The sequence below is a fragment of the Epinephelus moara genome, chromosome 22, assembly GCF_006386435.1.
Source record: "Epinephelus moara isolate mb chromosome 22, YSFRI_EMoa_1.0, whole genome shotgun sequence".
NCBI classification, from domain to species: Eukaryota; Metazoa; Chordata; class Actinopteri; order Perciformes; family Serranidae; genus Epinephelus; species Epinephelus moara.
Window position 1 is genome coordinate 40,208,177 of NC_065527.1, and position 144,179 is coordinate 40,352,355.

Here is a 144,179-nt window from a genome sequence, read left to right on the forward strand (position 1 = left end):
TTCAGTATGCTGCAAAATAATGTATGCAAATGTAACGTGATTGTCTGAGCCGAATTTCATCGTAATTCATCCATAAGTTGTTGAGACATTTCACTTACAGTAAATCTTCAAACCTCAACCTCATAGTGGAGGCAGAGGAAACTTCAGGGGATAATTAAAGTCATTAAGGTTCATCCTCTGGGCATAATGGCTGTCTGCACAAAATTTAATTGCAGTGTGAAAATTTTGACCTTTGCACACTGACCATTGCAAATTGTGCAAATTTCTGTGCAAATCTGTGCAAATTTCCATGGCAGTTGCTTCATAGTTGTTGCGATATTGCAGTCTGAACCACAGTGATAAGACAAGTTACAGATTTGGATTTCTTCCCTTCTAATGCTGTGTTCACACTACAAGCGACAACACAACAGTGAGACCAGCTACATTATCGCTGAGTCGCTGTTCAAGTGTTGCTCTTTAACTTAGTTACATCGTCACAGGGTTGTGTGTGTCTGCTACCTGCTACAAAGCACCTTGACTGACCGTCATCTACATAGTTTATATTATGTCAAAAAAAATCTATGCTTTTGATCAATGTTTGAGCCATTTTAACATCACATTTCGCCGCCCCACTGAATCCACGTCTGCACTGCAATGCACATAAAGCTAGCACAGGGTCAGCTAAGTACACTAAATAACACAGTACCACAGCAGGAAACAAACACATATGATTGGTTAAAGCTTCACTGCATCATAGAAGTGCTTAAACAAGTTGAGGCCAGCTCAACTTTGATTTGTGGCACGTCATGGCTGTCCACAGCAACAAGGTGTCGGGTATCAGTTTGTAGCTTCATGTCATTGGCTTCTATTAAAAATGACTAGTAGCCTGTTGCTGTGTCTCTCACAGTGTGAACACAGCATCAGAGTGAACTTTTTATAAGCTACAGTAATATTGTGATAGGCATGCCATAATATTAAAGATGCAAGAAGAAGCACAAACAGGACCTGTACACATGCATTAATGTATGGAAAGTTGCAGGAGCAAGGGGCTGCGTCATAGGATGGCACCCCGGGCAGTTGGGGATTTGGTGTCTTCCTCAATGGCACTGCACAAGTGCCCTTGAGCAAGACCCTCTGGTTGGCAGACCAAGTCCCCACAGACTGAGCTCCTTACCGCCCCAAGAAGCATTGCAGATGTCAACTTTATACTTTTGGACTTTTCTTTGAAACTGGAGAAGGGTGAAATAACTATCCAGAGGTACAAAAAGTGGCTTTTAATTGATCAGTTTGCTGACAGATACAGCGGCGGGGGAAGGCCCACAGCTTCTATTTCTGCCTCCTGGACCAGAAGCTGGTTCGATGGCCTGTCAGATGGCGTGTGAATGGAGCTTTGAGACGGCGTCGAGAGCTGAGAGAGCACTCAGCGCTGTACTCTTCAACACAAAGAGACAGCTCTTGTGCGGGGATGCCTGCGGTTGTTATTGTGCGGCTCAGGAAGGCAGGAGTGCCTCCCTGACCTTGAATTCAACTAGTGGAGCTGATTGCTCACACAAAGTAATGAAAACTGACTCACACTGTTGCCAACATGTACATTGTACTGTGTCACCTCAGAGAGATCTTGCATCACATACAATTTTTCTTGTTGGGCTTTGCTTTGATGGCCATAAATAACGGGGATTGTTTGAGTGCAGGTAATAAAATATGGTGAATGTTTAATTTGTCTATCAAACAACACCAGGGTGGGTCATCATAGAGGAGATGTTTCCCCTCCTGGTGACTGTAAAATATCTCTTAGGAACAACTTTTCCGGACACCAGAGAGAGGCCATCTAGTTAATAGAGTATCAGCGAGCATTAAATCAACCAGTCATGTGGTCGCAGAATGTCCTGTTGCCTGAGCAGGGCGTGTATGTGTGTGTGTGTGTGTGTGTGTGTGTGTTTATATGTGTGTCTAAGGCTGGTTGGGTGAGGGGTGGAGTCTTGACGTTGCTATGGCAACAGCCTCAGTTACATAACATCATATGGTGCGGTGTAAACAAAGCATTCAGCAATGTCTTTTATCAGTGCTGTGGAGAAAATACAGAAACAGACATTCTGCTCAAACCAGTGTGCAGCAGTTAAATATTTTAGTATCTCTCTGATTCCTCTGTTACATTGATGAGTAAGAAAACATCCTTAATAGATACAAATTACCCCAAGAGCAGTGGACATTATGGCCTCATAATTTACCTTTACAACCATGCATGATACCTCTAATTGAAAATCCTGAAATATAGTTTGTTGGGGAGGTGGTTGGGCTGTTTGCCTCTGGATTCTGTAATGGTGTTAAAATAAAAAGCCGTCCGGTGTGATATGTGTGTAAGGTAAAGCTTATCTCCACAGGACAGCTTGGGTGTCAGAACCATTGTACTGTATTTATATAGGGTGTTTATGGCCAGTTCCTTGCAAATCTGCAGCAATAGGAAGTGCACGGAGGACAAAAAAAATAAAGGGATGAAAGGACACCACCCTATAAATACTTCAGCAACATCAATCTTTATCCAAACGCCTCACTGTGTGCCAAGAGAAATAGGACACTCAGACATTCCCTTATGAATACTGTCTTTCTTTGGAAGGTCGTGTTCAATAAATATCTATTTTTGATACGCAGGGAAACAAAGATAGACAAACAGCACAAGGACCCCCATGAACATCAGTTAGCGGAGGACACAAACAGCAGTGCCTTCCCTTCACATAAGAGGCTATTGTTCAGGGGGACAGTTCAGCTGGGCAGCTGTGCTTATTTTCTGTAACCACTCCAGGATATTAATAGCCCTTGCTGCCATTCACTAACACTGCAGTGGGGGCAGTTGAGGAAGTCCCCCTCTTTAATATGACTGTGATTATATTGCTGCACCGACAGAGATCTAACTGACATGGCAGAGTTTGGGAACGTCAGGGAATCCAAACAGAGCGGCTTCAGACCTTCTGGTGAGTCTGTGTGTCAACACTCAGAGCTTTATTACCATATCTTAAAAAGTGTGAGGAGGTGTTGTAAATTTTATTTTTACAGCCCCAAATGACCTATCACACATTGTACAGCATACGACTCGCTCTATCCTGAGAACCTTGATTCAGACAAGGGGAAAAACTCCCCAAGATATCCTTTGACATGGAAAAAAATAGAAGGAAGAGAAATAAATATACTGTAAGAAGACAGTGGACGGAAGTCACAATAAACTATGGAGAAACAGAATGACAACACAAGGCAAGGCTGTCAAACACTGTTAGGAGCAGGCCCAAACTCCTATTAAACCACATATGGTCAGTTTTTGTCTTGAAGAAACAAAAACAAGAATTAGGGTCTCCACATGGGGAGGTCGTAGGCAGGGTCGTCATTTAGGATCCGTGTGGCCTGAGAGTACAGGCTCTTACTGAGGGTCCATGTCATTGGTCCGACAGCCCATTGGTCCGACATCCCATTAGTCCGACGGTCGGCGGTGCTGAACGGCTCCTGGTGGGCGTATTTCTACCTTGGTGGTGCGCCGCGACCGGCTCTGGGTCAGCTGGGAAAGGCTTGAGGCGAAGCAGGCTCACAGCTTATGTGTTTGTCACTTTCTTTTTCATTTTAACCTACACCATGATCTTTTCCTAACCGTAACCAAGTGGTTTTTGTGCCTAAACCTAACCAGACCTTAACCACAGGGCATCATGATGATTTCGGAACGGACTTCGGAACAATGGGTTTAATATGGTCGGAACAATGGGATGTCGGACGAATGGGCTGTCAGACCAATGGGTAGTTCCCCTTACCGATTCTCTCAGTGCTGGCCTGGTGTAACTGACACCTTCTTCCCGACCCCAACAGGGAGAAAAGGCAGTTATACAGGTTGGCTGGGATATTTAATGATTCCCCTCGCCTTATTCCTACAGCGTCTGGTGTAAACATCCTTCATGCAGGGTAGAGAAACACCCAGGGCAAATCCTAGAAAATACAACATTTAAATTGCATTTTCATGAATAATACTAGCTCTACTCTGCAATACACAAACAATACCGCTCCTTTATTTCAAAGTCTGATCAGCTAATGAGGATGTTGTCTTTTTACATGGGACAGTCCTTTGGCACTATATCATTAATGCAGTATGAATAATTTGCAGCTCTTTACAGGCTTTTTATATTAAAACAAATCAACTGGAAGCATTAAACTGAATGAGAGTAGAACAGACATTCCCATTCAAATCAACAAGATGGTCAGAGCAACGGCCATTTTTATGTGGACAGTTGCCATTGTAGCAGACTAAGGCCAAGTTGCAAACTTGGTGAGGTTTTGCACTAACGACCAAATGAGCAGTGGAGTAATACGAAGCATGGAGAGACGTCTTTTGTGCAGTGTAGTCTAACATGAGGAACATTAACAAGAGACAAACAAAAGAAACTGCCAGCTCAGTGTGTATACTAGGACTAACGTTCTCAGGCTAGTGATTATGACACACTTCTTTCCTTTGAATTCTCAAATGACCACGGCAAACAGTTCAGCATGTCCTCATACAATGGTTGGTACAACTTCTAATGAGTTAGCACCCCATAGCATCATTATGTTACTTAATGTTAAGTTATGTAGGTTAAGTCTAGGAAAAATAACATAGTGATGACCTACCTTGAAATAAGTCAGAGTTTACTTGATTTCACATGGGACAGTCTCCTGGGGTAAAGTCCTGTGTTTGTTTGACCCATCTATCACCTCAACCTGCCTCCTTATGCAGACTTTAACTCTTTATATTACTTCCTTATTTACTCACATCATTGCATTGGTCACATGATCACAGCCTTCCCAGTTACGATGGTTTGATACGAATTTTAGTGCATTACTTTTTGTATGTACATATACAAACAGTGCATGAGAACAGCCCCAATCAGTTCAAAGTCCATTCTACTCTCATTCTGCTTCTATGGCTGCAACTAAGAAAATCAGCTAAAGCAGCAGTCGTCTTTTCAGCTGACATAACTGATGGTCATTGGCCAGCAATAAGAAGCCTGCGTCTGTATTAAATTAAAGAATAATTGTTTAAAATATGACCACAAGTTTTGATTGTCATATCTGCCACCATTATTATTGTAAACTTTGAATGTGCCATGTCAAGGGCCTGATCATTTGTCCAAGAGGTGAATTATGAGGAGAGGAGAACAACACCTCTCACTTCCCTCATGGACTTCATTAATCCAAATCCACAAACACTTCCAGAGCAATATTGCATTTCTGCTGACCCTTAAAGACACAAATGGATCCAGTCCAGCTCCAACCACAGAAAACTCTGATTTGATCGGCGCTTGCATTGACTTTGGTTAACAGAATGGCAGCTGAGGGCTCAATTAATAAACAATTGTTCCACTCTTGGCTTAGCGTTAGCTCAAACCAAACAAGCTGTCTTCTCAGGGAAAATGTGGTTATGTAAAAACGTTTTCACATCGTGCACACACACACACACACACACACACACACACACACACACACACACACACACACACACACACACACTCCCTCCTCCTCCTTGCCTTTGTCATCCTGCACTGAAAAACCAAAAACATCTCAATTTTATGTGGGCTTACAGACAGCAGTGAATGCAAAAGTAAGCTCATTCTCAATAAAAAGCAGAGACCTCTGTTGCAACTTTAGATGATTTAAATTGTCAGAAAGCTTTGTTATATTTAAGAGAACACTGAAACACTTTAACATGCATGGAGTTATCAGCACCCCTTCATTCATCGCTACAAAATACATCCCCAAACACTGCATCAATGTTCAGACTGCAACACTTCGTTTCTACTTTTTTTTCTGCAGAAAAAAGTTCCACTATTCAAATGTGCCATTTTAAGTTGTTATGGTTGAAACAGGTGAGTCATAAAGCTTGACTGAGCCAGGAGTCCCACTCTGCAGTCTGCAGGAAGCCTGTGATATGAAGGTGGGCGGCTGTCACACAATTACTTATTAATGGGGAGATTTGCCTCACTGCAGCAAAGTTTCTTTGGGCGACGGTGAGTTTCTCAGAGATAGTTTATGCAGCAGCTGCAGCTCCATGTGAAAAATCTGAAACTGTTTAAAACTGCAGTTTAGTTCAGTTATCACCTCCTCTCACACAAACTATTAAGCTCAAAAAATTAGCTTTTTTAAAGTAGAATATACTTTGGATTGTGTTCTAATTATACTGTGATGCTTTCTCATTTTTTCATCACGTTGTTGCTCCGCTAACACATTTCTCTACGAGGAATGTGGGTGAAAACTTTGAATTTATTCACGCATTTCTTTAAGAGCTATTTCTGACAATGTGGCAAAAAATAGCATGACCTTTCCCACTCCGTGATATGTCATAGCTGGACTAAGTCACGCTCATAGTGGCTGTAGTGAGAGGACTGCAGACACAGGATAAAAATAATATGGGTTTCTTTTGCTGCCAATGACATGAACATATTGACAATTTACAGAAAAATAAATTCTGCAAAATGTTACTCAAATTACTGAGCAGGAAGAGAATCAAACTTAGTGCAAGGAGACACAAAAATATCACAAAGGAAAAGAGGGAACTGCAGAGTGACACAAACAAAAATATGCATAACGACTACAAAGAGATGCAAACCAACAACAAAAAAGAGGCAAAACCACCACAAAGTCTGCCTGTCTTGCCCCTATGTGGGAGAGGTGGTGGGGCCTTTTGCACTTCTGTGCCCAGGGGCCCATTGTCTCATAATCTGCCCATGATTATAATCAACTTGTTTCAGCAGTTTCAAAATCATCCTGTTTCACAGACCTTTTTTTGAGTGGGCAGTAAGAACATGTTGCATTATGGGGCGGCCTTGTTTTGTGGTTCACATGTTTATTGGAAGAAAGGTGAAACTGAGCAACAAGTAAAATTTCCCTCCATGCCTCTCTTCAGTAGCTTTAAGACAACAGCCTAACGGCTTGCTAACATAAAGCTGCTGTGGAAAATATGAGTTAACGCAGGGGAAACACAAGTGAGTGTGAGCACCGAAAAGGTCTTTAGAAACTTAACCTCGCCCATTTGACTCTACATGTGTGCTCACATTTCAGCAATCATTGCAGATTTTATTATTTTGTGTAGTTCCGTCATTCAGTTCTTACAGAGCTCGTTCATTTCTGCTGTCAAAAGGTGTTAAAGTAGGCTACTTTGATTTCAGACTTATGTTAATCTGCCTTTTGTTAGCTGTTAACTAATATTTTACTTTTAAAGGGAAGAATAAATATCTTGGCTTTGAAAATGAATGGCTCCTTTAGCCTCCATGTTTGACAGACAGTGGACTTCACAATCTTGCTTTGCTAACTGCTAACTTTCATGTAATGTTGGCACGTATACTGAAGAACATGCTTAACACTTTTCATCATCTAAAAAGGCTGATCTTAACACTCGTAGGTTAGTTTTTAAGCTCTTCACGGTGTGCGAGCACTGTATAAAAGAAGTGGACTTAGCCTCCAGGTCTACAAACTGAAGCCGTCATTGCTTCAAACCTGCCATCTTTCTAATGGCCATCAGGGGGCGATGCCACCGGGTGGCAAATACAAGTCAGGTTGTATTGGAGTATATGAGAAAATGACTCCGCTTCTTACTTAATTTATTAACTCTGTAAACATGATCCTAATGAGTTTATGGTCTCAATTGATAGTTTCAAGTCTTCTTCAATACAGAAGGATGTGCATTTAGTAATTATGATCCCATTTAGAGTAAAATAGACGATAAAGCAGGGTATGCACGAGTCACTACCATGGTGACCTGTGAATCAGGATAGAGGTATAGCAATCAAGAGCCCAGGAACAGCACCAGGCTTTGACACCAATTCTACATAGTGGTTGGATGACAACTTCTGGGTCCGTCATGTGATGCCATTGGGCCCAAAACGACTTTTCGCATAGAGTTACATTGTGAAACAGACATTTGTTAACAAACTAATACATTTATTTGAGCGAAATGACTCATTTCACTATCACAGTTTGATCCATTTGGTCCTACATTTTGTGAGTCTAGAGGAGCTGTGCATTTTATCTCCATTCAAGTTAGCAGAGGGCTAAACTGGAAGTTATCCACTCAGCTGGTGTAAGTCTCTGGTGTGTTTGCATGGGCTCCAATGATGCAGAAGATCCGGCTATTTTTATACCCAAGAAGTCAAACTTTTTAGACTTCATGCACCACTGAGCAACTTTGATCGGGGCCTGGCCTCCAGTGCTGTAACCACGTCTCTTTATACATCCATGGTAGCATGTCCTCCTCCCCAGCTTCATTTGGATACAGAAAGAAGCACTTAGATTTGTTTCACTTATTTCTAAGAAATGTATTTATCAGGGATAACGTACATTTTTGTGTTCTTTTTCTTTCTGTCTTTATTTTTTCTTAGCACGCTACTGTTTTTTGGATTTTCTGGATTTAGATTTGGTTACAGTAGTCCCTGAATGTGTGTAGAAACTCAGAAAATAGGATTCAAATTGCAAATTTTTGTCTGGAGGAGGACCCTCCAGAGCCCCCCTTTTATTATTATAATTAACTTGAGCATAAACTTGAAATACTAACTGTGCAATGTACAAAACTCCCATAATTTGAATTCTACTTGAATTGTAGATTCCCTCTGTGAATTAAACTAATATTTAATAACAGGTAATAGTATTCAAGTACTTAGGTATTCATTTTGATTCTCAGTTGCAATGGGCTCATCGTGTTGAGGATGTCAGGTCCATGTAGTTGATAGAAACATGTTGTTTTACAGAGCAGCCATCAAATCCATTATTTGTTATGGTGCTACGACATGGTTTAATAACCTGACTGTCAAATTTAGATCACAAAACCTGATTAGAAAGGAAGGACAAATAATTGCCGTGCTGCCCCATCTTTCTCCAGGAGATATTTGAGGACACAGTGAGGAAGCAGGGCCTTAAAATCACCACTGACCCAAACCACGTCCTTCATAAGGAGAATGAGCTGATGCCTTCAGGCAGCAGGTACAGGTTACCATACTGCAAGCTGAACAGGTATTAATTTTCATTAGTCACACCATCAATCAAACTAATAAACAGTAGGAGATGGAGAGTGTGTGTATGTGGGTGTGAGGGGAGGGTGGTGTGCAATATTTTGGTGTAGGGCATTTGTGCAATAATTTTGCATAGGACTGGGTTGGGCATCTGTGCAATATGTGGCTCTAGGGCCCTGTGAAATACTCTTGGGGTGTGTGGATCTGGGGGTGATACTGTGTGGTAATTGTAGTTTGATTGCAATAAATTTTAATTTTATCTCAATTTTAATGGTACTTGTATTGTAAGAGTGAAAACCCAAATGCTCCTGTGTTTAACACCATTATAGCAAATAAGGCCAAGCTGGTGAAATTTACAGGTTGACTATTTGGTAAGACAAATCCCATAAATGAACATTATCCGTTTAAATACAGTTGCACTACAGTTATGTGAGTGGTTATTTGGTACTAATGGAGGCCACAGTTCATCCATGTGTTTTTATTTATCCCTCTGGGCTCCGGTCCTGGTGCACAGAGACCCAGTATTATGAGCCTGCTGCGGGTTTGTGCATGGGAAAGCCCGGTCGGTAGTGGCGGAGGGGCACAACGTGACCTGACAACAAGGAACCTCCGGGAAAACCGTCAGTCCTAAAGTATGTGCAGAGGAGAGGGTGGGTGTGGGTCCGCGAGGGGGGTTTACGACAAACGAAGCGTGCTTCGGGTCCTCCAGAAGCGGCTAGAAACAATTAATACGATCCTACCGCGGGAGGAGGATGAGGAGGAGGAGGGGAAGCTTGAAGAATACGGAGCAAACACACGGGTGAAATTTTGTCCTCGGTGTGGTCGGCTTTTGCGGTGTTGGAGCGGCCGTCTGTAACCCCCCGCTGCCCGGAGAGGACACCCTGTAGCTGGGAGGCGGAGACGGGACCCCCGTTGACGTCAGTGGGCCTGTCTGTTTCCTGCAATAGAAAGTGAGAGAGAAGGTGAAGGGAGAAAATACAGAGCTGTACCCCCCTCCTTCTCCTTACACTAAAAGGTGTGTTACAACCCTACACCTGTGAGTATTAATAAATCCACTTTGAGTGCGCTTGATTTGTTTTTCTGTGTGTTTGCGGGGCGGGAGCCGCTGCCCGAGCGGGTTTCTGTCACTGTAATATAGGTCGCTGTCGGTAGCTGCAGCCGGAGAGAGTCGGACATGCTTCTGTCGGCTGTGTGTCTCGTCCGGTTTTAGCCTGCCGTGAACTTTACAGGCTCTGTTAGTTTGTTCAGGTGGAGGCAGGTGCTGTTTTTTTTGGCGCAGTGTTGTTTCGGACTCCTGCAGCAAACCTTGCTCCGAGGAGGCAACTTGAGCTCCCCGGTGCTTCCCTACGCAGCGCTCTTTGTTGCTCTTTTTTGCACTGTAGGTAAGCCACACACTGTTACTGTCACCTGGCGTGTGTTGATGTGTTCACTGTCATGGCTATTGTTGGGATAAATGTGCCTGTGTGCGGCGGCTGGAGGTTTTGTTGGCCGCAGCGGGGTTTTGTTGGATAAGGGGGGGAAGTATCCCATTCGAGAGGCTGTTGCAGAGACAGTGAGGGGTTTTCCCTGGCTCCTCCCTCACTTACAGGGCGTTCACGTGTTGCAACAGGCACAAAATACGCTATTCCCACGCAATGTTTTTGCTGACTTCATTGCATGCAGTTAAATCCCAATTATTCCCCTCTTCCTGTTGTGCTTGTCAGCTTTGCACCCGATGAACCCGCTCATCTCTCCCTGCAAAAAAAAAATCTGTGCAGCATCACTCTTTATTTATATTTTCCTCATATTTAATTTTATTAATTGTATCACACACGCTCAGACACCGTCAATACGTGACTATGCGTGCATCCCCGCCGCCGCCTTTTACATAATGCCTCCGGTCGATCCTCAGGTGTGAACGGAAATCATCATTAGTCACCTGCAAGTGCATTCCAGCCTGCCTGCGTTAGGACACAGTGTTACAGCTTCAGCTTGAATCACCGGTATGTTTTTTTTCTTGTGTCAGTATCAGGGTGTTTCCTCAAATATCTGTGCGCGCGCACACGCACACACACAAAGACAAGCATACAGGCTGGCAGACGGACTGACAGACACGCCAGAGAAAATGTGCACGTCTCTTTCCTCCGCCTCATCGCGCGCGCCATCGATCCTGAACTGACACCAGATTGTGCATCACAGGTGAGACGCTGTGCATGTTCCTATCGTGTGACATCTACCCGACCTGGATGTGTTTTGATGCGACCTGCTGCTGCTGCTGCTGCTGCAGCCACCGTGCACACATGCGACCCTTTACCGAAATCCACCTTGAGATGATGTCATTGCTGTAGCGCCACATGTACCAACTGTATGGAGCAAAATCATCATCCAGTTGTAGTAAGTGTTATGTAATATTGGTGAGGGGGGAAACAAAGGCAGATTCCTGAAGCACTGCTGCTCTCTGCAATGTATTGCTCCAGCAGGAGGTAGAGGTGTTGTAGGGACGTGCTGGAGATGATGCAAGGGCAAGAAAGCTTAGAAAATATGATTTAAAGGAGGTATTTAGTCAGGATGTTGTGATTTTTCTGTCTATGCAGATGTTTCCTCTGTGGTTGCTTGTGCACATCAGGGAAAGGCTTTTGCAGCTCGGTGTTTGACATCTTAACATTTAACTTCAACACCCACCTCACAGAATTTGCATGAAACCTGTCTGAAGCTTCTGATCTTTGGTTTTGTTTAAAGGGCATCAGAGTGGAAACAACTCCCCTGTGAAAGGTGGGTTCAGTCTTTTGATGTTGTGACTTTCTGCAGTGATCTAACTTCAACAGGGAGGTTTCTCTGATAGTAACCTCTGTGTGGCCGCCCAGCTGCCCTGAGCGTTCATCACCGGCACACACAGGACCTTATTGTTTGCATCATTCGTCATCTGCGCTGACATTCGTCAAAGTGAAGAGCGGGCACCCCGTATCAGCCTCTGACACGTCAATCAGACGTTTCCTCATAAACAACAGCCGATCCTCCACCTCTGTAGGCTTTTGTTTGAGATCAGAGTGGCAGATAGCAGCTGCTGCAGAGGTTGTATTGATATGGGGGGAACATATTATTCACACCTCCTCCCACTGACAGCAGACAGTAGCCCGAGCCGCACTGCACATTATTACACAGCAGCTCAGAGAGGAGAGGCCCTGAAATGAAAAGTCCAGCCTTGTTTGGGGCACCTGTTTGAGGAATTAACTCAATCAGCGACTCTGTCCTGGACTCCCAGACAGCTGCCGAGTGAGAGCAGAGGACTCTACACACTGCAGGGCCAACATAGTGGCTTTATTGATCTGTGCGTTCACATTCAGCTGATCCTGACTCAGTATATGCTTGTGTTTCTGTAGATGTACCCAGACTGTGGCTCCGGAGTCAACTCTTCTCAAGGTCCAACGTTAGATTTTCCCCAAGATGCGCCTGTGAACTGAGGGCGGAAAGATGCCGCGCACCAAGCAGAACAACCCGAAAAATTTAAAAGGTGAGATCACACTGCTGTTTGCTGCGTTTCCTGTTGGATGCAAAGAGGAACTGATCAGTCATCACTTCTGACCACAAAGTAATGGCATCAACTCCTATCATTACTCTGACATGTTTAGCTTGAAATAGTTTGATATTTCCTTGTTATGTGTCCTGACATACGAGTACAGAAAGACTTGTAGAAGATACAGTCGACAGAGTTTTGGTAAGAGCAGGTGGTTGTCTGTCTCTGTCACAGCTGTGGGTGATATTGCCTCAAATGATGCCATGATATTGCAGGATCTGTTCATGGCAAAATGATAAAATGCTGTGAAATACTTCATTGACTTTTGTTGAAACAACTTGCCAGTGGTGCAGTGATGCTTGTCCCTGCCGGTGTAGTTTGTTTGTGTTTTTAGACCTCGCATCATAATTAGTAAAGTCATGGATGGTAAATGGACTTGCATTTGTACAGACCCTTTCTAGTCTTCTGACCACTCAAAGCACTTTTACACTATATGTCCCATTCACCCATTCATACACTGATGGCTGAAGCTACAATTCAATACATTCGTACACATTTGGGGTTCAGTATTTTGCCCAAGAATACTTGAGCATGCAGGCTGGATCGAACCTCCTGCTCTGTCTCCTGAGCCACAGCTGCCTGATTTGAAAGTTGGTCCAAGTTTAATTACTGTCCAGGGAAAACCATTTATCTCTGAATTTGGTGATTCAATTTTTTTCACCGAACAAGAAAAAAGGCCCCGAAGTTAAAGATCCAAAATGCAACGTCACTAAAGCTCCTACTGTACGAGTAAATCGTCTGTGATACAAAGCTGAAGCTCACGATTTATGTCTTCACACTGTACACTCCGACTGTCAAGCCATGACTTAAGTGTTCACACAAACGGCCCCTGCAGACTGTTCTGGCTATTGACAATTGTAAATAAAGATTTGTTTAAAAGCTCAGAGGCAGGTTGAACTTTGTTTGCAAGCAGAGGTGTGGAATGTTTCACCAGTCCGGTTCACAATGATGCATTATTGCCAACGTTGCTCTCGTTCATCGGTCGTGATATGTGGAGGAGGAAGGATCAAACAGGCGTGTGAGCTGTTGCCACAGCTCGACCAACCTGGCCTCTACGTTTAACTGAAATGGAGCATGAGGTGGACAGGAAGTTTGATGCGCCATCAGCAGTAATGCAGGCATTGCACTGGACTGTGATAGAGAAAAGGGAGCTGAACTGGAAGGCAAAGCACTTGATTTACTGGTCCACCTAAGCTCCTACCCTCACCTATGGCAATGAGCTGTGGGTAGTAACCGAAAGAAAGAAATTGTGAATATAGGCGGCAGCAATGAGTTCCCTCCAGAGGGTGGCTGGGCTCAGCCTCAGATAGGGTGAGGAGGTCAGACATATGGAAGGAGCTTGCTGCACCTTCGGGGGTCAGTTGAGGTGGTTCAGGTGTCTGATCAGGATGCCTCCTAGACACCTCCTGTTTTCTGGGCATGTCCAACTGGTAGGAGGCCCCGGGGCAGACCCAGAACACGCTGAAGGGATTATATATCTCATCTGGCCTGGAAATGCCCCAGGATCCCCCAGGAGGAGCTGGCAAATATTGCTGGGGAGAGAGACGTCTGGAATACCTTCCTTTGCCTGCCATCCCTGTGTCCGGCCCAAGATAAGCGGTTGAAAATGGATGGATGGGTGGAGGATGCATCGTGTCACCGTGGCACTTGCAGACGCTCTGTTTCCCACTTGGAGCAGCCGCAGTGAGAAAAAAGGCACCGATCTTGGGGAAACAACCCGTGGCTCTGCTTCCACTGTGAGAGCCTGATGATGGCCAAATGAAACTTCTGACATGTCAGAAAATCATCTGAACGTCCGAACTCCCTTCTGTGTACTAACGGTAAATGACGCAGATGAAGCTGAATTTTGGTCTGACCCTAAAATGTGTCGTGTTACTCAAAACTTGGGTCAGAAACAGATTCAAATCGTACAGTGTATCAGCTGAAGCTGACAACAGAGCTATTTTTCTCAGTCATCAGTTGCTTCTGCTTGAGACTGAGATGTTGTAGCGCATCCTTACTCTGCCTACATGTTACTGCGGCTTGTTGTAGACCTGACATTTTACCGTGTATGTGTTGGGTCAACCAGCATTGCCAGATTGGGCCATCCCCTCTCAATACGGCTGCTTTTCATTGAAGAAGAGCTAGATCTTTCTTTAAGTTGACATTATCCAGGAACTTGGAGGAGATACTTTCTCTCCACTTGAAAACTTGCTATTCCTATTGTTGCTTCATTTTGATGTTTTACCCTCACTCTGCAGAACAACGTACATGCAGTTTGATACTAAAGGCTGTTCTCACATCGATCTACTGGAGGAAGGTAGCTTCTTTATCTGAAATTTCAGGTTAACATGTTCGGTTAGGTTTGTGTTAGAGGATAATGTGACACCACAGCTACTGTAGTTTGGAAGCAAATTTTGGTTCAATATTCAACCCTCCACAGTGAAGCAGGACACGTTTTGTGTCCAGCAGGTCAACTTTTTTTCACTGAGGGAGAGGGAGTTATTTAACTTTTTTTTTTTTTGTGGAAAAATCATATTGGACAGAAAGTATTATTAAGAGTAAGAATGTTGTTTGGATGGGGATGTTTAATATAGCGAGGACTTCTTAAAAAAGTGATTATAATGTAATACATATGTTTGTTTGATAAACATAAAAATCCCTTTCCAATGTGAAGCAAAATACTGGCAAGTTTCTGGCAGTTGCATTTGTTCATGGCTCTGATCCGGCTGCTCTGTGTGGGTCAAATCTGACAGCACTGCAGCCACACATTGCTTTGCTTGTATGTAATGTCACAAATAAATCAATACATGATAAAATTGTCAGATCGTAATATGATAGTGTTGAATCGCATGACATCGTATGTGGTATTATCATAAACAATATGATCTGGTGCACGTTTTCTTTTGTCTTATCTGCTTTTCTCTTGAGGTGATTGATATAAACGGGTGATTCTGACATTTATTTGCAGTGTGCGTGGCTGCATTGTTTGTGTTCGATCTCCCTCAGCGGTGATCATATTGTGTCATATCTGATGAGAACAATGTGTTAAATGAAGCAGTATTTATTTAAACAGTATATGGTGTGAAGAACGAGTGAGAGCATGGACACTGTTTGAGATGAGACGGCAGAACACACTTGGATCCAAACAAAAATGCAACAAAATGCAGTATAAGTCCATACTGAGACACCAGGGCCAACAGGGCAGGCTGAAGTTACAGCATCTTCCCCTGTGAGCACAGAACACCAATTGGCTTGAGGGATTTCGTGTTATGTTGAGAATTGACAGATTTACGTGTCAACAGACGTTTGCAGTTCACAGATCTACGATTTTGCAGCGTTACATGCTGGGTGTGAAAATGTGCATCACTGCCATTCCCCAGCAGCAGATCCACACAGCAGATTTCCTCATGTCTGTGAGCAGCGAGCCAGAGTCCCTCTGTTTATTTATCATATAAACACTTCCTGTGCTTTTCTTTTCATTCACATTACTTGGCCAAACAACATAAATAATTAAGTTTGAGAACAGCACATTACATCGCCCCAACAGAGGACGATAGAAACGGCGGCCAAATGAAACTTGATTCTATTTTTAATGGTGACTGTTCCCTCGTTCCTCGTGGTGCAGACAATAGAGCTGCAGCTGCTGCAGTGCTTCGGCATGAGGATAAAAGATCTGGACGTGGAAAGAGTATAATTGACAGTGATTTGATTGGAATGGAGGATCCTTAAGATTTGGGCGGGTTTACAGACTCTTGAGCGGTAATTCATCATTTGTAAAATCAGTAAAAATGTGTTAAGACTCAAATGTAAAGCCCTGATTCTCACAGATAATGAACTATACATTATTAAGAGGTGCATTTTTGTATTCAGTGTGGTAATTGCATGTCAAATGAATAATTTGAACTATGCTTATATTCAATAAAATCAGTAAATGGCTGCTGTATGTTAACCCAAGTCTACAGCCATGGACACATTAAGAGACAACAGGCCTCTGGGCAGACACATGTAGAAGCCCCCCCCACCATGAGCAAGACATATATAAATTAACTATCTGTAGTGGTTCTGTTTGTCGTCATTTGGTGTCTTTGTGGTCGTTTTTTGGCTCTTCGGGGTTTTTGCATCTCTGTAGTTGTTTTGTTTCTAACCAGAGTTGTTTTGTGTCTCTTTGTAATCATCTTGCATCTCTGAGATTGTTTTGTATCCGGAGTTGTTTGTTTTTGTTTTGCCTGTTTCATAGTTTTTGTCCCTTTGGTTATTTTGCATCTCTGTGGTTATTTTGTCTCCATTTGTACGTTGTTTTCATCTATCTTTGTGGTTGTTTTGTTTGTCTTTTTGNTGGTTGTTTTGTGTCTCGTTGTCATTTTGCATATCTGGTTGTTTTGTGTTTTGTGGTTGGCTTTTTGGTTTTGTTTGTCTTTTTTTTTTGTGTCGTTTTGTGGTTGTTTTGTGTCTCGTCATTTTGCATATCTGTGGTTGTTTTATGTCTGGGGTTGTTTGTGTCTCTTCGTAGTTGTTTTGCCCTCATTTTATTGTTTTGTGTCTCTTTTTGGTAGTTTTGCATCTCTTTGTATTTGTTTTGTTTGTCTTTGTAGTTGTTTAGCATTTGTTTGTAGTTTTGTTTCTTGAGTTGTTTGTGTCTCTTTGTTCTTGTTTTGTCTTGTTTTATAGTTTTTTTTGTGTCTATTTGTGGTCTTTTTACGTCCCTCTATCATTGCTTGTGATTTGTGCCTCTGTGTGGTTGTTCTGCATCTTGCATCTCTTTGTGATAATTTTGTGTCCCTGTGTGGCTACACTTCAGGCCCTGCCCCAGCTTTAATTGTTATAAAAAATGCCGGTGCATTTCTCTGCCTGTTGTCTTATTAGGATCTTTATCCAAATTTAAGATGCTACAGTGTTATACATTGGGTAAATCATTAAATTTAAAGGCAGTTGAAACAGCAGCAGTGACTTATTGAAATGTAGTATGGTGTCTCTTAGCGGTGTTGACTTGAACTCGATGTGACTTGCCGTCTCCAGTTCTGGGGAAATTACTCAACATGTTGTGGGGAGTACCAAGTTCACTTCCTCATCATCTGATAACTTGTTGAGACATTTGTTTGGCTTCTTGTTTTGCCTTCCGACCCAGTTCGTCACCTCTCCTCCCGGGCCTGCACTCAAGGCTTTTCCTTCATCAGACAGGAAATGATAATTGCATGGCATGCTATCACATGCCTAAACTCTGCTGCCCTGAAGCCATCACATAATGATTCCTAATTCCAAACGACGAGCTGTAAAAAAAAACCTCAGTGCTTGGAGCTAAATGAGCCTTTAACACAGTATTTTCTCTGCTTTATAACACGGCAGAAATGAATCTCAGCAGCACAGATGCAAACGTGGTATTTACTTGAGTATTCAGAGTTTTGGCTGCATGATGGGAAGCCTCGGCTCTTCTTGGGTCCTTTCTGCCTCGGAGGCTTGGCAGCAGTCTCACTCTGGTATAAAAGAAACCACATTAACATTTTCCCTCTCGGTTGTTTGGAGTCTGTCTTGACACACTTTGTCCTGTCGGGAGACACAGAGTGAATTGTTTTATTAACACCGTCTCGACCCGGCTGCACTGCTGTATCTGTCAGGTGAATTTAAGGCAGCACGGCATTTCTGCTGGTGTATGAGGGTACGAGTGCAACCTCACTGTCAGTAAAGCTGTCAGTTATATTTTATATGAGCCATGATAAGATAATAGCTTCACTTGTGTTTAGAGTTAATGTTTTATATCATGTCTTAATGCGGTTTTATATCATTTTAAACTGTTGTTGCAAAAAAGAAAAGCCAGTGCGAACTTTATTGAATGCAGAAATAAATACTTTTGTCAGTTGTTGTAAAGTAAAACTATCCAACACAACAGAGCTGCTATAAACCTGTACTTTAAGAAGCTTATAATGATCAGTTTATGTTGGCACTGAGCGGTTGGAGGGTTCGGTGCCTTGCTCAGGGGCAACTCGGCAGTGCCCAGGAGGTGAACTGGCACCTCTCCAGCTATCAGTCCACACTCCATATTTTGGTCCAGATGGGGATTTGAACAGGCAACCCTCCGGTTCCCAACCCAAGTCCCTATGGACTGAGCTTCTGCCGCCCCATCGACCATTTTCTAATTCACATTGACGTTAAATTTTCATACTGGGATTTTTTTTTCTTTTACTTTTAGTGTAAATACTGTGTCAGTGTGCATAAAAAGCATCAACACAGAGCTTTAGGACCCCCTTACAGAGGCCTGGGCTAGTTATTTATATATTAATTATGATGTTTATTTAATAACTGGCCCTGGGTCTTCTGGCATTTTGCACAAGTATCCCTGTTGTATCAGCTGTGGACAAATAGAGACTAAACAGTGTGCTCAGTAATTTTCTGATCCTCTTCTGAGATGTAAGACAAGAAAAAAAACCTGCTCACAGGCACTCAATGAATCATTCACCCTCCAGGGACATTTGTGAGATTCATTCATAAAAAATTCACAGCTTAACAAAATAAAGGTGAACAGGGTGAAATGCATAAATGGTGACAGATTTCACTCACTCAAATCTCAATTTCGCAAATGTTTATGAAGCTTTTACGGCATTTATACAGCTAATTCTCTGATTTGTAACCTGCCCGAGGCTCGTCAGTGTATAGTTTACGTGCTCCTCAGGGCTCAGCAGTAAAGTCTCATTTCCACCAAGCTGTTCAGGTCAGTTTGTTACACATGAGAACTTTTAATTTTACATTTCCATTGTCGCATGTTGTGGATAGGACCAGTATAACTAAACTGAAGCTAAAAGGTGGAACTAGAAACACTGCAGACTGCTGATTGGTCAACAGAGAGTCAACACTCGTGTTTGACCAGAACTCAGTGCACAAACCCGGTGTGTTTAAATATACCATCGATTGTGACAGAGACCGTAAACAGGCCAGCTTCTTCTTTTCTGTTCTGAGAATGTCACACCATCCTGTTCTGTGGATGACCATCCAGATGGAGACGTTTCTCTGCATCATCTGCATAAGGAGGAAACACAGGGGGAGCTGGGTAGAGTGGTGACGTAGCTGTTACCGCCTGGTAACAACTCTGCTTATGTTTAAGGCTACGAACACAAAGCAGATCTACAGTTTAGATACATGTCAGTGCAGGTTACGTATGGCTGTAAGGAGGAAATGTGGCCACTGAGGATTGCATGGTTGCCCATGGCGGGTGAAATGCATCTATGGCTGGTAAAACTAGCACCGCACTTTCATGCAAAAATTAGCTTCAGTTTTTGTTGTTATTTGATAATATTTAATAAATGAAACAATTTGTATAGGGGCAAGTCAACATGAACACTGGGGCAAGTAGATTTCTGAGCCACCTGCCTGACTGGGTAAGTGGAAAAATAACCCATTAACTTTGAGCCCTGGCTCCTGTTTTTCTTGTGTCCTCTGACGCAGTTTGTGGGCAACAATGCAGGAAGTTCGAAACTCCGGCTCCCCCTCCTCCAAGTCTTTGTTTACTTTTCTCAAACAGCTGGTCTCCAAGCAGGGACACACAGCAGTTTCCCCTTCAGACACACTCACGTACTCTCTGTGGACAGCAGCAGAAATACACAGTGATAATAATAATACACTGCTGCCAGGCAAACTGTAATGAAATATTAGGGTTTTTAAATGTGTGCAGTAAAAAACAAAGGTTAGTTTATTCAAGCTAAACTGTGTCGTTCCAACTACTACTTCTCAGTGAGTAAATCTGTGCTGTATTTTCTGTAGTGCACATTTTTCTTACTTGTGCTTGAGTATTTTGTTTCATGCTACTTTGTACTTCTACTTCACTTCACATTTCAGAGGGAAATATTGAATTTTTATACACTCGAATTATCTGGCAGCATGATTTACTTTTCAAAATTAGGTTTTTACAAAGATAATATCATATTTTGTTATAATTTAAACAATCCAACATTAAAAAGTAGAGATGAAATGATCAGTCCGTTGAAAATTAATTGACAACTATTCTTACAATCATTTAAGTCATTTTTCATTTCATGGTTCCAGCTTCCTAACTGTGAAGATTTGCCTCTTTTCCTTTCATTGAATTTGAGGTCTGTGCTGTTGGTTGGACAAAGCAAGCATTGTGAACAGGACAGGGCAATTAATCAACTTTAATTTTCAATCATGACTTTGGCTTCCAATGATTATGAAAACAAGATAACTGCGATTAAACAATTATTGTGCGGCATGCTGTTTTGCAATGATCCTCTCATTTTGTCTTATGTTATAAATCCAGCGCACCTCTTTCCTTTACACTGATGTGCTCGGTGTTGCAAACTTGGCGAGTCTCTTGCTATATTTAGCAATTTATCCAACCCCCTTAGGCTTTTTTTCTCAATAGCTACTGACAACAAATTTTGCAACTTATTCAGACCATTGGGGAAAAAGAGAAAAATATATTCAAATATGTTTCATTGTAATTCATTCCCATGCATGTTGCTCAGAGTAATCACAGTCCACAGCTCCTCTGCCAGCAACACAGTGTCTCTCCTTCTCCTCGCCGTGTTTATCTATTACAAAAAAAATTTATTTATTTTTTTAGTTTTAAATGTTTTTTCTCCAGTTTCTTCTCCAGTTTCTTCCAGAAAATCCCCTTTTTTTTGAAAGTTCAATAAATGCTTGATGTTTCCAAAGTCATTGAGTAAATGTGTTGAATATCATGATCTCAGTGCTGACCGAAATAATATCAAGATAATGTTTTTTGCCATAATTGAGCAGCCAGTAATTCTGAAGGTGATAGTGTGAAGGTAACTCTCAAGACTCCAAGATCTCAAGATAAATGCATAAAATAATTGATTCTCTACAAGTGTTTTTTACAACTTAAGTGCTCTGAATTCGAATAAAGTCGCTGTTGTGTAGCGTGCTGTAGGATGAGAGACACAGTTAGTTAGTTGCAACTGGAAAAATGTGACCCAAAGTTAAAACATTTAGAACTAGGTAAAGTTTATAAACCTTTCTGCTGCTTTTACTCACTGTCTTTATACATCTAGTATCTAACGTCATTTTTTCTTCCCCCTCCTGCCGTTAGCGTCTTCAGATGGTGGAAAGTAACTAAGTACGTTTAACTCAAGTGAAAATTCGACATACTTAACTTGAGGATTTCCATTTTATGCAACTGAATACTTTTACTTTGCTTCATTTCAGATGGAAATATTGTCATTTTAGCTTTAGTTATTTTACAGATCATGTGCCCTTCCTGTCCAGTGAAAACCATGTATCTTCAAATGTGTCGATGGTTTGTGGTAAACTGATGGATGAAGTGTTCCTTTATGTGCTGAGGAAAACCCTCATGGATCAGCTGTATTGTCATAAAGCTGAGAACAGGGCTGTTTTTTTAGAAATGAAAGATGACTTTTAAGAGATATGTGGTTCTCACAGGACAGCCGGGCTAGAAACACATGATGATCTTTTAGAATATGATGCATTGCTGCAGATTAAACTACCCAACAGTATATAAAGGAGTTAATATTAGCACAACCATAAACATCTGCAGCAGTAAAATGCAACATATACATTAATACTGCAGTAATATAAGTCTTTTTATACATTTTGCTTATAATATTTTTACTTAAGTAACGTTTTGCAAGACTTTTAGTGAAGTATTAGTACTTTTACATAAGTAAAAGAATACTCTGAGTACTTCTTCCACCGCTGGCATCTTCATCCAGACGGGGCATTCAGTGGCTGGGTGGTATTTGTCATCTGTCTGTGTGGCGTAGGGTTTTCAAAGTGCCCCTGAAAATGCCCAGACTTGTTAGCAACACCAGTGTTTATAGAACTGACTCTTGCATTCCTCATGTCTTATAAAAAGTCTCCTTGCACCAGAACCCAACAGGTCTTTAGTGGAGAACATGCTGCGTGATAAATGGTGAACAACTGCAGTGAAAGGGGGGTACATTTAACAAGGTGGAAAATGTTTACCCTGTAAAGCCCATACAGGGAGATGGAGATGGAGTTTCTCATCCATCTCAACATCCTTCACCGTGCTGACAAGGGTATTTATACACAGGAATAAAGTTAGTGTGTTTTAATACATTAGGTCTGATGGCTGAATAATGTTTGGTGGATTTATTATGCTTTAAGCTGTTACAAAAATTGCCTTCATGAGCCAAAATGTGAAAGGATGAAGACAGTTCAGATTTCCATGTTGTTTTTCACCGCCTCGGTGATTTGCAACAAACTGACAACACTTTCCTGTTAATGATTAACTGTGCTTCTGACCTCAGCGCTGACTGTGGTTAAATATCCAGGGTCAGGATAAATGGCTCTAATCAGAGTTATATGGTAACCCAGAGCTGGCCCGACGCTGGACACAGAGCTGTTTGTTTGTTGCTTTTACAGTGTGAGCCTCATTTAACCCTCAGAAGTCTCTAAAAATGAAGGTCGGAGAGGTTTGCGATGCCTCTGTCAGCTCTTTGCCCTGGCCTTGTGCTTTGTCTTTAACCTGCTGTGAAGTTCCCTCTCAGTCCCTTTTAATCTCCCTGTCAGACCACAGTCAGGGTCTCCTGCATACCACACCACTGCTTCAGCACCCATTGGCTGTGTGTGTTTTGCTAAGACAGTGATGAATATTTATGGTGTTTGTTATGAGTCTTGCATTTATTAAAAAAGAGATTTAAGAGTAATTTATTTTTCTGCAGACACAGCGTCCCCTAAACTTTGTGTTCTGATTATTTAATTAGTTTTGATCAATGTAATATTTGTTGGCACTGAAAGTTATTTGTGATATTACTTTATTCTTATCAGACACAAATCAGCTGATGTTTTTAGCTGCTGCTCGTACCATCTGTATCCTCAACACTACCCTACGTTACTTTGTCACTTTGTATGCAACTTGTGGGCTACCTCGTGTGCTAAGTTGTACACTGCTCTGTACGCTACTCTGTATGCTACTTTGTATGCTACTTTGTATGCTACTTTGTATGTTACTTTGTACGCAACTTTTTGGTCCCCTCTCGTGTGCTATGTTGTACACTGCTCAGTATGCTACTTTGTATGCAACTTTGTGGGCTACCTTTGTGCTAAGCTGTACAGTGATCTGTACACTACTTTGTACACTACTTTGTATATTACTTTGTATGCAATTTTTTGGTCTACCTCATGTGCTACGTTGTACACTACATTGTACAGTACTTTGTACGCTACTCCGTATGCAACTTTTTGGTCTTCCTTTTGTGCTACGTTGTACACTGCTCTGTCGATATTTTGTACGCTACTTTGTATGCTACTTTGTATGCTACTTTCTGGTCCACCTAGTGTGCTAAGTTGTACACTACGTTGTATACTGGTATGCTACTTTGTACGTGACCTTTTACCTGACTTGTACATTGCTGTGTATGCTACTCTGTTACTTTATACGTCACTTTGTATGTTATTGTGTATGTTACTTTGTACATTACTTTGTACATTATTCTTTAACATAATTGGATTTCTGGGATAATGTACAGAGAGCTGTGGTCACAGAACTTGTTACTGTGACTTCTGATAGAATGTAAACAAAGCTGAAATCATTGTCAACATTAGCATGCTAGGCTAACTACAGCAGTGGTAACTAACTTCACTGCATTTATTCAAGTACTGTACTTAAACACAATCTTGAGGTACTTGAGTATTTCCATATTCTGCTACTTAACTCTTCTACAGTTCAGAGGAAAATACTGTACTTTTTACTCTACTACATTTATTTTATAACAAGTTAAGTTATTCTGCATAATGAGTAGCCTACTTTTATGTTTGGTCCTTTTAAGTTTATACTTAGGTGTATTTTGTAGTACTTGTGTACTTTTCTTAAGTTAAACTTTTAAGTGCAGGGCCTTTATTCGTAACAGAGTATTTCTACACTATAATACATTTTCCGTGTAAAGGCCAAATTTCTTCCACCTCTAGCTAACTAGCTTCCACTTTCAGGCTGTAAGCTAGGTAGCCTAGCTTGCTAGCTTCTGCGTCTCTTAGCAACACCGGCCTTCAAAAGTCTGTCAACCAATGCTGTTTAGTTTGTCCAAAAATGATTTTATCCTCTTTAGAAAAGAGGATAACTGCTTTAAAAAGTTAGAGTAAATTTCAGTGTGCAGTATGGTAATGAGCATGACTCTACTATGCTGTTTAGATATTTCTCTCATGTAAATGCTTCAGAGGTGCAAAGAAAGAGTTAACAACTCGCCCCGAGCGAATGGATTTTTACATGTTGTGTCATGCTCAGGCAGCCAAACCAGTGTTTCCGTACGGTCCCTTCAAATTACAGTGTGTGTTTGAACGCAGCGAGATTCACACAAAGGGAACTTCTCTCCCAGAGGCAGAAATAAACTGGGGTTTTAGCAACAGTAACTACAACAGACGGGCTGAAACTAGTTCAGGGATGTCTGTTTGAATTAGTGGTAACCTCAGAGAAGCTTTCACTTTGACAGAGAGGCAGTGCTGGGACGGGGAGGGAGGAATTTTTATGGCCATATTCTGTGTGAATGAAATTGAATATGGTTTTAAAAAAAAAGCTCACTTTGCCATCCTGAAATGTGGGTTAATGTCTATTCCTTCCTATTAATGGAGGAGTAAAAGCATTTACTTGATCTTTTTCACTGTGTGCTGGTTTTAATGGCTCAGACATTCAGCAAAATACATTTCTGATGATGGAAAACGTGATCATCAGGAACTTGTGGCCTTTTTTATTTTGTGTGAACACTTAATTGTGAGGTGTATCTCACAAATGGCAGTGTTTCTCATCACCTTGGGCGTTTTGCTAAGTGGAGGGCGGTCTCTCTCCGTGACAAATCAGCCCTCTGGGTAACGAGAACACTGCGGTGGTGGAGAGAGGATCCTCGGGAACACCTGGTAACATCTGGTTTAGAGGAAACCAATTTGTGAGTCGGCTAATTTGGGAGGATGGTTGAAACTGCGAGTCATGTGTTTACATTGTGCTCTCTGGGAATTCAGAAAATATCATTAATTAAGAGGAAAGCATTTCAGAAATATTAACTTTTTATTTTCATGGCCTAAATTTTAATCACTAAATTAGGTGCCTTGTTTTCTGATTAATTTATAGGAATCAGAGGTGCATCAATTTGTCAAATAATTCATCTGATTGGTGGAATATTAATTAAAATCAATCAGCAACTATTTTTTCTGATATATTTAAGTCACCTTTCCAGTAAAACCTTTAGAACACAGTATTTCTACTTGTACTTAGGTGAAGATCTGAGTCCTTCTTCATAACATCTTGGAGCTGTAGTAAATTGTGATGTTACTGGTTTCTTTGTGTTGTTGAGACAGAACGATTAATAGATTAATTGAGAAAATGATTAACTAGATTAACTGATGATAAAAACAATTGTTAGTTGCAGCCTTATTAGGAATGTGTATGTTATTTTTTAAATAGGGTAGCACTGCCAGACATTTTATTTTGAAACATTTTGAATTTTTCCTGTTTTTTAGACGTTTTGATGACGCTAACAAGTTTCTTTTCCTTTTTTTGAAGAGTTCATCTTTGGTCAACAATGTCTGACCATTACAGCATTAAGTAAATAATAAATTACAGTAAAAACAGTACAATTAACAGACTGAGCAGAAAACTCAATTGGAAAATAACCAAAAAATAAATAAACTAAAAATAAATAAGCTATAAAACAGATAAAGGGGTCTGAGGTCCAATCAGAAAACAATATATCAACTCATTCATGAAGACAAAAAAATATGATCTGGCATTAATTAATCCATTTTTTAGCAATAATCATCAAGCTATATTAGAGTAATAATAGTTTTCTTTTCGTCTTCTGTGACCTGACATTTCTCTCCCATTATAACATCTGTGTGTGTCTTTAAAATGTTAAACCAAAGATCTAATATTGAAGAGTCTGTTCGTCCTAACAGGCTCTTTAATTACTGCACTGCAAAGGTCATGACTGTAACTGAATCATGATCACAATATAAACCATTTTCAATCAAATAAAAAGTCTAAATCTGCTTGTTCCCATACAGTATGTGACTTTTTACATTTTAGCTCCTGTGCAGTGACCACATGATGCTGAAGAGCCAAACATGCTAAAATGTATGTTATTTAAACCTGCAACTAACAATTACTTAAATTATTGATTATTCTGCTGATTATTTTTGTGATTAATTGTTTGCATTTTAGAGTTTTGGTTGGAAAAAACAACATTTTAAATAATTTTAAAGACATCTTTAGTTTACGGTCACAAGACAAAAAAAATAGTTTACTTCTCTCCCACTTCAGCGTTTCTTCCTCCCACCTCCCCTAAAACCATTTGCTGTGTGCAGACTCTCAGTTTGAATGTCTGTCAAACTCTGCCTGTTTATCAGACGTTGATGACTAATACCACAGCTAACACCGCCTGCCTGCATGTGCAGGAAAGGTCTTGTGCATGTGTGTTTGTTAAGTCGTGCACCTTCTCATGTTGTGCTGCGAGCGTCGCTCTGTGGAGGCAGATACATTTTCTGAAATGTTCTACAAATGATCAAGGCATCATTCATTAACAGCCTGCCAAAGCCTGTTTTCCTGCCGCTGCTCAGACGTCCACAGCTGAGGCAGGTGTGTGTGTGTGTGTGTGTGTGTGTGCGTCGCCACCCACTCAGCCATTTACGTACGACCCCCTGAAGACAGATGACCCGACTGTTTACTCTCTTGTGTGTGTCAGTAACAAGGACTGCAGCCCAATCCGTCGAATTATTGCACTTAAACTTTTCAAACTGAAGCATTAGTGAAGGACTCAGGCAAATTGGAGCTAACGAACGGTGACCTCCTCGTACTTGTTAGTACCTTTCCCCTCCACAGGTGAGCTTTTGTGGCCTGTGGAGCCACTTCCTGGAAACTTTGTTGAGCAGCATTGATGTTGGCAACTCAGAGAGGTGAGTGGGAATGATGAGGGGAGAAAATAAAAACAGGGTGGGGGCGCGGCAGGATTTGCCTCTGCTCACGTCAGCACAGAGACCCAAAATAGTGGAAGAAATTCTCCCGGCGGTTGGCGACGCAGGAGCTAAGCCGAGGCTGGATGTCACATTATTTGGAGATGTGCTCATGACACATTGAGGGGGCGGAGAGAGCTCCTGTACGCACTGAGGATGTATGTCATCTGCAGAGAAATGCCCCAACAAAACCTGCCTCTGTTCGACGGGGGCTGCTGATACTCAGGGGGTCTGTTTTTATGATTGTGGGGAAAATGTGACGCCAGTTAAGCTGCAGGAGTTAAAAAAAATAAAATAAAAAAAGCTTTGGAAAAACTCATTTTGGAAAAAAAAAACAAAAACCTGCAAGCCGGAAACCCTTAAAAGGGATGTTGTGTGGGGGCGCTTTTCTGAGTGTGTGTGTGTGCAGCTGGATGTGTGTGTGTGTGTGAGTGTGTGTATGCAGAGCTGGCATTGCTTAATGGTTTGCACACGCAAAGCCTGATGTAGGGGTTGCCAGGGAAACAGAGCAGCATGAGTCTCGGTCTGCAGGTGCTGTTCCTTGTGTCCTACTGCTGGAACCTCCTACGAATGTGCAGGGAGGGGTAGAGAGACGAGGGAGGGCACGGAAGAATTCTGGGGGGAAAGAGAGCTCAGAAAACTGGTAAAAGTAGATTTGATACAGATACACAGCAGATAGTAAAGAGCAGTTAAAGTTGGGATTATTACATGCAGCACTCGTACTGAACAGTCACAGCAGAAATTTTAAGAGGTCCAACCTGGTCAGATTTCTGCATCACTTTCATACAGTAGTACTGACTTTGAATGCTGTCAGATTTAAGTAAAGATCACAGCAGCACAAGGTGAAACATGCACAAACAGAAATATGTACCATCCTCCAAGATCACTGAATGCGTCATATTCATCATTATCTCATGCATGAAGAAAAAATCAGTTTAAACGGGACCCATTGTGCTCATTTTCAGGTTCATACTTGGTAAATGGACCAACACCTTTCTAGCATCCGATTGCTCAAAGCACTTTTTATACTCCACATTCACCCAAACACACACACACACACACACACTGGTGGCTGAGGCTACCTTACATTCACAGACTGATGGAACAGCCATTGGGAGCAGTTTGGGCTTCAGTATCTTGCTCAAGGATACTTTGACATGCAGACTGGAGGAGCCGGGAATCAAAGCCCTGATCTTCTGATTAGTGGATGACCCGGTCTCCCTCTGAGCCACAGCCGCCCACTTATATTTTGGGTTTCTACTAGAACATGTTTACATACTTAAATGGTAAAAAGACCCATCTGTGTTCCTCATACTGTCTGTGCTGAAACACTTTTATTCACTCTGTCTGAAAAGGCTCCATTATAGTGCCTGTCTCTTTAAGCCTTCCTCCCGAAAAAGCCCCGTCTGCTCTGATTGGTCAGTGTTTATTGGGTCCAGCATCTCTGCACTGTCATTGGAGCCAGGCAATGACAGTAACAGAGAACAGTGTCACTTTCTACTGTTAAAAATCGGGGAGAAATGATCAACATCAACAACCAAGATAACGTTTCCCCGACGTCAGAATGTAGCTACATGTAGCAGTGTAGGCGAGGTAATATTAACACTAACACTGCAGTAACGTGCCCTGAACAGATGACCATATAAAGAAATCTATCACATGTTGGTATTAGTTTATCTCAAAAGTAGAAAAACACATTGGAAACTGAGTATTCAGCAGTGTCTGAAGCCTGAGGTTTTTGCTCACAGGGAATATTTTTATACAAGTTTTCTTTATCATTTGGAACTTTGGCCCTGTTTAAGATGAACATCTGATATTGTTACATTAGATATATGACAGAAATAAGGGAAAGCATAAACGGTCCCCTTCAAGAAAGCTACTTTTAGGTCGGTTGAGGAGATTTTTCTTTCATCCGATTAGTCTTTGAAAACAATTTTTGCCCTCTTTTTTGGTAATCATTTAATTGTTTTAGTCATTTTTCAAGCAAATACAGTAAAAAATTGTCTAACATTCTTTGGTATCAGCTCCTCAGATGTAATATGATTTGCTGTCTTTGTTGGTCATATATTATTGTGAGATGAATATATTTGGGTTGTGGCTGATTAAAACAAGACATTTGAAAAAGTCACCTATGGCTCTGGGAGCTTTGTACAACAGTAGTAATGACCTGGTTGAATGAGCAGGTCACTGTGTTTCCACAGCTGTTTGTGGCACCGAACCTGGGTGTTCTTTTACCGACACAGCAAACCAAATTGTTTTGCGAAACCGAAACACAGCTTCACCACAGAGTTGTTGAGAAATACAAAGTTTTAAGTTTCTGCTGCATTATTACGTGCAAATGTGACGTATCCTGGTTCACAGAATTATACAATGTGAATTTTTTTTTCTGGTGATTGTTTTTTTTTTTATAACATTTCTGTTTGTGTCATGTATTCATTTAAGGAAGGTTACTTTCTCGTCAAGGCTCCACAGATCTGATGTTTTCGGGTTGTCTGTCCATCTGTCCATGCCATTCTATTAAAAGCGCTCAAGAATACCGAAAAGGATTTTTTTTTTTTTTCAAATTTGGCACAAACGTTCAATTGGACTTAACAACGACTGAGTAAAATTTGGTGGTCAAAGGTCAAGGTCAGTGTCACCTTGGCTCTGTTTCATTCTCGTGAACGCGATATCTCAAGAAGACCTTAAATGAGTTTTCTCAGATTTGACACAAACGCCCACTTGGACTCAACAATGAACTGATTAGAATTTGCTGGTCAAAGGTCAAGGTCACTGTGACCTTATAAATCATGTTTTTGGCCATAGCTCAAGGATTCATTTGCTAATTATGACAAAATTTCACACAATTGCCTAATAGGATGAAATGAAGTGATATTTATATCCAAAAGGTCAACTTTACTGTGACATAATAATGTTCTGCAAAAACACTTTTCTGGCCATACTCAACGCCATAATTCAGAAACAGTAGGGGAGACATTTGATCAGATACTCTTTTGGATGTCCACCTTAAAATTGTGCTGATTGTATGGATCGTCAATGCTGCCGGGTTGAAGATGTGTGTGAAGCATTCAAGTAAACTCTAACTGCAGCTTGACTGCTTCCCAGAGGAATACAACCATGAGGTGATTCTAGTTCTCTTTGGTGAACCTTTAAACACAAGCTTCATGTACGTCATGATGTACGTGCTCAATCTGTTTACATTGCACTTTTGCTTTTATCAATACACCATCTTTTTCACCTCAACCAAGCGTAAAACTTTTCATAAACGTAAAGGACACACCGAGTATGTCTGAGTGACAGAGAGCCTGCACCTCACCAGCTTGATGAAGCCAGCAGTGTTATGTTTCCACGTCTGAACGGGTTTAAAGTCGAGGGCCGTAACTGAAGGCATGCTGTCAGAGTGAGTTTGAGGGGGAAAAAAGAAGAACTCAGTCTATGAGGAGGAAAGGGCAACAATACTGTCAGATAACCCGCGTACCTGGTAGAGTGCAGGACAGCTAGGTTTGAGGTTTGATGGAGAAAATGGCTGCATGTGTGGATGTCAGTTTAGATCTGGTGTTTCCCCTCCTGTCCTGTGAGTGACAAGCCCGGAGGTACATTCAGACATTCCTAGCTGCTTCAAAAAACCTCCTCTGTGAATCCCCCTCTCTGCTCGTCATCCTTTTTTCCAGTCAGTGTCCAGTCAGGCTGCGCTCGCATCATGCATTGATTCATAAGGCCGTCAGGAGAGCTGCTGACTCTGATTTTCCTTATATACATTTATAAGGCTGCTCTGCTATTAGCATTAATGGGAGCTGTTTGCTGCAGCGACACAATAGCTCATAATTAATTTAATGTCAGCATCTTAATTCTGCTCACGGCGTCTGGGACGTTAACCCTGCTGTATTTTCTTCAGCGATTACAAACATTATGCTGAAGTTGACATTTAAAGTGAACTGTTCCTTTAAAGTTTCAGTTTGTGAGTCTAGTCAGGGGACCTTGAGGAGCGTCCTTTGCTGCTGTACCCACCAGATGTTGAGGGCAGGTGGGCAGATGGGTGAGAAGGCAGAGGTTAGCTGTGCGGTTTCCTTAAGGTCAGGCCGTGGGCTGTATTTATCAACACTGACACTTGCTGTTTCTCTGCTGCGTGGGACGTTTGCCATCATCACTGCAGCACAGCGGCCAATCAGAGCACAGCTGTGTGGGGGTCACATGCATCAGACGGGGGAATGACTAACCATCACCATCTCGTGTGAACAGAAACTGTTGCTTTGCTTACAGGCGACAAACTGAAGCGACTCTCCGTCTACAACACTTCACTGTCAGGAGATGTGTCAATTTGCTGTCTTTAAAAAAAAAACTCTCCACACAACACTTCTCTGCTCCAGTAGAGATCATCCCATCGCCTCGTCTCTCACTGTTTTTTTTAAGCATTGACTTTACTGACTTTTTTTGTGTTCTCCTTCGTAAACACTTAGTGATCTGTGGAGATGCTCAGAGGCAGAAACTTGAAGAAGTGCTGCGCATTTAGCAGCAAAACAAGTAATTTAAAATGATTAGGGAAGATTGCAGAAAGCCTTTTGTGGTGTGCAGTTCAGGATGCTCTTTGTTTGTTGATGCAACACTGCTGAGACAATAGCTCCTGTCCATGGTGCTATTTAAACATCTCGCCTGCTTTTATTTAAGGGTTCTGTGTACAACATTCAGAGCTTTAATATACCAGCAAACAGCTTTTTGCTATGTAAAGATAGTAATGGCGTCACACTATGTCTTTGTATGCTTTGTTGTGGTAGTGCATGTGTGTATCCCACGGGCTAGCTCATCGTTGCTACTTTGCACTGCGCTTATACAGCAATTTCTCTTATTATCAGGATGGCATGACCCGGAAGCATGCCGCCCACCATCCACTTTCCCATGGTTAGCACCGTTACCCCTGAGCTCCTTTAAAACCAAGATATGTGGTACTGACCTTCAGAGATGTTTTATAGTTTTGTTTTTACTTTGGAAATTAGGCTAGCTAGATTAAGAGGCTTACTTAATACATTCATGTAAATGTTCACTCACAGTCTGGAGACACACGTGAGATTAAGTAGTCCATCAGCAGAAAGCAGGATGCTGAATAATGAAGCTGAAAGTGATATAACTTCAGACTGTGGGCGTATTACAGGAATCAGTGGACCCTCTGCATGTCAGCAAACAGCTCACCTCCGCAGGGCCTCTTAAAAAAACACAGGGGCCCTGCCTCATATCAAGAAGCCTGTTCATTCATAAACTCTGTGTTGTTTCTTTGCTGATGTTGCCATCAGCAGGAAATGTGTTGTTTCATCTGTGCGGTTTGTGTATTTGTGAGGTATTGACTGAGCGAGGATGTGGAGGAGGGGTGAGGAAGTGAGCGCTGTACGCCCTGAAGTGTCTGTCAGTGTCAGGGGAAGGGGAGTGCACGGGTGAGGACTTCGTCCTTGGCAACTCGGGACCCTCCATGGACTCCAGCGGGTCGATGGTGAAAGATTGAAAGCCCCTAAACAGTGTGAGTCATCGGGAAGGTTGAGCGGGGTCAGAGAGGTCGGGTCAATATTTTAAAGACGCACACATACACACAAACACACACACATATATATATTTAGAGGGAGGTCAGGAGGTTGTCGGCCATCATCTTTAGCTTGTTGCAGGAGTGCAGACAGCAGTGACAGGTGATAGTCAGGTGAAACTGGTTGATGCATCGTCCAGGAAGCCCTGAACTCTGTGACCTGGAAAATATGTTCATATGCAAGTGGTTTGCCAGAGCAAATACATTTTGAAAGGAAATATTTTCCGTTATAAAGAGGATGTGTTGTTAGCTGAAGTATCTGTCATGTCTCAAAAATGTAAAAAGTAAAATGGTTATTGAGGATGGATCTCTCAACATGGTATCTGCTCTTTGTGACAGGGTTAATTTATTGATATAAAAATATTTCACACCAAAAATGAGACCAAAATAAAGTAACCTCTGATGAAATGTGTTCCATTCTCGCACAACTCGTGCAGTAAAATCCAAATGCTAAGTACTTCCTAAAACATGATTTTTTGCTAAAACTTAACAGTCCTGCACACAGCAAGTGCGCCCTGAGCATGCCTGAGCAGGCGCGTGTTCAATGCTCAGGTGGGATACTTAACTCTGCATCAGACTGTTTGTACTGGTATGTTTTGAATCATACTATTTTAGTGAAAATCCATGTGTTTCGGAAGTTCTGAGCATACGACTGGATAAATGAGACTTGAATTATACTGCACGAGCTGCATGAGAGTTTGTAAACTGATGGTTTGTTATAGTTCTACTGTAACAAAACATCTGTTACAGTAAAACTGTAACAGATGTTTTGTGACGGGGTTAGATAATGACCCCATTTACTTCCATTCATGAGTAGTGTTTGCCTTTTTGGATTCTCCATTCACCGTGGAGGCATGCCATAAAAACAAAGTAAGCGATATACTAATAGTCAATTTGCAAAAGCAACGAAACAAATCCTAAAAACATGCAGGCAGCACACAGACATTGAGAGAAGTGTAAGCCACAGTAATGTACCTTTTATCAAGTCATGTGGATGTGTTGTCAGTTTGAGTCTGCGATCTGTTGTTTTGTCATTGGAAAAAATCAGTGACTGTAAGTTCCAAGTTAACCGTTGACCATCAACCATCTAATTCTTCTCCAGATGTTCATTAAGGAAACAATGAAAGAAAATATGACTAAAACTCTTTTAGTGGAGAGCAGTCAGAACCATCTGTAAAATCTCATTTATGCTCAACTTTGGATACGGACACAGACGGATCCTTCTGTCTGTGCTGTGTGTTCATTTTGTCCGTATTTGTCTACGTTCGCTGAAAGCTTATGAATACGGATGAAACGGTACAGTACCTCCTGAAATCTTGGAGCAAGTTTAGCATATTTTAAAAGAGACACAAGCGTAGGACACATTTTTAAAATGGCAGAACGGAACAAATCAGGAACTTAGTGAAAAGAATTCTTCATTCACAAGTTGAGATGTATCTGATGGTCTTACAGATCACTGCTGTCTACAACACTGCCTCCGGAGTATAAATAAGCCCTAACAAATACTGCCACTACTGTGGGCCACAGCAGCCAGCCATTTTAGAAAAAAAAAAACTTTAATGAATTAATCATTTTTAATTGGTCCATAAATCCATTTTCTGCCACTTATCCAGGCTGCATCGATTTAATGATACCATTAGGTATTAAAATCATCTTCTAAGTCTTAAACTTAGTGAACCCTGCAGGGCCCTCGATTACGTGATGAAGGCTTTACGATGGGAAACTCATGCTCCGCTCCCCTCAGCTGGGTCAGACGGTCACATCGAGCCTACATCAAGCGATCGGGTCAGTTGACTGTGGAAATAGCTTCTTTTTTAAAAATGGAAAGCCGCTCAGCCGTGCAGCAGCAGCAGCATCATCACAGTGTTTCTGCAGCCACGGACAAAGATAAATGCCTCTGAAAAAGACCCGAGGAGAGGGTGAAAATGAAAAGGGGGCAAAGCAGCAGTCGAAGATGGGGAAGGGGAAGATGGCAGAGCGCCAGAGTTAAGGGTGTGAAAGGGAGCGTGAAAGAGAGAGGGAATGATGTCAGGTTAAGGGAGCGAGAGGGACAAATGTAAAGAGGGTTAATAGGGAGTAGGCTGTGAAAATATGTGTAGGAGGAGGAGGAGGAGGACGGGGTGCCTGCCTGCTGGCAAAGCTTCATCCTCTTGCGTAACATGGGCCATCTCTTCCTTTAGCTGCTGTTGCCATGGGGAGAGATGTTGGGAGGGGGGTTTCTGAGCTCCCGATGCCTCACGGGTGGGAGAGACTCTGGGGAATTCTGAGCTGCGACTTCCCTCCTCGAACAGAGAAGAGACATTTAAAAAAAAAAAAAAAAAAAAAAAAATCCACTGGTGATATTTTTAGACTTTGCATTCTGGATGATATTTAGTCAAAGCACTGAGCAAAGCTGCCAGCAACTTCCAAAAACATTTAAAATAAAAAATAAGGAACCCGCTGCCATGTGAAACTGTGTGAGCGAGGCAGAAGTTGTGCTTGTGTGTGGGAACTGTGTGTGACTCAGTCTCTAGTTCAGGTGCGCCTCGTAAAATGAAATCCAGGCATTGTGTATAACCGCATTTTTTTTCAACATGTGCACAACATGACTAACAGTGAGTCTCAGCAGTGTGTGTGCAGGTGTTGTGTCTGATGGTGTGTGTGTGTGTGGGTGTGTTTTATCAGCCTGGTCGGTAATCGTGTGATGAAGAATACATGCATCTTCACTTGTAGTGCTAATATGAACAGATAATCAATCAACTGCAAAAGATCTCAACAGTCCTCATCTGTCTGTTTAATGTACAGCTGCAGCCAGGAGGTGGTTAGCTTAGCTTAGCTTAGCTTAGCGTAAAGGATGGAAACAGTTGTTAGCTCAGCTCTATTAGCCTCCATCAGCACCTATAAAGATTAACACTTATCTGTGTCTTTGTTTAATTAGTTGACAAACAGAAAAGTAAAAACACCAATGTGTAGTTAAATGGGAATCCTGTCATTAAGACAGGGAGGAGCACAGGTGTGGCTTTTGCTTCTCCAGACCCAAATGTTTTCTCAAAAGCCCTGAAGCTATGGTATTCCCTCAGTAAATCTTATATAATTGTAGGGCTGTATGTGACTCAGAATGATACCAGTTGAATCAGATTTGGCTGATACTTTTTTTCCCAGAGTCTGATAGTTTGAGGGCTTATGGCTCAGTGGGACACTCAGGATGACAGTTACATTCACGAAAATATGATAAACGAGCTAATTAAGTTAACAATGGATCGGAAATGTGCAGCAACATTTTTTCTGACAATAGATATCAAACAAAAGCCAGAGACTGTATTGTATTAATTTGCTTTGCGCTGTAAATTCACCATTTCTAAGCAGAAGGCAGAGGAAAACGTGAATTCCCTTCCTCCAGGCAGCTGCCTCTGTGTCTGCAGCTGCCCGTACCCAGGAGCTGTGTGAAAGCAAGGAGCACTCACTCTGCAGCTAAATCTGGGGACCAAAACATCCCCAAAAATATACAGCACACTAACTGAGAAAAACAACTGCTCGACTTGAAGGAATCTCAGCTGACTCCGACTGATAATTCAAATCTCTGACTTTCAGGGGCAGCCCTATATAATTGGTAGTATACAACCTCATTTACTTTGCACTGTTTGGGATCCTTGATTTTCAATTGAAGCAGACCAGATTATTATGAGATGGGTTCAAAGACAGCAGATTTGTCAGCGAAACAATCATCCCGTGAACTCCAGTACAGTATAACAAAGAACAGGTTTCAAGATTAGTAATGCTGTTTACACCAAATCCCTACCTCACCTATGTTATGTAACTTAAAAATAGCAACATCAAAGTTTTTTGCCTCTTTTTGGGTGGAAGGAGTGAAAATTAGTCATCCTCAACATTTGTTGTGTGGTGGTTTCAGTGTGACGAAGACAGCTTGAGAACAATTTGATACAAAACTCTACAGGATGATATTTTTCCCTTGGCGACTATCATGTTTTTCCCAAATTAAGTACAAACTTTTAGGCATTCTCTAAATGGCTTAAAAAACAGTGCATAGCTGCCATAAATGGAAAAATAAATATCCTCAGGGGAGCATGCCCCTGGACCCCTCTAGGTTTGAAGGCAAATAAGCATACTGGTCAAAAATACCAAGCATTCACTGATTCCAGCTTCCTAACTGTGAGGATTTACAGCTTTTTATGGTTTTATATATGTTATACTTGACTGCATTATATTGAGAGGTGTTTCTAATTTTTTCTCATCCCTATTTACATACACAAGTACAGCACCCGTTCATAATGTGCCTGTTTGGAACAAAGCGGCAACCTCCAGGGCGGAAAATTAAGCCTACGCACAAGTGGCAAAAACTGCAGTTCCTCTAATGGCCACTTGAGGCTGGCTCCAAGAGTGAGTCTGTCCTCATAGACCCCCATGTTAAAATGCCCAACTTTACAGCAGGAATAAACATATTTACAGCCTGGTACAAAAATGGTTTTGGTCTCCACAGCTAATTTCCCCGTTCATGACAACTGTACAGGGGTTGACTTTTTATTCTCAACTGTTTGAATGATTGTAAGGGAGGGGCCGCTTTGAGTGACAGGTTGCGAGGTGTCACCACACAGTCTATGAGTCAGATCCACCCCTCACTCCTCCACAGCTCCATCCTGTACAAAATGCACTACTAATAAATATGACCAGTAGGACTCAAGAGCTTGCGCTCAACTCAACTCAGCTCAACTCTTTCCTGGGTCCTCAGTAATATGCCCATTTTAGTTACATGAGACGGTACAGAACATCAGAAACACCTTTCAATATAATGCGGTGCAAAACATAGACTAATTAACACCTCTATAACAGAATCAGCAAAAACGAAACATTGTAGGCAGGATGAAAGTACTTTATGGCAAAACAGTTGGTTGTATTAGACTGCAAAGGTGTATCCAATAAAGTGGAGTGTATATTAGAGCTGGAACTATACGTAGATTAATCATTTATTCCACTGACTCATCACAGCTTATCTGATACAAGTAATTTTTTAAAGCTAAAACATGCAGAATTTTCCATAGTTCGAGTCTCTCAACTGTGAGGATTTGCTTCATTTCTTTATCTTATGTGACAGTTCAATTGAATGTCTTTTTGTCGGACAAAAACAAGACATTTGAAGTCGTCACATAATCTTCAGGAAATTGAGATTTAACTATAAAGACTAAAGATTAAGCTCAAATTCTTTGTTGTCATGTGCAAAACAACTGCGGAGAAGCAGGCACAATGAAATAAATAGAATAAAAAACTGTAAGTTAAAATCTAATGAGAATCTTTTACGTAACATAGTGATTAATTGAGATAATAATGTGCAGATGAAGTGATAATGAAAGTCCTAAAAATAACCATCTGGACTCAGCAGTCCCTGCATGTTGATATGGACGCATTGGTGCGTTCAGGGGCAGGTTAACCCTGTACGTCACACACCTTATTCCTATTAGTGCCTTCATTAGTCCTGCCGTCTCTGCTGTCCCTTGCACTGGCCCTGCACCGATAGGATCAATGCACAGAACGGATAGGTGAGTATTTATAGCCTGTGCCAGGGTGTGGGAGGTTGTACGCCACAAGTAGGTTAGCTGCTAATCTGATGTTGACAGTGTGTGTGTGTGTGAGATACAGAGGAATTAGTGCTGTTTTTAGAGCCTCCATCCTGCTTTGTTTTGCTTTTTTTTTTTTTATAGAGGGAGGGAGCGCTGCTGCTCAGCTCGGGGAAGTCAGCGCTCCTGCAGGCAGGCAGGCAGGCAGGGAGGGCTTTCCCTGATTTGGAGTAGGGACTTTAAAAAAAAGGAAGACGAGGAGGGAGGAGAAGAGAGCAGAGGAGGGAGGGAGAAGGAACACAAAGGCAGGCAGGGAGGAGGAAGAAGCGTGGTTGCTACACTGACAGTGGAGAAACCAGGCAGAAGTGAGAAGTGAAAGCGCAGCGACACAGCTGTGTGTTAGTGTGTGAGGACAGACGGCGGCCAGACGCCCGGCTTTCCGCTCTGCAGTGGCATTTCAGTTTTCTTTTTCTCTCTCTGGGAGACAGGGAGGCACAGGAATGTCAGCGGTTATTGGTCGGGAGAGTGTGTGTCTGTCTGGGTCGGGAATGTCAGGTGTTCCCCCGTAAGCACAACTGACTCCAGGAGGGAAAAGCAGCAGCCGCCAGCGAGCCAGCCGGCAGCTACTCTCTGAGAAAGTGTCGACTTTCTTTGGTTCACTTCTGCCTCCTAACAGGTATTGTGCCGAGAGAGCTCGTCTTTGTGCTGATCAGTTTGTGTTTTATTCCTCCAAGTAGGCTTTTTGTTTCAGCGTGGGCTCAGTCTCATTGTCTGACTCTATCTTCCTCCTGATTTTCCTTTCTCTTGGGTCATTACATCATTTCATTTCTCCTGAATGTTGCCAAACTTTGTAATGGTTCCCCTTCCTGCCTCTCTGTTTCTAGTGTTGTCTCATAGGGGGTTGATCCTGCTGTGATGGGGTTCATTTAGGGATCACTGATTAATCTGCCTTATTATTTTCTTGATTAAAAGTATTATGGTTTTTAAAGTCAGAAAATAGGGAAAAATATCTATCACAGTCTCCTGGAGCAAGGTGACATCTTCAGATTGCACTTTTTGGTCCAACCAACAGTCCAAAACCCCCAAATTTTCAGTTTGCTTTTTTACACAAGACAATATACATTTTAGGAAGCTGAAACCATAAAATTTTTGGCATTTGTGCTGTAAACAGCTACATAAAAATAGCTGCAATAGTCAACTAATCATTTATTTGTTTCAGCTAAACTTATTTTCACAGTTTGAATTAAACAGAAAAGAAGCTAAATGCCACAATGTCACAAGTTTTTGAAGATTGTTTTTGCCTTTATAACATGATTATTTCATTCCACACATTCCAAAACATTACCAACCGCCCATTCACATCAGTCAGAGGGTTCATGGTTCCGGCAGCTCTCTGACCCCCCAACAATAACAAGTACTCGTCTGCAGCAGCGTGTTCGTCCTCAGCGTCCAGACTGCAGCAGCTGACGTATAACATGAGGACAGGATAAGCCTGTGGATGAGCTGCTGGTGTTATGCAACAGCTCGGTCCAGAGATAGAGCAGAGCTGAACTAAGACACTTCTGACTTCTTCTCCAACACACCATGAGATCATCAGACTCACTTAGCTGCCCTCCCTCTCCCCCTCCACTGGACGGCTTCATGTAAGAATAGATGTAGCTATTACAGAGAAGAAACACTGAGGTCAGTGCTGTTGCATGCACTCCTGACCAAAGTTATTTGGAAATATCCTTTTGTTGATTTTTTTTTTTTTTTACTGCTGTAATTTCATCACGCTCTTTTAAGTGCGTCATCTTATTAGATCGCCTGGAAACATCCTCCTCAGCGGTGGCCTGCGTTAATCTTCCGGTGTTGCAGGATTTCCTGTTTGTGGCATTTACTCACCAAGTTTCCATTCACCTGGTTCTGTGGACATTTTCAAAAGAAGGGGGGTTATTGGCAGAAAATGAAATAATAATATATTCATAACTATGTTTTAATGAGTTTATAATCACCTGAAACTATGAATCACTGTGTTTGTGTTACCTTAGAATGAGCTGTTTATATCGACAGCCATGTTGTTCTACAGTACCCCAGGACAGACAAACCAAACACTGGCTCTAGATAGTGCCATTTGCGTTGTCGTGTCAGACGCTGTGGTTCTCCAACATGCTTGGTACACGGGACTAGTTTCAGTTGGTTGCAGTCTACAATCTCACCACTAGATGCCACTAAATCGTACACACTAGACCTTTAAACTTCCACTGGAGAGACAAAACAAATGATGAGGAGTCCGTAACATTCTTCAAATTAACACATGAAACCATGGATGTATGAAGAGAACTGGATGTAAGTCTGTGAGAAAAAGTATATTTAGGTTCTTACATTATCATAAACTGCATATCTGTGGGTTTTGGACTGTTGGTCAAACAAAACAAGCCATTTGAAGACATTGTCTTGGGCTCTAGGATCGGCGTTTTATTGGCCACATGATTCATCAATAATGAAAATGATGGAGCCCTTATAGTAACTGGCAGCCGCATTTGTGCTCAGATGGATGGGGTTTATAAAACACTTTTATAAAACACAGACATGTTGTTGGTTACCACGTCCTCGCTGTGTTTTTAACCTCTGATGTGATAGAAACGGAGGAGCGGGGAGTGGGCAGCGGAGGCAGGAAAGAGACGGGGAGGGAGAAAATGGGAAAGGGGGGGAGTAAAAGAGGGTGATGGTGATGGGAAGAGGCAGAAAGGAGGGAGGAGAACAGGAAGACAAGGTGGGGAAATTGAGGATTTAGATGAGGAGGAGGAGGAGGAGGAGGAGGAGGAGGAACATAAAAAGACAGTGAGGGAACGCCATGTCTCTGGTGCTCGGTGTGGTTATGTAACGTTACCTCCTGCCTACTGCTGATGGCAGAGGAAAGCGCAGAGTAACAGCAGTGGATGGCGTGGAGGTGGGTGGCAACAATAACACCACAGAGGAAGAAGCAGCAGCAGTATCCATTAGAACTATATCAAAGGTCAAAAGCTGCTTTTACCTCCCTGTAATTCCCAGAATTCAACCTGATGAAGATGACCAGTGTCAAAACCTGTTATTCTTTGACTTTTATGTTACAGTTAATCATTTTGAGGGGGTTTGAACTGTTGAATAAAACAAGTTATCTGCAGATATTATTTTGGAATTCAGCACATTCAGTTTTTCACCATTTTGTGACATTTTGTAGACGAAGCAAGGAACTGATTGAGATAATGAAAATGATTGTTAGTTGCAGCTTTAATAGTAATTTGGCAGACAGTTTGCAGTGTTTTCAGAGTGCACAGCTTCTCTCTGGGTAGTGACTGTAGGATGATAACATTTGAATGCCTCATGTACAGTTTTTGCACCAGACTTATTTCTGTAAAAAAAAAAGTTAGGTGATGTATTTCTGTGAGAATGGAATATTTTGGTTGTTTTTTCTTTGGTTAAATCCCTCCAGAGGGTTGATTTCTGTTTCTGGTGCTAACGCTTCACTGGTTGACATGCACATGGCTGTCTGTTGTGGCCACTGTCGAGACATGTCCCTCTGTGTTTACATGCAGCACCAGCCACGTATATACGAGAGCGTGTATGTGCTAAATGAGCTATAAAGGCAGATGGTTGTCTGGCGGCATCCACAGAGAGAGAAACCAGAGAGAGCCTCAGAGCAGCTGCAGGAAAGCCCTGTGGGAGTCTGCAAAGCCGGCCACCGCTCTCTCCAGGCAAGCCGACTGCGCACTGTAACAACACACTGTAACAATACACTGCATGAGAGAAACACACTGTATAGCAAGTGAGGGATAATGTACAGCGAGAGGGTCAGCATTGCGAGATAAACCGACACAGTGATGTCTTGAATCACCCTGAAGGGATAATTTCGCCATAATGACCCACTTTCTGTACATTATCCTGTTTATTGCATGGTTACCTACAGGAGAAATCATAATGTGATGCAAAATAATGATTTTAGAATTATTTTATTGATTTCTTCTGCCATTTTATGATCATAACCATGAATAGCAACGATCTGTAATTCACAGCAGCAGTCTGTCTAGAAGAAAATGTTGGCATCACGAATACCTTACATTTGTATTTTCTATGCATATCATATCAACGTTAGTAAAGTCATGTAATATCTAAGCTGACTGACATCAGCAGGTGAAGGGGATGGTGGATGATGGAGAGACCCCCCAAGCTGTAGACCACTGTTCAAGCCCAACACATACACACACACACACAAAAAAGAGATTGTTATTTAGCGAGTCATTGCTTTTTTCCCAGCAGCCTTTTAGTCACCAAGTGTGGGGGTTCTGTGGCGACCCGTCACTTTTTTTCCAGTGGCTTCTTTGGCATGAAACGCAGTTGTTATTTTTTACTGAGACACTGAGATACTGTTTTTCTTCCCGGGATAGTGGCCTGAAAAGTGGTTGTTTTTTTTACAGAGACATGACTGCTTTTCCTGCTGGGAAATGTCACACTGTAACAGCACACAGTAAGGCAGAAATGCACTGTAACAACACACTGTAACAGCACACTGATTAATCAGTTATCCAACAGCTGCTGCTTGACTAATCGATTAGTCATTTTGGCTTGACACTGTACAGTCTGATAAGAATTGTGTCTGCAGTTCACAATCAAGACAAGACAAAAAGGACATTTGTCTAAATGTGTCTCATGCTGTAAAAATGCCTCACATTTCCATGTACAGTACAACTCTTCACATACACTCACATCACAACAGCTTCATTAACATCTCAGCTCCTCCCCTGAGGGGCGAGCAGTGAGCAGTGGGAGGCAGTGGATGGAGGAGAGGCTGACGGTTAAGAGACGAGCCTTGTTTTGCAATCGAAAAAGCAGAAAAGGGAGGAGGGAGAGGGAGGAAGAGAATAGGTGAGAGGCAGCCAAGATACAGAAGCTGATTCTGAGCAGGATCCCACTGCTGTTTTGTAACATGATCAATGACCTGGTGTACGTTTTAGATCCTTATTTCCTGTATAGGCTCACTGCCTTTTGTTACACCCACTGCCTCTCACTGCACTCAGCATCATAAGCTCCAGATCTAATTAAGAGTTGTCTTTTTTCCTAGAAGGCTCGGCTGCTGTAATAGTCTCCTCTCCCATAGCGAGGATGGCGCTGTGATTAGATTCAGAGATACGAGAGCAACATCTGTCAACCGGATGAAACTTATTGGCCAGAATTGTGTTAGATTCCTCTGATTGGACGCACAGTTGCGTCAGTGCCTCTGAGTTATAAATGTGTCTCTGATGGTAAGTGGTCGTGTTCAGGCTTCTCTGGAATTTTAGCAGCGGTGGGATACAAGTAAAAGTCCTGCAGTTAAAATTCTACTAAAGTGAAAGTACAGAGGTAATATCACAGCATCAAAAGTAAAAGTGCTTGTTCTCAGTAAATGTCCCCTGGAACTGATACATTATTATACATGAAGCAGTGTTTTACTGTTGCAGCTTTTAATTACTTTATCGACAGTTCAGTGTAGCGTTTCCCAACCTAGCGGTTGGAACCCTCAGAAGAGTCACAAGATAAATCTATTGGGATGTGAGATGACAACTGCTACACAATTTTTTTTATTTATTTTTTTATTTTTTTTATTTTTTTTTATTTGACTTTTTCCTCGTTGGAGACCATCTTCTCCTCAAAAAGAAAACTAAAATTGTACAAGCCGCTTATTACGAGTCATTACATTTAGTGTAGGCAGTGACCTTTAGTGGCCACAGTAGTTATGACCAGGGTATGTGGTTTAAAGAGCAACAATGTATGTGTGGGGAGGTGGTCAGGATAGATGGAGGGGTCAAACAAACACAGGACTTTCACACAGGAGACTTCCGTTGGAGTTATTCTAAGTTACGTATGTAACATTACGGTACATGCTTATCGCCTGGTAACATTAAAATCATAATGTGAAGATGCTCCAAGGGTAATTCTTTTCCTAAACCTAACCTAATTGATAGGGGTGCTAATTTAGCAAATGCTTCTGTGGGTCACATCAGAGGATAGGAACAAACGATGTATATGGTCCAGGCCCCCAGGAAGTTCACTAGGCTTTGAAGCCAATTCGTAGTGGTCAACCAATGGAATTGCGACTTCTGAGGTGCCATCTGATAACACTGGGCCCTAAAAGAATTTTACCCATGAACTTACATTGTGAAAGCGACCTCTGTAAATCAATGGATGATTTTTTTTTGTTTTGTTTTGTTTTTTTTGTGCGTCACATCACAACCTCTGCAAAATGACTCATTTCACCCTTGGGATTTGATGCACTTGGTCTGATAACATTTGGAAAGTCTAGAAGGGCAACGAAATTAAGTAATTGTATCCCCATTAAAGTTAGCGGTAGGGATGCACCGAATATTCGGTAACCGAATATATTCGGCCAAATATTGCAAAAAAACACACATTCGGTATTCGGTGGAATAAGTTAAAAGCAAGGCCGAATAATAGCCGCGTGTTTTGATAACGCAATCAAACAGCGTGCCTTGACAGGCGTAGCAAAATGTCGGCAGTGTGACGGCACTCGCATTTGCGACTAAAAATAGTTTTGAGCGAGCAAAATAGGCTTAAATCATTCAGCACGCTGTGCGAGCAGCCTACAGATTTCAACCAGCAGCAGAAACGAAAGGCGAATCCCGTCGGTTGTGGGTTGAACGGGGGTCACAGACACAGACAGTAATGCATTCCTGTCAATTATGGCGGCCATCGGATTACCGGGCGACGGAGAAGTCGGCTCCAATAATATCCTCTTCTTGGCGTCATGACTGCCCAGAAGTACCTGAACAGTCGAGCCAGCCGAACACAGACCGTACGTGATGTGTCAGAGGAGAAACGAGCCGTTCACGGCCCACAAACCTCACCGCACTTTCGGTCCCAATTTTGGTACCGTGACAACACTAATCTGGAGGGGGTTCATCTGCAAAAACTAATGAAAAACTAAATGATATTCGGTATTTGGTACTCGGTATTCGGCCAAGCGCTTAATATTATTCGGCTTCGGCCACAAATTTTCATTTCGGTGCATCCCTAGTTAGCAGAGCACTAAACTTGAACTAATCTAGCTGGCTCGACGGTCATAAGTCTCTTGTGTGCTTGCTCTGGGGGCCCAATGATGCAGGATGTTGATCAGATGCCGATCATCTGGGTAATTTGATACGCGGCAGTTAAACATTTTTGGCTTCATGAGCTACCGGGCAATTGTCATAGGAATAAATGGGGCCCCAACTCCAACGCTGTATCCATGTCTCCTTATATGTCCATGACATGTATGGGTTGAAGGGTTGTTGCTCTATGGTGGAACATCTCACAGATATCTGAAACATGACAAGGAGCCTCAACTGGCCACTGCTTTATTTGTAAGAGGAGCCACTGGTTTACTCTTAAATGTAGCAGAGTTGGAGTTTATAGTAGCAAAGAATGAAAATACTCAAGTTTTAAATACAAGTATCTCAGAATTGTACTCACATAAATGAACTCAGTGACAGCACTGGTTTCAGGCTGCAGTTTGACATTTTGCTTCAGATTTTTGCCAAAAAATCAGCTCATTTAAGACAAACAAAAGGACATGTGAATGCGGCCTTTGTGTGTGGTTGAATGCGGCTCTGATAGCGACTGTATGCATGAAAGTTTTTTGATGAAGCCAAGTGAAAAGAAGGTTATGATGGGAGCTGTCTGAATGGAGTCTAACTCTGCGATTAAGCTTTGTTATTCATCGTCCCTCCCCGCGTGGTTTTGGATTGGTTTCAGTTTGGTATTTAGAGTATGAAGGGGTCAGCGTGGGCGTCTGGTTGTATGCAGAGAGGATTGAACAGTTTTTGGCAACAAATATGATTTAATTCATGACTATTTTCAAGCTGACTGACTGTGAGGATGTGTGTGATCGTGTGTGTTTGCAGACATCTTTAACCTGATGGACAGCCGGCACACACAGAGGGCAGAGTATTAGAGTTACTAGCTGGATTACTTCATTCAGGCTCTGTTTCATTATCACCAGCTTAGCTGTCATTAACTCAGATGTTCCCACAGGGATGAGGCGGCGTGTCCTCCTCTGCTCTCCACTCAAACACACACTTACAGGGGCAGTGTTTTCTGAGTGATCCCTCCTTAGGTCATTTTAAAGAACTCAGTGACTCAGTGCTTATTTTTGCTTTCAGCCCGCCAACACCAACTTTATGCTGTTGCTTTGGCCGACCTAATTACAGAGCATGATGTTGATGTTGGAGCTTTTGCCTGTGAAGTATTTATCTTCTGTACCCCGGCAATGACACTGCAAAAACTGCTTGGTCACGCTGTTTGTTGTCTCTGGCCCTGGGTAAATATTTATCTGATTCTCTGAACCTCTTCTGCGGCAGAAATGTAAAACCCTCAGAATTCCCCGTAATGACTAATCCAAAAATAAAGCAGAGGGAGCTTCCTCTTTTCTCCACTACAGTGAGGTGAAATGTACAGGCGAGCGTCACCCAGGGAGATGCGTGTGTCATTTAGCGTCTGGCTAGTTGTGCTTATGTAACACCCATCAGCCTGTCAGCCCTGAGTGGGGTGAATCCCTCCTTTAAATATCGACCGGCCCTTTAAAAAACCCTCCCACAGTGACCTGCGGGCTGTTTCTGACTGAGACCCTGTAGCGTTATCTCAGCCTGTCAGTGTCAACATCTCTCTGTCACTCAGTCAGTCCAGAGAGGCACAATTTAATGTTGACTTTAAAAATTCAGCAGTTTTTACAGGCACTTCCACGCGCCCACACACAGACCTTAAATGTTCTTTTTTTCCCTTTTTTTTGGAGATAGAAAGGAAAACAACATTGCTGCCGGGTGTCTACGTTTGCCACGGATTTCCTCAGATAAAGATGAAGAACAGCAGTGACTTCATACATTTTATTTGCTTTACATAACATTACATTCAGATTAAATTATCAATCAAAGACGGACATTAAAAAATACAAGCAACAAAAAAAGAAAGGAAAATACACATTACATATAAAAACTAATCAGAATATATATTTTTTTGCATATTGTTAGGTCTTGTTATAACTTTGGGGGAGACACAAATGAAACAGGGATTTGGAGTTCCTCCATCAAAAAATTTTGAGCATTAAATACTTAGTTTTCTGCATTCTGGTGATGCACCAATTTGTGCATTTTCTGGATCAATTTATGGTGAAAATATCTATAATTTTGTCCAAATATAAGTCCTCTGCCACTTTAATATGTTCATTTAATGTTTTAGCTCATACAAATATGTATAAAAAAGAAAATCACGCAATTAAAATTTGAATCCAAGGCATAAAATTGTGCAGAATTTAAAACTAGGTACTATGTTATATTAAAACAACCCCATCACCCAAATTAATGTTGGCATTGTACATTTCTGCAAACCCTGGATATGTAACATTCGCACGTTTTTATGTAGCGGAAATGCAGCCCAATGTTTTTGCCAAAAAACAACCGGTTGGTGTCGAACAGTGATCTGCAGCTTGGTAGCTATCTTGCTTCCCCACCACCTCCTGACGACAAAGTCATTTCATAAGCATGTAATCAGAAACAGTGGTTTACAGAAAGGTACAATGATGACATTCCATTCTGGTGACTGGGCTGAAATCAATCAATCAATCAATCAATCAATCAATCAATCAATCAATCAATTTTATTTATAAAGCCCAATATCACAAATCACAATTTGCCTCACAGGGCTTTACAGCATACGACATCCCTCTGTCCTTAGGACCCTCACAGCGGATAAGGAAAAACTCCCCCAAAAAAAACCTTTAACGGGGGAAAAACGGTAGAAACCTCAGGAAGAGTAACTAAGGAGGGATCCCTCTTCCAGGATGGACAGACGAGCAATAGATGTCGTACAGAATTGATTTCAAGCAGGAACTATCTGAGCAAGAATCTGACCAGACATTCAACGCCAAACAAAGTATCATAAAACCCATCTGAAGGGAGCCTCAGTCATATGAAGCTCATTAAAGACATAATGAAACTGTACAACTTTAAAGTTGCAAGCTCATTGTTGAGAAGGAACCGAAAGAGAAGCTGTAGGACGAGAGTTGGAAGTCTTCCTCACCCGGTGAGTGAGCTGTTGGGCAACCAGCAGTTGGCAGGGCACATTAAATTCCTCCCCCTCTGACACAAACACAGAGAGGGAGGGAGAGCGAGAGAGAAGGATCCCCTGGAGGGTGCCAAAGCCGGTTTAAGTGACGTCACCCGGCCTGCTCTGTTTGGGCAGGCCCTCCCTCCCCCCTCTCTCTCTTCCTGGGCCTTACAGGAATTCCCCTCCTCGTCACTTTATTCGGAGGAAACCGCCCCGCACCGCTGCAGAGCCACAGCTGATAGGGCGGAAACGCAGACTTGTGACTGCTTGTGTTGACACTGGAGTGTGTGTGCAGTTGTTGTTCTTTCTCCAGCTGCCTTTTGTTCCCGAACAAAAGGAGCTTCATGGTGTTTGTTCCATGAAACATCAGCAGGGTAAGAAGTGAACATTTTGTCCTGTAGTGAAACAGGCAGAGATATGTTGCATTATTTACTGTTATGAAGTAGCTGTTTGCTCTGTGCTGAATGAGATGTTAGTGTGTTGCTGGTCAGATTGAGGTCAGACCTGAGTGCAGCTGCAGCTTTGTTTATTTGTGGTGTTTTTTTATTGTTAACTTCTACTAAAAATCAACAGCAGAATACCCCTTCTCTTGTGAAACTGAATGATACAGGTCTCCTCAGAGTGAAAGACACAGACAGGAAGTGCTGCCACTCAACCGTGGCGCCACGGTAACCAACAACAAGCGAGCAGAGGGACGGTCGAGCCTGAGCGTGTTTTCAAAGTTGTTCTCGACTGTTTCAAAGTTCAGTTCCTTAAACTGAAGGCAGCGCTGCTCTCAGTAATGGTTTGACAGGAGCTGCGGGACGCCGGGCTGCTCTGTAGCAAACAGACTGACATGTGAGTCCTGGGCTTAATTTGTCATGAAGTTTGGTTTTTATAATCGACTGTTACTGTAAAGCTCTCCACACTCAGAGGCTGTGCAACTGCAGTATTTGTTAGGTGCTTGGCTTTCTGCACAGATGTGTGGGTTTATTAACTGGGATGCAGCTAACTATTATTTTCATCATTGCTGAAACCAGAGCTCAGCGATAACTTTTAAAGTGGTTGTCAGGAGGGAAAGCAGGCGTCAGCTTTTGGTTGGCAAAACTGAAATGATGTCATTCTTAGTCAGCTCATATTTTGAGTAGTTGAGATACTATACAGTTTTACATGAACTTAGTAATGAATATTTGACAGTAACAAAACAGACCTCTCTGTAGTTTGTGTTTTGTCTGATACTTTCAGAATTTGAATCTTAAGTGTTTTAAGTTAATGTCTTCACCCTCAATTCCTGGTGTACAAAGTACCAGAAGATGCCTGTGCGCATGTGAGTAAATGTACCAGCACGTGCAGTGTTGTCTGGTTCTGGTTCCAAATGTGACTGCATTATTAAAATATCGCTAATAAGAAAAAGGGGTGGCACGGTGATGCAGTGTTTACCATTGTCACCTCACAGTAAGAGGGTTCTGCATTCAAACCCAGGATGGGGAGCCCTTCTGTGTGGAGTTTGCATGCTCTCCCTGTGTCAGTGTGGGTTTTCTCAGGGTACTCCAGCTTCCTCCCACAGTCCAAAGACATGCAGGTTAACTGGTGACTCTAAATTGTCCGTAGGTGTGAATGGTTGTCTGTCTCTATGTGTCAGCCCTATGATAGTCTGGCGACCTGTCCAGGGTGTACCCTGCCTCTCGCCCAATGTCAGCTGGGATAGGCTCCAGGCCTCCGTGACCACTAACAGGATAAGTTGTTACAATGAATAAATGAATGTAACAAATATGAACAAATTATTTTGGGGTGCACACATTGGAAAAAAATGGAGTTTGTGACTGGCTGCCAGTTGCAATAGCAACAGCTTACATAATGATTTTGCTGGATGAACCCCAAAGATACTCAGTTTAATTGAAACAGAAACAGATGTTGGCAGCACAGTCTCACTTTAAGGTCCATTCAGTATCTGTTCTCTGGCTTTTGATTGAATCACAGGGTCTTCCTCGGCAAGCAGAATTAGCCAATTGTAGAATTTATCTTTTATTTCTTTATTTAATTCCTAAACCAGCCAAATTAACATCACATGAAAAAAAATGCTCTTACAATAAAACAATTGTGAGCAAATATCACAGGGTATCCATGTCACAATAATAAAGATATTCAGTTTTATTCACAAAAAAAACCCAAAGGAAAGCAGGAAGGTATTGTTATTTTTAATGTAAATCTGAGATTTTAAACAATGAATTTAAAAATTTTCTGTCAATCAACAAATAGATTGAACAATTAGTCATTTCAGCTCTAATTAACATGATTAATAAATACAGTCTGAGCTGCATGTGACACCTTCCCTCCCTCCCTCCTCCTCCTGCAGCTGACGCACAGAGCTCACTGTATGTGTGCAAAATTTGTTTTTCACACTGAAACGAATGAAACGTGCTTCCTGTCCCACGAGGCCCGTCGACGCGGCGGCCGCCCGTCAGTCACTGAGCTCAGTTAGTTCTGTGTCACAGCACCTCACAACCCAGAGGGGGAACTCGAGACGCTGACGAAGTTTGACGTGCAGCTTGTTTTACTTCCACTTTTTTTTTTTTCTTCTTTTTTTTTAGCCTCGGCAAAGAAAGAAAGAAAGAAGTGGGTGTTTGTGTACAGTCGAGGGCTCGCTGCTGAATTTCAATGAGTGTTTTCACGTCTTATCTGAAACTGTTAGGCTCAAACGCTGACAGGAATCTAAACTGAAAAGTTGAGGGCTCAGTCAGGACTTTTTATAGAGCAGTCGCTGAAATGATTAGCTGAAAATTAATCATCAGTAGTAACCTTTGAATGTGAGAAGACCAAAGTTTCAGCTTCTTAAATGTGAGGATCAGTAGTATTTCCATTTTCCTTTGATTTATACTTCTGCTCCACCATAGAGTTACTGATTCTTTAGATCAACATACAAAACATGAGGAACTTTAAAAATAAGATGCACTGTGAAACATTTAATTACCCAACAGAGTGTAGAATTAGAGCTGAAATATGCAGATGATGATCTAATTAACTGATCGCCGTAAAATTAATCTGCAACTCATTTGATAACTGATAGTTTCAGCTACTGTTACGATTTGCTGCTTTTATCTTAAGTTACAGTAAATTGAATAATTTTGGATGGTGACTTAACTGTGATGGCATTTCTGATAGGTCTCTTACAAATCAAATGGATGGATTAATCAAGAAAACAACTGGCAGATTAATAAAACATTCAAATCAGTAATAATAATGTAATGATATAATATATTTAACCCAACACTCACTGGGACTTTTTTTCTGTATTAAATACTTCTGATACTTACATTTTTATGAATATACTATTGTAACATTTTTAATTCGGGACTTTTACTTGCAACAGAGTATTTTGTGTGGTACGTGTGGTCGTCATATTTTAATGCTTGGGCAGACGCGTCATTATTTCGATGCCGGGGGCAGCCTTTTGTGTTGTATCTTGATGCAACAGGTTGGCAGTTAGGTTAACAGAACTACTTACTTAGAGGAAAAGATTGCGGTTGACATCAGTTGACTTACATGACAGAACAGCTCAACACTGATTTTTAGTTTCACGCAGGACATGAACACCAGCATCCTGGTTTAAAGTCCAGTGCTTGTTGGATGCATCCACCTCAAAGCGGACTTTCTTGCTCTTTATACTTCGTCCATTGCTCTGAACATCTAATAATTATGTCGGTGGGTTCACATTGCAATTTGTCAAAAGTCTGGTGCCTCTCATACAGTTGCTAGAGGGTGTAGTGTGTGTCGGTGTCTGATGCCGGGGGCCACTGACCGCGTGGCTTTTTGTTTGTTTTTTATGCCCTGGGAGTGAGATCAGGCTTACTATCAGTGCTTTTACATCAGTAAAGGACCACTGGTGAGGATTTACTTCTCTGTTTTATCTGACTGTAAACTGAACATCTTTGGGTTTGGGGCTGTTAGGTCCAACAGAAGACTCAAAAAACAGCACGCACATCCAGAAATGATAAATGCTAAATTCTGGATGAACAAACAAACAAAAACAGGTCAACAATAAGATAAGCCTGTCTTTTTCATGTCTGATGAAGGGCTGGTGCCTGAAACGTCACAAGTGGTGATACGATTAAAATTTCCAAAAGGAGCAGTTTCTGATGTGCAAGCCTGTTTTTGTATTTCTGTAACGTCGAACAAAAGAAGCATTTTGATGATGTAATTTTGGATTCTATAAAAGTGTTGGTGTTTTTGCTTTTGTTTTTTAAATTCATCGACTAAATCAGTGTTTCCAAACCATTTTGGCTCGTGACCCCTTAAAGCAAAGCTCTGAGATGAGTTAACGCAAAATGGTTTATTTCCCTTGTTGTGTTTAAATTATGCTAAAATAATCACGGCTGATGCCTTCTGCTCTGCTGGTCAGTTAGTTGGTCGATGTGCTCTAGTCTGACCACATTCTCATTGGTTGGACAATTGCTGGTGTTACTTTCAAAGTGTTTCTTCCCCCAGGCACTCTTGTGAAAATGCCAAACTGGGCGCAGCATTATTTTCAACTGAGACGCCTTGTTTGTGTCTGGTTGCTATGAAACAGAACATCCACTGAAGTGAAAATGCCAGCACAAGGTAGAGTACTTGCTCTGGACGAAGCGAAGGCTGAAGCACGTGGGCAGGGAGGACGGTCCCGCCGATCTGAGCAGATTTAGTATTAGTTTCCGCTCCAGCACTGCTGTTCTGCACTTGCAGATGATGTGACGGTTGGTCTTTGTGGTATTTGTCCCACCTCTTCGTCACTATGATTGGATGGGTGAGAAGTAAGAGTGATGAGCGGCTGAAGCATTTCATTCAAACATCTTTCAACCCTCAAAACCACTCAATGCAGAATAGATGCTCACGCCTCATCACACCACTGGCATTAGTACTGTAGTGTAGCACCCTTAGGTCCCACTGCAACAATAGCATCAGGAAAACAAAAATTGCACTGTAGTTGATTTAGTTAATCTTGAGATAACATCCAGATATTTTTCCCCTACGACCAATCAATTGGTCGGAGATTAGGTAGAATTTCAGTCAACCACGATTTTCTTTTGACTACATAAATTAACCAGGTAATTTGTAAGGAAAAAATCAAATTAAATAAAAAATCCAAATGAAAGAGCAGGATTTTGTGTATTAAAAATATTTTTTCTGCTTTAATGTCCATTTAAAACCCCCTCACACTGAATTTGTGACCTCTATGCTGGTTAATGGAAAAACACTTGAGATGAATCGATAATGAAAATAAATGTTAGTTGCAGATTCTTCTGGGCAGCTTGTGATTTATTTTACTACGTCCTAAATAAAAACAAGCTTTACAGGCTTCACACCTTCCATGATTTGTGACTGCGAGGGAAGGAAATCATTATTTAGTGTTTCTTGGCGTCACTGCTCTGTATTGTGTTTGGAGTCTGGCTCTTTATGGTCTATTTTGGTGCAGGCAGATCTTTTTTTTTTTGTTAGTGGGGGTTAAATCTGTGTGTGTGGTCTGAAAAAGATGGAAGAGGTTATATTAACATTCACATTCATCCCCGCCTGCACCATTAAACCCCCCCCTACACACACACACATACACGTACACACACTTCTCTACCCACCCAGTAGAGTTCTCGTTATATCAATTTTTCACAAGGGTGCCCACGCAGTCCCAATAATCAGTGGCCTCCAGTCTGCTGCTTCTTCCACCTACAGTTTCCTGCGGGGGCAGCAGTACTGTACAGCTACCAAACCACTGTCTTTGTCTGTGTGATCAATATTTCATTTGTTGACTGGGTGTTTGCAGCTTCGTCACGAATTATTACAAGGGAAGGAAGTAATGACTTCACCTCCAAACATGTCCTCTAATTATTGTTGTTATTATTATAGAAAATGGGACAGAAACTCAAACAAATCCACATTTCTGCGTGTAATTGTACAGCTTGTGTTTCTGTTCAGCATCCCTCCCTGTTTTTATAGGCATGCATTATTAAAAGGCTGCCTGCCCAAAGCTCTGGTTAAGGCGATGTTTTTTTAACTCATACCTGCCCTGGCTCTGTCATTTCCATTCAACATGCTGCTCATACACAACCTCCACCGCGATGCTTAGCAGTCAGCAGCTGGTCTCCACCCTGCAGAGAGAGCAGGACTTTGCTTCACTGTTTTATGTCGAGTGTTTTTAAGATGCATCAAACCGTCTTCTTCTTCTGCTCTGCATGCTGCTCTTTATTTTTTGAAATGTTTCATTCCAGTGCAGATAGGATACCTGTGTGTGCCTTACTTTAATATAATCATGTTTTTCTTGCATTGTGAAATGTTGCCTGAACAAAAGCAGCTCCAAAAGAACATGTCAATAAAATATGTTTAAGTTTAAATCAGAAACTCTCTGATCAAATAATGAAAAACAAGATGACAAGACATTCAGTGTTCTGTTTTTTAGTAATTGAAATTTTTGTATTAAATTTTCCAATAGATAAACAACATAATGCAACAAAAGAAATCATACTACAGTGAATGAATAAAGAACAAGTAACAAACAGAATAAAGCAAAAATCAGCCTAAAAGTTAAATGTACAACAAAAAAGGAAGAAAAACAAAACAGACAACCTAAATGAAAATGCGCTTCTTCATTTATGCTTCATTAAAAGTAGGAATATTTTCATTCTGTTATGTTACTTTTAAACTGCATACATTAAAAAATGAGACCAGACTTCATATAACTTCCCTGATAATTATTATCCTTGCGATTAAAGATTCAAAAGTGTCGATTAGGGCCGCCCCCTGAAAGCTGGACATTTGAATAATCAGTCAGTGACCCCTCAGTCGACTGAGATTCCTTCAAGTCTAGCAGTCATGTTTAATTTATTTATTTGTCAGTCAGTGTACAGTGCACTTCTGGGGACATTTTGGTCCCCACATTTAGCGACAGAGTGAGCACTTAATGTTTACACGTCGCTCTTAAGTAAGGCAGCTGTGGACACAGAGGCAGTTGCCCAGGGTCAGCGAGGCTTTGCCCAGTCAGGCTCTGAGACAACGTTATCTTCTCTCCTCTGCTTGGAAGTGGTTAATTGACACATCAAAGCAACCAACTACACGGTCTCTGGTTTTTGTTTGATAGCTAGTGTTGGTAAAAAATGTTGTTGCACATTTCAGTTTTATTGTCAGCATAGTTGGCTTGTTTACTGTACTATAGGAATGTTGCTGTCATGTTGAATGTCCCGCTGAACCCTGTTCAAACTTTAAAACTATATATGGAAAAGAAGTAACAAATATTGAACAGCGAAATCTGATTCAGCTTACATAACTCTGACTGTAGTACAGCCCTAGAATTAATATTAACCATTTATCAAAAACAGGCTTTGTAGGACTCTTCCAGTGATGAAGAACAATCTTTAAAGAGCCAGTAAAGCACAAATTTGTGATTGGATAGACCTGATGGTCGGAGAGACCTGTCTCATGATAAGATGACTGACAGAAAAAAAAATCTCCAACTCTTATGACAATCAGTTATTTTTTTTTAAGTAATGTATCATGCAAATATGCCAAGCATTTGCTGGATTCAGTTTGTCTGCTTTTCTGTTTTTATAAACTCAAGATGTTTTGGACTAAACAAAGACATGTAAAGATATTTGAACTTAAGGAGATTAAGAGAGGCATTTTTCATTATTATGTAATATTTTATTCATAATGTTCAAAGTGATGTCTCTAAATGAGATGTTTCCTTTCATACAAAAGGTTCAAAACCTAAAGATATTCCGTGTACAACACCACAGAGTCCTTCATCGGGTCAGGTATCTGCAGATACCCAATACCTGCAAAATAGTTGATCTGTAGGTGTTATTTTGTCTTAATTTAATTTCCTGGTTAGGTTCTGGGTGAAAGAATAAGAACATTGTGGGTGTTGGATGATAAGGTTTGTAATGAAATAAGAATTAATAGAATGTTTTAACGTTTTAATCCTCTGCTGAGTGTGTGTCAGCTCTGTCTTTTGCACCAGCTGGAATAAGAGAGTTGCGTCAATCAGGTGTGGTTAGGGTCTGCGGGGCGGGTACGATGCACTTCCCGGTTACGTACATTATTCACATTTTCTTAGCCTTAGTCACGCTGTTTAAATACCCTAATTTAGCTACATATATGGAAGCTGTTCATAAGAGGTGAAACCAGCTACAAACTATTTTTTGCTGTTTGAAAATTACAGTTAGAAAGCTGATATAAACGTGTTTTTCCTACTCTGTTTGCTCATAAATACATTTTATAACAAAAAGAGTTACACATTAATCAATTATCAAAATGTCCTTGTTCGAGCACTATGAGCACATTTCAGTAGTTTTGTGGCTCCATGCTCGTCTCTATGTGCGCCTCGCCTCATTCTCCATCTTTCATCCTCCCTATCTCTGTCCTTTTGTGTCGATTAGATTTGATAGAGCGAGCCACTCCAGCTCTCAGTCCGACTAATGTGAGGAAGGAGAGGGAGGGAAGTCACTTTGCGCTCTCCTCTAAGCCAGCTGATGATGATGGACTGCAGGGTAATGGGACACTCTGGGTATGGCGGCGGGAGGGAGGGGGGGGATTCCTCTGTTCTGCATCATCGTCTGAGCACTTCCTGTTCTTTCAGTCTCTACTTTCAGACCGGTTCATCTCCCTCAAGGCCGTCTCTTTGTATGGGCGTGTCCGCGAAGATAAAGAATGTGTCAGATGCTGACAGTAACCCTTATGGCCACTTATTGCACGGGTCAGCTGCTGAGGGCTGCAGAAACGCTGCGTCTCCTCCGCAGGCCGCAGGAAGAAAAAAGCTGAGATAAGATCAACAGACTTCCCTGTAAAAGATGACAGGGAATTCTGCGGCGCTCGTGCATCGCCCAGCTGTTGTTGTGACTATTATAGGAGGAGATGTCCTGGTGTAATAAGAGAGCTATGGTCACATGATTGCATTTTGTTTCAGTGAGTGACACTGATGTGGATCCACAGTCAAAGGAAAGGAAATATTTTTACATCTGTTGTATGAAACTGTAATACAAAAGAACAAAGAAGTTAACAGTAATCTGCATAATACTTCAGTTTACTGCCATATAAGACAAAGAACAGTGAATCATTGCATCTGAACCAGCAGGATCTTGCTTCAGAAATAACGTAAACAAAAACTGTTGGAAATTTCTGTGGAGTTATGCTGGTGTTACATCAGATGACTTTTCAAGTGACTGTCTGTGACTTTCACTGTCACAGACAAGTTTTCAGTGTGGGAATAAAATCACGAGTTTTACCTCTGTTGGTGCGTGCTCTCATGATCTCAACTGTTTGGTGTAAGGCGGTCAGAAAACTCAGTCCGAGATGTCTTAAGTCAGTCTCTTTAGTGCCCTACCGTTCCAGCAAAGTCAAAGATGCTTAATATTATCATAAGTTTTAGTCCTGGCTCGTAAACGGTGAAGAATAGCTGCGCTCTCTCCAGCACCAAATTAGAAGCAGCAAACCAGGTAGACAGTAAACATGGATGGGACTCTGGGAAGGCGCAACAATGTGAATAAGTCTCGGTTCTCTAATACTGTTCTTAGAGCGTTATATGTTGTCTTCTGAGTTCTTGTTTTGTCTTAGCAAAGGTTAATCAAGTTATTATTATACAGAACCAACTAAAGCATTTAATTTCTGCTAGAGTAATTACTGTAAATATAATCGAGATGTCCGAATTGTTAACCATGAATTTTATGTTTATTAATTATTATTATCCAAACTAGTCGCCTCTGCTCTACTGTAGAGGGCTGCAGTTAACTATTATTTTCCTTATTGATTAAGCTGCTGTGCTGCACAATGTCAGGAACGAGGTAAAGTCACACTCAAGGTCATTTTTGTCCATTTTTGTTCTGTCACAGTGTGGAAGCTTGGGATGTGTGTTCTCTGCTTGAAAAAATACTGAAACAATTGATGAAATGTCAAAATAGTTTCTGATGAATCGACTTGTGCATTTAAGTTTCCATCTGCTTGTGTTTACTGGAAAATGTCTTCGCTAGTAATCAATGTGAAAATGCATCAGCCACTGCGAGGGTGTGTTTGATGCGCTTGCACACAGCCGGGCGTGTACAGCAGGCTGGTGGAGGTGCTCGAGTTACATAATCTCCATCTCCCTCCCGCACAGTGACGGGGAAGAAGGGGGCAGCTGCCGACTCCCATCTCGTCATCCTCAGCTTGCTGAGGCATCTCTTCCTCCTCTTCCTCTCCAAACACTGCGTTTGTTTGTGTGCAGTCCACATCCAGCTGGCAGTGCACCCAGACATCAACCTGCTATCACTGTATGTCTGTGTGTATCGACAGCTTGCTCCACACTAACAGGTACATGACTTCAACCTTTAACACTTACAGCGCCGTTTGTCCTAAAACGGGGGAATGAAGTGACTTGCTGCTGCGCTTCATCATCGCTGATGGACGCCCATCTGCCCACACACGGTGGTCCACTGGCATTGTTCAGGCTTGTTGCTGGTGTACTGGCGTAGTGTCACGCATACTGATGACACCTCAACCCTCACAGATGCTGTTTTTGCAAAACAACTTGTCCCCCTCCCCTCAAACATTTATCTTTGATGCTAGTAGGGAAAGCTGGAGCCGAGCTGCCAGGGCCGTCTGAAACACGTGGACACTGTGCATATGGACTCTGTGAAAAGCTGCCATTGATGGCTGCCATTTGGCATGTTGAGGCCCAGCAGGGCAGGCTGTCGAGCAAAATATGAATGTGTTACAGGCTGGCATCGGCGGGGGGGGGGGGCGTGGTTGTGTGGAGCCTGGTGGGTATTTGTTGGCCAACAGGCAGAAGGGGGCTCTCGGGGTGGGAGGGGGCTCCAGTGCCAGGGAGATGCAGTTGTGCTGCTGCTCCATGTGGGTTGAAGTTGCCACTTATCTGCAATGTAATGTTATTCATTAGACAGGCAGGGGTCTACTTCCACACACAAGTTTGGTTTATTAGGTCCATTTTCCAGGGGTGGGTTGGTGCTCCAGCTCATTAGCATGTGTTTGTATCCGTGGCTATGTCCTCACTAATAATTGTCTGTCAGACGCCTTAATGGAGCTGCAATGAACTTCCCCTCCCACTGAGCGACCCCCCCCCTTGGCCACAGCTGATGGGTTGTAAATTCACATCAGGTGGGCGGCAGGATCTAGAAGTGTGCACGTTTCCTGTGCTGGTGACGTCACTTTGCACCTCGGGGCACGAATAATCACATTTCCCACTCGTCTTCAACAGTGCAGAGAGAGGAGTGGGCTGGAAGATGCAGCGAGCCAGGGGGTTTGCATTAAAGATTCGTGGTTGTCATGACAGCGACCAGAGAGGAGACACTGACTCCCTCGCCTACAAACTCCTGCTTAATTGACATGTACCCACCCACTCCGGCCCCTCCCAGCCCGATCCTCGCACAAATGTCATGTTGCACCGATCAAAGATCACGAGTCGGCCACCTTGAGACTGAACCTTGATCTGCATTTCAGATTTTGTCTGTTGCGCTGTTGTTAAGCAGCACTGCATCAGGAGAGAGGGGTCAGGTAGATAAGGGAGGGAAACATGAGTAAACAAGATGAAGATCAATCTCTTTTTTGATTTGACAGAGATGTAATGTTACAGCCACATGTTTAAGTTACAGCTGCGGAGTGTATTGACTCATAAATGACAAAACTATTAAAGAGATGCTTCACATGCTTTTGCTTACAGCCTACTGAAGCATAATAAACCTCTCAGGCAAGTGGTTCAGTATGCTGTGCAGGTTCTTGGTCATTTTTAGGGCTGTCCCAAATACCAAATTTGGTGCAATAAAACTTCAGTGAAAAATATCAATCAATCAATCAATCTATCGTTTATTTGTCGTAAAACTAATTTTCCATGTTTCTGGATGGTTTTCATAACCCATGGTTCCTGGTTGTGGAATGATTTTAACTGCCCACACATCCCGACCTCAACAAGACAGCTGCATGATCACTCCTCCCACAACGCATGCAGCGACTCCCCTTTGCAGCCGCTTCTGTACAGTGTGTACCAGTGATCCACAGCAGGAGCAGGACAGCACCTCTTGTTCCCACCATCACACATAAGAAAATTTTTTTAAACACCAGTTTTGAGTTGACGCACCTAAAATAATGCGACAATAGCTACTTCAGGCCTTTTTACGCAGAGGTCGTGCTCCTGGACATCATAGTTTCCCCAACTGGCAGACATCTTTGTCCGTTGTGCCTCTTTTTTGAGTTAGCTGCTAACTGCTATCAGCTGCTTTTTAAACCTGCTGGCAGTGGGTCCCACGCACAACGCATCACTAAAACGTCACGCTCGTCACGTCCACGATCCTGTCCTGTCAGCTGTCTCTTACAGACACAGACACTGTTATTTCCTCCCTTGCCGGCTTTAAGGCGTGACAACTCTGCTCCCCATTCCGCAATCAGACTTTTTTTTATTGAACAGCGAGGCGGAACAACAATGCGGAATTCAGGCAGTGGCACAGGCAGGCAGTGTAAAAGGGGCTTGTTGGCATGCAGGTCGCAGTAACATTAGCCATAATAGTTAGAAAAAAGAATACTTTGCAAGACCACTCTGCTGTTACTTACAGTTTTCAAGTGATTTGTTAAGGTGGCTGTAGATTTGTGATATGAAAGTTTCCTTTGGCAAATCTGGCACTCAGACTTTTTGGGGTCATCTTTGTGAATTTGTAAACCACACCAGATGTTTGACTTTTTTAACATGATGCTAGCATATCTGTAAGCCTGCCATGTGTGGTCTAACTGTCGTAGTGACAAAACTAGGCCTGTCACTAAGTTAATATGTCCTTGCTTAAGAATATTTAATTATTCATGTTGATGCATAATGAATTATGTTGGATTACTATTTCTTAATTTATGGGCTATTTAGGATAAGGATTTGGACATAAGTTACTATGGCAACTATCCAAGCTTTAAAGCATTCACTAAGCCATGTAATTTTTTTGCGCCATTTATTGGTTGGAAGGCGCTCTAACAAAAAGACTTACAGTGTGACTTGTCTGCAGAATGTTAAGCACAGTATTCCTAAGTTTTGTCTAAGACCACACTTGTAAACAGTTTAGTTATAAGTGGGACCGTCTTTGTGTTTAGTGCCCTCAAACTGTGTTTGCCTCAAATTTCGTGGTCATGTTTTCATCAGAGCGCTCTGGTTTTCATCACCAGCAACATGCAAAACATTTGTGTACATTCCTCTTATTGTTTCCCACGTGGTCAAAGGGCAATTACACGAATTTCATATGGCATCTCGAAGCGTCCGCAGTAAAATATGCAGCGTAACATCACCCAGACCACTTCAGCAACCCCAACAGCCATAATAAGGGAAATATGAACGACCCTATAATCATTTCCTGCTGTCTTAATAACTCGGGCACTGTGCGTGGAATATTTTTTATCCTTTTTTTTTTTTTTAGGCTGCCTTGTCCCTTTCCACTGATTTGGGTGTTTCCTGTTCTTTTCCATGCTCCAGAGCTTCGCTCCATGGGTGTCATTCAGCGTGAGGGGTCCTCTTTGTGGCTTGTTATGTAAGAAATGCAATCCGATCCATAATAGCTTACACTCTGGTCTCCTACCATACACAACCACTAATAAGATTTTTGTTGGGCAGTAATCACTTGCGCCTCGGTTTGCCAGTGCGGTCTAATACGAGACATATGTATCAAGCTGTGCAAACAATGAAGCATATGCTCGCAAAAAAATACCTCCAAATCTTCTAACCACTTAAATAAGCATTTATTATCTCAAATTGGTTTTTGCAATAACAGACATTTACTTGAGGAAGCTGTGAGGTCGAGTCGTGGTAACCCGTGAGGGAAGCTTCGGGATCCTCTCTCTGTCACTGCCAGGAAAACCCAACCTACCTGATTCTTTTTATAGGAGGGCGTTCACATGATCATTTATATGCAGAAAGACACACATACCTTACCGTCAAAGACATAAACAAACACCCTCTCTCTCCTCATGAGCCTCAGTTGCTGTGTTTCTGCTGGCAGGGTGCCTTTGTTTTGCTCCACGGCAGCGCAGGGAGGGGTGGGGACGCATTATGTAATCCGTGGCGTGTGCCTGGGATGCAGAGAGAGAGAGATGGAGAAGGGTGTGACTGTAGTAACACACACACACACACACACAAACACACACACATATGATGACATAATCTACTGACCTCTTCTGTGGCCCACTCATGTCCACCCCCTCCTCTGAGTATTCCCGGCACCGCGCTGTGATTTTTGGGAACCACAGATGAACATCCTCTTTCACCCTCCATTAACGTTTGTGCAATCTAGGACAAAATTGTTACCATTGGTCCTCGAGGACTCGTCGTGTACTGTAATGTCATATGCAGGGCACAGAAGCCACAGAGGGTTTATTTTTCCATCTAGTTTCCATGGTCATGGGAGGCGGAAACATGCCGGGCTTCTCCAGTAATCGCCCATTTTCCTCTGCGGTCAGTGTGAGTGTGTTGCACACACAGTTGCACTTAAACATGTAGAAGGCACATTGTTTTTATTTTTACTGATTTACACAAAAAAGCAGATTGGTTTAAACTACAGCCCTGATTCTAAAATAGTTGGGACGCTGTGTAAAATGTAAAATAAAGTAAGAATGCAAAGACTTTCAAATCAATTTCGACCTCTGTTCAATGGAAAACAGTTGAGAGGCAAGATATTTAATGTTTAAACTGAAAAACTTTATTATTTTTTTCTAAATATACACTCATTCTTAATTTGATCTCTGCAACCTTTTCCTGTAACAACACTGAGTAAGTGGGAAAGTTTTGAAAGCAAAATTTCTTTCTCAAGACTCACCAGTGGGCCCCCCAAAATCTCCAAGATTTAACGACTGTGTGGAGGAAGGAACACTGTGAGGGATTAGTTTCTTCATACAGGAAGTGTCCTGAGGCTGGCATTGCAAACAAGGGCCTCTCCAAATATTAAATAAATTTCAGTTAGCAGGCTTTTTTTCTCCCTGTGTCATTATACTTTATTGCACACAATGTTTATGGGTAGAAATGTTACCTTTTCATTATCAGTGTTTTACTGAGGTAATACCAATATCTTGTCTAAATTTCATGTGAATAGCTGCATTGAAAAAAAAAAGTTTTTATTTATGTTTTACACAGCATCCCAACTTCTGTGGAATCAGGGTTGTAATTTTTCATGTTGTTAAATGCTTTTGCACATAAGAAACTGATTACTGCAGTTTACAGTAAACAAAATTGTCTTGTGGTGAGCAGAATATGTTTCACAGAACAAAAAGTGAAAAGAAAAATAGGACAAAATACAAAAAAGCTGCTGGATTTCCTCAAACAAAAAGTGATTAAAAAAGGTGTTAAACTAGAGTTTGCAATGTAAATATTTCTTATATCGAGGGAATTGTATTATTCACAAACAGTTTTTTAAACCAAAGAGATACTGTGCCCTCAAACCACCGCTTCACGTGCGTCCCCCCAGTATTGAAACAAAGCCCACGCCACTGATGACAGCACTAAGAGATACATGCGTTAAACTAATGAGCCTTGGACGTGCATGTATGTACACACACTCCCACAGCCTGTGGTAGTGACCCTGCAGGAGCCTCTCCTCCACTGCGTACAACCCATTCACGCCACGCTGAGCCAGCGTATGTAATTAATATTGATTACAGTAACACACGGTAAACACTGCGCCACCTCCCACACATCCATATGGTTTATACAGAAACAGGTTCTTCACCTGATGCATTGTGGGTGAGGACTGTGACGTATAGAGGAAGGTCCCCGAGGGGTGTAAATGCTGTTTAAATATGCAGATTGATCAGTGGGTGACTGCTCACTCTGTGATAATGAGAGTGAACTCACCGCGCTGACTTGTTTGCAAACTTAACCTGTGTATCATACATACTCTCACTGGTATTTCTGTAAGTGGGTGTGCTTGCCTGGTTGTGTTATTGTGTGCACACAAGCCCCCCCCGACTCATAATTACAGTAGTTTCCATAATGGAATAGTGCACTCTCTCTGAGCTATGGAAGAATATCTGTTTTTCATTTGAAAGACCTTCATCGTGCTGCAGCCGTGTGGGAAGCATCCCCAGTATCATTAGTTACATTCTGCACTGCCTGCGCTGTGCAGCGAGACTCTGTGTGCATCTGTGCTGAAAAAGCTTTCTGTTCTTGTCTTACAGATAAAATTGAGGAGGCGCAGAAAGAACTTAAAGACCCCAAAGGCTCACAGAAAGGTAAGAGATGTTTTATCAAGACCCTGAATGAAAAGTTAATACTTTTTTTTTTTTAAGAAGAAATAGGTGAAATGTTTTCTCTTTTATTTAAATGGAAGTTTGTTTGAGTAGGGTTTCGTTCTTGTTCAACACCTGGTAGTTTAAAATGAACAGTTTAACCTAGAATAGGTTTCTCACTAAATGCCCAAAATAAATGTAATTTACAAATGTTAATGATTTTATCCCTGCAGTATTGGTTTATCGGAATTTTGATCATTTATTTTTTTAAATTGAACTTCATTATTGATTTTTATGTCCTTTATTTACCAGTGAGTGAAGTTAAAGAATAATATTTACTATAAATACTTTTTGTAATAAAAAAGTTTTATTTAGCTTCTACATACCTGAGTAAATATTTTAACAGTAGCAGGGTTTTAGGTTTGTGGTGGTACAAACTTTGTTTTAAATATCTTAATGTGCTCTTTTGTTTTAGCAGTGACCCGTCATAATTCTAAATTTTAATTCACATTCTGCAGAAAGTTAAATGATTACACTGCAGTTAAATTATTTTCATCACAGAAATAAATCTTTATCCAGAAAATTGGAAAAATCGTAACATTTCAAGCCTTAATCATTTGAGAAAATCACTTTCTTGTAAATTAAAGTTGATGTATACACACACAGTGATCTTTGAAGAACCTAGTATTGCAGTAACACTACAGCAGCGCCATTGTGACACACATGAGGAACATTTTTCTGTTGTTAAGTGAGTTGTTATGTAACTGCATTCAAGAGAAGAATAGAAAAGTCAGTTTGTTTGAGCTGAGGCAGCTTCGTGGTTTCTGTCAAAGCTGATCTTAAGTCATGGCTGCAGCATTGTCCTTTTAAAAAAACAAACATCCAGCTTATTTGCAGGACATGCAAGCTTTGATTGAATTATCCACTGTAATTGAGGCTGGGTGGAGACGCTAAATAGAAAGAGAACAAATAAGAATATCTCAATCCCCCTCTCAAAGTACAGGAGGTACTAATGTCCATGTCAGAGGTTAATCCCTCTGACAACTGCCTTTTAAAGGAAGTTAATTCTGTCAGAAGCTCTTTCACACTTTATCATTAAGGCATGACCTTATTTTACAATAATTAAAACCACAACCTTCATGTAGTGATATAATAGTTAGAGAAGGGAGGCAAATAATATCAAGCAGAATTTGCTGATTGGATGATTTTTATTTTTATCCGATGATCGCCTAAACAACTGTTTTTAACAATAAAAGTTGCAGCTGAAGAAAGACAGTGATAAATGTTTGTTTGTGAAGTGCCTTTTTTTATGATGGAAAAGTTGTGGTGAATCATGGAATCTATTTTGCAGACTAGTAGGAAGAGCTAATCCTTTTCCCATGTCCTTCAGCAGCAGTTGATACAAATCTGTTCCTCTGTCAGGCCAGTCATTAAAAAATCACAGGGTTTGCTTTGAGAGCGTGTTACATTGGGTTGTGTGCCGCTTTAAAATGGTTGCATGTTTGCGTGGAGAATGGATTAACTTATGTAAAGACAAGGCGTTCCTCAATCTAATTATACTAGAGACCTTGAAGGAACCCTGACCTCATCTTGGGAAATACCTACACAAGCCAGGAAACTGTGACAGGACACTGCTAACCTTATGCAACATGTCCTTAAACACACACACATGAATCACTGTGGCAGGGCCAACTAGACAAATTATGGGACACCATGGTATGGGTGCGCCCTTTTCAAAACAGCACTGCTTTATTGTTGGAATGCAGTTTCAAAAGCACTTACATTCCCCGATCAGCCGAGCCTCCGTACATCGACAATCTTATGTAATGAAGCGTGGGCCTTTGTGGTGTTAATCACACAGCAAATAAATAAAAGGGTGACGTGTCTAAATTATAAAATATGCCCCCATCTAATTTCAACACAAAAGTTATTGAAAAAGAAAAAAAAAAAACTATAAAAATAAAAAGTAAAGGTGTTCAGCTTCAGTAAAAGCTTTTCAGAAATTCAATGTGGAAGATTATGCTCTTTATCTTTTGAACACTTAAACAGCTGTCAAGTACAAGATTTTGTCTTATATAACATTTATGGATGTTATATATCAATTATGTAATTGCACTGCAGTATAATTATTCGGTATGTTCATCAGCATTAAATTGCAGGTTTCAAGAACGACTGAATGGCTCTATAAGGAAACAATTCAAACAAGAATAATAGCTTTGATTCAGTCTGAAAGTTCAGCAGTGTAAATTTGTCACCATACACAGCTGATAGAGCACAGAATCATTCAACTTGAATATGCTTAAAGCTTTAGTTGGTAACTTTTATAACAATAAAGTTTTTTTTAATCATATTTACTGAAACTGTCACCATTATCCACACAGTAGGAGCCCACATGACACATATTTGTTTTCAATATAAAAGAAACATAAAATGATGTGAAATACAAGAGGACTTTTCTTCTCCATTGACTCTGAGCTTTAGTGCCACACTTCAAAGTGATAATTTATTAGGTTAAATTTTAATGTTTTGTAATGTAAATGTCTTGCCTTTTATTTAGCTGTTAGCTAACGCCAGCCTTGGCTGCTGTGCACTGCACACCAGTGGTGCCGGGTGGGAACTAAGTTAGATGGTGGCGCTGATTATTGGCAGTTACCACCGATTCGGCATCCCGGAGGTGGGACAATGTTGCTGCGGAAAGATTGTGACCACCCTCTGGTCTCACCCCATAAAGCTCCGCTGAGTAAGCAACTTAATTTTGATCCACAAACCCCCTGTAGCATTGTTAACTATGTTAGCACCACAAGCAGTTCTGGCACTGCTAACAGAGGTAACAGTGATGCTAAAGGGGGTTTGTGGCTCAAAATTTAGCCACTTACCCAGCAGGGCGACCTGGGGGGAGATTGGAGGGCGGGCACAATGTTCCTGCAGTAATGTTGTCCCACCACACTACTGTTACTGGTGGTAGTTGCGAATGATCAGTGCCACCATCTAACTTAGCTCCCACCCAGCACCACTGGTGTGCAGTGCAGAGCTGCCAAGGCTAAGTTAGCCAATCAGTGTAGACCAGCGGGCAGGGAGTGGAAACTATGTTTCTGCATGTTAACATGGCTAGGCAGTTGTCTGTCTCCCACCAGTTCCAGATGGTGCGCGGTGCAGTAAACTGAAGGGTAGCAAAATTAACCCAAAGACCATCATGCATAACCAGTCAAAAATATTCTATTTAACTGTTCAATGGTCAATTATTGAAATCCCTTGAGATGTATAATCTGTAAAAAAAAAAATTCATATTCCTCTGCCTCTAATGGCAGAACTGTTTATATTGGCCGACTGCATATGGCTGAAAACAACAATCTGAGCCAAGGAGTCTCAAACACAGCTGTCATCATGTCAATCACTGCTCATGAACTGTAGTCAAACTGTCAAACTAGGCAGCGCTGATCAAATATGAATTAAGATTGCGTTACTGCATTGCGTATCTCTTGCCTCAAATGGTTTTAGTGTGCAGTTTAGCTGTAAAATGAGAAAGTTGATCCAGCCAGAGGGCAGTGCTTCGTTTCAGCTCGACTGATTCCGACATGGTGGCCACAAACTTTCACATTTCACAGCTAAACAGTACACTAAAAAATGTATCTGAAAACAGTTATGGTGAGAAATAGGCAGTGCAGTAACAGAATCTTGGTTATTTGAACAGTGCTGCCGAGTTTGACAGTTTAACTGAAGTTCACGGGAAGTGATTGAGATGATTGACAGCTGAGTTAGGGTCTCCTTGGCTCTGATTGGTTGTTTTCCCTGTGCTGCGGTAGACTGTAGCAAATACGAAGAGGAGGAGAGACATGATTTCTTTTCACAGATTATTGTCTCATGTTGTACTGTTTGAATATAGTGACAGTTTCAGGAAATATGGCAAAAAATATATATTTTGATAAAAGTATCCAACTAAAGCTTTAAACATATTTAACTTTTCACAATAGCAATTAATAAAGGTTGTCTAATTCAATGATACTACACAGGGTCCAAAATTAACACTAGCCAAATGCTAGTAAAATAAGCAAGTGGCCAGTAACCTTGCTGCACTCACCAGCCAAAAAAACAATGGTAATCTACTGAGTGGCTGATAAAGTTTGAACATTCACTAGCCATTTGGCCAGTGAGTCAAAAAGTTCATTTTGGACACTGGTACTACATATATAAAAATAATTCAAAATACTGTAGTTATTGAAACAGTACTTGTTTGCTTTTTTGGCTTAAGAAAGTAATATTATCTCTGCAGAGAAATGTTGTAAAGCAACTGTGACTAATGAGAAGAATTGTAATTAGATTTTATAATTGATCAGTTGGTGTTTATCAATGTGTGTTGAATGTTGAAGATAAAATAACTTGTTCATTTATTATTGGGGAGAAAAATATTTCTTCCACGTGCTTAACTGTAAATGCAAACTAGGAATGAAAATTTGATTAAATATAACTGATATTAAAATGTCTGTTATGTTTAAAAAAAAACAAAAAAAAAAACACAAGACCAAGTGCCATAGCTTTGGTTTTTGAAGGGCTCCCCTGTCTCCACAATTTTACTAATTTGGAAAAAGGCAGTATGACTAAATGTCTAAAAGTTTTGACCTCTAAATTAAATACGATATGCTGGAAATTATCTGCAGTCTATTTTTTTATTTAAATGCTATTAGTTTCATAAGCCAATAACGACACTTTAACAATGCAGCACAGGAAAGAGACTTCATTTTCTCAGAGGGGACTTTAGAGCTCACTCTGCCCATATGGTATGTGAGTGCTAGGAAAAGTTTGGAGAAAGATGGTGTTGTATTAACTGTGCTTTTCTGTCTCTTTCTCCCATAGGGATATCTGAAAGCAGTCGGAGAAATGCAGATAACATAAAAGGCCTGAAGAGGAAAAAGGTTGTTGCAGAGAATCGGCTAGAGAAAATTCCCAAATCTCCGGTGAAGAAGCCTCTGCAGTTAAAAACATCTGAAACTGCACTCCACGGAGTATCGGCCACGAAAACTACACCCTCTTCCTGCTGCTCCTCCGTCAACAGTCCTTCCCACAATCCTTCAGCATCACCCACTGGGAAAATAGACCCACAGTATGCTCAACCAGTTACAGCATCCCCTCACAAGGGGTCACCTTCCACCGACGCTGAAAGGCTGAAGCAGGAAGAAACATCTTCTAGACCGCCATCCATTGAGCCCACTGATGGTGAGGAGGGCTCGTTGAGTAAAGCGTCACAGCCCAAAGACAGCAAGAGCCGAGACCCCAGCTTTGAGGGAGACCCTTACCACAGCAGTGCTCCGCTTGATGTTTTACTCAAGGCCATGGAGCCTGACTTTAGTACACTGGCTGAGAGGAAAAACTCCTTGCAGGTCACAGCCATTGGAAAACCAGCCTCCACCCTTAATGCTCAATCTAGTGGTGAATTAACAACAATGCCAGCTGTCAATGTTGGTCTCCAGAACCAACCTTCCCATATGCAGACTTATTATATTGACAAGCAAGGAAACTTTATAGGCATTGCAGCACCTCTACAGGGAAATGTGCAGACATCTCCACAGGGCACAGCCATGCAGTCCTCTCCGCTCGCTACACCGCATTTTATGCCTGTTGCTTCAAATCCAGAAAAGCCCAGCTTGCACATGAGCTTTAACACTGGACCATCCACTATAACCCATGCACCTGTTCCCTCAGGCTCCAACGCTTTGCCACAAAGCCAACCACCAGTCGTGCACACATGCCAGTCCCTCTCAGCAAGTGTTCCCAGCACCATTCAGGTCCCAGTTACACCTGGCAGCAACCAAGTTCAGATGACCACTGTAATGAACTTTGGTGCTGATCAGGTTTCAAAGGACCAAAAGCCTAAGAAGCCCGGAAAGTACGTCTGTGAATACTGCAACCGGGCGTGTGCAAAACCCAGCGTACTGCTCAAACACATCAGGTCTCACACAGGAGAAAGGCCGTACCCCTGTGTTACTTGTGGCTTCTCTTTCAAAACCAAGAGCAACTTGTACAAGCACAAGAAGTCACACGCTCATGCTATAAAACTGGGTCTCATTGCACGCTCTGAATCTGGAGGTGGATCGCTCTCTCAAGAATCTGACAAAGCCGCAGGAACGCATTCAGAGGCGGAGGAGAGCGGTGACAGTGACGAGGATGGTAGCACTGCAGACTTGGACCCAGACTCATCACAGAGCAGTGTGGCAGCTTTGTCTGAAAATAGTTTACAGTGTGCAGGTACAACCCAAGCAAGTCAAGTGGAAGTGGACTCATCAGGTGTGTTTGAGTCCGTTAAACCAGCCCCAGGTCAGAGGGCGCATGAGCCCAAAGTGACAGCTGCACTTCCAAAAGTCGTTGTATACCCGGTTAATGTCTCCCCTCTGAGGGCAGATAGTCCAAGAGTCACATGTGCAGCACCTGAGCAAGCGGCTGCACAACGGCAACGAGAGTTTCAGACTGCCAGCATGAGATCAAGCCTCACACTCCTCTCATCTCTGAAAGAGGTGGATGGCACAAATCCCTCACTAGATACTGTGAGTGAGGATGAAGACCAGCAGTGCAAGTCTCCACTGTTAAGCGGACATGCTCAGCTTCAGAGGCAACAAGCAACAGACTTTTCTCAACAGCAGCAGGTCAAGTGTCTACTAAGCCCCCGCAGTTTGGGAAGTACAGATTCTGGCTACTTCTCACGTTCTGAAAGTGCCGACCAGGCAATGAGTCCACCCAGCCCATTCGTTAAGATAACTCCACCAGTGGACATTGACGTCGCTAAGAACACCCTTCCCACCCTTCCCACTGTCCCTCCTGTGGTTGCCACAGTAATGCATGTAGCAGCTGAGCAGAAGCCACGAACCACAGACGGACAGATGCGTCCACCATTAGAAGCCAAGGCACTCTCTCTGGAAGAGCGGATTTCAAAGTTGATATCTGATAATGAGGCAGTAGTTGACAACAAGCAGCTGGACAGTGTGAAGCCAAGGAGGACATCTCTCTCAAGGAGAGGTAGCATAGACTCCCCAAAGTCATACATATTTAAAGACTCTTTTCAGTTTGATCTTAAACCAATGGGAAGAAGGTCAAGTTCCAGCTCAGACATCCCCAAGTCCCCGTTCACTCCTACAGATAAATCAAAGCCAGTATTTCTTCTCTCTGTACCTTCTCAATATCCGCCAATGGATTGTTTGCCAATAACAAGAAGTAACTCTATGCCTACTACACCAGGACACTCTGCTCTTCCTCTTAATGTTCCCCCTCTCCCCCACCCTCTGCGAATCTGCCAGTCATTTGATGACAAAATTAGTTCGTTTAATGATGATGTCTTTTCATCCGCCCCATCGACCCCAAATCCAGCGATACATTCTCGAATGTTGGTCAGACAAGCAGCGGTGGAGGATTTTACCACAAGTGAGGGGCATGGCCTCCCTACTGTTCGTTCCATGGATGAGGGCTATCATGGTCAGAGCAGTTCCACAGAGCTGATGCAAAGGAGTAGATCTTTTGAGCACAGCCAGGACAGAAACAGAAAGCCTCAGCAGAACAAAGGCACAATGTATGAGTGTGAAACGTGTCGCAATCGGTACAGAAAGTTAGAAAATTTTGAAACTCACAAGAAGTTTTATTGCTCTGAGCTTCATGGTCCAAAAAACAAGCCAAACACAGTTAAAGAAACTGATCAAGATGTGTTTCACGTTAACATAATGCAGCCCATAGCACCCAGATCAACTAGTGGCTCAGGAATACTTGATCAACAGACATCAATTAGGAAGAGAAGGAAAATGAAAAGTGTTGGAGATGAGGATGATCAGTCTCCTACTGACACCATTCCACCTTGTTCGGTTAGTTTTGAGCTACCAACAGCTCTGGCAAGTCGGACATTCACTCAGCATGCTGTAATAGTAGACATACAGCCCAAAAACAACCAGACAAAGCTACCTCAGATTCAGCTCGTAGCAAGAGGTATTAATACTTCAGACTCCAGATTGTCACCAATACGAGAGACCCAGATCAGCACCTCCAGTAAAGGAGACTTGCAACGGCAAGGCAGTGGTACTTCAGTCATCAGACACACCAACTCTCTCAGTAGACCCAATTCATTTGAGACCGACTCTATCGACAGGGCCTCTCCTGTGGATATTTTAGAGAAGGATTCCCTCAACAAGCTCAAAACAGATGCAATAGCAAATGTCTCGGCTGACAGCTACCATGAAAAAATGTCCAAACCCAAGAGTGCTGACTATGGAAAACAAAGGAAGGAACAATGCACTGATGGATCAGTAGCAGCAGTTGGTGAAAACACCACTCCCGTCCATCAGTCTCGTCTGGTTCGTCAAAATAACATCCAAGTTCCTGAGATTTTGGTCACGGAAGAGCCTGACAGAGAACATGAAACACAGACTACTGAGCCAGCAGATAAGCCTGCAGATCAGTTCAGCTGGCCTCAGAGAAGTGAGAGTTTGTCCAAGTTACCAGCAGAGAAACTTCCGCCAAAAAAGAAAAGAATTCGTCTTGCTCAAATGGACCATTCCTCGGGTGAATCCAGTTTTGAGTCCAGCCTCTCGCGAAGCCTCAGCAGGGACAGTAGTCTTTCTCGATGTTCCAGCATCTCAGCCTCATTTGACAGAGACGAGCCATCCAGGTCCGAGAGTCCCTCTAGGGGGGAGTGTGTCAGCAAAATTCCAGAGCCTCAAGGTTTGCCAACAGCCTTCAACACCCTCGGTGTGCCTGGAATGATGAGGCGTGCCGCATCTGAACAGATCACATGTACTCAACCCTCCGTGGAGATTTCATGTGACTACCGTAGCAAGTCCTTTGACTGTGGCAATGTATCTCCCAGCAGATCTCTGTCACCTGCTGGCCAGCCAAAAATTGGACAAATCTCCCAAGTCGCCCAGGTGCCACTTATTGAAAGGAGACGGGGGCCATTAGTTCGCCAAATGTCTTTAAAGATAGGGCCCGAGAGTCAGCAGCCTGTTCGGAAAGCTGTCATACCACTAGATAAACCTCCCATTACAAATGTAAGCTCTTTAACTCAGAATAGATCCCAGCAGATTCATATTGCCAATAGACGCACCATGGCTCAGCCTTTTATCCTGCATACTGGAGAAGCACCCTTGCAAAAGAATGAGCAAATGGTGCAAAGCATTAATTTGGGTAGCCCAGCTCAGCAGCCTCAAGTTCATGGCCTTCCACACCCTTGGCATCAAACATCAAGGGTTCAAATATGCCAAAAGATACAACAACCGCTGAGCCAGATCTTAGTTTGCCGCGAGAATGTCCAAAACAAACAAGCCGACTCTGAAGAAAAGAAATGTTTTGTGCCCAAATACCAACTGCAGTGTCCCGCTCTGAGAGCAAGCCAAACATTTTCATTCTCCAGCACACAGGGGACTCAGATAGCCTTGCCAGTTTTAACAATACCTATTGCCAATCCAATATTGAGTGTTTCAAAATCGTCAGATGTACTCCAAAATGTATATGTTGGTCAACCCAGTCAACAGGCCTCTGAGATCAAGACACAGACTGTTGTTTTGTCAGGTGAACAGCAAAGGGACCCTTTTGATCAGGCCCAAGCAGGTACTACACCACTGCCACAGATCCTCATAACTCATGAGCAGATGCACCCTGCCCCCTCTGTGTCCAATAAAAATAGCCACTCATCCACTCACAGTGTAGAGAGTGATGCTCATGCTGTACCAACTGCAAAGAAGGATAGGCCTCCAACTCAAACAGTGAGCACTCATAACAATACTGGAGAACGAGCACCTTCTCTTGGGTCATTACATTGCACACAGAAACTGGCATCAGTAACTCTTTGCCCACAGCAGGAACCCACTGCCTCAAGTAAACGGATGCTGTCACCTGCCAACAGCTTGGACATCTACATGGAAAAGCACCAGAAACGAGCAAAGGATGAGCATGGTGTGGCCTGTCTAACTGATGGCAGGTCAGTCAATTATCTTAATTCCAAGATGTCAGAGGTCACCCGACAGCGGAAGCTAACACTTGTTAGGCAGGTTTGCACAACTGAGCCGGTAGACAGTCCCATTGAAACTGAGGCCCCACCTCTGCCACAGGTCAAAACAGATGGTGTGAAGGACTCACAGGCTACTGATGATGTTAAGCCTATGTCACCTGACAGTACTGGGCTGAATAAAGACACAAGCACTGTTATACACGAGGAGGCCGGCCCTGCACTGAATACTACACCTGGCAGCCAGAGCACATCCATGCCAGCTCATAACATTTTGAAGCCCCAAGAGAAAGCTGAGGAACAGAGATGGACTCCTGCCAAATCTCCACTTAGACCTTCCAGTTTCCATGGTGGTCAGGTAAAACTGACCACATCTGTGTCTGTGGTTAACACCAAAGACAGTCATCGCCTGTCTTTCCCCAGCCTGAAGACTACCACCACCTTCACATGGTGTTTCTTGATGAAGAGGAAATCTCTTCATGTTCCACAGACTGACCTGAAGACTTCTGCATATGCTGTTTGGACAGTAAGCCCCAACAACCATAACCCACTCGGGTTGCCCACCAAGGTGGTCATGTCTCTGTTCGACTCCAAGCAGAGCTCCAAGAAAATACACTACACCTCAGCCATAAGAACCAGCGGGAAATCTGACATCTTGTCTTACTCAGGCAAGCTGAAAGACGTCATGCCCAGGGTAAGAAATGCAAAGGTTTTTTTTTGTTTTTTAATATATTGCTGCCTTTTTTTCTTAACCCAGATCAATAAATACATCAATCACTTCTCTCTGCAGGTGCCAATAACCCAGAAGTCTGCATCAGTTGAAACCAGAAGTAAAGTGCTACCAGAAACTCAGGCCAGCAATGAGTCAGACAAGGATATGGCATCTAAAACAGAACCAAGACGGGTCAAAATATTCGATGGCGGGTACGATTTGTAAACGATTAATTCATTTTACATTACATTACAAATATAAATCTTATTTGCTTGGTTTTATGTGTTTGTCTTCCAATTTCCTGTGTTTTTGATGGTGCTATTTTGACCCCACAGATACAAATCTAATGAAGAGTATGTTTATGTACGTGGGCGTGGACGCGGTAAATACATCTGTGAGGAATGTGGGATCCGCTGCAAGAAGCCAAGCATGCTACGCAAACACATCCGCACCCACTCTGATGTCCGGCCATACCACTGTGTCCACTGCAACTTCTCCTTCAAGACAAAAGGTTAGAGCTTGGTAGTTTATCAGTGTTCAATGCTACAAATCAAAAGCCACTGCACCTGTGCTTCTGTACATATACCATGATGTGATAGAGATGCTTTATCTTTATCTTTATGTGTTACATTGAATTCATGAGGAAAACTTTTTCTTACATGCCTCCACAATGAACAAAGAATCCCAAAAAGGCGAATATTCTTGATGAATTTAAGTCATAGTGGTCCATGTTAATTGGATAAATGAGTTGTATTATTCTGCACTAGTTGTGTGAGTGTTTGTAAATGGATGTTTTGCTTTTGTTAAACTCCCTTTTACTCTAATTCATCAATAATTTTCTCCGTTTTTGGATTCACTCTGGAAGCATTCGGGAAAAACTGTTTTCCCTAATTCGATGGGGTGAGTATTTGATAAACAAATGATCAATTTGTGGGTGAAAAATTGCTCTAGTGAACTGCACTATTTGTGGTGGTGGATTCATGTACACCATGACAATTATGGTACCACAATTTTAAATAAAATTATATTTGCAGACACTCATCTTACATCTGAACACACAATTTGTTTTCACCCAAATTTACATTTGAAACAATATATTTTAATAGCCTTGAACTGCCACAGTTCATCTTCATCCTTTTATAAAATTAAAGATGTTCTTTCACCATCTCTTAAACCAAGACAGTATGATTCACCCTTCTTCATCGAACTTGCCTACCCACGCCACACTGCAGAACAGTACTCGGTGTCAGAGCAACCCACGTTCATTTAAAAATGTCTTTATCAGTTACTCACCCTTTACATACAGCTTGCCCAAAGACCGCATTCTCTTACGTAAACTCCTTCTGTGCTATTGTTCGAGCTCTACCCACCCGCAAGACCTCACTGCCTCTCTTCTTGCAGGAAATCTGACCAAGCACATGAAATCCAAGGCCCACAGTAAGAAATGCATGGAGATGGGGGTTCCTGAGGGTCTCATTGAGGATCAGGATGCAGAGGACTCAGGTACAGTGCTTCACTGCACAGGCTTAGCCTAGAGGGAAAAACAGAAGGATTGCTGTGGGCTCAAAACCTTATCAAACAAAATGAACTATTCTCTGTAAATTAAGGGTTTAATTTACAGTTAGAAAGTGACTTAATACAGACAGGTCCTGTTTGCTTTGGTTTCAAACAACAGGATTGCCCTTCTGTAAATAGTTTTTTCTGTTCATGGCATGAGATATAAAACACAGATTGTCCCTGCTTGTGCTCTGTTGCTATGTCGATCAATAGCTTTGCCATGGTCTAATTAGAAATTCTAAATGCAGCTTCTTCCTCTGTTAACTCAAAGCGCATGTGGGCGGCATGCACAGCGTTTAGAAAGAGGAAATTGCTGCATCTAATTTTAGAAAAAAAGAGAGAGAGGAGCTGCCTGAAAGCATTCTATGGTCCCAGTCTCTTAAGAGCATATTTGTTTTTCCTCCTCTGCCTGCGATGGAGCTCAGGGGCGTATGGTGGTCTAGGGCATATAGCACTGCAGCACAAAACATCACTGAATGGTATTTATAGTGGTGGATTGTCTCTCTGTATGGAAGGAACTCGGGATCTTTAATGAATGAAAGTGGTTCAGTGCTACCAAAAAGTTTATATATTTTCATACCAGCTCTGATGACTCATATGTTCTGCAGAACACCAACTTACTTACTTAACACTTCTTACTTATTCTCTCGTCTACAGGAGACCGGAGTCAGGTGAGCAGCGCTGATCGCCAAGATTCAGATGGTGATGACTCCGATGGCCCTGACGATGAGGAGAATGATGACAATGAGGAGGAAGAGGAGGACAGCCAGGCAGAGTCTGGCCTGTCCACCAACCCCTCTGTCTCTGCCAGCCCGCAGCATAACCCTTCCAAAGAGGCTGAAGTCCCCCCTAGCGCCCTCCTAGCCCAGATGTCAATCAGCTCAGTCTCCCTTCCTCTCTCCCAGCCTCCGGCTCCCCACACATCAGACTCAGAATCTGTCCCCATGATGAGCCCCGTATCCCTGAGCAAGCAGATATCCATCTCTGGGTCCTGCTGCAGCTCAGTGCCCCTCCCTTACTCTCCTCCGCCTGTTGCCACAACATCAGACTTCTACACCTCAGACACAGAGTCAGTGCATATGATGAGCCCAGTGTCGCCATGCAGGCAGATGTCCATCGACTACCCTGACTTTGATGTGCCCCCTAGTCCCCCAGTGCCAAGCAAGGGCTCCAAGCTAGGCCAGGTGAGACCCATGTATTCTCATTGTGTCTCTCTCCACCCCTCCCTGCCCTCCTCCTTTCTTTCCTATCCATACCCTTACTTTGAATCCTGCATGCGAGGCACTTCCACAAAGCTCCTGTGAATGCACTTAAAAAGGTGAATAGTCTTATTGATTCTGATTAGGCTTGGTTAATTAATCCAAAAACCATTTTACATTAGCCCTGTTTAAACCCTCAAGGACTGTGCCACAATGAAGACAAAGAATAAGATTGATTTTTGTCTCTTTTCACAGGACATCTCATCGACGCCTCCTGCTGTGGCAACAAGTGAATCAGGCATACCAGTGGACCGGAGCACTCAGACTTCCTCTTACGCCTCTCAAGGTCTCATGCACTTTCCCCCACAGGGTCTATCCCAAACACCAGGAACAGAGACGCAGACACACCTGTTCAGTCACCTGCCCCTGCACTCCCAGCAGCCTTCTCGCTCCTCTTACAGCATGGTCCCAGTTGGGGGGATCCAGCTGGTGCCCGCTGGCCTGGCAGCTTACTCCACCTTTGTACCAATCCAAGCTGGCCCCGTGCAGCTCACTATCCCAGCAGTGAGCGTCATTCACAGGAACACGAGCCCGTTACCAGCTCCCAACACTCCCCCCCATCCGGAGGGGTTGCAAACCCAGCCACTTGTGGTCCAAGAACCAATCAGTAGTGTTGTTCCCTGCTTCCCCTTAGGGCAGGTCACTGGCCTGCAGGCTCAAACATTACAGCCAGTAGGTCTGGACACACTTAACCTCATGGGGCTGACCAACACAGGCCTGGCATCCACCCAGCTGCTGCCCCAGCAAGGGCTCACACTCAATGCCACCCTCGGGCTGCAGGTTCTTGCTGCCAACCCCACCTCCCAAAGCAGCACTGGCCCCCAGACACATGTCCCAGGTCTGCAGATAGTTAACATTGCCCTGCCTGCCATCATTCCTTCTCTCAGCCCCATCTCCAATCTAAGTCCTCTCCCTGGGTTCTCAGAGAGGCAGGGCAGCCCTGAAGTTCTGGGAGCACAGTCATCTCAAAGTGAACATGGGCTCAGTTCTTTGCGGAGCTGCATGATGCCTGCTTCACCGCCCGCCCCTTTTAAGGTCAGCAGCTGTCCAGAAGTGACCTCAGGCAGCAGGGCTAGCCCCGGAGGTAGCAGCAGAGCAGAGCTCACACAGACTGAGAGGCAAGAAAGGGATAAATCTCCACAGCAGCATCAATCACCAGCTCCTGAGAACCGAGCAGAAAGTGCTAAGGAGTCACCAGTTGAGGGCGCTGGTGATTCAGCACCTCCACGACCTCCGCCAGTGACCAGCTGGCAGAAGGTACTTGATGACTATAATGAGGTATCCAGTGATGATGAAGACAGACTGGTCATTGCCACCTAAAAATACCCAAGTGGAAAGCTCTTCTTGTTCTCTTTTTGTAATTCTTGTCACTTTGTAAGACTGAAAACACTTTTCAGGGGTTTGTTTCGTTGCAAATCACCTTTCAAAGCACAGATGCTGACATTCATATTGTATGTGCAATCATATGATAATTATAATAATGACCAATCATTTTATTTTTACTTTTTGTCAGCTCCAGACAGTTTCTTTTTTTTTTTGTACATGTTGTATAGACAATTGTGCCTTTATGGAGTTTCTTGTTTAGGAACCTGTACATAATTCCTCATAAATTCAGTAGTTGCTTGTGTTTATTTCAAAAAATAGAAGTAAAGCGAGGCAGAAAAATGGAGGATATCAATTTTATTTTGGAGGATTTGTCATTCGTAAATTTATGGAAATATAAATGTTGTACTGGTATATGTACATTTCTATGGATTATGGGGCAATGTTTCTGTGTACAGATGTTGTGTTCAACTATTTATTATAATCCATCTAGTGCCCATTATGATTCATAAGTCCATAGTTATGTGCATTATGGTAGCTTTACATTGCTGTATCAATATTCTTAACTGTATCAGTAAAAATTTGTTTACAAACATTAAATTGGTGTCATTGTATTTTTATACAGTTTAACACTGGAACTGTATCATCATAACATACTTTAAAGGTACGCTGAACATCTATTAGAGGATAGGTATTCATCCACACTATAGTAATAAAAAAGGAGTATGAATTCTTACGATCAGTGAATTAAATTGGTAAATACAACTATTGTAAGGGCAGTGAGAAGTGCAGTGAGTGTGTCACATTTAATATTGGATGCCACATTTTTCATATCAAAACATTATAATCTGACCTGCAAAAATTACTGGACAGACAATTGATTAGCACAGTTTTGATATTTGATTAATTATTTTTACAAATCTTTTTAAGCAAATAAAAATGTCACAGTATAGTTTGTCATAAAAAAAACATACACAGCATAACGTCAAAAAATGTCATAAAAATATCTTTGTCATAAAAATATATGTCATAAAGTGTCACTAATAGTATAGTATGCCGTAATAAATGTCATAAACACTGACATGAGTATAACATGCCATAAAAATAAAAATAAAATAAATATATAAAAATAATCAAAAAATGTCTTACTGTAGTAAAACAAAAAGTCCTGAAAATGGCATCGTATAATATGTGAGAAAAATTTTCATGAAAATGTGTGGCATGAATAAGTGTTGTAAAAAATAAATAAAGTCAGAGTGTGTCATAAACATTTCAGTGGAAAAGCATGAGAAAAGTCATAGTATTTTATGCCATAAAAATGTCACGGTATAGTATGGTCATAATATAGTACACAATGAAAAAAAAGTCCTAGTTTAGCATGTCATAAAAAAAATCATAAATATGTCATCAAGTGTGCAAAAAATATATATAAAATAAAAAGAAAAAAAAACATGGTATAGTAAGACCAGAAAATGTAAAGTATGTAATAAAGATTTCACAGTTAATTGTGTCATTAAAGTTTCATAAAGAAAGTCATAGGATAGAATGCCATAAAAAAATCATAAAGATGTCAGTCAAGTATGCCATAAAAATGTAATGGAAAATCATAGTCTAGTATGCCAAAAAAATACATAAATAAATTAATTACAGTAGAGTATGTCATTAAAAAAGTCATAAAAATGACAAAGTATAATATGCTAGGAAAAAAGTATATCATAAAAAAGTCATTGTACCATATGTCATAAAAAATCATAAAAATCTCATAGTATAGTAACAAAAAAAAACCCTAATTGTAAAGTTTGTCCAAAAAGTCATAGTATATTTATACTGTAAAAAATGTCATGGTAGTATGTCAAAGAAATTCATAAAAAAAAAAAGTCATGGTATAGAATATCACTAAAAGATCCATGACAAGTCATAGTATAGTATGCAAAAAAAAATAAAAAAAATGTTTAAATGTCATAAAATAATCCATAAAAAAAATCATAGTAAAGTACGGGGAAAAAATAAAAAATAAAATCATAGAACAGTGTGTCCAAAAATTAATGATATAATGTCATAAAAAAGTCATACTGTCAAAAGAAATCCTTAAAATGTCATAGTATGTTATATCATGAAAAATATAAAAGGTCACAGTATAGTATGTTATAAAATGTTATTAAAATTGTCATAACAGGAGCTACTGTACAGCAAAGATCATTGTAAATCCCCAGGAGACAGCTTTGAGATCCTCTCACCATTATGAGCATACCAATTAAATTAAAAATCACCACTGACATGAGTGGTAACTGATTAATAGCCTAAATCAATGTTATTTTACATCTACATTAAGAGTCATGGTGTCAGAGTACCAGGACCAAACATAGCAATCTGAAGTGGCTTTACAGTGATATCTCTCTTGTTCCATGCTATCCAGAAGGTGACTCATCCATCTACAGTACAGTACAGACCCCATCATGTTACCCCCTCCTCCTGCAGGCCTGAATGAAACCTGTGGGTGGAAGCCATAGCAAAGCAAACAGAGCCCCCTAGAGGTCATGATCTGCTAGTGCTGAGAAAACAAGATGCAGGCTGTGAAGTGAAGATGTGCCCACAACGTCGACAACTCAGAAGAAATCTCTATTGTTACACAACATCACAGCAGCTGCACAGTTCAGCTGGCTAAACTTTAACAAATCCTTCACTGTGATGCTGCTCTGCTGGGTTGTTTCTGTCTCCTCCTGTCATTAGCACAAGCTGTTCCCCTGACCAGTGGAAACTCTTAACACCAGCCTCTGATTAGGGGCCTCAGAGCTGCAGCATGTCAGGATACTTTACCTAAGAGTTTTCCACCAACGCACACGCACAAACAAGGTCAGTTTTCCACAGCTGCCTCACGGCATAGCGTCTCTGATTTAGGGAAATGAGGTAGCCCCTTGGTTTCCATAGTTTCTTACAATTGGTGGTGGAGGGAAACCATTAGATTAACATCCACTTGCATCATGTATGAACAGTTTCTTTCAGTTGTGGAGCACAAGGTACAGCAGAAGCCTATATTCATTGCTGATTACCTGTTGAAATGTTCAATCTGCAGCAAGAATCTTGCACAGAAAGGACTGGAGATAAAGATGTTTGCACTGGTTATATAATGCTGGGTGTAGTGCCCATTCCAAGATTTAACCCTATAATACTATGAGCTTGGGGACAGACAGTGAAGTGCATATTTTAATGCCAACTCTCCAGTGCAGACAATGCAAAGCAAAAAATTGCCTTCTAGCAGGCAACTCCTTTGTCCTACAGAGTGGACTGGCTCTTAAAGTTCTTCAATATGTGTCAAGATCGCTGCTTTAGAATGGACTGGAATGTCTAACACTTACAGAACTTCTATTGTTGTAAGATTTAAGGTAAAACTAGTGCAGTTTTTTTTGGTATATCTTCACTGTAGGACATATTTGATGTACATATTAAAGTATGGCACTCTGTTTACAAAGGCCAAGAATGACAGAAGACACCAACTTGTTAAGTGCTAAGGAGATCCAATCAGTAAAATACATAAATGCTGTACTTAAGCACAATCAAGGACTTTAACCCTTGTGCCCTCCTAGGAGAACACTTCAGTTAGATTGCTTATGACTGTAAATGATCAAATGCGACATTTGTCACTTTTTAAAAAATGTTTGAAAAATTCCTCGGGTTTTTTTTTCTTTCATTCTTTTAATTAAATTGTTTTTAATTAATTTAAATCATTATTTGATTAAATTTTAACCCTTTACATGCCAGTTTGTATCATATTCCACTAATTTCCATTTGTTAAAAAAGACAAACATTTAAGCATTTTCAACATACCAACAAATATTGAGATTATTCTGCTATTATTATCTCAGTCTGACAAGGGTCAATCACACCCCACAACACTGATTTTGGTGCAATATTTTTTTGGGGTGCAATGTCAAATTTTAATTAAAAAGTCCTTAATTTACTCCTATGACTACAAAAAGGTCAAAGGTCACATATGTAATTTTTTTTTTTTAATTTTTGATCAATTCCTCCAGGTTTTTTTTAGTTTCATTCTTTTTTATTAAACTGACTTTCATTTATTTAAGGACTTCTATTTTCTGCTACTTTATACTCTTACTCCACGACTACACAGATGCAAATATTGTACTTTTTTAAAGATATTTTTTAGGGCATTTTTGCCTTATTAGAATTATTTACAGCTTTTAATTGTATTTTTTATCTTGCCTTTGTCCCATTTGTAATTGTAAATCAAGGAAACTGGTTTCCCTGGACAATTTCAAGACTATTGTAAATTTTACAGTAAATGACTCCCATTGTTATTGTCTGTTCTTGGTCTATTTCTGCCTCATTGTTATCTGCTCTTAGTGTTGATTCATCTTTGTATAGTTTTATCTTCTTTGCAAAAGAAGTTTTCTAAACTCAATGGGATCTTTTGAATAAAACAAACAAACTTGTGTGGCATGGCTGCTGACACTGCAACTTCTCATTGTGATTATTAAAGTACTTTATTATCATCCTATAACTCCTGTGCTCTATGATACACATGATATGAAATCATTTCCACTAATCTTACCTCATCCCCAGCAGTGTTTCAGTTCCCTCCATAAAAACAGGGGACTGACTCCTGTCGCTTGACTGCCACCTGCTGTCTCAGAGGTGCAACTCACCCACAGAGCCCAGCAAGAGCGCAGGCACAGGTCACATTCAATCACCCGGCGTCTCCCCTTATCCACCTCCTCGGAACCAAGGCATCTCAAAGTCCTCCGCTTGGTCTGCGCGGCTGCTTATCAGCGGCCGACTACTGGCAAACATCATTGTCTGGGTAAAAGCCAAGGGACAAAAGTGTATGGCTGAGCAGGAGGAGGAGGAGGGGAGGTGGGAAGCGCTTGTATAAAGTCAAAAGGCTGCACATGTGGGGCCACACTGACACAGAGAGACTCCACACTGACGCCTCTGCGCTCCTGCGTGAATCTCTGAGGACGATCAGCGAAACATTGTGCCGAGGAGGGAAACACTGGATGGTTATTTGTCCACCTTTGGAGGATTATTAATTGATTGATTACTTGATTTATATTTTTGATTCACAAGAACCTGGAGAAATGGATGTATACATTTTGATTTCCGTGTTGTCAGTGATGCACTCCTGGATGTTGTGGACAGGTAACTTTTGCATGTTTAGTTACAGCTTTTTAACTTGTGCATGAACACTAATACACTTTAGGTGCACAATATAAGTACTATTTGAATTAGGCTACTTTAAGTAACATTTAACATTTAACATTTGGATCAAATCGATGCAACGCAGCAGAGTAAAACCATGCTGCACGCACCGTCGTCGGCTTTATGCAACTTTCTGCCACATAGTGTTGCATTAATAGCCGATTTGCAGTGTTTTGATGAAGATGATTTCATTACAGCGCTGTCAGCACCAGCTGGAGAGACACCCACTGTGCCCACCGACACTCAGCGGCCCCATGTGCGGACCAAACGCTGCTCCTGCGCCACTTTCCTGGACAAGGAGTGCGTCTACTTCTGCCACCTGGACATCATCTGGGTCAACACACCTGAGTAAGTCAGCATTAATAGATTAAATACATTCTACAGAAGCCCTAGAGGAGAATGAGACATTTTAATTTGGGCAAAAACAAGTTAATTAATTTACTCATTTGAAGTATTGGATAGGTGTTACACGCTTACATTTTTAAATGCATTTAAGTGTTACTTTTAAAAGTAAAACAAGCAAACTTTAACGCTTATAGAGTCAGACAGTTCCCGTACTGACTGATCATTTCAGATGATTGATTGTAATTTCTAACCCCTGTCCCTCTCCAGGCGCGTGGTCTCATACGGACTGGGCAACGCTCCCAGGACGAGGCGCGCAGTCGCGGACTCCATGGCAACGAGCAGCGGACCTCGCTGCCAGTGTCTCCGCCAAAACGACAACACATGCAGAAACTTCTGCCGGCCGGAAAACCACCTCAGGTATGTCATTTACATTTCATCGCAACAAGCAATAACAATCATAAGCCGAAGATTAATCATATTTAATGTCAGCGATACCAGAGTCTATCATTTTGTGCGTGTCTCCACCACATGTGAGAACAAGTTCCGTGTCTTAAAATGCCCCCCGAGTGCATCGAGAGTCCTGTGGGATGAATAAATGAAACGTGATCCAGATACTCATGCTGTATTTTTCTGTGCTCACAGGTATGAAACATCGCCAGAGACGGTGATCCGCTCCGCCGAGGGCGATGGTTGTGTTGGGGCGCAGTGCAAACACAAGCTGGCAGCCGACACGGGCAGGATTAAGAGGTAAGACAAACCGCTCACACTCAAGGAGGCTGAAAAACCTCCAAGTGTATTTGCAAAATAAGTGGAGGTGGTAATTAGAACCACACGCAACAGTGAGGTCTTTTGTAGGGCAAAGTATATCAGAGTACATCATGTGTGCATGGTGAGCCTGGGAGATAAAAACAGTATGAAAGAGGCAGGAATTTCAGGATTAACCCTCAAGCAAGGAATTCCCTGTATATCAAAATGACTGAGCACCATGATAAATTCCTTAAAAGCTCATAAGATTGTATGGAATTCACCTGAAGTCAGCTGCATCTCTCAACTGTGAGAGTGGTAACACAGCCACAGCTGCACTCATGTACCATCTTGTTTCAAACTCAAACACCTCTCCATATCTGCGGCGCCGTTTGTCTGCACTTTCTGACACATTAATAATTGTAAAAATAAACCTCAATCTGCCAAAAACCACTCGAGAGTGTGTTCTGCATGACATTCAGCGGTTTAAATGTGACTGACTGACAGCTAAAATCCACCCAGCTAAGTTTACATTTTGCATAACCCTGAGAGATCATGGCTCGGATGTCTGATTGTTTTCTGTCTTTGTGTGCAGGATGACACACAGCAACAAGAAACGGGTGTCACCTCCAGCAATCAGGGCTGCTTTGAAGACCCGTCTGCTGCTGGAGAAGTGGAGGGTGAGACAGCACCACAGGGCGAGATCATGGGAGGGCGAGAGCACGGCCTCCTAAAGATGACAGATCACCTCCGCACCTTGTCACACACAGAGGGGAAAGGGTTTCGTAAGCCCTTCTCTAAAGCCAGTGGGCAGCCCTGTGGAAGACAACAGAGAGCCCCCAACGAGGATGGCAAACGTTGGCTTCATGGCTGCGGTGTCAGAGCATTCACAACTCTGCTTGGCTGCACTTCAGGCAAAGGAACGAGGTCACAGACAATATGGGGAGTTCAGGTGACAGGAGATAAGCCGAACAGTGGACTTGACCTCAGTCTGCAGAATCAAGGACATTTATTGATCCTGTAGGTGTCACGGTCAGACCCTTTGGACTCAATCACCAATAGCATTTCATCTTACTGGAAGGATTTAACATAAATCCTCTGTTACAGAAAATACAAATCACTGCCGTATACGGGTGAAGGCAGTTCTGCTTATTATATTTCAAAACACCATTATACAGCTGCAAAAGCAGACTGTTAAACCTGTGTAGAAGGGATTATGTGCCTTGTGTCACTGCTTTACACAAGACACTTTCTCACCGACTGAAACTATTTACTGCATTTTACGTAACAGGTCGTCTCCTGTGTGTCAGGTCATTGTAGCTATGCAGTACTGTAGCTGCTGGGAGTTTTCCATGCTGATGTTATCACAGCTTTCTGAGCATTTATCATAATTTAATTTTTTCACTAAATATGTATGTTTGCTATTTATTTATTCCTTTTACGTTTTGTATTTTGATGGCCACATTGGTCCGTCACATGTTTGGGTTTGCCATTTCTATGAAATGTTTTGTCACCAAGGTGCCAAATTTTGGCCAAACTTAAATAAATTTTTACACTTATTTAAAATCAACTCCTTCATCTTTATTGTTTAATATGCTGTGCTGTATTTTATCTGCTGTAAATTAGATCTTTGAAGCTTAACTGACTTTAAAAAAAAAGCTGCGTGTCACCATCTTAAAAGAGCTGTGTGAATATTGTAGATTACTAGATTGCAACCAGCTGAAGCTTCTCCTGGTTAGGATTCCTTCAGAGGTCATTGTTCAGGAGGTTTTTTACCAGGGTCCGCAGACGTCTCTCTCCCTCCAAAACACACAGAGCAGGTAATTAAAGCTGGTAAAACACTGAATAAAGCAGTTTAACTTTACACTATTTAGCATGTCGCACAAGGGCAGCTAGCCTAGCACCTTTTTTTTCTTTGATAACTTAAGGTTGAGGCATTTAGGAAGTTTTTAGCGGGGGCCGAACTATCTGCAGAGGTCTTTTCCTTTTAAAAAGAAATGGACCTGCTAATTTAAATGGCTAAAAACACAGAATGAAGCAGTTTCACGCTAAAATATAAGTGATCTTCTAACACTCGCATGGGGGCCGCTAACTAAAAAGGTGAATGGCCCTATCTAGAGCAATGGCATGGTTTATCCATTCTGCACTACTATAGACACATGATGGTGTGAAAAGGTGTAGATATAAATAAGGTAACAGAAACATGATTGTTATTTACAGATGATTAATTCACTAAAGAAAACAGTTTTATTATTAATGTCCCAAAGGGCAAATTAGGTTGCAGCGGCATAGAGGCACAAAAACACACACATAAAAACACAGCAGACAGCAGTTACCGAGCAGTATGCTAGCACACACCATGTTGATGTGGAAGACAATAAAGCAAATAGCAATAAAGCCCAGTTAACCCAGCCCTTTAATGTCTGTGCCAAACCGGCATACACATGGCAATTTCTAAATCAGCTGCAAGTGGATTTAGGTTTCTTTCAGCATCTCAGATTTCAAACACTCATCCAGCAGGGTTTTTTTGTTTTCAGCTCTCTAATGATCTCCCTTCTTTTAAAATACTTCCAACCTGAGCTTTTCCAAACTTCTGATGAGTGACTCAGTGAAATCCAGCAAAGCCCGAGTCACTGTTATGTTATTCTCTTTACTACCTGCCCCGGCCTCTCCGCTCACCTCTGACGATTACTGCAGATAAAGGCCATAATTTACAGCTGCTGTCCCTTAATCAGCCTTTACTGCTGTTCCTCTGGTGGCCTTTGCATCTGTTTGCTTCCCTAAATGAAACCAAACCTGCTGGCCCTGCCCTGCGCATATCCTTAATTCCATCTCGGCTCATAAATCAACTTTGTTTTATTTGAGTAAATCATTCATCTAGCTAATTTTGCTGCTGTTGAAAAGAAAAGCCTGCAACACCTTTGCTGAAACTAAGAGAAGTGCATTTTTGAGATGATATAATCAGTTTTTAAACACCCATAGACGTGCATGTAATCCTTCAATTCAGTGTCAGTGTAAAGATCGCCATTAAACAGGGATTTCAATGGACAGCAAAACAATGTCTTCCAAAAATCTGTTAATAAGACTCACCCGATAAGCATGGATTAGAAAATAAGACTTGGCTGAAACTCTTTGTGGTGTAATGATTAAAGTCCGTAGTTCTTAAAAGTTATTTCTACCGTCACAAGCACTTTTGCCAAGCAGAGATTAAAGCAGTGTGAGTGTGTTGCATCAATTTGTCAAAACTGTCCCCTTTATATCAGTTGTAAATATGATGAATGTCAAACAAGTTGTTCTTGGGTTCAGTTCAAACATTGGTGCACCTAAAAGTCGCTCCCATCACTCATCACAGAGCTGCCTGAGCTGGCAGCGGGGAACAATCCAATGCAAATTGGTTGAAAAGTCTTATCTAGCCAGCCCATTTAGCAAACAAATCCATGGTGGATTCTGTGCCTCGGGCTTACTGAAAGAAACGCTGTGGTATCCTCCTGCGTGCAGAGTCCAGTCAAAATAATACTGATGTCATATTTTCCGAGAAAGACCCACTTCTTTGTTTGCAAAGCAATTTTAAGACTTGCCCGCTGCAGAAGACAGTTACATCTGCAGAGACAGTCTGAAGACAATAGAGTTTCAAGAAATGTGTTGGGATGGATTTAATCACAGTGCAGGTACAGTGTGCACTTTGCAGCCTAACAAACCCGTGAATGGAAGTACATCTGTGCTCCCCTGAGCTTGTAAAGGAAATGTTATTAAGTCGACAAGAAACCAGCATAATGCTTAACATTTTGTCCACAACATGTTACATAACAAGTGAAGCTAAGCGATAATAATCATGCCTTCCAATTCAATAATGCTCCATTACTACATTTCTCTACATGCATTTCACCAGAGGTATTTATTTCTTTACTTGAGTGAAAATGCCACAGAGGAAAACTATGTATTTTGAGCAAAATGTATTAAGTTTTCAGGTGTGTAAGATTTAAGGGGATATATTGGCAGAAATGAAATAAAATATAATGTTTTCTTTGGTGTATAATCACCTGAAAATAAGACTCTTTGTGTTTTTATCACCTTAGATGAGCTGCTTATATCTACATGGGGAGTGGGTCCTCTTCCACAGCATCTGCCATGTCGCACCGCCATATTTCTACAGTAGCCCAGAATGGACAAACTAAACTCTGGCAGCCCCTCTGTGATAAGAGTATTGTTTAAGCACTGATTTTAAAATATGAAATACTGAGCTTATTGGAACTATTTTACATACTGTTAGGTCGTTTAATTGATAAAACACATGATCTATAAGCTTATCAAATGTTTTTTTTAATGTAAAATCAGAATGTAAAAAACTACATCTCCCTCTGAAATGTAGTTGAGTAAAGGGATAAAGTGGAATTAAATAGAAAATTAAAGTGCAAGTACTTTGAAATTGTACTACTTGAGTAACTGTACTTAGTCGCTTTCCACTACTGACATTATTCTATTGAAAATCCATATCACGACAGCCCTTTTAACACACTGACTCCACAGTTTATCAGATCACCTTTATCAAAATGAGTGCTGCGTGTTTGCTTCTATGACTTCGCTCTTTCACTCATATCTTCAAAACCATTACCTGACGTCATGAACCAGTCATGGCTTTATTAAGCTTTCAGTTCTGCAGGAGCATTGCTAAAAAGGAGATGCCTTGATGTACCTGCACATTGAAGAGGTTAACAGCACGTGGACCGGCCTGGGACCAAACACAATGGTACTTACCCTCTAAAGTATGCAGCTCTATGCAAGGAACTCCCCTGAGACATTAGCTTTTGGCATAACTCATTAGTCTATTGAATAGAGCCAGCGCTAACATAATACCCCATTACACAGCAAGGAATCTCCTCGACTCAACAGGAATTCTTGAGCTCAGGAGCCAAACAATAGGACTCTGTGCAAAGAACGTCTGGGCGGGGCGGACTGGCCTCGAGTTCTGACGTCTGATCACCGCCCGACTTTTACCTATACACACCCTGTTTTCCAACTAACTCTTCCAGCTGTGCCAAAGCATCTCACGAAACACTTTTGCAGCATGACCAGAGGGGATTAATTACTGCGGTAGGATGAGTCAAACTGGGGATTTGGCTGAAAGGGTCACCAGGAGTCAGCTGAATGACTGAACACCATGAGAAATCTGTCAGGGAGCTTTTCTTGAGGGGTTAGGGTTGGTTTTGGGGGGGGGGGTTGCCTTTTTAGTGTCTAGCTTTGCATGAGACAGTCAAGATTGGCAGCTCCAGTGAGTCTCCTTTGTGGTTGAATTTGATTTGTCATCACATCTGGGCGAGAGGGGATGACACACTTCTCGGAGAGCTGATTATGGGAATCTGCAGGTATCGCTCAGCACTTTGTCTGCCTGTAATCCCACTCTCTGTCAAAACCCAACCCAACTCCCTGCCTGCAAGGAGCACAACACAAACTGAAAAGCATTACAGGATATATCCCTGAGATATTCAAAAAATGCTTTGCTGGCAGACATGAATGCCAGGATGAGTCCTGTCTGCAGTTTTATGCCCCTGCTCTTCCCTGGGTTTATTCAACGTTACTGTAGTTTGGAATCAAAGAGAGTGGGGGGCCCTGTCACCCATTGCTTATGTGCACATTTGGAGGGAATGTTCAGTATGCAAAGAATTATACACCAAGTTTTAGGAACAGGTCCCAGTTAAGTCCAAAATTACCTCAGTCAAAGTCAGGGACGATGAAAAACACATATTCCATAGATTCAAATATACACATATTACATAACAAATATATACACTTGGTGCAGACAGATGATAAATGGATGGTGAAATATGCATTTATTTGGCACTTGAAGTAATAATTTGCATTTTTGTTGAAGTGGTTAACAGGTGTTTGTCTTAAAGCATTCCAGATGGAGTTATTCACACTGTCGAATGTTCATCAACTTCTGATGAGAGAAAGCCTGCATGGGTGCTGTGTACAAGTACAGTTTAAGTCCAGTTAAAGCTTTAAACCAGCATAATTAACTTCAAAGAGTCACAGTTTCAGTTATTTTTGGTCATGAGGGATGGTAATGTCAGTCAGTCAGTCAGTGCCCCAGTTTGGTCCTGGAACATCTCAACAACTTGCCTGGGTCCAGACCTTTGAGTCTGCCCACTCTGCTGAGTTCAAGTTGACTGATTCCTCCAGCATCGTGGCATGCAACAGTGATTTCCTGGTTGAAATAAAAAATGACCAATCAGTGGCAAAGGCGGGACTAATGGCACTTGAACCAATAAGGAGCAACAATAACACTGGTGACCCCTATAACTCAGTGAGTACTGAATGGATTGCCAGTTTGTTTCATGATCCTCAGAGGATGACCTCTCTTAGAGCAACACCACGAGGTGGACATTTGATGTTCAAAGTGAAATGTCTTGACCACTTCTGGATGGATTTTCATTAGAATTACGACACATAGTACTCAAGATCTCCAGAGGATGAACTCTAACAACGTCGGTGACCCTCTGTCTCTATCAAGCCAAGGTTTTTTCTCATTCAGTAAAATATCTCAGCATCTTCTGAACTGATAGGCACAATATTTGGTGCAGGCATTCAAGGTTCCCAGATTATGTATCAATGATATTGGTGATCCTGAAATTGGTTACTGAAATATGCCAGCAATAATTGCACATGAAATATGGTTCAGAAATTCATGTTCCCCTCAGGATGAATTATGATAAATCTGATCCCTTGACCTTCCCTCTAGTGTGATCAGATTTTGGTTTGTGACAAAATATATGCTTAAGTTATGGCATTCCCATCTGCCTTAGCTGTACTTTGTGCTTATTGCTGATATGCTAATGTTAGCATGCTAAAAGTCTATGGTAAACATTCTAAGTGCTCAACATCAGCATGTTGGTATTGTTATTGTTAGCATGTTAGCATTGAGCTCAAAGCGCCTTTGTATCTAAATAGAGCCTCACAGGCCTTGTAGCATTGTTGTAGACTCTTCAGGCGTTTTCATATTATGTGCGATTGATTCATAACATTCCCAAGTACAACTGGCCCACAACTGATGCTTTTGCAAAAAAGTGTCAGTGATGAACTTGTTTTTGTGGAACATTTGCATGTAGGGAGGCGAGCACTGTCATTAAAATGGCTCTGAGAAGGAAAATGCCACTTAGAACATTTACAGTTGCTTGTCACTGTGGGATTCAACTTTTATTAATAAAACAGGCAAACAAAATGTGATAATCTGTGTCCTTGAGGTGAAGTATTACTATACCTAAGCTCTAGAGGAGCTCACTGATGATTTGCTGGCTGTACGTGGCTCTAGCAGAACATTTTTACAACGACAGCACAGAAGCTTGTGTTTAGTGGAACAGATCAATACATTAGTGAAGTCAGTGTTACTGGCACATGCCACTGCTGGAGTTAAAAGATGCAGCAAATACTTTACAAATGTCTGATTGCACAACCCAAATCTTTGTCAAAACATGCCATTTTCAGGGTGTAAGTTGTTGGCTCAGAGGTTGTTGTTGCTGTTGTTGTTGTTTTCCGTAGCGATGGGAAATTGGAAACGATAACACCCAGATAGCGAAAGGAAGGGATCATCAGCGGCCCAATGGCAGGCTTATAGCCACAATCCACTCCGGGCTGCACTGCTGTTTGATATAGAGGCATTAGTGTCAAATTGAGACTGTTTCATAATTGGTTAAAATCTCCATGTTGTGGCGTTAAATAGCAGTCCTACTCTCTGTTTTGGTACAGTTGGAGTTCACACCTGATGTGTACCATACCAGAGTATAAATGAACCATACCAGACCACGTTTTCAAATGATCAGCATACCGTCCCAAGGGGCGACTATGGGGTCAAGTGTTTTTGGATCAGGACCCAGGTCCCTGATGTGACAGTCTTGCTTCCTGAAGCCTTATTCTACACAGAATCAAACTGTTGCAAGGTTGTTTTAGTCCAAGGAGAATGCGCAACTTCAGCCTGAGGTTTTTGACCCATATTTTTCTCATTGTTCTGATTGCTCTGAAAGTGCTGATATACTGGACCAAGAATAAATATTACACTATCTGAGAAAACACTCCACTCAGCCACAGATGGATATCAATCTGCTCTGGGTTTCCAAAGATAATTTCAAAGAAAAACACATAAAGTAATGGGGACACTCACTTACAGTAGCACGCATGATAACACATGTTATTAAGAGTGTTTCTGTTTGTGTTGCTCTCCTTTATCACTGTGTTTGTTTACATTGCTAGGCAGGTGGAGATGTAGCTCTTCTTCAGTCACTCTCTTTTTTCTTGCTCGGTCTCTCAACACGTGATGAAAATCCCCTCTGAAGGATATGTAAGGTGAATGGTGATAGACACTGATGGTGTGTATGAAGCCTTTTCCTTTGTGTGTAAATCTCTTCAGAAAGAGACGTTTCATCAGAGATCACTGACATTATCTCATAATTCATTTGTTAATGCACGTAAAATATCAAAGCCTTGCATCAGTCTTTAGAAGTAGTGGGTTTGAAACAACAAAAACTTTTTAGCGTGTTGAGTTATTCAAGCGATTTTTATCTGGAGCAGCTTATCCATCAGTACACACAGTGTTTCGTAACACAAAGCCAACGATGCTATAGGTTACTGTGTACAGTGCAGTGGTAAACTGCTTCAGTTGTCAACATGTTGGGAAGAAAGAAAACAATCCTTGTTTTTCAAACTCTTTTTTTTTTTTTTTTTTTTTTTTTACAGATGATCAAATAGGTCCCACCCTGGACATAACATGTAACTGTAACTGCACCAGAGTTTGAGTTTCACAGCTGAGGGAATAATTTAAATAGACTACTAATGCAATTTAAAATACAGTCCAGTGCAGACTCAGGCACTATCATTTTAACATTTATGTTTTTGTTTATACAAATGAGATATAATGTGTACAAGTACATTTTGTGTTTTTAACCCTTAGACAGCCGGCTAGCTGTTTCTCACTGTGTCCAGTATTCATGCTAAGCTAAGCTAACCATCTGCTGGCTCCAGCTTCAGCTTCAGCTTCAGTGTACCAATATGAGAGTGGTATTGAACGTCTCGTCTAACTCTCGACAAGAAAGTAAATAAGCATATTTCCAAAATGTCAATTTACTTCAACTACTGTCATATTCACCAGCCACAACAACGCCATGACAACAAGTATTGTTTTCAAGTTGTGAGTCTGTGCGTGTGTGGGTTTCAAGATGGTGTGGTCTGAGGTAGGGGGCTGGAAGTAGGAGTTAGGAAGTAGGGAAGGGGCCATTGCCCACCTACTTTACACCCCTGGCTCAAGTTCATTTTAATGCTGTCGTCAAATGGGGTCCTGTTTATCGTATTCACGAGACAAACGCATATGAATACACCCTCTTGTGGTATTCACAATCTTGTAAATGGAAATTTTCTGAAAGCTTCAAGTTCACAAGTTGTTTTCAAAAAGGGCAGAAGCTGTGGAAGTTCATTTTTTGGTGGATATTAAGCTAATATATTTTAGTTGTATAGTTTTTCTTTGCAATTTTTAAATATGTCTGAGTAAAATGTTGATATTCCCAACAGCTTCATCTTTTCTCTCTATCATTAAAGGAGAAGTCCTGTATTTTGCACTTTGAGCCCCATTTCTGAGTTGTTTATGATGAAATAGAGTGGTTAAGACCAAAATAGTGACAATTGCTCATTTTCGGATAATTTGATGTTCTGACATAAAAATCGTAGCAAACTGTGGTTTCCATCCGTGTTTTTGTTAGTCATCGCGATTGTGGAACTATTTTTTCAGCTGCCTCACACCCGTGTGTAAACTTCCGCTTGATCGTTCGTTTGACCCAACCGGCAGGAAACCATTGCAATGTAATGGGACACAGAGAAGAAGCAGAAGAAGAAGGTTTACAAGCGAGTGATCCATTGTGCAGTTATTTAAATTTATTACAAAACTTTTTCGTTCGTTCTCGTTCTTCCTCCAGGAGCGCACACAGCACTGTTGAGCCGGCACTTTCACTGAGCTAAAAGACTACAATGACTACAACCTTGTCGTAAACAACCCCCTTTCCATTTCCGGTGGCGGATTTCTTCCAATGGACAATGAGGCTTCTATAGAAAACCAATGGATTCAATAAAATGTCAAATAAATCATCACGGAAACCACAGTTTGCAACGATTTTTATGTCACAACGTTAACGAACACCACTGACCACTCGGTGAATTTCATGGTTTTGAAAACTAACGTTTAGGATGTTTTAGGACAGGTTCACACATGGCCATAGGCAGCAGTGTTAAGCCAGGCAGGGGAAAGCCAAATTCTCCGAAAAGGAGCACTCATCACTATTTTGGTCTTAACCACTCTATTTCATGATAAACAACCCAGAAATGGGGCTCAAAGTGCAAAATACCGGACTTCTCCTTTAAGCCTTTGCGTTTCCTGTATTACATGATCCTCTCACTAGCTCACTAAGTTGTTAGCCTCGAGCCACCACTTCCATCTGAAGGCAGCAAGATGGTCTCTACTTTTTTCTTTAGACAGAGCAAGACTGGCTGTTTTCACCCGTGTCTGGTCTTAATGCTAAACTACGAAGCACACTGACCCGAAAGACACGAAACCCAGTGTATTAAGAGGTGAATGACTCAAGTGCGTGGTCAGAGCCTCTCTGCCAACCAGCTGCCAGCAGCAGCCAACCTGGGCTGTGACAGCACCAAGAGTCTGGGTTGTTGTTTTGTCAGGACGGCTGCCAAGTGATAAACTTCTGTGTTCGACTCATTGTGTCAAGTCTTTTTATAAGCTCCATCATCGTCCTCTTTAACTCAGCCTTTCATTGTATACAGTCGTGCCAAGATGATTGTTCATGCTGGGGTCTGGAATTTTGCATTCCCCTCTATTGTCCAAAAAAAAAAAAGAAAGTGGTTTGATCAGACAGCAGTCTCAGCCAAAACAATAATATATACTGCTGCCCACTATGATTCACCTCTGCTCTTGCATTACTAATATCTCTGGAGATATTTTTACAGTCTCATTCATTCAGCTGCATTTTTCACATTTTTGGTGATACAGTCTCATGAAAATAATTTCAAATAGAAATAACTGTCATTCCATCATTTTCAAATGAGTGACAGGGCCACTCAGATTATGTAACATTTTTGCTCCTAATTTATTTTTGTTTCAAAGAGTCTTAATTTTCCCCAAGCCTTTGTTGTAACAGGTCGTCACTTTGTTATACCATCATGGCTTTGCTGTAATATTTGTAGAAGAATTAACAGAACAATTGAGCTGGTTGGAGCAGCCTTCAACATGTATCACATTTCTTTGATGTGTTAAATTGGAGTGATGTACTGCAGTGGAAGTTCAGAGATTTAATCCCATCCTGAGAAGGAAAATAAGGGAGTAACAACAATACGGGACGAGCTGCAGAATGTGGTCCATAAATACGGGAGCTCTCAGGAGTGAGAGGACTGTTGACATGTGTGTAGTGATACAACATGGATGCAACTCGGTATGTAAACATCCAAATGCTTTGAAGTGCACAGCAGTGCAAGCCAACAGGTCTGTGCAAAGTGCCAGGGCTGACACGAAGCCTATTTAAATGTTTAAACTGGGTTGTTTCCATGATCTGCTTTACATTATGGGTTTGGAGATTATTCCTTAAATTGAAAAGGTCATGTTGTTGTAAGGTCTCAACCAATGGTTCTTAGATTGAGACTCTGTTAGTGCAAAGAAATCAGCATCACATGTTCACATGTCTATGGCTGGTAGAAGATCAACTAAATGCTGATATTCCCGTTAATAAACAGTTCAATATTTTGGGAAATACACTTACATTTTTCTTGAATAAAGTTAGGTACGAAGATAGATACCCCTTTAGTATCTGACTGTTTAGGCTACAGCCAACAGCTGGTTAGCTTAGCTTAGCATAAAGAATGGAAACAGCTAGCCTGGCTCTGTCCAAAGTAGGGACGTCAGTTTCAGATGAGGATGTAAAGTAGCACAAACCGGAGAATGAACTACATTATACAGAATACATGACCCATAACCTTGACTCCAATTACCTTAACTAAGTTACTGAACTGAATTACTGCACATACTGATGTAAGTGATATCCACAGCTTGGCCAACATCCTTGAAAATTATCTAAGAGGCCAAGGGGTTAAACACTTACATCACTGATAAACTAGGAGATGACCGTATTGTTACCATAACCTTCATCTGGTTTGGTTATGAAAGTTTGTCATGTTTTTCTCTCTCTATCTTTCTGTAACACATTCCTGGCATTTTTTTCTGAAAGACTTTGTCCTATTTCCCAAAGCGTCTGTCAGTCTGCACTGAGGCCCTACATGTCCCCACTCAACACTGAACCCCACACTCACAGCACCGGTACACACAGTGCAGCTGCACTGGAGGCCCGTGGTCAGACAGGTGCTGTGGCCCCATCACGGGAGAGACTGTGGATCACAGGGAGATGTATGTATGGCGCGGTGTGGCACAGCAGTACTTGCAGCAAATACAAAGACACAAGGGCCTATTTTGAAATGTAAACACTTGAAATACATTTAAGGAAAACCCAGTAAAATCTAAAAAAAAAATGCATGAAATATTTTAAGAAAGAATTAGAGTAGTAAATCCATTGACCAAGAACAGGGACAGAGACCATTAGGGGGGCAAGAGCTTAAAGTTAAAAGGGGAGCAAAATAAAACAATAATTTAAAACACCATACAAGAAGCTTGAAGTAAGTTACAATATAATTTGTTGAAGTTTAGCAATTCATATTAAAACTGAATATAACATCATATCTTACAACAAACCACATCATACTATATCACTGTCCTACATCCAATGAAATTGGAGAGGATCTATGAGAAATAAATATGAATAAATTATGAATGTGTTTTAATGTCATTTCAGCTGACTTTCCCTTTAAATTTCTGAAAAAAAATGAACCATAAAATCACACAAATTTGTGCCAAATTCAAAGAAATTCCCTCAAGTTGTTCTTAAGACGAGGTGACCTTGACCTTTGACCACTAAATCTAATCAGTTAATCATTGGGCCAATTACCACATCATTACCTCGGACACGGGCCGGGCTCAGGCTTTTTTTTTTAACCTGCCAATTAGAGAGGTGTGTGTTTGTGTTTAACCAATTTAAACGGCAACACTTGAACGCAGCAGCCGCTGTGCCTCTCCCTCTCCGCTGCACCTCACTCATCATATTTTACTGATCCCATTCGCGCGTCCAGCCCACAGGTCCCGCCACAAACATGGACAACATAAAGAAAAAGACTGAAGATGGTGAACTTAAGATGGTGAGCAACACCAAGGGAAAAGCTCAGTATTGGACAAAGTTTAAACTTGTTACAACCCTTCAAGATGAGCCAACCGGGTTTGTTCAGTGCAGTCATTTCAAAAAACAAAATAATCAATTAAACAACCCCAAAAATGCTTCAAACACTTTTCTAAGTAATCTTAATATCGAAAGGAAATGAAATATACCCTCTTATGCCATTAAAAGTGCTTAGATAAGGTCGGAGGTCTATAACTGCACATATGTGCAGTTATAGACCTCCGACCTTATCTGGGTTTATTTTGTTTCCTTTCAATATTAAGATTATTTAGAAAAGTGTTTGAAGCATTTTTGGGGTTGTTTAGCCTAATTGATTATTTTGTTTTTTGAAGTGACTGTGAGCGATGCAACTGCAACAGTGCGCAGCAGCCACAGCAACAGTTGACAATTCTCATTAAATAGGAGAATACAGTCATTAAGTGTTGCTGAATTGTGGGTCTTTGTTGGGTTTTCCCAAACAATGACTCACGGACACCGCAGTAAGAACCAGCAGTCAGGGCCACTATTAAACTCATGTTGCTTAATTGATGCACAATTTGATGATGATGCTGTGTAACACATATTATAAATATTATTTGATAATCACACAAATGAAACTCACCATCTAAACGTCACCGCTGAGCGTCCGTCTGCAGTGTCCCTGATCACAGCTGCAAGCGTTAGCATAGCAGAGAGCACGTCACAGATGACCTTTCACCTGCTGCAACTACAGTAGCAAAACGTGGGGTGGATTTTATTGTAAAGTCACAGGAAGTACATTGTTTTTAGTAGCAATTATCAATTCCAGTGTTTATCAAAACATGAGTTTTTTTGGCTGCACTGCAACAGACACGCGATATTAAACCACACTTCCTGTTACTACCTGAGGCCAAGCCAAGGGTGTTGTCAAATCAACCAGGACTGAAAAAAAGAGACTTTCACTTCACCTTTGGCACAGCTGTTATTGTACCACTACCTCATGCTGCCACATAGTTGTCACGCTAACTGTATTTGCACTCCCTTAGCTATGTAATTAAATCTATTTTGTATAATCTTATCGGCTTTGATGCATTCAACAGGACGAGCTTCCTTTTTATGTTTAAATGCTACATAATTACATTCATTCACTCTACATTACAAACTCTATACACATTTTTATTCATTTTATACACTGATTCATTCTCATAGGCACGTTGCTGTTGTCTGTACTATCTGCTTGGATGCTAAACTGCATTTGGTTGAACTGGGATGTGGGCTAAACCACTGGACAAAACAGAGACACTTGTATAGGTATTCATTTTGTGCTGTTGTGCAAAACCCTGCACCTTCTGCTGTGTTGTGGTCTGAGTTTTTCTTCCAGCCTAAATTTGCGTAAACATCCCAGTTACAGTCTGCTAATTTGATTATGTGACTGTCTGTCTGCAGTGGCCCACGTCTCCAAAGTGTAGCCTTCACTCTACAACACATTTCCTGTAAAGTATCTACTTCTTTGCAGTGCACTATTACGTCTGTGCCAATTGTCTCAGGGTGAAAAGAGCCCAACAAAAAAAACCTACACTGTGACCTGTCTTCACAAGCAGCAGGCACCAACTTCCAGAGAAACTCACACAGACACAAAAGGAAAGTGTTTACACACGCTGCTATCACTCCATCACCCCAGTCTCTCCTCTATAACCAAGCTACTTCAGTTCATCTGCAGCTCTGATAGTGTCGCTTTGCCCCGTCGTCGCATAATGTACCCTCTCCCTCACTGCTTTGGTGCTATCTCCCTGAAGCTAAACAAGATTGTGTGCACCTGCAGCATGTCGAGGCAGCCGTTCCCAAACAAAACTCAAACTCTGTCAACAGTGGGTGAGCCAGCTGACACCCGGCACATCCTCAGACACCTCTAACCAAAATAACATGGAAGATTATCACAACCCAGGGTGAACCATCTGCTAAACTGGTGCATACATTACAGAAAAAGTGGGGAGGCTTATTACATAACGTGCTAACAATGACACTGAGATTATAATATATTCATCTTTTGTCTGCAACTTGTAAAGAAGCAGTTTGACATATTAGGAAATACATCTATTCCTGCTACGTCTTTTCGTCGCTTCACGGTTGCCAGGCAATGAGGGATGTCAGTTCCAGTAAATGTTGCCTTCAATAGCCCGACACCCATGATGTACAATACAAGGTGTTTTGTGCGGTGCTCCATTGACAGACTGAAGATGACAAATTGGTTTGGCTATGGGTTTGGGCATGTCATAGCTATTTCTTAGCTAAAGGCAAAGGTAAATCTTTTATCCACAATAACATTTGGTTTTGGGTTGACCTTATTGTTCCTTAGGGTTAGATCTCGCCCTCCTCTCCTACCAACCTCAATGTGTGGAGCCCCGCCTCATCTACGGGACCCCCGATGCACTACCTGATCCCCACAGAGGATTTCACATCCACTATGCCTTTATGAGGGCTATTTGGGGATGCCATTCAGGCCGTGATGACCTTGCCTGTGGGGACACAGGCTCTGAAACAGAGAGGGAGTGACAGGGGAACAATGGGGTCAACATATCTTTCTCCTTTTCTTAATGGCCTCCGTTTGACCAACCTTCACAAGCTGTGGAAAAATATAGTGGCCACCCACAGGGAATGGACACATGAGGGCAGCAAGAAGAGGTTTAGAGGCCACGTCTTGGTTGTATCAGACAAGGAAGACTTCTGATGGTCTCAGCTGCTTAGCATCTTGCAGGTGGGACAGTATCTGGCAGCTGTGATGTACAGAAACTTTTACTGTATCACCTGCACGGTCACAGGTGGTACAGTAATCGTTAGCAGGTGTGACCCCGAACACCACATCTGTGACTCTTTGACATGAAACTGACTATAGATAAGAAAACTAGGGCTGGTTATCTCTCTTGGATGTTTATGTTTTGGGCTAGAATAAAGGAGATGTACTTCACTCTTGTTTGGGTGTTGTAATAAAATGAAATATTGAAAGCCACACTGCTTTGTAGTAATCATCCGACACCACACACTGTACCAAAACACTTTATGATGACAATTCAAAACAAAAATCGCTCCTTGTCAGCTTGTAAACACTGAGCAGCATGTTCCATAATATGCAACTTGTTTCTATGAGTGTAGTATACACAGTACATGGAGACAGTCTACTTCAGTATCAATTGGAGACCAAGAACAGTGTACAGTTATTAAAGTCTAAATAAGAGGTAACAGACCATAAAGCTAAAGTTCCAGTAACAGCCCCATGAGGTCGCAGTGTTATCTAATACGCAATACATGCCTTTGTCCCACTTTAATACTACAGGGTATGCAAGAAATAATATAACTCATTTACTGGTATGCTGTTTAAGCAGGGCGTTTAAAGGCCCAGTGTGTAAGATTTAGGAAGATATATTAGTGGAAATGGAATATGATACAATAAGTGTTTTCTTTAGTGTATAGTAATCAGTGAATCAGGAATCAGTGTGTTTTCATTACTTAAGAATGAGCAGTTTATATCTACATAGAAAGCGGGTCTTCGTTTATGAAGGTCGCCATGTTGCACTGCCATGTTTCTACAGTAGCTCAGAACAGACAAACCAAACACTGGCTCCAGATACAGCCATTTGGGTTTTTGCGTTGGCCACCATAGTAAAAAGGCCAACTAGAATATGCAGATAATTCGGCTTACGGTTAAAACCTCCTGAACATCTGACTCAGAAATAAGATGAGCATTCATTAACTTATAAGACAAAAGGAATGAGCACACAATAGCATGTTGCAGGCAAGCTGTCCGTCTCCAAGATGCTGAACAGTGTCATAGATGCACTGATTTGAAACGTGAGATGGTTTTATGAACACTAAAGGAATTCTGGCCAGACAGACAGGCAGCAAATCACTGCTAGATGCCATCAAATCCCCCGAAATCTCACACACTTTACCTTTAAGTTGCAAAATACAAGAAATCAATGCACTTTACTATTTTATACAAACAAGAAATGATACGAAATGTGTGGAACGCATGTCGAACTGCAACTTTGGAACGCCGCTGCCAATTAAAACATGTTTTCCCAAAGACTTAATATTTGTGTTTTGGTTCCTTGTGCTGCCTCACCATCATCTGTAATTCATCTATTTTTTTTGCAGCTATAAGAAGGTCTTATTGTCACTTTTTTGGTTTATGCAGATGCCCATGAAATGGCATGGTAATCTAACTGGTAGATTCTGAGATGATTGTTTGAACTCAAGGTAAACGTTACAGGAAATGTCGGAGAATTTAAAGTAAAAATAATGGATAAGAGACTTTCCTCAGGGGAGCCTCAGTGAAATCTGTTCATTTGACTTCTATCACTTCAGTGCACAAGTGAAAATTTGAATAAAAAAATGACAAAAATAACTTTGTCATTTTTGCTGTAACTGTCACTATATACACAAAGTGTTACATGAGACATGTAGTCTGTTACAAAATCAGGTTTCGCCTCCCACTCGTGCTTCTAATATCATCAGCTAGAATCTAGCACGTCTGTTAGAAAACAACCAATCAGAACCAAGGAGTCTCTCACACAGCTGTCAATCATTTCAGACACTGCTTGAGAACTAGGCAGCGCTGATCAAATATAAATAAAGATTCTGTTACTGCATTGCCTATTTCTTGCCATGTCTTGCTTGTCAAATGTTTTCACAAACATATTTTAGTGTTTGCGTCAGCTGGTGAGCGTTGCTTGGTACTGGTCGACTGTTTCCAACATGCCAGCTGGTTCATAAACTTGTTTTTGCTCTTGTGCGATAAGGCCGTTAGAAGCACTATGAGGAGGCAGAAGGAACATGCTGTGTTCACAGATTATCTGTCTCATGTACTGCTGACTGGATGTAGTGACAGTTTCAACAAATATGATTTAAGTTGTTTTTTATAAAAGTTACCAACTACAGCTTTAATGAATGAATGAATGTCCACGGCAAATTTAATTTGAAGATTGAAGATGCCACATCATGGACAAAAGTGTGTTTTTAAAAAAGGAGAAATTCTGATCTGATTGTGGCACTAAAAACAAAGGTCAGAGGTCACAAAAATAATTTTGAATTGTCCTGTACGATCACCTGAAACTAAGAATTGTTGTGTTTTTTTCCAACACATTCTCACTCCGTCCTCGTCACATATTGACGTGATGGTCATGGACTTTCCACGTCCACATACATGCAAGGTACCCTGGGTGTGTTGGCAGGATCCCAGCAGGATTCGAACCCTTGACCTTCCACATGTCAGTGCTCTAACCACTACACTAGGCAACGTTTACATACAGTCTCTTCCAAAATAAAAACACTACGTCGGTACAACATCGCAAATTGATCATCGTGGTTAGATTTAGGCAACAAAAACACGTGGTTAGGTTTAGGAAAAAAGAACAGGGTTTGGCTTTATAATCTTACTGGACACGAACACGGCGCACTCAGATGACAGTCAGTGTTTGTTGAACCCATCCACCACCCCACCCGTCCACACCACTCGGACATTTGCCGCCTCAACTTTCACTCTTGTCTCACTGCATCCCCCTTTCTTCCATTGTTAGACTACAATGTCAACCTACTATGCCGAGGTTAAAGGATGTCTTTTTTCGTCGGTGTCTGACGCCAAAAGTCATTACCCAAGCACTGGATTTCGACGAATTCGAAGTGAGACAAGGCTCTTTTTTCACCACTAGATGCCACTAAATCCCGCACACTGCACCTTTAAACAACCAACATTTAAATAAAAATGAATAGATTATCTAGTTTTAAAAAAGAGAAGTAACTAGAAACAAGCGTCCCCAAAATAATCCAAATTTCATTTTGTCCGGTTTGTGTGGCTGAACACTGAGCAGGTTTTTTGGCTCTGTGTCAGACGGAGTTTATTCAGTGATAACAGCACAGACTCGGCACTGCTCATTGTCTTCCTTTCAGCCACTGTAGCTTGGTGAGTGACACCAACAGATAAGCTGTAGCTCTGCCAGTGATCAACACTGATATTCAGTGAGACACAGAGAAACGGTTGAAACTGTGTCAAAGTTTGCTGCGTTGCTATAGTGCTGACTCTTGTATACATGTACATATTAGACACATTAAAAAGTAATTAATCTCAGAGGAGGACCTTTTTGCCTCACCCAACAGGAAGGTAATTGAAGCACAATGCCCACAGACTTGTAATAAAAAGAACTTACCACACTTGTTTAACTGGTTGTAAATTACGTGCTATATGTCATCGACCCTGGATGGCTCTGCAAATCATTAAATGAGGACGCTGATGTCATACCACTGACATCTATCTATCAATTGCATATTTAACTTTGTTGCTTTGTTCTAAGGCAGTGACTCAGCATTGTTTTCCTACGGTGAGACACATTAAGTCTCTCCCATAGGCTCTATTTGCCACGCTGAGTCAAACCATGCCGCGCTTGTTTTTGTTTCCATCACTAGTTTAAATACACAGAGTTTAAGTCAGTCCAAAATGCACCCAACCACTTGCAAGCACTAAGCAAGTTGTGGTGACGTCAGATGGGCTTTGGCATCATTATTCAGTGTCAACATTCAGTGATGATTCAGCAACATGTCTAAATAGCCTCCGCTGCTGCTATCGCCAGACAAAGCAGATACTTCGTCTTTTTCATCTGCGTCTCAAAAAAAGCAAAGGGAGCAAGAGGAGTGTGCAGACAGGAGATGTGCAAATGTGAAAATTTTAAAACTCACAACAAAACAAAAAAGGTTGTGACCACAATAACACCAGCTGGGCGGACAGATTAACGTGCTGTTGGTTTACAAGCATGTGATTGGTTAAAGACACACCTTCAAGCAAGTAACCCTGTTGTGTGGAGATGCAAACCCCTGCTGCGCTGGGCTGATGTGCCGAGTCATACCAAGCCAGCACATATGTAAAGAGCCTTTATCAATCCATTTTTCTGTCTTTGCTGGACATAGCTGGGCTGTGTAAATCTATAAAAAGATTTTATGGTATCCCCTGACCCTGACATCCATTTCTCAGACCACACAGGTCATCACCAGCAGCAACAGACCACCAGCAAAGAGGTAGTGAGAAACCAAGTGTAAAACTGACCTGCGGGTGGAGGCAGTTTTAAAGTGTTCCACAATCAAAGCAAGGTGATTTAGTTATTACAAAATGCCAGTTAAGACTGATCACAACATGGTGCTATGGCATGAGCAGATACAAATAAAAGATCTAATGATCGTTATTCAGATGGAAAGAAGGCAAAGCAACCGCACAATTACATCCATTGCAGACACCTATAGTTTCTTGTCTAAGCATTCAGTCACACAAACATCTGTACACTTAAGAGCATCTCTTCATGTGGATTCATTCAGATATGACTCATCTTTTGGGGGCACTGAGACAATAACTTCAAGGGCAGGTACATAATGTTGAGCCATGTATTTGAAGCATGTAACCACTGATGACTACTGTCTGCACCTGGTGGAAACTACCTGTTTGTATTATGTTTCATGACACAAGATTAAACGGTGCTTTTCTTTTTAGGCACCAATTAAAGGTTGAATTGTAACTCAGCTCAGCAGCTCCAGCATTCCTTACATATTAGTGAACAGCCCAGAGGTGTGCTCAAAATGAGTGCAAAGCAAATTTTTGAGTTGAGTTACAAAGTCGAGGAAAAGACTCGAGTGGATGAGAAGGAACTACGAGATTCCTGAACTGTGATTTAAATTATGTTTTGCCTTCCCTGTTATATTTTTGTTTCAATATCAACCTGCTATGTGGTCACGTTCATGAACATTCAGTAGCACGTCCATATGTCCATGGTTAGTTACATGCTAAATGTGATGGCAAGACAGTCAGCAGAGTGCAGAGTGAAATCAAACAGGATTAGGAAGAGAAATGTGTGTCAGGAGAAGAACATTTCGTACATATTTTTCATATTTGAACAGGGTAGGCCAACACAACTAGATTTTAAGTTCCATCATTGTGGTGGCACTTGGACAGCCGAATTTCTGAGATGATATACGGTGTAAAAAGTTTGAGAGCCACTGACATGGAACATGCCGTACATAAACAGCAGTTTGGTCCTTTACGATTGTTTGGCATTCCAAGATTGTAAAAAGGGAAAATCTTGTGCCGTCTATAAGAGTGAGCGGAAGTGATAATAGCTTAGTGACACCTTTATCAATGCACAGGTCATATTTGTTTAACTGAGTGTATCCTGCCCAATGGTGCCCTTTAGTGTTGTGTTCTGCCGTGTGGCCGCTGCTCCGGCTCTTTTATCTCCTCAGTGAAAACACCTCATATCAACGTTCTGGCCGGTGCGATGCAGACATCCGGACAAATCAATGTAAATTTCCCTTTCAAGCTCACTTGCCAAAAGCCACAGACAGGAGGATGCAAACTGGGTGTGTGTTTGTGTGCAGTGAATAAAGCTGGAGGACAGATTGCTTTCTGCACCCTCTTAGTCTCCTGACCCTTTATCTGCCTCAGGAACCTCACTGCGAGGATGACAGCAGCATGATGAAATGTCTGCCTTTAGAACTGAGAGTGAAAAACATGGCATGATTTATCTTGGCAGCTTGTTTATTATGCTTTACAAGGCATTTAGGGACCATGGAGAAAAAAATAAATAATTCTAACGTCCCTTTGTAGATAGGAGCAATTTCACCGCTAGAATCCAGAAAAGCCACTTTTCAAAAGTGACTGCTGGGAGATTTGCTGCTGCTCGCCAGCATCTCACCTCACCTGAGTGACTTGTGTTGTTTTTGAAGGGGCGGGAAGAAAAATGCGACTGATGGTGTGACAGTTTGGGTCAATAAGGAGGACTGGTGGTTAAGTGGAAGAGCTTAATAACTCTTAATGTCACCAAACAGTTGTGCTCAGGAGCACAAGTTGCGAAGTTGAGAATGAGTTTAATTTCTTGTTTTTCTGTCCTGTATATGAAGACATAAGGGATGTACTTTTCACTAAAATGACCTCTATTTATGGTTTCTATTGGTTGAATGATCATGAAAAATTTGAGTTTTGTCTGCCTGTTGGCTGCTTCACAGAGAGGAACTGTGTGAAAAATGATAACCAGAGAAAACTATTTTGTTTCAATTAATTCATTTAGCTTGACATCTTTTTGTATGTTACAGGATTTCTTGTTGCAAGAGGGAATTATTCTAAATTTTTGGCCTGAGACAACTGGTACCCAGTGACACTACTTTTTACACTGTTGTTGTTAAGCCGGTAAGGTTTTTTTCCCAACAAAGAATATGCATGAAATAGTTGTCAATTTTGTTACAACCTGTACAGACAAATTGATCTCATCCACATTTGTAGTAACTTTTATGTCATTTTTTTCTGTATGTAGCTACGTAGCTAGCCATGGATCATGTCTTGATTGTAACCCTAGATTTGTGAATACTCCCTGTGAGTTTTCATGCTCCGTATTTCAAATAATGATTTTGAACACAAACCATTATTTTTCCCTAACCATGTGGTTTTTCTGCTATAACCTAACCAGACCTCAACCACAGCATTATCACACCATGAAACAGTGAGACAAGAATATTTTGAAGCAGCTCACATGACTTTGACAAATGTAAGGTTACCATCTAACCACGACCCTAGCAAAGTAGGGATGCATATCAAACATTTGTGTGGTCTAAAATAATTGCTCATCATCAAATCATAAGCTGTCTAAGTAGCTGGATAATGAGCTAACTCTCTGAAGTAAATGGAGGTCAAACTTCTTGGAAGGTCTGTTTGTACAATTAACCACAAAGTTAGCCACACCATTTGTCCAACATCAGCATTAAAAAACAATCCAAAAGGTACCAACACCACAAACACGGCCAAGAGGCCAACTTTAGCGACTAGCTAGCTGGGATGACATAAGTCTTAATAAAATGTAAATGGGTGAGTTATATAAAATTCACCCCTTTTACAGTTGTCACAACTGGAAGATTAGCTATAGAGACCAAAACTGTTTTTTTTTTTATACCAAGCTGTGCACATATTTATTTCTGCTGTTGGAAAAGTTGGAAAATTTAACATACGGGTTTGACTATGAGGGTTTGACTCTGTTTTGGAGCCAGCCTCAAGTGGCCATTTGATGTACTGCAGTTTTTGCCACTTGTGCGCTGACTTCATTTTTCACCCTCGCAGATTGCTGCTCGGTGTCCACCTGATGAAAGTAAGTGCAACATTCACTCTCTTTTAGCTCTGTTTTGGTCTCCACCAACTCCGAGGGAAATATCTGCCTCTCTAGCTGTTAAGTGCTCCACAATGTTCACCAGCTAGTCTCTAACAATGTCTGTCTGCTGGTGCTGAGCAGATAGTGTACAGTAGTTTTTATGCCTCGGTGACAGCCATGGCCGGAGGCGTTGTATTTTCAGGTTGTCTGTCCGTATGTCCCATTCTTGTGAAGACAATATCTCAAGAAGGCCTTGAGGGAATTTCTTCAAATTTGGCAAACATCCACTAATAACTGATGAGATTTTGGTGGTCGAAGGTCAAAGTGACCTTGCATCCTTGTCATTCTCGTGAATGTGATATCTCAAGAACGCCTTGAGGGGACATTGTCAAATTTGGCACAAACGTTCACTTGGACTCAACAATGAAGTGATGAGATTTTGGTGGTCAAAGGTCACTGTGACCACACAAAATATGTTTTTGGCCATAATTCAAGAATTTACACACTTATTGTAACAAAATTTCACACAAACATCTGATACAATATAATGATGAAGTGGTGAAATTTTATATTCAAGAGGTCAACTTCACTGTGACATTATAATGCTCTGTAAATGTTCTGGCCATTATTCAACATCATAACTCAGGAACAGACGGGGAGACATTTGGTCGGACGCTGAATTGATGACACTAATCTCGGGTGCCCACATTGCAAATCTGCTGATTGTATAGATCTACTGTGCTGCCAGGGGAAGATGTGTGTGAAGTAAATGAAGTGGATGTAAACTGTAAAAGCAACTTGACTGGGACACAGAGGCATACAATTGCAAGGCAGAAATTCTAGTTTAGAGCTTCACTGAAAACAAACAATGAAAAAATGTTGATGAGAGCAATGAGGGAGAATGAAAAACAGTTGCAGCCATAAAACCAAAACAAAAAGCTGAAAGACTCTAAAATGTTCTACAGACCCGAGAGGACCCGCAGAGTCTAATGTGATTCTACGCAGGTTTATCAACTAACCATTGACCACTGACCACATTATTTATGTGTCCTTTAATCCATTATCCATCCACAAGGGATCCAAAACTGTCAGTTTTAACATACTAACATAGTACATTTCAGAAGGAGATGCTTGCAGCAATAATAATGAGACTAAAATAGAATAAATCTTTTTTAAATTTAACCCTTTATTCTATATTTGATAACATTTTTATTATAGCACTATAATCAAGTTCCCATTTTTATTGTACACATTGCATTAGATAATGTTTTGTTACTGTAGGTTTTGTCTTTTCATGGGATTTGTTGACATGAGACCAATGCAGGATAACTCCAGACTGATCCTTTAATAACTTGATTGTCACCACAGACTTTCTAAAGCCCTGGTAAGACAACAACTCACTGTCATTAACAAACTGGAAAGAACTGGATTTCTCCGCACAGGAACCAAAGTTGAACCTGATTTCTCAGACTCCGAACTATTGTGTTAAATGCTTGTTGGTCACTGAACCTGAAACGAGAATGCTCTCCTGAAAGGCCAGAGGAAGAGAGAGTCAGGGACAAAAGGCTGAAAGAAAGAGATGAATGAAGAGAAGAAGAAAAAACTTGTCCAGGAAGGTTAGAGTGCAAAGTGCCGGCATGGGGTAAAGTAGAGTCTAGTAGGCTCAAAGCAGAACTACAACATTTCCTCTTAATATGGCATAACACATACATATTGCTAATAATGAGTGAATTAACAGCCAGCATGCGATGTGATTTTAACACCCTGACATGCTTTATTTTCTAATTGCCTGGACTACTTTCTCCCTGCTGTGGTGAGATCTCACCAGTGTCCTGTTGGTATTTCAACACATTTCCCCATGTTCATGTTATCACTTGCTTACGATAGACCAGAGTGAGGTCTCACCTGATCCTGAGATACTAAAATACCTCAGTGTTTATTGTAAACCTAGGAAGAGGCAAACAAAGGCGAGAGAGAGATGAGAAGGTACAGATAGTATCAGATGAAGCTGTTATCCTGAATTCTGTCTTTATCCAAACACGCCTACGAAAAACACGTTTAAAAAAAACACGAGCCACAGTCATTCCGTCATGCCACACTCATCGCAGCGATCTGCAGTGTGATGCAAGAGTACCTGAACATGTACTGTAAAATCACAACTAATCCGACACTTTGCACATATTTGATTCACTGAGCTTAGCTTCTTCTGGTTCATTTGATTCGGTGAATAGAAGCTGATGCAGTGTTTGTTCAATCCAGGTCACCTGTGGATGGTGAGAACAGATCTGTTGCTAACATCACTGTTGACATGTTTTGTTTTTTAGATACCAGGTAGTGTTTGTATTGAACTCCACAAACATTCTTCAAATGCTCTGCTTAAAAGAATAATTAAACATTTTGGGAAATGTGTTTGTGTTCTTGCTGAGAGTTAGATAAGAAGATCGATACCACTTTAATTTCTGTTTGCTCAACATAAAGTTACAGCCAGCAGCTGATTAGCTTAGCTCATCACAAGGACAGGAAACAGGAGGAAACAGCTAGCCCGCCTATGTCCAAAGGAAACTAAATCTGTCTACCAGTATCTCTAGAGCTTATCAATTAACATGTTAATGTAGTTTGTTTAACCTGTACAAAAATTGAAGTGTAAAAAAAAAAACATACTGTAGTTTATAGACGTGATAGTAATTTCATGGAGTCTTGCCATCTTTTTTTGTCAAATAAAGAAAGTTGTAGCTTAAACAGGAAGATTGCATATGACTACAGTATAGCAGATGCTGCAGGTCATAAGTCGTCTTCCGAGCTTGCGCAGGTGCATTGCCATGCCATCTTTGCATCTGAGTGGCAAAACAGAACATCAAGGTGAGCTAGTTAGTCAACCTAACTTGTATTTTGGCTACACTGAAGACGTGAGGGATGTGGTCTGTTCACAGGGCCATGAAATGTATCTTTTTACCGGCTACACGTGCAGGACACCTAAGACGTATTCTGGGAGTGACAGGCAGAACAAGATGTTAACCTTCAATTATGGACTGTGTGTCTTGTTCCTTTAGTTTTTGGCCCCAGCACAGCACTGTATAATTTCAACTTTTTCACCTTGTTTATGTTATGGGTATATTAAAATCTATAGACTACAGTAGGCTGTGTAAAGGAAAACTTTGCAGATTTTTAACCAGCTGTGTCATCGCAGTGTGTGCAGATGAATGTTGTTTTGCTGGCTGTTATTGAAAGAAGTTTGCCTAGAGGTCTTTGAGTTAAAATTTAAAAAATCTTCATTAATTATGAATCATTCATTTGATCTAGCTCTGACAGACAACACATCAGAGGGAGAGAGTTAGGACACCTGTTTTACAGCACCCCGAATTACGTCACCGAGCATACCGGCACAACACCACTTTATCCTGTTAAAATAATACTCACATCTTGGATTAATTTTTTTGGAAAACCCTTTTGATTCTTTTCAGTGGACCCTCACAGACTGAAGGAATATGAATAACTTACCAGGTAACTGACGAATGGGCACATAATTTAGAGTCACTATCTTTTTTTTCCGTCTCTCTTGATAACCAGGTTGGTAAATCTGAATTATTCGTTGGTGCACATGGTTTCAGTAAAATGAACTGAACAATTGAATTGTGGAGAATCTAACCATGCCAGCATGACTACATTTTGCAGCATGTCCATATTGACAACAGTTCAAACACTGATATTTGTATGCAAGCTGCTAAGCTAAACTAAGCTATGCTAAGCTAAGCAACTAACAATTGTTAGCTCAAGTGGGTTGCCAACAACCCAGTTTTATACATCAAAGAACTTCTATAAAAATGAACTGCTTGGTAACCAGACCAGGCCTCTAACTGAGACAGGCCTTTATTTGTCAAACTGTGTACCCATACTGGGCTAGCAAAAGGGACTAGGGGTTTAATTGAGACGGGAACTGCCCATTGGTTCGACAGCCCATTGATTCGACATCCCATTGTTCCGACCATATTAAACTCATTGTTCCGAAGTCCGTTCCGAAATCATCATGATGCCCTGTGGTTAAGGTCTGGTTAGGTTTAGGCACAAAAACCACATGGTTAGGGTCAGGAAAAGATCATGGTGTGGGTTAAAATGAAAAAGAAAGTGACAAACACATAAGCCGTGAGCCTGCTCCGCCTCAAGCTGGTCGTGGCGCACCATACGCCCGCCGCGAGCCGTTCAGCACCGCGGACAGTCGGACTAATGGGATGTCGAACCAATGGGCTGTCGAACCAATGACATGGACCCAATTGAGACAAGGCTTTAACAGGGTTACCGTACATCTGACTATCAGCCACACCCCCATTCTCTATATGAGAAATAACCTTAACTGAAAAACAAGAAAAGTATAAACGAAGGGACGGTCATGACGACAGTGACAGCAGTCCAGGAGCCAGACTTTGGTGTCAGTTCTGTTGGAGTCACTAAGGCGGGCAGTGCAAATTATACTTTAACCCATCATATCTTTGTTGTTTCACCTTTAACTGAAAAATCCTTCCATCAGATTAAAAAGCACACATTACTTGATGCTTACTGACATTTTTTTTTTATCTTAATATGCATATTTGTTTTCCTTGCATCTCAGCCTCTGTCAGACAGAACCATGATCTGTTTATACATGCTGTATGCAGCAACTTGAGATATGAGCACCTTGTGACCCTTTCTCTTAACCTTTGTTATATTTTTGGCATTATGTATGTTTTGGATTTTGATCTGTTTATTGATATTTTTGCACTTTTTCCTACTTTGTACTGCAACTGCTACAAAACACTTTTCTGTTCTGTTATGCCTTATGTGGATATGTCTCAGCATGGATGAAACTACTCAGAAAAACTGAGATTTGTGCATCTGCCGATGACACGATTGTGTCATACAATTAAAAGCAAGTAGTTTAAAGCAAGTTAAAACAAATAGGATCCATGTCCATGTTTCCTAATAATTCTCTGTTACAACAATTATAAACAGCAGTACATGCAGGTCTATAAAATATTTATGTTTGGAGATACAATATTTTTCCCTGACAGCGTCAATATGTCTGCAAGTTGTTATTGTTGGACGACAAGAAAAAATCAGCAAATCCCTGTTAACACCTGCTGAAAGACTTTATAACTCCTGGCGACTCCATTTGGACATTTGTTATTTTAAATTCCTATGCAGGCAGATCCTTAAAAACAGCGTTATCCACATTCTTCATCTTAGCCTGATGCTGGTGTCACCGGCAGCACTCCCCTCCTCCTCCTCCCCTTCTCCTCCTCACTTAGGTAATGAGCTGCGGGGAAAGCCTGGCTAAGCGTGAAATATTTTGGCAAAGTACTGGTGACACCGCCTGTTTGTAGAGGGAGCCTGACTCTCTGCTAATTCCTAACCCATCCCTCAGAGATCCCGGGAAACAACGCCATGGATCAAAGCTGGACCCAGAGGTCACAGAGTTCAGGCCCCTTGTGGGCTGATTAAAGTCATCAAAGACGCTGCGGAAACAATGGCTACACAAACTAATGTAATAAACTTTACAGTTTCTTGCTCTCTGGCCTTAACATGAAATATTTTCTTGTGTTGCTGAGGTGATTAGAAAGACTAATGGTATGCAGTGTGTCTTTTGCAGACAATGAGGTCACCCAGTCAACTCAAATATGAGGAAACAGCCCCTTCTCTCCTCTGTCATGCTAATCCCAGAGCAGCGAGCCTGCAGCAGCTCGACAGATACACGACCCAAAACACTCTTAACTGCTCCATTACCTCGCCACCACAGGCTGCAGGCGTCGACAGACAACTTCTTACTGGGGTAATCCTGCAGTGGGTTCAGGGAGATGAGGGGTAAATGCGTCGAGGGGCGTGTGGGGGAGGTTTTGGGTGAAAGACAGTACAGGCACCAGCGATGCCCAGAGGAAGTAGGGATGACTGATACTGCCACGAAGCTTCTCTCAACTTTTACCTGGCCTTGTACATGACTTAAATTATCTAATAAGAGGCAGATTCATAAAGCACATTTAATGACAGGGTTATAATGTGAGTTTTTTTGAGCAACTGCAACAAAAAGCATGAAAAAATAACACTCAACATGAAGCAGAGCCTAATGTAATGGGTAAATTATCCTCTACAGTCATAATGGCGGTAAATGTTTTCATTTTTTATCTTGCATCATGCCTCACGTTACTGGAACTGAACATATCAGTTATGGAATCAATCTGCAGATGCTCCTGCACAAAATGAAACCAAACTTTTCTATGGATGTCAGTTTTTGAGTTTTGACAAAGATCAAATGTGGCCTGCATCAAATAGTAAGGCTTGTAGTTTTTAGCTGAGCTGATTGCTGGAAATGCCTTTGGTTTTTTGCTTTTGCTTCATGATTTTGTTGATGACTTGCAGCCCCTGCTAGCCAGTTAGGAGTGAGGAGTCAGCTGTCAATGACAGTATTAAAAAGTCAAAGAGATTTTTCGAACATTGTGAACCACCACAACCATGAGAAATCCTCAAAGATACAATCTTAAATGTGCACACACATTATTTGGCTGATCGGTCCAGTAGTTTGCAAATTTGCTGCGGATAGATGTGTATACACACACACACACACACACACACACACACACACACACANCACACACACACACACACACACACACACACACACACACACACACACACACACACACACACACACACACACACACACACAACTAAATGCATGATCCGCTACAGGCTTACACCAGCCCTGATATTTTCAAATGTGCTGGATGTGCACAAAATGAGGACTTGAGACTTGACTTCAGGCCCCTTGACTGTCCAATTCCATCTGTTTTTGTCCAGAAAGTTGACAACTGTCAGAAAATGGAGTGAAATCCTTGGTTGTAAAAAGAGTGGTCCTGGATGTGATCTGATATTGTATTTGACACAAATTGTGAGTAGGATTTTTACTGGACTCATCTCCAACTGTGACATGCAATGTGTATGTGTAATTTTAATGGTCGACATTCAGTCTTGGTCAGAAGTCTAGACGCATTTTATTAAAAGCAAGAGGACAACCTACCTTCACTAAATCTACCTCCCATTACTGAGCCAAAAGAAAAGCTGGCAGAACAAGAGGAAGAGAAACAGGAGGAAGAGGAAGAGGAGAGAGAGATGCCATTAAACAACAGGAACTGTGGCGGTAATGCCTGGCCAACTGACTGGAACTCTGTGACATAAACAGGCTGAATGTGAGGACAGAAACGAGTGGGAAACTTGTGGGGTCTGTCCACTGCAGGTGGCACCTGGCGTCTTTCATTCACCACCACAATGTGAACAGCATCCCCTTCCTCAGCACTGCCGCCTCTCTCAGCATCATCTTAATGCATCCGAGTTTGTTTGTTCAGTGGTCTGTTGCAGCCGAGAGACCTCCCTGCAAGTTCTGCAAACTTTCCGTGAACGGCTGCATTCAGGTTGAGTGAAATCAGCTGAAAAACGTAGATGGATTCGCTTGTGTAACTCTTTTAAAGTGTTACTTCATTTCATTGTGGACATTTCATGCTTCAGCTTGAGTTCCAAAAGCTCGTCTGGAACATTTTCCACATAGCAGGTGGGCCTGATGACCGAGATGTTTTCCATAATTTAGGCATCTACTTCCCAGGTGGCAACTGCAGAGTTGAACATAAGACAGAGTTGTACAAGTCATCCTGATCGCTAACTGTGGCTTAGCACGCAGGTATAGCAGACCAAGAATGATGTGACCAAGAAGTCGCACAGAGACTTGCGTGATATTAGGGGCGCCACAGTCCCCTTAGGGAAGATTACATGTACAGTAAGTATGTCTTCAGGCACCTGCTAAGGATTTTGGAAAAAGAAATTCCTCACATTCATGTTCTCTTTGCTTCACGGTGACCCCTCAGTTCACACACCAGCATTCCTGAGGTACTGCAGGGAGGAATGATAATTTCTTTCCAGCTTCACTAATGCAACAAGCCACAGCCTTTGTCCTGCACACATTCCTCTGACACATGGAGCAGATTTGGCTGAACGATGGCCTGACAGCTGATCGTTAGCTGATGATGTTTGGAGCCCCGGGTGAGTGTTGCATGTGAAGAGGTAGGCTGATACACTGTCAACATGTTGCAGCCACAAGCAGCGCAGTTTGTGATGGAAAGAGATTACATCAACCGAATCATCATGCACAACTCACTTTGATGAGCTCCTTTGTAAAGCAGGGGACAAATGTGCTGCCAGGCACTATAACGTTACATCACAGCAAAAATGTCCTGAATTTGAACCCGAGCAGGCTGACTACAGCTTTTCAGTGTGGAGTCTGCAGAGTTTCCTCCAACAGGCCAAAGACATACAGGTTTGGTGACCAAAACTATCTAAACCAGAGATGCGACTGTCCGTCTTTCTTGTATGAATGTTTGTCCCTATGTGACAGTGAAGAAAAAATGAAAGAAAAATGAAAGAGCATGCCATGCAACAAACCTTCCACATCTGGAAATCAAACCCTGGATGGTGCAGTTACATGCAATGTTTCCTCAATCAATATGGGCATTGACACACCAAGCCAACGGTCAGCCATTAGTCAATGTCGGTTAGCATCTGTCGCCCTAGTTTTTGCAGTGTGTCCCAAACCGCTGGCGCTAGTCAACTTAATAGCTGTTTTTCGGCGGATTCAGCATGTTGAATTGGTGAATGAAATCACTTTCATTGGCAGTTCAACTCAGTGCAAGAGAAGAGTAACAGAAGTGAGCAAAGCGGCTAACTGGCCAAGGCCCATCTTGAATCTGTCCTGTCAGTCCTCCATTTTTCAATGTCGAATACAGACTGCTACCATTATAGTGGTAACTATGCTAGTCTTTGCAGTGTGTTCAGGTGCATCTTTTTGGCACAGGCAACATGAGGCAACACAGTCAGCCTTCATCGCCACTAGTTCTTTGATGTCAGTTTGGTGAGTGCGGGCCTTATTAAGGAAACCCCATGTCTGCACTTTGCCCCCCCACAAACTTGCACAGGGTAATCTTGTATTGACAGGTCGAATGTGGATGGAATAATCCTGTGGTAATGACTATAATCATTAGTGGTAGTTCACTGTGCTCAAATATTTCTACATCTACATGGCTGTCCTCATGTAATCTGTGAAATGAACTCCTTGTCAAAGCATTCAGGAGAGAGACTGCAAACCTTTGGTGGGAGAATATTCATTTCTCTACTTTTGGGAGTCCTTTCAAAAGCCTGCTATGCTAATCTGGCCAAGAGAGATCCAAAAAGGATATTATATATAGCCCCTTTTACACAGACTCAGCAATGCACAAACGTCATACCAAATATCCATTTCCTGGATACATGGTCACAGATCTTGGATATTTAAATGTTCAGATATTCATGCAATTCATCACAGGAGGAGTGCTGGAAATACAAACTCACTGGAGCTAGGGCTGAGTATCATTTAAAAAATTACAAAACCAGTACCCTTAAAATGACAGCGATACCAGTTAGGTAGTCATAATGTGAATAAGGTGGCAAATGCTTTGGTGGCATCTCCTCATGCTGAACTGCCAACTCCGTCAAACACACTGCGCTTAGCCACACCACAGACTGTAGGGTTGTAGCTGCTGTTGCAGTGATGTGGGCTCTGGGCCGGGGACAATTATGAGAGTCTGCCTGGCTGCGTACACAGTGAGAGGGCTAATTGTTAGCATCACATGGGTGACATTACCTATTGGTTATTAACGGATTTAACATGAGAGTCAAGCCATTTTGGTGTCTGTGTGTGTTTGTTGGGACCGTTTATTGGCTTGTTGTTGGATGTTAGCCGCTGCTGCTGTGTTAGCACATGCTAACCAGGCAGACATTGAACTGACCATCTGCCAAGGAGAGCGGCTGCAGAGATGAAAGTTTGAAAGAAAGTTTGCTGATTAGGTGGGGAGTCGGGATGGTCCAGCATCAGACCCTCGGCACAAAATGATTAAATGCAGGCACAGTGAAACAGTGGTTGATACCTTAAAGGTACTGAGTACCGATACCCAACCCTAGTGGTACATGTAGGTACTCGTTATTCTAACTTTTAAGGTGGAAAACAAATAAATTATGATTTATAATTATGGATTAAGTTACTCAGTAGTATATAAAGTAATTAATATTAGCTCCACCCTTATCAGCTGCAACATTTGTACACATAAATGCATCAGTAGCTACATTAATGATTACTTTACCTTTTGTACTTCAAGTGCATTTTGCTTTTAACACTTGTGTACTTCTTGAAAATGTTGAGGAAGTAGCTGTACAGATAGACACTGATTGATATCACCATGGCAACACATTTTGTCACACACATGTAGGCTACCACAGTGAAAAAATCACTACAGATTTCTGAAAATTAGAAAAGTAATATGTCTTTTTTTTTTTGCATTAGTAAAAATATGGATGATCACCGTTAGTCACAGAGGTGTTTTTAGATTTTTTTAGGCATGTCAGTCTTTGCATGGCTGAGCTGGCATGTTCAGAGAAATCAGGCGACATTTCTGAGCGGTCAGATCACTGTTTGTTTAGGGTTGAAATATCTGTGTAGCTGCAGGAGGTCTGTGCTCGGTGTCAGGGCCGAGACCAGAGAGGCCCCACCTGGAAGTACTTCTGCGGGGTCAAAGGTCCATGCTATTGAACCTGAGTGACAACGTCTACAGGTAAACAAAAAACACTGAGTGTAATGAGAGAAATGTTGGGTTCACAGGAACAAAAAAGAAAATGTTGCCTTTAGTTGCTACATTACTTTTCCAAACTGTTGGAAGTTTTCAAGGCTGCAAACTTTTAACAACTTTGATTTATTCTATACATTTATAATAAATGAAAGATATAAGGAAAGTCATTTTAATTCAACTTTAATACCCAATGCCTGTTCATGTATCAGTATTTGCCTTTATCAAAAGGTGATACATAATTGGTTTAATTTTCATCAGGTTTTGGAAACCAACTCTTAAGTTTAAAGATTGCTCTTTAGCGTCCATATCTGAGTCACACTGCAAACAGTATCAACAACAAATTTCAAAAAAGAAAAAAAAACAAAGTAATAATTAAAGCAGCACAGTGTACATCATTAATCAGTTATCACTTGATCTGTTGGTCAACAAAAATGAGTCTGCAACTATTTATCCTTTTTTTTAGCCGAGCTGAGTACCAAAAATGCCTTTTGCTCTTTGCTTTGTGATTTTGTTGGGGACTTGCGGCCCCTGCCAGCTGGTTAAGCGGAGTGAGGTAAAGTGAGTCAGCAGTAAATGAGATGGTTTGAAATAATCAATAAAACAGGCCACTCAACAATTAATAATCACCGCAGAGAGGTCCTTCAACATACAGCCGTTGATATTATGCTGATTGGTCCAGTAATATGTGAGGTTTGTGACAGACAGACAGACAGACAGACAGACCCCTCCAGGTTTACACCTGGCAGAGATAATTAACTTGTGTCAGCTTCTTTTTCTGTTTTTTTTAGGTGGCTTTCACATTAGTGACCCGACCCAGCACATCCATCCATGTCCACTGGAAAAGGTGGTCTCAAGTACGGCTCATGTGTACTCTGGTATGGTATGCATCAGATATGAACACCACCTGTACCACAACATGGACTGCTGTTTGACTCCAAGGAGTTTTAGAGCTTTAAAGATTTAAAGACCATTACGGACTGACCCTGATCCAGCTTTGCTGCCGCCTTTGACTTGCAGTCAGAGTTCTGGCGGGATGTGGAAGGTTTTGCACCCAAAAGCAACAGTTCCTCCTGCGGCCAGGAGCACAGCTTTGCATCACCGGTCCCCGCTGATGAGGGGCCTCGGGGCAGCAATGTCCGTCTGCAGCACCCTTTTCTACACTGTAGCGCAATAAAAGACGTCACATGGATGATGAAGCAAATGTACTTAACAACATTACTCATGTGAAAGCTGAGTGGCAAGGGAGTGGACCGAGGGTTACCTTTGAAATAACCATTAGTATTTAAATTGCATTCTGAATATTGTGACAGAGGAATTAAAAGGTTTGATTGATGTTTTTTTATTTTATTTTTTTTACATGAATTGAAATCAATGTGTCAATTACAGGCCAGCATTCTTTTTTCTCTTTGTAGCGTTAACCTCAATGTAACCAAATTGTTTCCCACAATAATAGGAAGCATTAAAAAGCTTTAATAACAGGAGAGGCATCACCTCACACATTGTTTATCAGGAGGGTAAGAGCAAAACATGGACAGCTACAGGAAGGCATCTGCAGGGGAGGTTCTTTCGCATGAGCAGAGAAGAATAGGTGTCACTTTGTTTGGTAGCTCTGTTGTCAGGGAGTGGAGGATGCCAGCTAACCTCAATAGCATTAAGTCCCTGATCAACACACAAACTGCACAAGGATGCCAGCTATGCCAAACAATATGATGCCTGAGGAGGTGCAGGAAAGCCTCCTTTTACTAGAAATGACAATAACAACGAGAGGCAAGAGTTCCTTTAAAACAACAACAGAGCTCATTCCTGCAAATCACATCTTTTTTTTTTTTATTGTCTGTTAGAGGTGATAAGATAATTTCCAAGAATCCATCCTCTGTGTAAGTTCCCAACAAAGAGTCAGATAAAGCCCCAGGACATGCGCACAGTTTACAGTATGTGAAAGAGGTCATGATGCTTTTTGAACTTGTTAGCCAAAATCATAAAGACACAAGCATCAACAGCACTTTAACCCACAAAAGAACATGAGTCCCGATTTGAACCAAGGTCACAAAACCATCTCAGCGAGTATTTAGTCTATTCAGCGATAGCTCTTCATAACATCCACTAGAGCGGGGGGGGGGGGGTTCTAAGTCTTCATGTCTCTGCTTATTGAGGCATGCCAGAAATTCCCTCCACTGTGTGTGATCGTCGATGTGTTTGTGTTTGTGTGTGTGCATGCTCTGACCTGAGTGGAGACATGAACATAACATGTGAATTCACCTCCACGAAATTCCAAACACTTGTAGCGACCACGAGCCAAAACAAGGGGATGGTTTCCTGTTTTGTTCTCGGCCCTTTTGAAAGGAGAGACTCCCACCTTTCCACCTCCCACCTCCCACCGTCCACCTACAACCTCTCCACACACACACACACACACACACACACACACACACACACACTGAAGTTTCATGAGAAAAGGATGGAAAGTCTTGGAGAGGAAAAAGCTTTCAAAGCGTGTATCAGTAAGTACTTTTCCATTTCAAATGGTTTCTCTGCGGAGTGATTTAATTCACGACTTTTGTGTCACAAAAAACTACATAAACATCTCAGCTACCTGTTCCATAAACATGCAGCCCTGCTTCCTGTTGTTCACTCCAGATTTTCCTAAGATAAAGCGGTACCAACCACAATGAAACAGCTAGTTTTTTTTTTTTTAATGGTATAGTACATTGTGAGGTGATGGTATCAATCTTTTTGTTCCGTGCACCCAGGCAATAATGCTGTAAACTGCCATTCAAGTCCTCTCAGTCTGTTTTTTCATTTATCTGACCTCCACATATCATATCTAGAAATGTTAAAGAAACTAGACTTGCTTCAGATTATTGAAGATGTTTTGCTGCTTATCAGGAAGGCTTTCAATTCTAGAAATACACTCAGATGAAAGCTCATTAGGAACACCTCACTGAAACTAATGCAGGCTAAAGCTCAGTTGGACCACAGATTGGCCATGACACGAATTGAAACGTATAACTACTTGCAATGCGCCCCGTCTGCAATGCTCTGAAAACCTGACAGTTTATACTAATGTGACTAGATGAGACATTTAATCATCTCCAAAGCAACGGCTCTCTGTACTTCTGTTCTAACGTCCAGCTTTTCAGGTACAAGTAATGTAAGAGAACTAAGTTTTTTTGAGTATGTAACAGCTAGCAGCGCAGCGACCCACCATCTGACACCGACACACAGTGAGAATGGAGACCGACATATGTATCAACAGCTGCATGGATGTAAATAAGACAGACTCTGGCTCAGCAGGGATGGAGGACTATTGTCAAAGAATGCAACAGCAAGTGAAACATGCCTTCTGCTGAGAGTTTGTAACTGAGTTGGCAAGCGGACTTCGCTACATGCTGACTGGCTGTAGAAATGGATGACATATGCTAAACCAGGACACTGCTAACTTGACAAGCCGAGTTGCAGGCAACACCATCAGCCAGCTTCAGTTGAGTTAAGACCAGTCAGTTCAGACCACTGCAACTTTTCTCTGCAATGTTTTAAAACGAGTTCTGTCTCGTCGCAAATCTTTGGTCTGACCTGGGCTTAATACAAACGTCCTGCAATAAATGCCTCTGTCATGACCATCACAATGTTCAGTTTTTGTTAAAACTGTTTAAGAGAGGCGGCAGGGTGGTCTGGCACCAGTGTTGCAAGGTGTATGATAATTATCCTATTTGTACGATAATTGGCCCTAATCTGTACGATCTACGATCAGTAATCCCAAAAAAGGCCAAATGTAAGATAATTTGACCATTTCGTGAATGTGTGGTTGTAATCAGTATACCAGAGGTTTTTTGTGAGCCCTGAAGGCATTTGTTCCCATGTGACATGTTTCCAGCCAATCAGGCATTTGTTCCCATGTGACATGTTTCCAGCCAATCACACTTTGCTTAGCGTGAGATACGGGTAACATTTGTCTCTGAACAATGAGCACGATTGGCTGAATGGTCAGCTGTACCCGCCCCATGAGATGCTAGGACCCGTCAGGAAGTCGAGCGAGAATGAGATTCAAACCAGAAGAAGAAGAAGAAGAAGAAGAAGAAGAAGAAAAATAAAAAAGTAAACACTAGAGTGGCTATATTTGCCTATAGCGCATTAGTAGGATCGTTACTTTGGTTATGATGGATGTACGATAATTTCCCTCAAAATACGATAATTTTGAGTCTCTGGTATGATAATCCTACATTTCCCACCTAGCAATGCTGTCTGGCACTGTCGCCTCACAGCAAGAGGGTTCCTGGCTCGAACCCAGGTTAGGGGTTGGCCCTTCTGTGCGGAGTTTGCATGTTCTCCCTGTGTCAGTGTGGGTTATCTGCGGGTACTCCAGCTTCCTCCCACAGTCCAAAGACATGCAGGTTAACTGGTGACTCTAAATTGTCCGTAGGTGTGAATGTGAGTGTGAATGGTTGTCTGTCTCTATGTGTCAGCCCTGTGATAGTCTGGTGACCTGTCCAGGGTGTACCCTGCCTCTCGCCCAATGTCAGCTGGGATAGGCTCCAGCTCCCCCCGTGACCCTCAACAGGATAAGCTGTTACAGAAAAAGAGGTGTTGATTCAAAAAAACAAGTCCAAAAAGAGGTCAAATCGTATACAAGCCTATGAGAAAATGACCATAATACTCACTTGATGTAAACATTTTCCTATGAGTTTATGGTCTCAAACACTAGTTTCTTCAATACAGCATGATGTTCATTTAGCAAATTATGGTCCCATTTAGCATAAAATTGAGGATGAAGCTGGGCATGCTTTAGGGTGTGGCTTCCTTGTGATTGACAAGTGGTTACCACAGCGGTATTCTCAGGTTCTCAGTCAGATCCACCTCTCGCTCCACCTTCTCATCCAAATATGGTCACTTCTGGCTCCAAAAGAAAATCAAGATGGCAAAGGCCTCAATGCTGAACCTGAGGCCTCAAAACGGTAGCTAAGAGTGGTATCTCTGTGACTATGTCCACTTCTTTTATGCAGTCTATGAGGTAGAGATGTTGATGTCATTTAGCTGACCCTCACTGATGATTGAAAAAAATAAATGAATAAATGGATGTTAGTTATCTGGCTAACTAAAGCAAAAATTGCCAAAAACAGCTGTCATTTCAATCAGAAAATTGTCAGCTGCTGTCTACAAATTAGGAGTTGGCTTTTGCTTACTTCTGTCTTAAGTCAAGGTTGATTGTTTAAAAAAGAATAGTAGGAATTTTCATTATAAATCTGCCACAGTTATCACGGTAAACTGCATATGTGCTGTGGCAGTATATAAAGTTTGACGGACATAGCAGCAGCAACGAACAGGGTGGGGCATCGTCAGTAACGAAGAGTTTCCTAGTAAATAATGTCGAATGTCAACTAATGAATTATATGGATGTGTTGAGTCTCATCTGCGTGGTTCTCATTGGACAGACTTCCAGGACATTTATATTAAACATACTTGTACTTTGATTTTATGATGCCCTCATTCCAATCTTACGTAACATACCTTTAAATCATTATCCGATTATTGAGACGTACTGTTGACAGCTGTCAACACGAAAGGAAACTCCTTCTGTGTTTTATTCCAAAAAATTACAAAGGTGGAGGTGTTTCCTCCGTTCCAGTAAAAGTAAAGAAAAGAACGCTGAGATTTTTAGAGGAATTCTTGTTGTAAATAAACAGGGGAGGGAAGAGGGGTTAGAGGGGAGGAGGTGAGCTGAGCGGGGGAGGGAGGGAGGCTCTTTTATTGCAACAGTTGATTGTTCTCAGAGTCAAAACAACGCACGCTCAAGCCACTGTAGACTGGCATTGTAATAACAAACAATCCTTATTTTCTGCCATCGAGGTTTATACAATCTGAATTGTCAGGCAGTGGAAAAGGCGAGCGCTCTGGCCGCAGCCAAAAGTGGGTGCAAGTATCTGCCTGCACACTGCGGGATCTCAATAACAGGAACCACAGAGTGGCTCCTGCAGCGCTGCAGATAAGAGCCACGCTGAATGAGGACCTGAGGCTGTTCAAGCTGCCTCATAAAAAGGTTCCAGTAATGAATAATGCCGATAATATTCAGCTATTTCGAGACAACACACTGCCTGGAATCTGAGAGGACAGAGCCAAAATGTTCAGTGCATGACACATCAAAACGCCAGTCTCTGTGACTGACCTGCATGCATCATGGAATTCTTATTCTTTGAGAGACAATGACAGGGCTAATGATGACAACGAGATGCATTTGTCTCTCTAAATGACAGCCATTTTCTTCTCTTTATGTCCTTCAGACGACTGATGTAATGGAAAACGTAAAGAGACTTCTGGAATGCTGTTCGCTGTTCTTGCCTCTACGCCCTCGCATGCTGCAAACTCAACAGGAAGTCATTATGAATGTAAAGGTGAAAGAAGCGAATACAGCATGCTGATTTGGCCGAGCCCGCTGTTTTTTGTACGGGAATCCAGGACAACTTCCCATTAATGTCAAATGTCTTGGCTGTTGGTCTCCCTGAGTAAAAATATTATGAAAATACTAACCAGTACTTCAAAAACAAACTCTCTTATCGTCTTTTATCATCAGTAAGCAGAAGAGGCCTGAGGAAAGGGCCTTCCACTATGTTGTGTAACTCTAATAAAGGCCCATTTTTTTGTGGTAGAACGAGGTCATGCTTTGCATTTATTTAATATCTTCTTTACCACATAATACAAGTTGGTATGCATGGGGCGTGCTACTGCTGACAAACTGCAGAGCTGCATGTAGACACCACACTCTGTGATTACAAAATGAATCTGTTCCTTTGAAGGATGTACGTGTCATAAACAAGCCTGCGGTTTGCTACGACTTGCGTTTAAGGGCCTTGTAATCATCATACGCTTAAGATTAATCATTTTAAATATAGATAACGGCTCTTGCATAAAAGTCTCCTCGAGCTGCACAAAAATAACTTAACAGAAAAAGGGGGACACAGAAGGTAAATCTGGAAATTGGAACAAAAACATCAACTAACGTATCATTACAGCTGAATTTGAGATTTGTGGTCTAAATGCCAAAATTGTTGAGAAATGGAATAAACACCCCTCTCTCCTAGAAATTACAATTATATGCTACTAAATGGTTTTGCAAAATATATTTTAAAGGAAATGTAATTGCTCTCTGGATTATGTTCACTGGCAACATCTTTTTCCAGTCTGGGCATCATTATGTTTTCCTGTGTGTTTAAATACTCTTTTGTGAGTTAGTGAATTACATGCATTTATTTCACTTTGAATAGATCCACTGTGCCTCTATACACTGTTTGATGCAACAGAAGTTATCTGCTATTTTTCAAAAGAAATCCAGACATTTTGTGCGTTAGACCAAAACTAAATCTCTAAGATATCCATAAAATGCTCTGGTAATCCACACCAGAGACTGTACAGGAAAATAGGAAAAGATTTTGTTTTCGGTTACATATTTAAAAAGTAAATACATCCTGTCTCCTGCTTAAAGTCTGTTTTTTAATCGTCAATCAAAGTTCCAATATTTCCGTTTCCCTAACAAAGTGCTCTGAGTTGCCAAAAAGGATTAGTTTGATATTTTTAGAAGTGTGTTTACCAACCTTTTTTTTGCCAACATTGAGATAAGAGGATGGACACCACTCTTATGTCTTTGCACTGAAGGGACACTTTGCTAATTTTCAACCAGCTTTGTGTCGTCATGTGGGCAGTGTGTGCAGATGAACAGTGGTTTGTTTCCCCCATGTTCCCCCATGATGTAAAACATGTTATCGAAGTCCACCGGCATGCAGTAAGAACGGGGAGTTGCAGGCACTCGCTGCTGGTGGGGAAGCTGATCACTCTTCATCTGCACACACTGTGATGACACAGAGCTGGCTGAAAATCTGCAAAGTTTCTCTTTATCTAACGCATGCACTTAGCTTAGCTTAGCATAAAGACCGGAAGCAGGGGGAAACAGCTACCCTGGCTCTGTCTACACTGTATGAATAAGCCCTCTAAGTTTTCTGAACTAATTGACACATAGCATCTCATTTATTTGATCCTCAGACAAAGAAAACTACAGTATGTGACGCACCACACGTTGTCAGCTTAAGATATCAAGTTGTGTACAAATTAGTCAAACAAATACAACATATACATTAGTGAGCTTTGGAGGTGTTAGTAGCCGTATTTGTTCAACCTTACCTTCCTTTCTTTGTGCTAAGCTAGGCTAACAGCCCCCTGGATCCTGCTTCACACTGTACTTGGATCACAAACATGAGAGTGGTACCAATCTTGTTCTTGGTAAGAAAATGAACACATGTAATTACCAAAGTGTCAAATAATTCCTTTAACATAACCATAAACACTCAAATCATGCTTTAGTTGCAACAAAAATGATTATAGGGAAAACAAATTTGAAATTAAATACATTGTCAATAAGCATTTTGCAAATATGTTCACTATGAACATTTATTAATATCGGCTTCCTTATTATATAAATAAAAATCATAATTGTCTCAAAACATATTTGCAAATTACATAAACATAGCTTCTAGGAAACAGGGTTGGGATTAAAATGACACAAAACTGTGGCAACCTTAAAGCCCCCTTCCACTCAAAAGTGTCCTTTTATTTTCTTCATGGCCACCAAAATGTCTGACCTTGACTAAACTGACTTGTATCTGTGTATCTGCATATCTGTATGTCACTAGAGAGGTGTTTTGATATTCCTCTCCTGAAGGGGGCGATGTGTGTGTATTTTCTTGAAACTAAGATTTAAACATGCGTCAGGCAATGGAAGCACATCACTGTCTAATACCGGAAACACATACTGACAGGGGAACAGACTTTAACATATCAGCTGCCGAGAAACCTGAAACCTCCAGTGCATAGAGGACTTGTCAGTACAGAGAGTAGAGTTAGCATTAGTATGGTGAAAGTTTTGACAGCAAAGAGCGAGTATGTGGTTTTTAGATGTAAATAGGACCCTGGATTTTCCTTTCTCTATCTGCCAAAAACCTCATCATAGCAGATATTATTGTATGTGCAACAACTACGCTGTCAGCCACTGCCAGTTACAAGCTAACAAACATATAATAAAAGATGCTAACTATCGGCTATTCACTGATTTTCGTGCACAACACAAGTCTGGGTCTGACTGAGGGTCCAACATATTTGTCTGAATCTCTCCAATATTTCCTCTAACACTAACACAAGCTATCTTGATGCGCACTGCTCTTTCACCTGTCAACCAAGTGCAGTGCCAGTGCGAAAGCGAAACTTTCTGCAAGCAACTTTCTCAATGAGGGAGAAAATGTAGATCGGTGTCCAGCCCCGTTTCAGAGTTCTTTGTAGCTAAAATATTAGCATTTGTTTATACTTTAAAACGTGTCTGGAGAGAGACTTTAATTTGATTTCCTCTTGTCCTGAACTATGCCTCTCAGCAACCACGTTAACGTAATCCATCTTTAATTGAGCATTGTGACCTGGATATTAAAGTTACAGAGACGTAGAGTAAAAAGGACACCACAGTGTGACTGACAGCCGTAATTTCGAGTCCTCCATGAGATTACACGGAAGCATCTTATAATCCTGAACAAAGCCTGTCAACCATTAAGTTGCTGAGAATCTCTCTGAACTATGGATGCCCTGAGGAGTTTGGCATACGAGCCAGAGACACATTCTCACCACTCCTCATGAGAGGTTCCCAACCAATAAAATTGCCTCAGAGGAAGGAGGGCTTCAAATCAAGGGCCTTCGAAGAATTTAGATAAAAAACCGAAAGTAGGAATGAGAGTCCCAGTAGTTTGATGACTCAGAAAAACACTACGTTCTTTCTAACACTTAAAAACAATGAGCGTTTCCCACCACTCTCCTGCTCCCTCGCTCTCACTCTGGTGTTTTGCTGTTTGCTTGTTATTCAGGTTCAACTGGAACAGTTCCTCCTCATCATGGACTCTGTAATTAGGACAAGGAAGCACACCAGGTTATTATGATTGGCAGACAGGTTCTGTTATGTATAAGGTTTGCGGTTATACCGACTTTGATCTGACTGCTACTGTATTCCTCATCTGCACTCCAGTTGAGAGAAATATGTCTCTATGGGCGATAAGGTTTTCACAACAAAACACTCCCTCTAGACTTTGAGTAACTAAAATTTTAGTACAAGTTCAGTCCCAGTCCTCAACATTTTAATCTAGAGTAGTCCAACTAAAAGAAGTCTTAAATCTGTAGTGCTCAAATTCAGATGAGATTCAACAGCAAGAATGTAGACTTGTTGTGCATCCAGCACAGGTATTAGTTCAAATGTGTCTTTATGCTAACCCGTGGAATTTTCCCACAAAGGTTAGACTTGGATAAAAATCAAGAAACACCACATTCATTCACCACATTTCACTGGAATACCACATGCATTTGTCATCTTCTCAGTTTTCTTTACAGTAAACATTCATGAGCACCTCCAGAGGAGGAGAAAGTGAGGGTGGTTTCATAAACTAATTTAAGACAGTGTTGATAGAAACAATTATATTAAGTGTACAAGGTACAAGACAAGCAGACAATCACAAGTTATAGGGACACAGGCCTTTTAGATGCTCTGGTATCCTTCAAATTACTGTTTCTTCAAAATGCATCTTTTAATTAAGTGGGTTGTAATTAGGGGTGGGTACCAATACCAGTAATCTTAACGTGGTACTGCTACCAGTAGAGTACTCTATTGGATACCCATAATGTGACTGGAGTGGCATGTGGAATAGCCTTCATTTCAAATTTTTTGGTGGCATCTCCGCACACTGAACTCCCAACTCCATCAAATACACCGAAGTCGACTTCACCACACACAGACCTAATGGGTTGTAGCTGCTGGAGAATGAGCTCTGCGCCGAGGCAGTTGTGGGAGTCTGCCCGGCCGCGCACACATAGTAAGAGTGCTAACTGTTAGCATCAATGGCTAACATTACCTAACTGTTATTAACAGATTTAACGACGAGTTGAAATCGGTTGAAGGATACTGAGGTTGGAACTGCCAGGCGAGAGGCCAGGAGGAAGACCAAAGAGGAGATTTATGGATGTAGTGAAAGAGGACATTAAGTTTTGGTGTGAGAGAAGAGGATGCAGAGGATAGGGTTAGATGGAGGCAGATGATTTGCTGTGGCGACCCCTAAAGGGGAACAGCCGAAAGAAGAAGAAGGACGACGAGTCGGGCCGTTAAGATACTAGTGTGAATTTGTTTGGACCATTGCATGGCTCAGAGGATGTTAACTGCTGCTGCTACACTAGTTCATGCTGAAAGTGCAGACACTGAGCTGACCATTTGCCAGGAGGAAAGTGACTATGGAGAACACTACAAAAGACAGCTGTTTCAGCAGGGAATGAAGAGGGTCCTGGATCAGATCCCCGGTGCAAAATGGATCAAAAGCAGTTATGGTTTGACTGGAGACATTTCAGTTCTACTTGGGTAATTTCAGCCGATACCTTAAGTTACCTTAGGTATCAAGTACCAATCCCCAGCTCTAGTTGTAATAGTCCCTAACATTTTGAATTAGGATATTATGGTAAAGTGCAGATGCATAAAGATTTGAAAGTAATGAAACTCTTTTTTTTTTTTATTATCAGCAAATGCAGCTGTGCAAAACATGCAGGAAATCATTCAGCTAGAATCTGCTACAACTTAAAATTTTGTATTTTTGATGTCAATATTTGACTTTTAGTTACCAAATATTATTTTTTTCCAACTTGTGTTTAAATGTTCAAAACTTAAAATCACTAAAAGCTAAACCCAAATTCATTTGATGAATACTTTCAGTGGATCATAAACGAATTCTAAACCTCAACCCCACTCACTACAGTAAATACATCTGAATATAACTGTTGAAATTAATGTTTTAGAGAATAGATAATCTCTACATTTGCGGTAATTACTGCAGTGGAAAATTACGTTAACTTTTACCCCATGAATATACATGCACTACCAAATAATGTAACTGCTTATTCTATGCAGGGTCACAGGACTAACAAATGCAGTGGGGAGAACAAGTATTTGATACACTGCCGATATTGCAGGTTTTCCCACTTACAAAGCATGTAGAGGTCTGTAATTTTTATCATAGGTACACTTCAACTGTGAGAGACGGAATCTAAAACAAAAATCCAGAAAATCACATTGTATGATTTTTAAATAATTAATTTGCATTTTATTGCATGACATAAGTATTTGATCACCTACCAACCAGTAAGAATTCCGGCTCTCACAGACCTGTTAGTTTTTCTTTAAGAAGCCCTCCTGTTCTCCACTCATTACCTGTATTAACTGCACCTGTTTGAACTCGTTACCTGTATAAAAGACACCTGTCCACACACTCAATCAAACAGACTCCAACCTCTCCACAATGGCCAAGACCAGAGAGCTGTGTAAGGACATCAGGGACAAAATTGTAGACCTGCACAAAGCTGGGATGGGCTACAGGACAATAGGCAAGCAGCTTGGTGAGAAGGCAACAACTGTTGGCGCAATTATTAGAAAATGGAAGAAGCTCAGGATGACGGTCAATCTCCCTCGGTCTGGGGCTCCATGCAAGATCTCACCTCGTGGGGCATCAATGATCATGAGGAAGGTGAGGGATCAGCCCAGAACTACACAGCAGGACCTGGTCAATGCCCTGAAGAGAGCTGGGACCACAGTCTCAAAGAAAACCATTAGTAACACATTACGCCGTCATGGATTAAAATCCTGCAAGGTCCCCCTGCTCAAGCCAGCGCATGTCTAGGCCCGTCTGAAGTTTGCCAATGACCATCTGGATGATCCAGAGGAGGAATGGGAGAAGGTCATGTGGTCTGATGAGACCAAAATAGAGCTTTTTGGTGTAAACTCCACTCGCTGTGTTTGGAGGAAGAAGAAGGATGAGTACAACCCCAAGAACACCATCCCAACCGTGAAGCATGGAGGTGGAAACATCATTCTTTGGGGATGCTTTTCTGCAAAGGGGACAGGACGACTGCACCGTATTGAGGGGAGGATGGATGGGGCCATGTATCGCGAGATCTTGGCCAACAACCTCCTTGCCTCAATAAGACATTGAAGATGGGTCGTGGCTGGGTCTTCCAGCATGACAACAACCCGAAACACACAGCCAGGGCAACTAAGGAGTGGCTCCGTAAGAAGCATCTCAAGGTCCTGGAGTGGCCTAACCAGTCTCCAGACCTGAACAAAATAGAAAATCTTTGGAGGGAGCTGAAAGTCCGTGTTGCCCAGCGACAGCCCCGAAACCTGAAGGATCTGAAGAAGATCTGTGTGGAGGAGTGGGCCAAAATCCCTGCTGCAGTGTGTGCAAACAGGAAATGTCTGATCTCTGTAATTGCAAACAAAGGTTTCTTTACCAAATATTAAGTTCTGTATTTCTGATGTATCAAATACTTATGTCATGCAATAAAATGCAAATTAATTACTTAAAAATCATACAATGTGATTTTCTGGATTTTTGTTTTAGATTCCATCTCTCACAGTTGAAGTGTACCTATGATAAAAATTACAGACCTCTACATGCTTTGTAAGTGGGAAAACCTGCAATATCGGCAGTGTATCAAATACTTGTTCTCCCCACTGTATATGTAATTTTATTTTAAATTTTCTGGATGAGGAGCCTGTACCTATGCTCCGTACATGCCTGTTTGTCTCCCTCCTGTCTTCTCCTCAGTTCGACCTTTTGCATATCTTGTTGGATCTTTGACCTTCAGCACATGCAGCTGATGTAAAATCCATTAAAACCAAGCTCACAACATGTGGTGCAGCCATCTTCATCAGGTTATCGCCTGATGAGCCACTGTTATCAGATATCATCTCATTACCCCACTTTCACATGTAGGTCTGTACTGTTTACTAACCAGATGACCACGTGTGCACATTTCAAACACTGATAACAGGTGTAGCTAGGTGTAAACTGACTCCAGCGTCTAATTTGAAGTTTGCAGAGTATGATAATCAACATACATATTACTCTATTTAATGATATAGGTTCCCTAAACAAGTGCTCCATTCACATCAGCTACAACAACTTTATAAGGTGATAATATGTCAGTATTGTGCTTAAAGGTTCTGTATACAACATTGAGAGCATTCATAAAGCATCGCACAACTTTGCTAGGTAAAGATATAGTTGGAGTAATGGCGTCCTGAGCAGAAAATGAAGTCAGACTCTCTCTGTGTGTAATCCAAGCTTCTCCTCTTTGTTGTGGTACATGGTCTGGCCATGCATGCATGTCAGAGTGGGTTAGAGCATGTGAGTCCCTGTGTTTGAATCCTAGCTAATTGCCACTATTGAGCACTGGGTTCATACTGCGTTAACACCATCCTAATGCACGGTGTTGTCATGTAAGCGTAGCCTTCCCCCTCCAGTCCACCATGAGCTCCGTTAGCACTGTTGCAGTTGTTAGCATTGTTAGCTGCCAGACACTGGCTCAGCCACCTCCATGTTGAGAACAGTGCTCAGACAACCTCAATCAGACTCTGAATCATGAACGTCATGAACAGCTCCTTTAAGACTTTACACTCTGCTTCCAAGTGGCCCAAACATTCATGCAGGTTTAATATCAAGTTATTTATTCAAAGTTAATACATTTGTTGTGTTTTCAATAAAAAATGACCTACGGAGGGATATTAACGTATCAAGGTCATCTTGAGTGTCACATGCATATTGTGGTTCTTTTATTCAAAAGTGAATGGAGCAGATGGTTTCAAGTAAAAGATATCATGATATCTACTAATCACATTACATCGTCACTTCTGCCTTGTAATTTCGACTCTAATTGCTCTTGTTTACTTTCCATTTTCGCTACTTAGCTTTATATACCTCTTATTTTTTGCTTCCTCTATATACATGCACGTATTTCTGTCCTTATGTTGCTGCAACAACTCGAATTACAGTAACAGCCTGATAATAAAGGCTAACCTTATGTCATCTTGAAGACCATGACTTTCATAAAAGAACGGTAGAGTTTGTTGTAGTCATAACTGGGGATGAGGCTGGTGAAGTGATGCTACAACTGTTGACAATTCAACTTCGTTTTAGTTGACAAACTCTCACATAAGGTCCATTTAGTAGATTTTATGAAGCTTTTAATCATACTACATGATCTTCATGAACAGATGGTGTTTGCTCAGATGTCAGGAAATTTTCAATTTTGTGAGCACTTTGAGGAGATCTCGTCCATATTGGCTTAAGAGAGATTCAAAGTTTATTCTTGACTTTGGAAACTGCAGCTGACAAAATAACCCCATAAGAAATTAACATGACTGAAAAGTGACATGATTGAAAGCTCAAGGTACTAAATGGACCTTGTGGGGAGAATTTGTGCTCTGCTGCACTCAAAGTCAAGACTGAACTTTGATTTAGAAACTTGATTTTAGTTTTTGAACCATTTCAAAGCAAACAGGCTGTTTCTTAGACACAAAAACAAACAACAAAGCCATTAAAAATATTAAAATTCAATACCCAGTCAGCAGCAAGAGAAGAATCCCTCATGAGTTCTTACGTTCGCTTCTTAATCTGCACTGATCTCTACACACACATCTGCACCTCTCCTAAAACACCTTTGGGAGCTCTGATTAGACAAATCTGTTCCATGCAATGTCCTCACACACACACACACACACACACACACACACAGTACACATACACACGCACATCACTCTATTAATAACATCGCGTGCCGACAGTTTTTCTTTCCCCAACTCACATGCCATGACATCACAGAGTTTAACATCTTCGCAGTGTTACAGAGCGGCTCGCGTTAAGTCGGACTGACAGCCGGTGACATTAAGCAGCATTCCTTACATGCTGCCCTGACGGGGAAAGCAGTTAGAAGATCATAACATATTTGTGTGAAGTTTGATGAGCGTGCAGAGCTGAGGAGAGAGAGGCTTAACGAGGATTTTGCTGATCATGTTGGAGCCAATAAATTGTGTCGCTTAGTCCAACTCAGAGTGGAGCACATTGAAAACATACATATAGAAATATATTTCACTGTAACAACCAAAACATTGACACATCTCATATGTTTCAACATGTCAGTCTGGTGTTCAGTTATTTGTGTTCCTTTGACATAATCCCATCTAATTTCACGGCTGCTTGACTGGTGTCTAATTGCTGGGTATGTAAAGTCAATAATAGTTCTTACTACAATGAATGCCAGAAATATTTTCCATCAGGTGTAAAATTGAAGAAGTGGTTGTAAGAATGGTCCTACATTGTTAAAAGTACTTCTGGCTTGCTTCGCTAGCTTTGTATGGTGAAGATAAAAGTAATTATTAGCAAAGTGACTTTTAAGTGTTGTAAAATAAGGACTACGATTATGTCTGTCCTCGCTCAAACACTGAATCAGCTAATAGCGGGCCTGCAGAGGTGATGTGTCACGGCTGCATTGCATGCAAACATTGCAGCCCCATGACTGATGATCATTGGTTTGCATGTGATTTAACTATATGTTTAATTGAGTGATCCAAAGTCCCACCTTAGTTACTGTTGCTCAGTCAGACAAGCTTGAATAAATAAAACATGGCAATGCTGGTTCTGCTAAGCCAGGTGCCGCAGTGTTTAGTTTCTTGACATAGGGCGATAAAGCCTCAAGGAGCCAACAGTTAACCACAGTATGTCATGAAAGTATATATTCACAATGTTAACTTTTATCAACAAGAATAAATACTGCATACTGAAGCTTCCGGTCTTAATGAAAAGGGGAGAACTAGAGACCGAGGATGACAAGACTATCTGTCAACATTGCTCCTGACGGATATGCATCCCCTTCTCCCATTCTGGGGATCAGTAAAGCACTTTATGTATTTATCAAGCAGCAACCTCCAGGGCTGAAAAATAAAGCCAAAGCCTAAGTGGCAAAAATTGCAGTTCCTCTAATGGCCATTTGAAGCTCCAGAAGTGAGTCAATTCCCATAGACCCCCCATGTTGAGATGCCAAACATTACAGCAAAAATAAATATGAAGTTTTATATAAGGCGCCGTACACATGCCGCGTTTTTTGCGTCTTCAAATTCATTGTTTTCAATGTAGAGACGCGCTTTGAGGTAAACCGAGTTTAACTTTTGGAACACAGCCACGCGCACCACATGTCATGACGAGGAACAACCAATCACAGCCGACAGATTTTTTTCCCTTCTCCCGTAAATATCAGTCTGTGATAAGTACGAGGGAGATGTTGATCATTTCAATGCAGGGCTGCCAGAGCTTTACATTTGTCTCACAGACAATAGGCCAAAACACTCAAACAGCACCTGGAAGACAATCAGCTCTGCGCTCAGGATTAAAGGGAAACGGGCTATGGTAAGGTGCTTGTTGAGGTTGCTTAACAACCTCAGAGGCAACCTGCCTCTGCTCTCTTGAAAGCTGGCACAAAAAAAAGCACAAAAGTAGCACCCAGCACCCGACCTCGCGTTTCCATGCGACATGTGGATGCCCCCTAACTCACCAGTTAACCTTTTGTTATGGCTTAAAGTTATGCACAATTAAAGGCAGGGCTGCTTGAGTGACAGGCTGTTTGCGAGGCGTCACAATAGTCTGTGAGTCAGATCCACACCTAGTTCCTGCACAGCTCCGCCCTCTCATTTAAAAATGGTCACTCTGGCTCCAAAAAAACAAAATGGCGACAGCCAAAATACCAAACTCGAGGCTTCAAATCAATGGATGATGTTACGGTAGCTACGTCCATTATTTTACACAGTCTATGGTATTTATTACTGAATACAGATCATGGTGCTGACCTAATGTTGCGCTCTCTTTACTGTAGGAAGTAACATCAACTACTTTGGGGCATCCCATAGCTTCACAACGATAATATAATCTGCTAACATTAGCCAACTTAAGATGTGGCTCTATACAATGTAATGTGTCAATGAAGAATGTGACAGTCCCCAACCACATCTTTTAACCAACTTCCAACCAATTTGGTTTTCTTTTCAACATTTTTAACCAGCACATAACACACAAAAGGTGAATGTTGACTGACAGTAGACGAGTATGGTTTTTTTCTTTTTTTGGTTGTCACGATCAATGTCACGGACACACAATAGGTTAGTAAACAGTAGAAAGCAGCAAGGAGGGCAGTGAATATGTCACAGTGGTTATTTCTTTATTAAATATTTTTCACTTAGTGTGGACTAATTTGGAACAATGTTTGTGTGCTGCTTGGTGGGAAACTGACAGAATCCAGACTGAGATGACAAAGAGTTGCAAAAGTTACGGTTGAGCCAGAAAAGGGGTGATAATGTTCGTGTCCACCCAGGTGTCATGTTTCTATCACTGCTGATTGGAGCTGGAGTTGATAAATACTAGTAACTACTGTAGAACCATTTGTCCCAGTACAAATTGCAAATAGTAACCTTTCACACTAAAGACAAAGCCAGATGTTTGTGTTTTCTTCTCTCCTGTGTGGCTTTAAATATGCACTTGATGGCTACAATAGTGTAGTATTACAAGTATGATAAGGAAAAATGGCTTCCAGGATGAGGACTAACAGATGTGTTTGATTAACATGAGGCTATGTCAGGTAATGTTGGCTAAAGTTCCTGGGGCTTCAATTTCTCTAAGCTCAATGAACAGCAGAATAGAGCTGCTAGCATTAGCCTAACCATGATAGCATCCAGGATCAGCCTCCACACATGCAGGGGGAAAATGCTAACAGTGGATGTGTTAGACATGAACAGGGCTTTTTACCCTGAAATGCAACAAACTAGATACTTAATTATGTGGTCCTTGGTTTGTGAGGTAATGCTCACTTGTTACTGTAAACAGGAAGGTAGTAAGCTGGGCATGCTAACAACTGCTAATGTTGAAGATGAACATACTGTGTCCATTCCTTACACTTTTGCTCGTGTTTTTGGTTTTGAGGAGGTTACAAAAAAACTTTAAAAAGGTCCAGTGTGTAAGATTTAGGGGGATATGTTGAAATATAATGTGATAAGTATGTTTTCTTTAGTGTATAATTAGCTTTATTCTTACTTTAAAATGAGCCATTTATATCTACAAAGGCAGCATGTCCTCGTTCATGCAAATCACCATGTTGTCTCTTTGTTTTGGAGAGGAAGAGACCTCTGTGGATTATTTGGCTCCTGGTAAAAATCTCCTGAATAACGAACACTGAAGGAATTCTAACCGGGAGAAGCTTAAGCTGGTTGCAATCTGCAACCCTTACCACTAGATGCCACTAAATACTCCTAAATCTTACACACTGGACCTTTAAATGCTGAACTCTAAATGAGACCTAAACATGTGTATGCATGGTACTTATTCTTAACTCTTAATAAGAGCAAAATAACTTTATTCTTAGGATTCTGACTACTAACATATAGCTTTATACAAACCGGCCCTGACTGTCACAGTTAATAGGACTGGTAATGTCAAAAAGATTTCAGCACCATCTAAGATAAGAGATCACCCCTAATGATTGTCTACCTCCATAACTTCATTTGAAATGAGAGGAGAATGTGATACTGATATGTAATGATGACGCACATTGAGAGTGGACAAAGTTTACTCAACTATTTGGTGCCAGAGACCCTAAAAATGCCATATTAGGCAAAATACGTAATGTCCATACATTCCTGTTGCTGGATTAAAATGCTGTTTGTGTTGTGTTTGGGATCGGTTGCGTAGGGGCATTTTAGATTAAAAACCTGATCTCAAGAATATCCGAGCATAGCTACGCCTTCGACGAGACACACGCATCCGGTGTGCCATCTGATATTGCTCATCCAAAGGGCGTGAAAACTCCTCAGCATGACAAGATACGGGATAAATCGTGGGGAAAGTGTACAGTCACGAATACCCTCATTGCCTCCTTAACGTTATAACTTTGTCCACTAAATGTCAAAATCTGTTCGACTGAATTGCAGGCAGTGTTGTGACACATCTGAACAATTAGCTGGGTTAAACACTGGAGCAAAAAATTGAAATGAACTGTAAGAAGTAAGTGTTCATTCCTGTTTCCATGCATGTCCAATCCCAGCTATCTGGTTGATAAGACCGATTCTGAACATTCCTGTACTAATGCAAGAGAGTGTGTGTCAGCCACCATGTTTACAGGCAGCAGACGGAGGTGTGACGTTTAGACTGCTGGCATACGGGTGGGTTCGAGGTGAGGCGGTATCACCTTCCTGACGCATGATGTCATGGACCACCACCTCCATCTGCTATCACTGTCTGTTTCAAATGGCCACTCATCCTCATCCCATCAGGGTATAAGGGCTTGTAACATCCCTCCTCTGCTTTCAGAGTTGGTGTCAAGTGATGGATCTTTGCAGATGGGGTTTATGTGGAGTGATGGTTAAAAAACAAGCCCAAAAAATCATTTGAATATGATGGAAACACAAATATTCAATATTCAATACATCATTTTCGAAGAAAATCAGAAAAATCCTTTGACCTGCTAAACGTCTGTTTAAACAGGACTGTTGCCAGTCTGATTTCCTCTGCCTTGTGAACTCTTGCAAAGATGAAGCAGTGCAGGAAGCAGAATTGAATGCATCCCTCTGGGGTTAGTCTATACCCTCGAGAGCCTGCTTGCTTTTCTTCTCTCTCTCTGACAAAGCAGGATGAAAGTTTGGCCAGGACTGCCGTGCTGGAAGCTGACAAATGAGCACCGGGCTGGCAGCAAGAATGTGGTTATGAAACGAACCAAGCTCTCATCCAAAAATTAAAACACACAGTATACAGCTCTTGGAGGCGTTACAATAGTGAGCATCGGCCCTAATTAAGACTGTTTAAGTCAAAGTGTCTCAGTGTTACTGCAGACATGCAATATTTAGTGACATTTGTCAGGTACTATTTTAATTTTCATCTTCTGAGTCCACTGTTTACAGCTAAGCACAACCGCAAAGACTTTCTTGGATGAGGCACACTTCTACTTGAACTGTTCATTTCACAACCAAACACTATGCAGATGTACAGAGTCCACAGATACACAAGCATATTGCATATGGTATTCACAGGCACAACACATATTTATGTGCTACAGACGACTGACAATTAGACTGACTTTTGAAAATAAAGCTATAAAACTCATTTCCAAAATAGTAGAGGATATTTTCACTTAACATATTTGGCAAGTCACACAAATGTTGCATGGCTTACTCAGCCTCCACTGGTCTGCACCTCACTTTAAATGTGCTCTCTGAATTTTAAAATCATCAAAGGAAGACAGAGACAGGGAGAATAAAGAAAGAATGAAATTATGTTCAAGCAGTGTTCAGGCTAACCCAGCAACAGGAGATCAGAGCATGTAGGGTCAACATCTTTGCAGAGACCTGGCTTCATCATAACATCCCAGATCGGGTTGTTGCATATGATGGGTGCACCATTGACTGAAGGCAGAGTGCAGGACTCTGGTGAGACGGGAGGATGCAAACTCTGTGTTTACATCAGTGATGCTTGGAGCTCAAATGTGGTCAAATTTGATTTACTGGCCATACTGTACCCAGAAAACATTCCTCCTACAGTGCAAATTCAAAATATGCACAGCAGGAATGCATTACTGTTTTTGTTTGGGTTCTTGTTCTTTATTGTGAAGCATAAAGGAGTGTGTCCACATAAAGTTTTTCTTCGTTAAAAAACGGTGGCAGGGCGCTTCAAAGAGAAGAGCTCCCAGTGCTTTTTTAAATGAGGTCCTACGTGTGGGTTTTGTTTCTACGGCACCAATATCTTGACATCAACTTCAGCTAGGCAGCTAACGTAATGCTACGAGGTTTGACTAGACATTTGACAAAGACACGTGATAAAAGCACCAGCAACATTCAGTGTCTGGCCGATCTGCTCCAAAAGCACCAGCAACATTCAGTGTCTGGCCGATCTGCTCCCACCAATGGGCTTTTCTGTCTTTGCTGTGATAGTTTCTGACTGACACATTGGGATTTGGAACAACTGAAAAAAGACCCATACACTTAAAAAAAAGGGCTATGTGGACAAAAGCCCTAAAAAGGACTATAACTGCATTTCAATGCGCAACCCTGTTTTGTAGAATGACAATAAATGAACCTTGAAGTTCAGTAAATGCCTGGACAGTTTATCAGCTGAAAACTCACTGATCCCTGAGCCCAGAGTTTCCAGAGATACCTCAATATCAGAATTTTGGCGAAATATATGCAACATGATGCATGAAGACATCTTGAATATTCCCATTTGGTGTATTGCATCCATGAAAATGTGGAGCCTTGGGTTTGAATGTTTGTCTTGGTCTAACATCATGAAGCTTCAGTGACAAGAAGGAACAAGCTCATGCAGAATATTCATGTTTTTTCGTCAGACAGGTGTTATAATAAGATGATTTTAACAACAGTAACGCTCATAAAAGGGAATCAAACTAAGGAAATCAAAGTTAAGAGGTTACAAAACCAACCACAACCACTCTTAATGCTGTGTGTAACATTTACCAACACTGGTATTATCATGCTAACATGAGCCATGCTCACACTGTAGATGGAGGTTTTGAAATCACAGGATTACGAGCCAATTATAAAGTGATATTCTCATTGCTCTGCAATCATCCGAGCAGTTCCTGCTAGCGTGCCTATTAAGCATGAGCACAGTGTTTTCCAGTGGCCATGGCAACGAGGAAGACTGATTAAGCCACATGAGCAGGAAGTGCTGCGAGGACAACAGGATGTGCCCTGGCTCCGCTGTCGAGGGTCGAAGAATTCAAGGAAGTTATTGTACTTTGTGGAATGGGCTCAGGAATGCAAGATGTCTGCCGTTTTTTCTTTTCTTTTTTTTGAAGGTCTGAATCGTATCACATGTTGGAGGCGACAGGCTTTGAAGATAATGTGACCCTGTGTGATACATGTGTGGCACTGCGCTGGCATACGGATGTTTGTGGTCACCCACCTCGACATTCTCCGACAGCCTGAAGGTCTCACAGACGGGAACAGAAAAAACTCCCTCAGCTGGGCGTACAAAGCGTTTGGCCACATCAGCAAGGTAGATGGGGAACTTGTCACCTTTAGAAAAAAAACAGTTGACAAATGTGGACTTCTTAACCCCACTGGAAGGTGGTTATCAGCAAAAACAGAGATAAATTCAGCGAGCCATCAGAATCTGATGGATGCAGAGCTCAGATAACATAAACAGCAAGGTAAAAGCAGAGGCTTTGACCGTTTGAACTCAAGTGTTCCCCTAAAGTTTCCCTTTAAGTAGCTAGCTTTCCATATATGCTCTATGTGCTCTTGCTCAAAAGAAACATTTAACCTGCAGTTTCTCCAAAACAAACCCAGGAAAAAGGCAACACTGTAACAGTTTAGAGGGCAAAATAATCACCTCATGTCTTGAACTTGAACTAAAGTTTAAACTACGGAAAATATTCTATCCAAGACACCATTTTATAAGCTTTCACTATTGTATCAAATGGCTAAATAGAAAATGTTTTATTTTGTTCTATTTGATCTTTGCTGAGATACGTAGTTGATGAAGTGATTACACAGCTCACAGATTTTCATTATCATTTCACCAGCTGATAGTTTAAGACATTTATCAAGCACACATACTGTACCTGACAATTACAGGTTCCAGCTTCTCAGATGTGAAGATTGTCTGTGTTTCTCTATTTTGCATCACTGTAAACTGATAATGGGTTTGGGATTTTATAGACCAAACAATAAATTGATTAATTGTATAAAAAAACAACAGATAAATCATGAAAATAATCATTGTATGTTCTATATTCCATCCAAGTCACTTTTTTAATGGCTATACCATTACATTTAAAGGCGCTGTATGTAAGAATGTGGCCAAAACGGTTACTGCACTCAAATTCAAAATACTGCCACGAGTCATGTCCGCCCCCCCTCCCCTACAGATTTGAGGTAGATTCGCTGGAGACTGATTTGTTTGCCCACGGGCAGCTGCCGTGGCAGGGCCGCGTTGCCGCGTCCTTGATCTTCAGTTTTCCAGCGGACCGTTCGAGCAAGTCCGGCTTCTCTGCTGCTAACGCTGCTGCCGGGATACAGCTGAGGAGGAGTCGGCTGCTAATGCTATGTACTGGGACACTGCTAATGCTACTTGCTGTGCTGCTATAGCTCAGTCATAACTGTAACTGATGCTGAGACTCTACTGACTGCGTGACTGGTAGACGGCGGTGGGTG

The 144,179-nt window shown here is 41.6% G+C and overlaps 2 protein-coding genes across 6 annotated transcripts; both read left to right on the forward strand.

Moving 5' to 3' along the window:
- Positions 1-9,757: 9,757 nt before the first annotated feature.
- hivep1 (HIVEP zinc finger 1) lies at positions 9,758-80,468 on the forward strand. Of its 5 annotated transcripts, XM_050034111.1 has the most exons (10): positions 9,758-10,023; positions 11,706-11,738; positions 12,347-12,477; positions 64,792-64,845; positions 69,694-75,509; positions 75,606-75,739; positions 75,863-76,038; positions 76,929-77,030; positions 77,742-78,268; positions 78,539-80,468. In XM_050034111.1, the coding sequence occupies exons 3-10, from the start codon at positions 12,438-12,440 to the stop codon at positions 79,661-79,663; spliced, it is 7,974 nt and encodes a 2,657-aa protein (XP_049890068.1). In that variant the 5' UTR covers positions 9,758-10,023; positions 11,706-11,738; positions 12,347-12,437; the 3' UTR covers positions 79,664-80,468. The 5 variants fall into 5 exon arrangements, with proteins under 5 accessions (XP_049890068.1, XP_049890066.1, XP_049890069.1 ...); XM_050034109.1 differs by lacking the exon at positions 11,706-11,738; XM_050034112.1 differs by lacking the exon at positions 11,706-11,738 and having other exon boundaries at positions 9,758-10,002.
- Positions 80,469-84,542: 4,074 nt separating this feature from the next.
- Positions 84,543-87,528, forward strand: edn1 (endothelin 1). Its single transcript, XM_050034467.1, has 5 exons — positions 84,543-84,823; positions 85,081-85,231; positions 85,496-85,645; positions 85,871-85,975; positions 86,568-87,528. Exons 1-5 carry the CDS (start codon positions 84,763-84,765, stop codon positions 86,704-86,706), a joined length of 606 nt encoding a protein of 201 aa, XP_049890424.1. The 5' UTR covers positions 84,543-84,762; the 3' UTR covers positions 86,707-87,528.
- The last annotated feature ends 56,651 nt before the right edge of the window (positions 87,529-144,179 follow it).

What these genes read in the sequence shown, in the direction of transcription:
- edn1 (XM_050034467.1), top strand. Translation starts at nt 84,763, where the DNA reads ATGGATGTATACATTTTGATTTCCGTGTTGTCAGTGATGCACTCCTGG. An exon ending in CTCCTGGATGTTGTGGACAG is followed by an intron (nt 84,824 to 85,080) that starts GTAACTTTTGCA and finishes ATTTCATTACAG; the next exon opens with CGCTGTCAGCACCAGCTGGA. An exon ending in CGGCCGGAAAACCACCTCAG is followed by an intron (nt 85,646 to 85,870) that starts GTATGTCATTTA and finishes CTGTGCTCACAG; the next exon opens with GTATGAAACATCGCCAGAGA.
- hivep1 (XM_050034111.1), top strand. Translation starts at nt 12,438, where the DNA reads ATGCCGCGCACCAAGCAGAACAACCCGAAAAATTTAAAAG. An exon ending in CCCCAAAGGCTCACAGAAAG is followed by an intron (nt 64,846 to 69,693) that starts GTAAGAGATGTT and finishes TTTCTCCCATAG; the next exon opens with GGATATCTGAAAGCAGTCGG. An exon ending in TGAAAGACGTCATGCCCAGG is followed by an intron (nt 75,510 to 75,605) that starts GTAAGAAATGCA and finishes TTCTCTCTGCAG; the next exon opens with GTGCCAATAACCCAGAAGTC.